This window comes from Amblyomma americanum, chromosome 3, assembly GCF_052857255.1.
Source record: "Amblyomma americanum isolate KBUSLIRL-KWMA chromosome 3, ASM5285725v1, whole genome shotgun sequence".
In the NCBI taxonomy this organism is placed as follows: domain Eukaryota; kingdom Metazoa; phylum Arthropoda; class Arachnida; order Ixodida; family Ixodidae; genus Amblyomma; species Amblyomma americanum.
Window position 1 is genome coordinate 213,758,907 of NC_135499.1, and position 126,921 is coordinate 213,885,827.

Consider the following 126,921-nt stretch of genomic DNA (forward strand, 5'->3'; position numbering starts at 1 on the left):
TCTCCATGTAATCAAGCGCAGCCTATGGGCGTAGCGGCGACGACGATAAAACAGACGATTAACGTGGTACTCTCAAAACCCTAGAGATGGCGCTCGCGTCTCTTTGAGATGAAAGCGGCAACGGAAGTGGGGCCGATTCCCAGGGACAAGTTTTCCAACTGTTCTTATCTGAAAACGTTGGCACTACGCACAGGCAAAACCATTAAACGTATTGTATCGGAGGTTATTGCGCTCAACGTAGGCAATTGTCGAAAACATTTCGGCACGTTGTTGGGAGTGGTCTCCAAATGTCTCCCGTTTTTATCCTCATCTTTTTCTTGTGTGCTCCCCAAATCGTAACTTGTGTTCAGCAGCGCACGAAAACAACAGAAGCAATGTGCCAACCGGACTTCTTTTTTTCTTCGGATAACAACGACACCTGAGGGATATACGGGATGTGTGAGCAGTTCTTCAGGACGACATCAGCCATCGTGGCTGCTGACTCCCGACACGGACCTGTGGGAGGCACCACGACCGGTGTTGTGGTTGGATGGACACTCAAGTTTAGGCCGGATTTGCTGAAGCATGCGGAAGACCGATCGGCGGGAGCGGGGCTTGTTTGTCCGGAACAGGTGTTTGGCCTGACGCTGTAACACTGCCACTGAAGTGTGTTTTTTTGTACGGGCTTTTAGCGTGTGTCAAGTGGTTGCGTGTACTGCTTCGTGTGTCTTGCACTGTGTGTTCTTAAGAGCAGCGGTGTGTCGCTGCAGCGATTGTACCATACATTTTGTTCAATCAGTTCATAAGCACCCGCACCAGATACTGGGTGGTACCTGAGATAAACACCAAATACAATGCGCTGTAGTTTTTGCAGTTTTTTTTTTTCAGAGGAAGAAAATGCAACTCTCACTAATGCAATTTCTCTCTGTTGACCTTGGAATGTCATATTTAAGAGCGGTGATTTTTTTTTTCCTTTATATGGGGGACGAGAGGTTTTGTTCCTGTCTTTTCTGGGGAGCTGCCTAGGTGACCAGGATACACGTCGAGCTCAGGTTGATGCGAGCCTGAATGGGTGCAGGAATAGTGTTCCAGAACATTCTTCTAAAAAAATTAAAGTACAGGCGGAGTCGTCAACCGACTGCGCCGAGTTAAGCTGGGCTTGAACTCCAGCTTAACGCTCACGCAAAAGAATTACGGAAGGAATTACGCACGTTCTCAAAACTTCCACGCAGCTTGTTTGGTTATAAGGGCCGGAACGCCATCCTTCCATCCATTTTACCATTGCCGCCCTTGCATAGGCGGTCGTTGCTGTTGTGATGCTACGAGTCGAGCCAGTCGCGTAGATGACGTCAGCAATAGAGCGGCAGTCCTTGAAAGTAGCTGCGCGCCGTGCGTACAATTTCTCGCAGCAGCGTGCTCATGTCTTCATTGTCTACCGTTTACTACCGGGTGCTTTTTTCCCGGTTTTACGTATCCGCCCTCAAAAAAAAAAACTTTTTTTTAGAAGCGTCCGAACGTTTCGTTTAGCGCGCGAGTGTCTGATAAGATTTACGAGATTGATACTTCAGTTATTTCAGAACCAGATCACGCGCATACGATGCTAGGATGCTTATTTTGTTTAATTTACCGTGATCTTGACTGTAGCTACATTGCTATGCGATGCGACATGTGATGTACCACCATGGAGGTGGAAGAAACAACAAAACGCTGCGTTTCTGGTTTGTTGTAAAGCAATCAAGTAGAAGAAGATGCATTTAATTTTTTAGTGCGGGACTATCTTGAGATAAAAGGCGCATGAAGATGGACAGCGTGTTGCGATTCCCAACGGGGCCAGTGCAGCGGGCCAATTTGTCGGCTGCGTTCACGCTTGTTTGAAACGAAAGTAACAGCTGTTCATGTTCTATTAAAAAAAAAAATCAATGCCTTATCAGTTCATCGATGAAGCAGTTAGGTCCGTCCTGCCCGGACTCCTCACGTGGCACCGTCTCGTTCCCGTTCCGTCGCCCACGCCTTATTCTCGCCCCTTTCATGCGTTTTATTACTTGCCGTATAGCGTCGCCTTGCTTTGCGATATCTACTCCCATCCGGTGATTGTTGTCGAGCGCGTCACACACCTTCCTATTACGCGTCACGTGGTGTCGTCGCTTGTTTGGGCATAGTGCAATTTCGTTCGCTTCCTTTCACACCCATATAGTGGACACGGATAGAAAGAAAATGGTTATACAAAGTTCAGCCTACAGCTACATGCTGCCATACGTACGACGCGAACGCAAATAAATGCTGCCCATAGCGTAGCGGCGTTCGAGGTACAACACGTAAGGCGTACACGCCATGTTCAGAGCGAGGCACGTTAGGAGAGCAATTTTGAGTTGCTCTCCTAACGTGCCTCTGTTCTCCTAAGTGCACATGCGCAGGTGAGATGCTTGCTGGGTCCGAGAACGCGCTGCACAATTTCGCGCCGCGTCAAGGTGGATCTAGGGTTGCCGGAATGCCTAAGCGAGGAATAACGTGTTTATGCCCACTCACCAACCGCTTCGTAACCCCGTAGTCGAGATCCACGCTTACTTTTTTTTTTGTTACTTCAGTTTCAGTGGGTAGGGTTTCTGATGGTCGCAGAAAAGTCTTCCGGCTGTCTGGTATGTAACTGAGGGAAAGTACAGCGTTAGTGAGCTCACTGCCAAGCTCTGTCTGTAACCAGCAATTTTTTCGCATTGTAGTCACATGCATGGTGGTGACAGACCAAACTGGATGTGAAGTTACATCTCGTCAATATGGAGAGTGTATGCTCGCAAACTGAATTTTTAGCCAGGAGTTGACATTATTACTAAATTCTTCTAAGACATACTGTTGAGAAAGTTGGTTTGTCATATTTACTGGATGCTTTCATATTACTAAATGATTCCGCGATTTTCCTTTATTGCTTCAGCGTACCTTGCGGCATAAATTATATATATATATATATATATATATATATATATATATATATATATATATATATATATATATATATATATATATATATATATATATATATATATATATATATACAGACACACCGGATATATATATACAGACACACCGGATTCCCGATGCAAGTCCAGCAAGACCCGGTGGTGCGACCCAAATATGCAGTCGTCTACATCAGGCGGTCGACCCGGGAGCGGTCCGCGTCGGAGCAGGTGTTTCTTCCTAATGCCGTGCATGGCATAGCTGCAGCTGTTGGCGATGCGCCTAGTTTTGCCGCAGCTGGCACATTTGTTTTTAGCCCTCCTGAGAGAGAAAAGGATTTTCTGCGCCGTAACGGCTGAAGTGAGCCGCGTTTTTGTGCAAGTATAGAGGCCCGAGTGAGAAGCGAGGTGGGAGTTGCATCATCACATCGGGAGCAATCGTTTATTCCGGCTGGAACGTGTTCCCCGAACCTGATTCGTTATTTCAGAGCCAAGGCGCCCGGATTGCCTGTGCACTCTCACTTAAAATTAGTAAAGCGAGCTGACATTGGGCAGCTAAGTGTTGACGCGGTAATTCCGGAGAAATCTGCAAAATTACCTCCTGCGCTCATGAAATGATAGCGTGTAGGTTATATAAGCAGCCTTTTTTTTTTTTCTTGCGAGAGCATTTAGGTTGTCCCACAAAAAATATCCGGCTTCTCTATCACGAAATTCTCTGAGTGGTCGAGAGAGGTCACGTGACCTTGTGACGTCATTAAAATCTGTCCACCGTGACAGGTGGCAGTTATATTACTGATTGGTCGATATAGGCCACGTGATCTTGCGGCATCGTAGCTTGGCCACCACGGCACGTGGAAATGAAATTAATACAAATAAATCCAATGCAGTCGCCACCTGCCCATCGTGGGGCTGCGCATGAGCCTTACGCCAGCTCGGGAACAGCAACCTGGTTCTCATAAACCCCACCGGTGGCTGTTTTAGACAGCCACCTGCTGGGGCAGTGGCGCATCGCTTAACCGCTGCACCCAGTGGTCTGAAAACTCCCCGCGATTTATGAATGCGATTGAGAGGATCGTGACGTCAACACCACGTGACCACCTGTGGACCAGTCAAAGGGCACCGCTAAATTTGAACATCTGAGGACCCCCGAAATTTGCTAGTTGGCCCCTCTCCAACTCCGGAAGTAGGCCCACCCCAGAAAATGAATTGAGGTGGATTAGTGAGTCGGATTTGTATAATACAATATGAGAATCAAATGGAAGGCACTTAAACATTCCAGAAGGTAATGACGTATGCATAGCATATAAGGGCAATGGAGCCGGTTCCAACCGATGTTTTGGCGCTAAAATCGCAAGAACACCATAGCAGGCAACCTAGATGCTATCGCATTTCCTGTAAGAATGTAGTCAAGAAGGCCCCCCAAGTTCTTTCGTTTCATCGCGCGCATATGCCTGCTTCGGTCATGGGTATTGCGCCGGGGTTCGCTACATAACTGCTAGCAGCAGCAGCTTACAGGGCGAGACACGCTGCGCTTGAGCTGTGTATCGTATACTTTGATGTCGCCAATGTACTTCGTTATGCTGAAAGCAGACCTTGAACGTAAATGTATCTGTATTAGCAGTGCCGTATATGACGTCTTAGTGGCTGTAGCGTTCTGTGTGGCAGACACTTAGACGAGACGAGTTTAGCAGTGACCAGCGTCATAAGCAGATGTAAAGAGAATAAAATGTTATCTAGCCACAAGTTCAACTCGTGTTTGTTAAAAGCTTTAATTATAACGCGCTTGCTGCGTAGCTGTAGAGGTGATGTAAAGTGAAAAACTCCTCCGAATCGTATGCGGTGTGCGCCGAGACACGAGTAAAAATGGGAAGAAAATGTCTCTGAACGATTCTTCCAGTAACAGTGACATTCGAAATGCGCAGAGTGTCCAGTGTTGGGTAAGGCCTCGTGGGTATGAGTGTATATGCTGCCGTACATACTAGTACACCCACGCACAAAGTGATGCGAGCATTTATTTTCCAGATATGGACGCGTGTATATAGTAGTGGACGTGGAAGCATGCAGCTGTGTACTATATTTCGAGTCCATGTCTTGCGAGCCAAATTATTGGCGCGGAGTTGAACCTCTCGGGCCCTCCGTATAGTGTGGACATCCTGAAACGTTGTAAATATAAAATAATCGCCAAACATTTTTTTGCTGTTTTTATTTTTCATCTTTGTTTTCTCTTTACGTGTGCGCGTGAGTTGCGTGCCCTGCTGCGCGGCTGTGTAAAGGTAGCAGCAGGGACGGAACGCACAATAAAGATGATTGCGAAATATTTTGACTTGTGTCTTGTTGTTCGAGCGCAGTTATCGCTTTTTTTTTTTTAAGCTGTCATCTTCTTATTCGTTTAGAATAGAGAGCTGTATGGGCGTATCACACAGACACTTTTCACAGACTATTGAGTCAAGGGTCATTGAGATTACTAATCGCGATTGAAATCAAAGGCGTTGTGCCGCCGCTATACGACAAAATATAGCTACATCGCAGGCGAGAGATTCAATTTCCTCACACTAAGCTCTTTTGGCGTCACCGTCGGTACCAGTAATTTTGCAGGCTTGCCAACAATCGTCCCACAAATTCAACCTCAGAAGGTTCATTGCAGTATTCACGCACTTTTAAGAATGCAACTGTGGGATGTTTCTGTATTACTGACAACAATAATAATATCCTTCCTGCAGAGTTTTATAGGCGACCTGTTTTGTTGCTTCGAAGTAAGTTATGTAAATCTAATACCAGTAATTTGGTAGTAGTTGCAGAGCTCCGATATTCTTCCTCAGCACGTATCTATGAACGCCGCTCGAAGGCCGTCGAGACACCTATAGGGTTCCACGCTGTTCCGTTGGCGCAAGACTATTCACTCGAGCGCCGCTCAGTCAGCCCAAGTTGTGTCGGCAGACTATCAGTTCGGCAGCAGACTGCCGCATGACTATTCGTTGCTGACGCTGACCCCCTTCTTCTATTGACCAGGAGGGAGCGCTCTTCTTCAACAGCGCGTGCGCAGCACGTGCATACCTGACTGGTACACGTCACGTATGAACCTGACAATCTCCGCGAATATATTGAGTAAAATACCGCCATATAATGAAACACCTCAGGCAGCAGGAACAGAGACATGTCTCAACATGCCTTTATAGACGCGATAAGCGTTGAGGGAAAAGTCCAAAAATTCATATTTATCCACAGGTAAATGCCCCGAAAGCCAATGAAGCCTTTGGGTAGCAGCGCGCACACATATCCTGTTCGCATCGCAACTTCCATCTTAGAAATAATATTTGGATGAGCAACGTCTCATTGATTCGTCACAAGTGCAGCTTCGTGAGAGAGACTGCTTATTTCGTTGTGCACTGCGGAAGATATGCTATTCTGCGTTGCCTTACCCGCGCCTGCCCGGCCGCGAAGAAGCGTTGATTCAAGGCTTATCATCTGTTGTAAAAGCCACGGGAAAACACTTCGAAAGCATTGGTAGGGCTTTCTTGTCTTTCCGGGCGTCAGCCGATACTTGGGGAATGTTTGCACCGAAAGAGGGGCAGCATGCGCAAAGCTCTCGGTGCGACGGTGATTCAGACGCTCGTGTTGTATGTACACAGCGGTAGAGAGGGAGAGACGAAAAGAAAATAAAAGATTTCACTCTCAGTCTACAGCAGTTCGGTACTTTCTGGCTGTCTACCAAATCTCGCGCAGCGCATCCGGAGGATACGTATTTTTTGCGCAGCAGGTAAGTTGCTTGGATGTTGGCGCCGCGTAAGATTTTACAGCAGCGCCAGTCGCCAGTGAAATGGTGTTTGCCGAGATCCTGCGCTTCTCACCATTGCTCTTTCAGCTATCGGAGGTGCGCGTGTGCATCGAATACGCGGAAACAGTGCAGGGCACTCGGAAAGGAAAACCGTACTTGTCTCATAAACTTCTGACGCAGCCTGCCTTCAACTGTAGAAACTTTAGGCAGCTTTATAAACAGGCATGCGCTGTGCCCTTACTCGTATCCACACCTCGAGTCGCTGGATTTTTTTTTTTTTTCATCTCGAATTGAAACTCCGGTTTCAGAAGTGGATGATTTCCCAGTAACTGCGTTTCTGCCCGCTCGCGAACGCCGCCCCGTGGCCCTCGCTGAAAGCTCAGCTGAGAAAACGTGAGATAAGACGAAGAGTACTGGGCGCTGACGAGACAAGAGAAAGAACAAAACAGGTCACTGTGCTGAGGATGGCATTGTCATCTACTTGCCCTCGCGATAAGTAAGGCGCATATCGCCGACGGCCAGCCAGACAACGGCTAGACAAAAGCCATAGCCCTCCTTCGGGGGCATTTGTTAACGCGCAGACGCTGACAGTATACTTTCGCAATGCCTCGTCTCTGTCTTTCTGGCAACAAGTCGCGAAGCCACTACTCCCAGTGCTTGTTCGCCGCCTCCTTGTTCGCTCGGACTGCTTACATAAGACAGGGAGTGACCATGCAAAAAAATGAACACGCCCTAAATCGTAGGCGTGTCTTTGCTTACCCGAATTTAATGAATTTTACCTTTTCCACGCAACTTCTCTGTGTGACATTTGATACATGCTTAAAGGTACAACCTTTTTCAGGAGTAAAAAGCTCAAGGGGTCTGATTTTAAGCACTGCAGTGGCGCTCTTGTAGCATCCGTGGAAATCCTGAATTTCGAAGAGGTGGGGGCGAAATTATTTCTCACTTTTCAAGAGACCTACAACGCTGGCGGTGCATAACGAGCCACCGAGCGTGGCCCCGAAGGAAACCCCTCGGGCTCTAATCTTTTTGGCCAAGGCTGTGCACGAAGATATCGGAAAGGCTCTTTCTCGCAAGGTGGCCTGGGAAGCAAAACCGGCGAAGACAGAGAAGATTGCGAAGTAAACTGAATCGGAGGCGAGGGAAGCATGCGGCCAAGACTGAACGCCACGAATTCAGGGGCAGTGTTCGAAGGTGATGGAGAGCCGCTGCGTAAACTGTAAAATAAAGACGCATGGAGTAGAAATAATGACATACGTCTCTTGTGGATGCAATCAAATGGGGCCCATAGATTTATTCCTTCGCATGCCGAACTCCCCTCCTTCCGAATGCTGTCTCATGTGGCACTCTTTTGATGGTGTATACATGGTCAGTATGCTCGCACCATTTTTTCGTTGTTGGGGCGATATCTGCAGTCGCGTCCGAAGTTATATCATTTTTTTTATTGCGTCACTTCCGCAAGGCGAAAATAAACCGTCAAGATCACGCGTTATTTCCCGTTCTGCATCGCAAGACAGCGTTTTTTTTTTTTCCATTTCGCCCGCAATGGCAGCTCGCTTCGTCGCCCACGAGGAAACGTACGTACGTGCATGGTGAGAGTATACCTCGGTTACTCTTATACCGTCGTCGCTGTGTCATCGTCAAAGACCGCTTCTCGACGAGAAAAACCGGCAGGCGTTGGTGTCATCCTAGCACGCAACACTTTCGCGTGTTGGCTTCCCGCGTCGTCACGCGAGCATACGGCCTGCCTGCCCGCCTGCCTGCCTTTCTTCTAAGGCGAGAGAATTTAATGGCTCATACTAGCGGTGACCGTCGGTCCGTTACATCGCCACCTAGGTCACGTGACCTTGTGATGTCAAGTGATCTTAAGGTGATCTATAATTTGGGTAAAAAATTGGCAGTGGCTTAGCTCGGCTATGCCAGGATATACGCAGCGAAAGCTAAGGCATAGCTTGGTTAGCCTTGGTTAATCTTGATTGCAAGTCCGGTTTAGTCTGGTTGTCTGGCTAGTTGTCACGCGGTTAGTCACGTGGTGCGGTGCGACCACGGTGGGAATGCGAGTTCGTGGCCAATAGTGCTTTCGCACTGAAATTGCAAATCAGTGCAATGAGTCGCAAACGGCTTTCGCCTTCCCGCAGTTAAGAGGTATCAAGTGCCTCCAGCGAATTTTTGAGCCCCAATTCCACCCCGTCTCGAGCGCCATCCTGTGCATTGGGCGTGTTCGTGGGCATTATTTTTGAAATTGGCTAAGCAGGCTGACGGAATCGTAAAAAAAAAAACAATCCCATGTCGGTTGTTGGTTCTATAATAAATGAGTGGCTCTCTCCTGCCTCGTCTACACCTGCCACACATACGGTATGCGTTCACCGTGTACTTTACGCCGTCCGCACGATTCCAGTTAAGGCTGGCCAAATTCGAGATATGCAGATGTTTAAATTACCAGGCCGAGTGAATTCGAGTTCCAAGCCGAATCAGAGGCGCACCGAACAAGGTGGCAGCTTTGGAGCTTCACAGAACAACGCAGTGACTTCTTCCGTCTGCAGCTCCGGATTTCAGTCCTTTCGACCGCATTAAGTTTAATTCGTTACCCTTGCGTAGCTTCCCGTTGAGCTTCTCATCACAGGAGACGAGGGGGCTGTTGCCAAGCCGTCTGATGTGGAGCTGCAATGTCTAAAGGAGACCAACGCCGCGCATTTTATTCGATTTGTCGTGTAGAGTTGTTGCGTTTGCCTCGGCGGTCATTCACTGCCGTTCGCGACAGCGCGCTCGTGTGTTCAACAAACATCGTTACCATCATTCATGTCACGTCCACCACAGGACAAAGGTTTCTACAAGGGACCTCCAGTTAGCACTATTTGCCCCAGCCGCGGCCGCATCATCCCAGCAAACGTTCTTCCACCGACCCCTGTTCTTGTATCGCCGCCTAGCGTTCTTCCTTGATATCTACTGCGTCGTCTGTAATCTGTTACGGAACATCCCTTATCTCGTCTCCGCACTACATGCCCCGCCCAAGTCCATTTCGTTATCCTGATTTTAACGCGACAGCGTTAAGGCTCCAGTTGTGCAGAAAATCCGGCGGCGTCGGCGTTGTGAACGATAACTGGGGTGGCGTAGGGTGGCCCAGGTGGGCACCCCTGGAGAGGCAGTCTAGGTGGGCTACCTAGGCCACGTGACCTTGTGGCGTCCCACCGCATTGTGAGCAAACTTACCACCACCCTGGCAGATTACAGTTAGATTAATGGTTGATCGCGAGAGTTTGCCGCGGCAAGAGCAGCATGGGTCGCGCAAAACCCACCGGTGGCAGCTCCCGCCACCTGCCGGGGCAGTGGTGCACCGCTTAACCGCTGCGTCAGGAGTGGCATGAGGACTCCCAGGGAACGATGAATGTAGAATGGCCAATGAGAGAATGAAAACAGGAGTGCTAGCGCACTTAATTCGTATGTGGCCTATAACCACGCTAAATCGTCCGTCACAGGTCCTCTTGTATAACCGTTTTTCGGAAGACAGCTACACTTTCAGCCTGCTGACGTTCGTGATCGCACAAAGATGTGCGGAAGTAGAAGCCTGCTCTACTTGCTTATTGCAAGACATAATCATCTACGCGCAGGTCCGATATATTCCGCAGCTTAACCTTGATCATTGCGCGTTTGATTTGTTTAAGGCTGAGTAAGACGGATAGGATGAGAGAGAAGAGGAAATAAATTACGGAGGGCACTTAAAGGTGCACTAAAGAGGATTCTGAGCTCCTCATTTTACCGCGGGAAATCGATCTACACGCTTCTAGCATTCTCAGAAACTTGGAATCATTGTTCTGTGCGCCCTATTTCCCTATTAAATCTAATTAAGCGTCCTTTTGTTCTTTAACTCACCTCCGAAAAGAGGCGGAGTCAGCCAACGCGTGGAGTGCCTTCCTGCCAGCCGCGTGGTGGCGTGCCCGTCTGCCATCGGCGGAGTGATACGTAGCGATCGGCGAAAGCAGAGTCCACGCGTATTTTTATTACCATGGGCCTAATTTGCGGCTACTATATATGTAGTCTGCGACTGAAACTATTTAGTCACTGAAACCTTAAAAACAAAATAAAAACGCAAGCGAAGCCGCAACGCGACTGGCCGAAAGGGACTGGCCGTGCGTTGGCTGATTCCTCCTCTTTCCGGAGATGAGTTCAAAAAAAAAAAAAGAAGGCGGGAGCCGGGAGTATAATTCGATTTAATACAGAAATCGGCCGCACAGGACAATAATTCGAGGTACCTATGATGATGATGATTCAACTTTTATTGGGCCGGAAATAAATCGGTGGTGCACGCAGGCACCAGACGGGGTGGTTCCCTAGTTACGGGACCCATATGTTCCCAGCAGCTCCTGGCCCCTGTCCGTCAGTGCGAGCTGAATCGGTGAGGCGGGGCTGGATAACAAGGTCTCCCATCGCTCAAGGGGTTGGGGATTGGAGGTGTTGGCGGGAAGGGGAGGAGGGCGGAGGGGTCTTGAGATCTGTGCACTCTGCCAAGACGTGCGGCAAGGTGCCCTTTTCTCGTCTGCAAGAAGGACAGAGCGTATCGTGTTCCGCAGGGTGCATGCGGTTCATCAGTACGGGATGCGCAAGCGATCCCGCCTGCGCTCGACGCAGGATCGTCTGTTGTTGCCTGGGGAGTTTGGGGTGCGGTTCTGGCAGTCTGCACCTTTCCTCTCGGTACATCCGGGTAATGTTCCGAAAGCTGGAAACCGGGTGCGGTAGCTCTTCCCAAGAATGCTCGGATAATGTACATCGAGTTCCTGCGGTAAATTTAAATTGATAATTGGATTTTTTTAGGAAAGTAAATGACGCAATAACTGTCTCACATATCTCAGTGGACACCCGATTTCAGATTCCTCTTTAGTGCACCTTTAAGACTAATTACGTGGTGTGATTGTAAAAGCATGACTCTAATCGTGGCCTACTAATTGTACTATATTTGTTTAATAGTTAGTACCAATGTCTCAGAAAACTTTAGGGTAAAGGCCTTTAGGTTGAAGACCTTTACGGTAAAGACCTTAGGTCAAAGACATTTAGGGTGAACGTCTTTATGTCAAAGACGTTTACCCTAAATGTCTTTACCCAAAGGCCTTTGACCTAAATAAAGTCCAATGGGTGTCTAAGTATACATTGGGTCTTCTGTTGACTCTCCTATGGTTGGTATGGCAGCTGTGCTCATGACGTCATTGGAGTTTCCGGGCCGTTTCCTCTGGACAACAACGCCCGTTTCGTTGCCAATGAGCCAGATAATGCTTTCGCACTAAATGGGAAGGAAGGTAGCCAAACGGATGTTGCCACCCGGCCATGGGGGAAGGGGGTTACATGGAAATAAAGATAAGACACAAGAGCACAAAATCAATCCAGTCATTCAGTCAATCAATGAACTCATCTCTGGTCCATGAACAAAGCGAGTACGTCAAAGAAATAAACCGCACGAAGAATCTGCGGCGTCAAAATCTACAGCAGCAGTCGAATTGCCTTCCGCGCACTTGACGGGGAAGGCCAGCGTCCAAGATAACTGTGCGAAGAAGTGTCGTGTGAGTTAACCCACTCAGACTCCGAAAGGAGAAGCGAGGCAACGTGCAACGGAAATTGAAAACGTAGTAAATAAGGTATAGGGAAGATACTCAAGTAGCTATAGTTTATAGTCACACTTACAACGGGTATATCTGTGTGGTGGTTCTATATAGTACAGTGCTAAATGTCGGACTCCCAGGGGAGCCCCTAGTAATTCGAGCACAGGCGGAGAGGGAAATAAAGAGGGAAAGAGAGAGAAAGCGGCTGGCCGCCTGTTTCATCATTTTATAATTTTATACAAAGGGGAGAAATTCTGTTTTAATGGTCGTGTTTTCTTCAGTTTATGACAGACCTGAAACAAGCGATCCCCAAGCTCTTCCAGTGAGCTCATTGTGTGTTGTTATATAGCCTTGAAGCTGAGTGGCCAGCTCTGGATCGACTCGTGCTGTGAGGGCGCGGGTTTTCCTTTTTCTTCGAGCCTTTGTGTAGTGCTGTCGGATTTTCATTTTTCTCCATCTCGGGTTTTAGAAGACATGTTAATGATCCTTACCAAAAATCACGGTGAAATTATCCAAACGATAGAGAAGGAGTGCTCCGACCACCATTGACAATAAGAATACAAAATTGTTGCCTGCTTCGGATTCATGCAGTCCCTACATACTAGCGCGGAAGGGGGGGGTCTGAGATCCCCCTGACTTTAATCACTGCCCCTGTGTCAATCTGTTTGCCGCTTGCTTACAAAGAAAGCAATGAATTTTTACTCAGCTGGTGACGTTTCACTTCCTCCTCACCTTCCCTGTTTCATGTCGCGTTAATTACACCTGCCCGCTTCCGGTGATTGTCGTAAACTGCGCCTAATCCCTCCTGTTGAGCTTCGTTGGAAATTTCACCCATTGTTCGTGCTCAGCGGAATTTCTTGCAACCCTTATCGAAGAGAGCAACGTTCATCAGCGTATAGCAGCTACATATGCTGCCCATCTAGCGTCGTCGGAGCGAATGAATTACCTGTGACCCACGAAAGAGGCGACCCGATCGAGCGACGTTGTACGTAAGACGGACGCCCATTTCGAAAAGTCGTCAGGTGAGCAACTTCTTTCGTCTCGCGTTGAATTTCGCGAGATGCTTACTCAGTTCGAAGAGCGCTCTGCGCACTCCGAAGCCACGTCACGACGGGCCCGCGTATAGTGTTGCACGCATGCGTGAGCGACTGACGAAGCAAGAGCGTTGATTCATAAACGCTCGCTCACGTGCAGTTTCGTAACCACGGAATGCAGTTTAGCATTTACTTTCCTCCTGTCTTTTTTTCTTTTTTCTCCTTGAACTGCGGTTTCAGGTGTTCCCATTTCCGGCGGGTCGCAGCAGCTTATATTCCTGCCGACCTGTCAGGAAATGGTGGGAAGTGTATAGCGTTTCCTCTGCTCAACTGCTCAGGCCGTAGGGACGTCGTTTGCGAGACAGCAGTCCGTCAGGTCTTACCGGAAGGTGCAACGCGAAGTTAATCTATTAGTAACAAGTTAGCTTTGTCACGAAACAATTTCACGAAACAAGTTATTTTATCACCGTGCAACGAGGCGGTGACTGTGGACTGTTACAGCCATTTGGGCGTTCAGGAAGGTATCCTGCGGAAAGTTTGACCTGTTCTTAATGCGCATAAAACTCAGTCGAAAAATGGCTGTGGCCGCAGGGGACGCAGAGTGGTCCGTCCAAAAGGCAGCCGCCTTTCGCTCAAGCCCGTATATCCAGGGTTCTCAAGCACGCGCCACCCTTTCCCTAAGTGTCTCAACCTCCCTTCCGGAAGCGCCGGGCCACTATACATCTTGGGTTATTCTCCATCAGAATGGCATCACTTCATCGCTGTTCGCTGTTTGAAATGGGCCGCTTGCTCACCGTGCACGTCTTACTTGTAACTTGTAAGTCTGCGGGTAAACGCTTTCTGTGCAAATCCAGTATTATAGTAGTCCAATGACGTCACGTTTTAATTTATCTACGTCCTGAAGAGTTGACGTAGGTGGCATAAAGGGGACGCCACATTCTCTCGTCGTTTTTCCGATGTCAAAGATTCGATGTCAAGGTTACATGTCAAAGATTCCATGTCAAGATTCTATGTCAAAGGTAGCAAAGTCAGCACACTTGTGGTGGTAGTGGTTTTATTAAAAATAATCTGCCATCTATACTGAAGCACCTGAGCTGGGGCAGCAGAAATAAAGGATAGCAGACAGAATAGAGAAATGAAATGGAAGAGGTGAGGGGACAGGAAGAGAGGATAGGGGGAGAAGTAATATGTACAAAGGCAAACACGTTCGTACACCAATTGTTTGCCGCGTTCCATTTGCGTACACGCTAGCAGCACTCCACTAAATATAGCGAATCAACGCCTCCTCTTACTGCCTGCGTTGTAAAGCAACAACTAGACTTGCTGCTCAACCCTCCATTCCTCCACATCCCTCGTTATAGACCTCTAGAATCAATACTTTCCCAAGCATCATGCTGTGCTTCGTAGCATATCCAAAGTTATTTAATTAATCAAGTTTCATCGAGGCATATTTTTGTAGGTGGTTGCGACAACTGCATGCCCCGACATGAGCGTGCGCATCTGCCCTGCATACTGTATACCGCTGCCCCGTGAACCCGGCGAGCAGCTCGGATGACAAAAGCGGTGATAAAGAGGCCGCGACGGGCGATTGCTATGAGCTGATTTGACGAAGAACAAAACAGGCCACTGTTCAGAGGGTGGGAACAGCTCCACACTCAGCAAGATTCCTTCGCGGATAAGGCTCGTATCACTGGCGTCTGGAAAACGACGCGACCAGCCATGGGTTCCTTTCTATGCCGCTTGCAAGCTAAGCGCCGCACGCGAAGCAGCTGGCGAAAAAAAAAAAAAAAAACGCTGCGGTTTTAAAGGTACTTGCGCGCGACGCACATGGCGGAAACACCCCGGAGCGTTAATACGGTGGCTTGCGCTGCCACGATTCATTGCCTGTAGCCGGCTTTCGGCGTTTCGTGAAGCCTTGACAGCGCTACGCTGGGTAAATGTTTACAGCACTTTATCGCAGTTATTCCTGCTTCCTTGTTGACGCATGTAGATTATCAGGTGCAGAAGACGCTTGCACGGACAGGGTACATATATCGCATGTCGCTTAGGTTGAGACAGTGCTTAGTTCCCACCACTCATACAGCCGGCCCCTGTTTCTTTGGAAACAGGGTAAGAAATTAAAATATAAGGACATCTGAAAGGCCCGTCCGCGTTAAGGTCACAGAATAGGCCGAAGTGGAGAAAAAAAAATTGATTCTTCGTTTTCTACAGTCTCGAATCTCGAAACCTTCCAGAACATTATTCAGTGACTAGCATGTTTTTCCGCCCTTTGGTAGAGCCAGAATAGCTCATTTTACGAAGAGAACTGGCGAGCAGGCACGCCCGATTTCTTACAGAGTGTACACTCGCTCGCATTTCAGCTATAAAAAGTGATTTCAGAAGCAAAACTGGTAATTTTCATAAGCTCAACTGACCCTTAACAGCTGTCAGGCAATGCGATAAAGGTACAGTTCATATATTTTTGAACGCTGACACGTTATTCTCGGCGTTTTTCGCACCTCATGTGAGGCGCGCGATTTCTTCACTCCTGTGTGATTATTTTAAGACTTTTTTTTTTGCTTTTTGGTTGTAGAGTTAGAAGTACGACTTTTTGGGCCACGTATTTTCACATGCTTGCTGCTGGCAGCGACCCCTGTCATGGTCTGTTCCAAACACCCCGACATTTGATGTGCGTTGAAGGGCCAGTTGATGAACGATCCTTTGATGCATAAATACTCGCCCAGATCAGTTCTTCATGCCATAAAGTGTGTTTTCCAGCTAGTAGCACAGCCAGAGCTTCTTATTAATGCGTGCCCCTATAGCCAATCCCAATATGCCAACGAGTCATTTAACAACGTAGCGCTCACCAAATAATGCCTTCATCATTTTTGGGGGCCGCGGCAGTTTGCAGCCACGTGCACTGCAGCGCCGACGAGAATGACATTTTCGAAATTCTAAGGAATGATATGGTTGTTACGGTGGATTACAAGCCTCCCAATAAATACGTAGCCTAACAATGGCCAGCCAGCCGTGAAGCACTTGGGCAAGGCGTACGATCGTCTACGGTGACCTTTGCAAATGGGAAGCTGCGCGGGATGATTCGCACCGTATAGCTTCGGCACAGGCACCCTGCTCGGCGCTTTGCATCAGCTGCTGCCAAGAGGCGGGCTAGCTGGAATGCATCGCGCACGGCCGCTGAATCTTGCGCGCATGATTTCGGAAATAAAGGACCGTCTTTGTGGTAAACAAAATTCACGAAGTTGAATGTGACCGTGACTCTATCTTAAGGGCTACATTACTACGCTCAGAGTGCACCTATTGTGGCGTATTTCATTTGATCACGAGAATTCTGAGCATGCGGTGTGAACGTAGTACGTTCAGCGGCTCTAGAGTGCCCATTGGGTGAAAGTAAACGTGTGTTACAACGCTCTTAATTGCTGTGCATCATGGAAAAAATTCAGGGCGTCTTTATGAGGACAAGATTACGCTTAAATGTGTCCTTTGGACTGAGGCCAAGGGGGCGCCTAGTTTCTTTCAAGGCTCTACTTTATTTTTTTTTTCTGTTATCTTTCAGCATTTACGCCTTGGCCGAGCCATAACTGAGCTCTCGTAAAGCGTGCTGCAAGATCTCGAGCGAGCCACGCACATTACTTCGGAGAAATGTCCGAGGTAGACTGCGGCCCTTGCAGACCCACACTATAGCGATCACCAGTCGCCCTGACAGCCATGCACACTGCTTGCCCACCAGTCCTCCCGTGCAAGCCCGACCTATCTCTGCTGACTTACACACTTGGAGGGCAACGAAAAGTTATTGCGCGCGAAGCTCGCAGCTGCAGCGCCCATCGCTTGAGCAATGGTCTCAAAAGGACGAATTTTCTGACGTCACTGTCTGTCTCGTCAGAGACTGCGAAATTTTTCGTTGTCGGCGATCGGTCGACGCAAACGCGCCTGCTGCTGTGATGACGCCAAGGCGGAGGCAGCCAAGGCTCAGCTCCACGGTGGTGGGTGACTCACCGCAGTCTCCGCATTTCTGACTGTCCCGCCAGCGCCGAGTTTTGTCCATTCTGCTCACGTCTCGGTGTCGCGCTGCTTTCGGCCGAGTACCGTAGTTATCGGCATAGAGCAATGCTGCTGACGTATACTGAAATGGAACTAGTTGTGCCACGTTCTGAATGGCTAGACTAGGCTGAAAAAAAAAATTAAGCCGAGTTGCCTCATTAAAGAATTATAGACTTTATTTTCTTTAGTGGCGATAAGGTATGTGATGCAAAAATACAGAAAAGGCTCGCAGTCGTTCTGATATATAAGCTAAAAAAATGACTTCTAGGGAAGGAAAGACGCAGTAACTTTGTTACTTCTCGGAGGGTGCCTAGATCGCATCGCGACGGGAGGGAGGAAGGAAGGAGCGAAAGAAGGAAGTGTTTAATAGTTCAATAGTTTATGAGGGCTTAACCTCCCAAAGCGACTCAGGCTACGAGGGACGCCGTTGTGAAGGGCTCCGGAAATTTCGGCCACCTGGGCTTCTTTAACGTGCACTGGCATCGCGCGGTACGCGGGCGTTTTTCGAGTTTCGCCTCCATAATAATAATAATTGGTTTTGGGGGAAAGGAAATGGCGCAGTATCTGCCTCACATCTCGGCGGACACCTGAACCGCGCCGTAAGGGAAGGGATAAAGGAGGGAGTGAAATAATAATAATAATTGGTTTTGGGGGGGAAGGAAATGGCGCAGTATCTGTCTCATATATCGTTGGACACCTGAACCGCGCCGTAAGGAAAGGAATAAAGGAGGGAGTGAAAGAAGAAAGGAAGTAGAGGTGCCGTAGTGGAGGGCTCCGGAATAATTTCGACCACCTGGGGATCTTTAACGTGCACTGACATCGCACAGCACACGGGCGCCTTAGCGTTTTTCCTCCATAAAAACGAAGAAAGGAAGAAAGAGGTGCCGTAGTGCAGGGTTCCGGTAAATAATTTCGAACATCTGGGGATCTTTAACGTACGCTGACATCGCACAGCACACGGGCACCTTAGCGTTTTGCCTCCATCGAAACGCGGCCGCCGCGGCCGGGTTCGTATCCGCGTCCTCGGACCCAGCAGGCGAGCACAAAATATTGCTTTTTGTAAGTAAAAGCAGATAAAACGTTCGCGAGACTATGTGCGTGTGTAAGGTGAGGAGATGGTCCGGCAAACGCCAAGTCAGCATGGCGGTGGTGGTAGTGGTTTTATTAAAAAATAATAGTAAAAAAGGAAGAAAAAGATTTTTGCTAGCCCCGGCATCTGCCATCGATACTGAAGCACCTGAGCTGGGGCAGCGGAAATAAAGGACAGCAGACAGAATGGAGAAATGAAATGAAAGAGGTGAGGGGACAGGAATAGAGGACAGGGGGAGAAGTAATATGTACAAACTATTTACACAATAAGAAATGTGTCCAGGTTGTGCGCGTGATTAGTTCATTTTAGAGGAATTAAATCACACACGCGCACAGCACTGTGTTGGTTACAACTGGAGTGGGGCGTCCAGTTATTAATCGTTCAAGGTAGAACTCGCGGAGCGTTCGGTCACTGCGTGTAACTATCGCCACAATCGGTAGTCGCTGTCCTTGGCCGACGCTCAGCTGGCTCGACGCACAGCCTCGTCCGCACAAACGGCTTCGGACTGGGAGCGGTCGACCTGATGTGACAGCGCGAGTCGAAGGAGCTGAGATATACTGCAATATATCAGCCCTCACAGAGGCTAGCCAGAAACGCGCGGGAGAGGAGGGGGGGGGGAGTGGTGGGTTGGAATGGCGACAGTACAGAGGTCGAGGCAAATGTTCGAGGTTGCATATGGGAAGGGACTGTTCGGGCAGTCAAGGTCGGAGCAGAATGGCTACAGGTATACGTAGCAGAGGTAACGAAAGTGCTGGCTTTAACTTTTTTTTTGTATGCATGGTTAGGAGAATTCAGAGTGAGGATAGGACGGGGATAATCCGGTCACGCCATTTCTGAACTTGGTTCAGTGTCCCCAACGTAACTAGACTTGGCGCGCCAGGGCGCTGTTATTCTCGGAGCTTGATACGCAGTCCTAATAAAGTGTTCTTTCTTCCTTTCTAAGACCTTCCTTCCTTTCTTTTTTTCTTATGAGACAAACCTGCTTATGAGGGAAACGCGCTAGACGACAAAATGACGCCCATGGATTCACGTGAATACCCGCTATAGAGAGACCCCCTGTAGGAACCGATCAACTATCCCGCATCTCATCATCGGTCGTCGTCGTCATTTATTAAACATCAAGGGCCCCGTAAGGACATTATATAAGGAGGGGGGGGGGGGGGGATACAAGAGTGTCCGGCGGTCATACATACACATTAAAGGGCAACTAATAATAGAACTAGGCAAAACTAAAGGAAGTGTAACAAACTGAAATAGTCATGTGTGGCCAGCGTGAGAGAAAAAAAAAACAGAGTAACACATAGGCTACAGTAAAACATGTTGTTCGAACTGCAGTACATGGTAGCTGATACAGGGCACAGGAAAATTTTTATTGTTCGTTGAAATGGTCGATGAATTGCTGCCTAAATCTAGAAGGATTAGTCTCAATGACAATGTGTTCGGGAAGGTTATTCCAGTCTTCTATCGCACTAGGAAGAAACGATTTGTTGAATGCATTAGTGGAGCCATGCAAACGCTGTATGCTGAGGGAATAAAATAAGCGCCGAGATGATCCAGCACCTTCTTGATGGTCGCACCGGAGTGCGTAGAAGGTTCTCCCCAAGTGATGGAAAGTTGTACAAATAATTAAAATTTTTCGGCGAAGCGCTTATGGGACGTGCGCTATGGGCATCGACCATAACACGTACACCGTCTCCAGGATCAGATACAACCCGAAACGCACGCCAAAGAAAGGCTGTCGGCACTTGATGGCCCTTTATTCTTTACTCAGTGATTACCCCGCTTAGCCCGAGGGTGCTGCAGCATTGGGGGTTACAGAGTTAAAAAAAAACACATCTTGATTTACAGCACACTAGATGACTTGGAGTCCGATTCCATTCGCTGATGGAACGAACAAAAAAATAACTGGCATACATATTAGTTCGGGCGCGGTATTCCAATATCTTAAACCAATGATCAGTGCGAGCAGACATAACGTAGCCTGTTTAAGTACATTTCCTTTAGAATGCCGATTTTTTCGTGAAATGTTTGATGCGAGAGTTTAAGTCGTAAGAGTTCAAGTCGTAGAGAAAAGAAGCACAGATCCTTAAGATTTAATGTCAGCGACATGACAGTGGCAATGTCTTCCCAAGCCCCGCCGCGGTGGCTCAGTGGTTAAGGCGCTCGACTACTGATCCGGAGTTCCCGGGTTCGAACCCGACCGCGGCGGCTGCGTTTTTATGGAGGAAAAACGCTAAGGCGCCCGTGTGCTGTGCGATGTCAGTGGACGTTAAAGATCCCCAGGTGGTCGAAATTATTCCGGAGCCCTCCACTACGGCACCTCTTCTTCCTTTCTTCTTTCACTCCCTCCTTTATCCCTTCCTTACGGCGCGGTTCAGGTGTCCAACGACATATGAGACAGATACTGCGCCATTTCCTTTCCCCCCAAAACCAATTATTATTATTATTATGTCTTCCCAATCCACGTCACATGATCACATGCCATTAACATGTCGTAGAGTCTCTTTTTATGACCCAGTTCTGCGGAAGACTTCAAGTAATCCGTCGGAAATCCATTTCTTCTTTCTGTATACCGAGAACTCTCTTCAAGAACTGGTTTCTATCCGCGTCCTTTACGCAGTCGTGCTTTACTACCGTTCCGCAACCTTGGCTTGCGTTCGCCCTCTTCCAGCATTGCCCTTCGTCGAAAGCAGGACGACAGGTTTTTTCCGCACACGGCTGCAACGGAGGGGAAGCCCCAAGAGGACGCGGCTCACACGCGGCGTCAAGATTTGACGGCGAGCAGTTTCTCGCGCTTCCTGCTAAGGTTTCTCCGCGGTTGTCGGCTACGTCTGCAGCGTGCGTCGTCAGGCAGAGGGTGTTGCGTCAGGGCGCGACCTGACGACATGTTTAGAGACGCTAAGCGGAAACGAGCACCTACCGTTGAGGGTTGGGTGAGTAGCGACGTTGTCGAGTAGAACCGACAACGAGTGTACAGAAAAAAGTCGGCTTCGAATTTCAAATAGAAATCTAAATATTTGCAGCTGCTTAATATGCTGAGAAAGACTGTCGGTGATGCCAAGTGTGATGGCAAGAGCATAAAGAAATCGGAATAATGAATATCGTCGACGAACTTCATGTATAATAATCGCATTTCTGCCCATCATGGGGCCGTAAACGAAACTCGAAATAAACGAGCGCCAAAATCTCGAATCGGATGCGACAATTTTTGTCATAATAGCAAGAATAATGTAAGAAATGGACTGTTCATGCCCGGGCGATCATAGTGGCTTCGATCAAAAGTACATGCACGTCACAAAGTAGACGGGGGCAGATATTACTCGGAAAGGAACCAGCTGTATAATTCCACAACACATTATGATGCTAACATGAGGTGATGTCTACATACAAAATAGATTCTTTCACGGGCAATAATTGTATCACGTCCCAACGCTCAGAATATTCAAGGATATGGAGTGTCAAATTCCCCAAAAAAAACGATCAGTGTTCTACTGGTACTCAGAGCCTAGATTTTTCAGATAATCGAAGTTCCGTCCCTCGCAGTCAAGTTGAGACGAAAACCAAAACACAACTTACGTGCGCAGTTGTCCGGGTGCACTTGTGGTCATTCCTTTGTATGCATCCAACAGGCAACCAGAAAAGGCTGACTTATTGCGATGTGTTGCGCTGCAGTTGTGAGTACAAGGTACCTCTATAGTGATTGAAGATGCGCAGAGCTGATAATTAAAAGTCCCGCTGACGTTAAAAGTCCCGCATGTTCTCAAAAAACTAAAAAAAACTCCAAACATCTGTCTCGCTCGTGTCCGACCACATTTCTCCGCCGCCCTTCATTTCCCGATCAGAGCAGCTTCCGCTCGTGGCCCAGCCCAATTGTTCGTTCATCCAAACCAGTCGCGAGAGCGCCCATGATGTTGGCCGTAAGAAGTATGCTCATCACTAAGTCGCTGTGTGCAGTGTGCGTGACTCGAGAACATCACGAGACCTTATGGACCGCGCTTTAAGTTCCGACTAACGTCTTTCAGTTCACATTCCCTTTGATAGAGCGGTAGCCCAAAAAAAAAAATTAGTACTATATTTCACCACCCTTATATCCGGGGCAAACTTATATCGATCCCGAATACAAAAACATGCTCAGGCCCATAGGGGAAGGAAGAAGAAGGGTGCAAAAAAAGCCCTATTGTCCTCTACTGCCCAAAGTTCGCACTTCAGAGAAAGATTTACCTGGAAGTCCCTCTCTCCAGGTTAGGGCTGCCTTTATCTTTGCCAGTACTATTATCGTTTGGTGCGAACGCCAAGGGATTTGCATTGGGTTCTATTTGTGGGTTTCTCCATGATTACATAATTGCAACTGGTAGGTTGATGTGCTAATTCTTTTAAAGTTCTACGAGCTCTTCTTTTTCACCAAAATGCTGTCTGTTATTTAACTGTCAATATTGTTCTCTTGTTTTTATTCATTGATTTTTCAAAATTCACGATTGGTGCTACATTTTTGTCATCATCTTCCATGGAAACTTCTTTGTTTATTCAACTACACCTTGGCCAATCCCCCCGCGTGGGTATGTGCCATATACCTGGGGTGAAGAAGAAGAAGAAGCCCTATTGTTGCGGGTAATTTAGTTCTGAACATGATGGAGGAGAGAGGAATTTCGAACTGCGACGTTCACGCACGCAGGCAGCGCTGCATAGTTTTATCCACCACTTCCATGTGCACATGGCCCGCGCCAACGACATGTAGGCAGCCCAGCTATTCTTCCAAAGTGTGGACGGCAGCTGTGAAGTAAAGTACAGCAAACCGATCAAAAAGGAAAGAACAGTTGTTGCCATCCCGGTCGCCCTCACTCTTTCGCAAGGACTTCCTCTGGTGCAGTTCCGGGTATGGATGCGCGTCTATGCATCCATACTTTAGACATGCCTACAGATAACGCAAGTTTGCAGGCGCCTGCGCTTGCTGTGCCAGCAACAACAGACGCAAATAAAAGGACTAAAGTTGGATGCTGGTTGCATGCAAGCGCACCAGGTGCATGGTGTCGTAGTGCGCCAGCAGAACACGTGTGTAGCGCGCACGAGGCGCGTCTGAAAGTAGGATGTCGTGCGCATCGCCATAGCAGAGCAGCACCAGAATTTTTTGAAAGACGTGATCCCTTGAAAGTGGGTGTATATTGCAGAATAGTACGTCATATGTTCCTGCGCATTGGTTTGCATAGAAGGAGGGATAAAGACTTCGTCACGGTAGCGATCGTGCCCTTAAATTTCTGTACCGTCTCGTTGACGAATCGTCCTCATCGGCGTCTTCCATCGTGTCGAAGTGCAGAAAGCTTGTTGAGAACTGCATCAGTTCTCAACAAGGTTCCTGCACTTCAGGAGAGGAGATCTTGCATCTTCCCCGGGTGTTCTGTCATAGGCCGACAAATCATCTCTAGTGCAGAGACAAAGCGGAAGAGAAAGAGGGAAAGGGACGCCGCCATAGAATGTGCCCCCTTATTATTTTTTTATTCTGATCCCTTGAAGAGCACTGAAAGGCCCTGATGAGCCGTTGCCCGAGCTCACCTGCTATGAGACTTCAAGATTAAATTTTCCTCGTGGCCTCGTTTTGCTTGTCGGGAATGTGACACAAATTCATCCACTGGTGCAACGGACCACTCCAGCTCCGTTCATGGTTATTAGGTACCTGAAGCAAGGAGTTTCCACAGAAGATGTTATTAGAATTGTGTTGATGTCAAAGTCGAGGGCACACAGTCCACGGCCATTTTTCTTTTCTCCCCCTTTTTTTCCTTTTAGATGTGGAAATTTTTTTTTAGAAAATGAAATGGCGCAGTAATTGTCTCATCTTGGCGGATACCTGAACCGTGCCGTCAGGGAAGGGAGGAAGGTGGGAGTGAAAGAAGAAAGACGCAAAGAGGTGCTGTAGTAGAGGGCTCCGGAATAATCTCGGCCACCTGAGATCCTTAACGTGCCCTGACATCGCACATCGCACAGCACACGGGCGCATATTGCGCTTCGCCTCCATCGAAACGCGGCCGTCGCGATCGGGTCGAACCCGGCCCCCGGGTACTCCAGCTCTGTGCCCGAGCGGCCTAACGATCTATTATTTGTTGCTGTTGTTGTTGTTAGTGGCTATATATAAATAAAAATAACTACAGAAGGAATAGATGTTGCTAGTCGCGGCATCTGCCATCGAAACCTGAAGTACCTGAGCTACGGCTAGCGGCAATAAAAGGAGGGGGGGTGGAACGAAAGGGGGAGCGATAGTAAGAAATGATAGGGGTAGGGTGGCAATGTACAAATACAGGATATGGAAATACATGTGGGGTGCTGCACCATGCATGGTTGCCAGGAGTGCTCCGTGCGCGGGCGCAGTGCTAATTGCTTGGGGGGCCGGGGGGGGGGGGGGGGGGGGGGGGGGTGACCGCCGGTCGCGGCCTACGCGATGTTTTTCACGCACACAGAACTAGACACTGCACTCACGCGCTGTAACACACACTCTGCCCCCGGTACAGATAACGCCACATACACTAACTCACACCCCCCCCCCCCCCCCCCCCCCCCCCCCCCACAAAGCTCACACGTTTCTCCTTACTGTCATCAATGATGCGGTAGACCTCCGGCAACCTGCCAGTGTACTGGATGCCGTCCCGGGTCTCATTCGTGCCAAAACTCAATAAACCCGCCTTTCAGACCACCGACTACCTCCTTCCCACCCTCACTGGCTTTCGCCAAGCACTATCCGCCCAAGACCCTTTCTTCTACTTCAACACACCTCCTTTAATAAAAATTCTCCAGTCGCTGCACAGGTCAAAGCCTCAGTAACAGTCGTCAACATACGCAATTTTCAAAAGGATAAAAGGAGAGAAGACGGCGACATACAAAGCACAGCGCGAGAGGTTGCGGCGATGGTGGCGATGACAGCTGGGTTTAGCAGTGGTGTTTAGTGCTCATAGGTGGCGCATCAATCTGATAATTTTCAACAACTGGCTTGTCCTCAAGAAATTCTCGAAAATTCGTGAGTCCTTGGAATACGTAGTCTTTGAAGTTTTGTTACTCCGACTAACTTCACACAAAGTGACACCCCGCCGCTCTTAATTTCTTGCTCAATGTTTACTGCCGCCGCTGGCGCTAGCCACGATTGAGGTGGGGAGGGAGATGAGAGAGGGTAGCAGTAGGCGTGTAGCATGCGTGTAGGCTGCTGCGGTGCTGTCCGTCAGTTTCGCTTCATTTTTTGACGTTGGCGCGCAGATGTAGCGGGCGTGCGCTGTGGTGATGGTAGCGGTGCGTGCATGTGTTGTAAGTTCTAATTACTGAGTGGTGCCTAGACGTCGGTACTGCATGTGCAGGTAAGTAGCCGTCAGTCCTATTGCTCTCCTCAGCCCGCACATGATGACTATATGCCACCGAACTGCGAGGCGGAATTATTGTCGTACGATGTCTGCTGTCCGCAGGCTGTAGCTCTACAGGCGTTCTGCTGCTGGTCTTGTGAAGCGATCGAAGGTTGCACGGGCTTAATTGAGTCTTGAACTTTCGCTGTTTCAGTGAGAACAATATGCTAAAGACGTTATTCCATGGCACGTACGGTTTCTAATTCAGAGAAGTTCGGGGTATCAACCCCGAACTTCTGGCTTACTCCAGCGTTTTAACATTCTGACGACAAAGCTGGCTTCAAATTATGGCGAATTACTTTGTGTTTGTGATGCTCTACTGGTAGAGGAATAGCAGCCACATGCCCTGCTTATTTTTCAGTGCCAGATGAAAATATTTCCGTTACCTAGCTGCTGGATTATGAAACCGAAAATCATGCCCTTTATCAGCTGGAAATTGCCATTTTCAGCTGGATTATGGAACTGGAAATTGTGTCCAGCTGGAATATTTCTTGCTTCCAGCTGGAAGATTTTCCTTTCCAGCTTGAATTGGAAATGGAAGTGCCATTTCTTCCTGCCGCCCCAGCTGGAAATTCAACGGGAAAAGTGCTTTTATAGCTGGAAATAGTGCCTCAATTTTCATGTGGGAAGAGGATCATTTGCAGGCAATTCAGTGGTAGTAAGGAATACGATGCATTTTTTCAATAATGCACCTATTTCAAATGCAAACAATTGTTTGCAATAGAGGCCTGCATTAATCCAGGCCTCTATTTCTATTATGATCTTGAAGGCTCAGACAATAAATTTCTCCATAACTGAAGGATTCAGCTGAAGTCAACATTAGGTGTGGTCCAGTGACATCCTCGATCATTATAAGCTTATCAGTTAATTACTTGCATGTCTTCACTGCTTGCAATTGCAGTTCTTGCATTGAACAGTTATTGCTCATTTCATTGCATGGGCTTGCTTATGTGCATTGCTGAATTACTCTTTACTTGTCACTAGCATATTGTATAGCTTTCTTTGTTGATTAGAGTAGCGTCAGAGCAAGAGCATATTGAGGTTCATACCTATGGTTGTGTATTGTTCCAGCTTGAAGACCTGGCTTCAGCATGGCAGTACCAGGTGGGCTTTCTTGGAATTTCATTTTTGTTTGGTCAGCTGCTGCGGTGGCTCAGTGGTTATGGCGCTCGGCTGCCGACCCAAAATACACGGGTTCGACCCAGGCCGCAGCAGTTGAATTTCGATTGAGACGAAATTCTAGAGGTCCGTGTAGTGTGTGATGTCAGTGCACGTTAAGGAACCTCTGGTGATCGAAATTTCCATAGCCCTTCACTACGGTGTTCCTCATAGCCTGAGTAAATTTGGTCCTTTAACCCCATAAAAAAAGCCATTGTGTTTTGTCATTGTTGTCATAGGCGAAACAAAAATCACATTGCAGAATGCAAAGCTAGGATTAGTATATTTCTCCGTGTACATTTTGACTTTTAGGACTTATCCTGTTATTTCAGGCACACATGATGACAGAGAAGGCTCATCTGAAGACAAAGGCTCCAGCACGTACATAACTCATGGTATGTGTATGTATACCATGCTGTTCACTATTACTTAACACAACTGTGGCTGTTACACACATATGTGCCTTACCATATGTGCAAAAACTGATAAGCTTATAACCTTATAAGCATCGCAATAGTGACTGCATTGAAAAATCTGTTGAAAAGACAGAAAGATGCTAATGGCACTTGAGCTGTCGTTCCCAATAAAAGATTGCTTAAAAGTTAAGCAAACAACAAAGATGTTTGTATTCATGGGACAAGGATAAAGGAAAGATGGGAACACTAAGAAGGTGATGTTTACTTGTCCAGAGTTTATAGCAGAGTGAAGCTGTAACCTTTGTCCTGTCACAGTACTAAGCCACCTTAATAGATTTGAGCACCTTAAAAGTTGGCAGTGGCATGTAAAGTCGTAAGATGAACATCCTAACCCAGAGCTGACCCACGGACTTCTAAGAAAATCTGAATGCTCTACAGATGTGCAACTTGCCAAGGTGAGGTTGCTTTGCATATGCAAGACTTGGCCCTAAGAAATTATATGTCAACTTGTTTTTAATAAGTTTGACAGCTGCCATTATGTGTAATATATTGTGTACCCCAATACGAGTAGAAATGGAAGCACTAGCTGTATTTGTTGTGATGTATGATCTTTCACCCTTAAGAAATCAGTTGGGCCTTGCCATACTAAATGCATGATGGTTATTCATGATGTTCAGCCTTCTGTTTTCATGATTTCGACCCAGAGAGCCTTCTGCAAGACAGAGATATATGATGTGAATGTGAAAGTAATTTTGCCACAGCACTGAGTGCTCTAAATAGGAGAACCTGCATGTGCACTAGTTTTTATTCTTTCAAGTAGCTGTTCTGGGCCTTCTTTGTGCTTCTTTCAGAACATAATGAGTGTAGAGTGAAAGTAGCCATCAATAGCTGCACCACTTGCACACATCTGACTCATTCTCGATATGCAAAAACAATCTGAAGCAATGTTACAGCCATCTCTCTGTTGTGCAGATGAAGGCATAAGCTATGCAGAGGCTACAGGTAATGTGACACTGCTTTTTTTCATTCACCACAATTCACACGCATACCTGCATGTTTTTTTGAACAGGAGACCAGCCATCACGAACATACAACTCTATTGAAGGGCTCGGAAATGGCACCGCAGCATCGAATCAGAAGATATTTGAACCATCTGACCAGGCATACTTTCAGCAAAAGATTGAGGTCCCAGACACAGGAGAGGTGAGCAAGTTGTACTGTGGGCCTGTTCATATGCATCTGCCATATGATAATTCGTAAGCATCCTAGTAAAAAAAAATAATTTCAACCCATTGAGTTTCCAGCTTCTTCCAGTAGGATCCAAATGGGATACAATTTTTTCCAATTGCATTATCCAAATGAATTTCCAAAAGAATAAATTTTGTTTCCATCTGTCTCCAGTGGGACTCAGATTTCAATTCCAATTGATTCCTGTTAGCAGGGTTATTCCATTTGGATAATTTAAATGGACTATAGCCCACATTCCAATAGAATGCTCAGTTGGGTCAGTCTATGCCAAGTGGAGAGCCCAATGGGTCTATCAGTTCAATACTGGCTCCAATTGGACCCAATTAACACAGCCGTGTTTTTGCGGGTCTAGTTGCATCCAATTTGTCAGTAAATCTCGATAAAATGTATACAGTGAACATTCAAAATTTACACAACTTTCTAATATACTGCTGCATGATTGCTATCACAAGGATACAACCACTATCGTATATAGGTTTGGTGGTCTAGCTGTGCACATATGTGACGCTTACTAGTGCGTACCAGGTGTCTCAGGGAAGCCGATCACTAATTTTTAAAAGTAGGGTTTCTGAGGTGAAGAGAAGTTATGGCGGCATAGTAATACCAATTTTGACGGACGTCAAAAAACAGGGGAATCATTCTAGCTAGTACAGTGGTTAACTAAATTTGGATAGTTAACTTTTGAACTATTACTGGCACCTGATTGCAATTAGAGATTTGTAGCCAGCCGTTAGTAGTAGCCATACCAGCTTTTAGAATGTCGAAAACGCGATTATTCTCGCCGCTCTGGCTCAACCAGTTTTGGCTACATCGTACCTATCACTGTCACGCTTGCCGTTACGCCTGCTGTTATGCCTACGAGGTTTGGCCAATCAGTTTTCTCTTCCCAAAATCATTCTCATCTGTTGCATGGGAAGAGGTGCATTCAGTGTTCATCGGCAGTCTCCTTCCACTCTTATTTCGCTTTTCAAAAAGTTCCAATTTTAAAAGAGGATGCAGCCAATAAAATGGGCAATTTGATCAAAATTTTCTTTTTTTCATTTTAAGAGGTGCGCAGGTTGCAATGCACCATGCAAAAGGCAGGATGTTTTACACGATTGCTTGTCCTGCGTCAACCCGGCGCCGGGTCTTCAAGATGCAAAATTCCGCAATTGGGCTTTCTTGCACATCAGAGTTGGCCAGAACAAAGTGGCGGTGCTCGCACTAGAAGCATTGTGAAGGCGACAGAGCGAGTGAAATGCATGTGGACTTTAAGTACATAACACTTTATGGAAGCTTAAAACAAACAAAAAAAAACATTTTCGCGCTATGATTGTTTTGAGCAGAGGGTCGGCTATCTTGCTTTCACCATATGTGATATGTAGGAAAGCCCACTGATGGAATTTCGCATGAGGTCCAACCCTACCAGTGTGAATGCATCCAGTCCACGCAATAAACGACGGCGAAGAAAACGCAGAAGGTGCCCTTGTACTATTTTACTGATGCTGTAAACTTGGTCTTTGCATAATTTGTCCAGATATTCTGGTTTTGCCATGGTTGCATTTATGAAGTCGTTGCGGGCGATACTGTGAATCGCTGCCAAATTTTCTGAAATTTTTTAATATTTGCAAGATCGAATTGGTCTCGATTGAAAATTTCATATGGCTTTTCTTTTTTTAACTAAGATGCCTACTTATATATATATTTTTTTTTGGTGACATCGGATACGTGATGGCTTCCTGTTTAAACTAATGGTAACCTGGTTGATGCATAAGAAAGCTTGGAAGCATGACAACTATGACTCAATTACTTTCAAATATGGGTATGTTGTAAAATTCAAATTTCCCAAAATTATTGATGTCTTGCAAAGGCAGCAAACTGTACAAAATGGGGTTTTGACATTATATAACATGCCGTGTTTTCGGGTAGGGTTGTGTAAAAGGAGATTGACATGTTTAACTGTTGTGTGCTCGAAGTAATGCAGTATGCTTCTACAGTTGCCCACATTTGTCTAGAGTACTGGAGTCGTGGGCTGATAACAATCGTCGCTGCCTGCTGAGCCCGATACAGCTTTCAGAGGCATGAGCTTTGAAAGACACTAAGACTGTGGGAACTTATTCAAGTCATAGTCGGATTAGTTTGTATGTAGAAGGAAGGTCAGTGTTATCAAGTCGGTTGAGCAGGCCTTTTTATTTATACACAGAAGTACCTGCATCATTTTGTGCTCACACAATCTCCATAATGGGCTTTGAATCGTTAACTTTGGGTAAGGGTTAGGTTATCTGGAGTCTGGAAATTTGTGAAGTGGTCAAGCATATGATTAAGTGATCAGCACTTCCAGCATGGAGCATATGCAGGCTGAGTATGCATGCATATGCCTTCTGCTGTACTTATGCAGCTGCCTTTAAATATAAATGGAGGCAAAACGCTAAGGTGCCCATGTGCTGTGGGATGTCAGTGCACGTTAAAGATCCCCAGGTGGTCGAAATTATTCCCTAGCCCTCCACTACAGCACCTCTCTCTTCCTTTCTTCTTTCACTCCCTCCTTAATCCCTTCCCTTATGGCGCAGTTAAGGTGTCCAATGATATGAGACAGATACTGCGCCATTTCCTTTCCCCCCCAAAATACCAATTATTATTATTAAATATAAGGCATGTGAGAGAGGGTACCCTCTTCATTTATTTCTTACTTCATATGTTAAACCAAACATGCAATAGCTGTGGCATCTGTTTTGAAAATGGCATTGTGTTTTTGCATACTGGCCACTTTTTCTTACTGTTTTTGTACTTTTTCGTCTCAGTGCGCAAAATACCTAAAAGGGTTGAATTATTTTTGTCCAGGTAGTTTTCATTGTTGCTTGTATATTTTATATTGCTCGAAATAAGTTTAGGTACAATTCTGATCCAAACTTTCCAGACTACCTTCAGCTTCCGTAAGCTGTGGGCCTTCACAGGACCGGGCTTCTTGATGAGTATCGCCTACCTGGACCCGGGAAACATTGAGTCAGACCTGCAGTCAGGCGCCCTGGCTGAGTACAAGGTGCAGTGGTCCTACCTTTGCTCCCTTTGTTCTACCAATCTCATGCATGTTTTGCGTGCTGTTGAGCCCTCTCAGTGGAGCTGATGGTAACACGAATTTGTTCATAGTTCGTAGTAAGTATGGCTTCCCACATTGTAGCCTAAGACATTAATCTGGGCAAAAGTACCGTATTTTTTTACTTGGAAAGGGCCATTATGCACCCTTGCTTCTTCAAAGCAGACCCTATTATACCACTTTCCATGTGGTATAGCATGGTCATGTGCACTTTACCTTGACTTCTAATTGTGACTGATGAGCTGCCTTAGGGACACAAATGAAACAAGAACAGTGATTGAAACATGATGCTATGAGGAGAGCAAAAAGTATGAATAGTTACAACCATATAGCTTTATATTTTATTTTAGACACCCTTGTACCAACTAGTATGGTAAAAGAGAAGGTCGATTATTATATTTGAACAAACATCTATTACCTTACAGATTTTAACAAAATAGATCGCTTGAATAAAAAGTATGCTTGGAACATTTCTTGCAATCAGTACATTTACGCAACCATATAGAAACATTGTTTGTGTTTTGCATAAATGTAGTAAAGTGAACAATACTCGAATAGGACATAAATATAAATAACAGCTTCAGTACTATGCCTTTAAGGCAATAGTACTGATGCTATGCACTTACATTTTCTTGCATTATCTTGCTTTATGTAAGCACTAAACTGGAAGCCACATAAGACCTCTTGACATGCACCAAAATCTCTGCACAGGCAGTTTTAGCATTTTGAACTAGCCATAGTCAAGATGCCTGCTATCGTGGAAAACGAAAAGTTAAAACTGCCGTGTTGACGAAAACCAGGGCTATTTGGTATTATTACTGTGCTTCATTCTTATTAGGGAAAAAATAGCATTACAAGGGGGAGTCTTGCACAAGACAAACACTGGCATAATACTGCTAAATAACATGAAAAAAAAAATGGCTGTCCTCTGTGAAGGCAGACTGTAAGTCAACTGTCTAAAGAGCCATGTCTTTTCCTTGTAAGTGACTTTTTCTGTGAAGGCAATGGTGCCTTTCAGAGATCAGAGGTTGAGTCACTTCTCTGCTGGCCTTTCTGCAGCTTATGTGGGTGTTGCTGTCTGCCACGCTTCTGGGCCTGATGATGCAGCGTCTTAGTGCTCGGCTTGGCGTGGTGACAGGCCTGCATCTGGCTGAAATGTGTCGGCGCGGCTATCCACGCTTTCCACGCATCCTGCTCTGGATCATGATTGAAGTGGCTGTTGTTGGCTCAGACATGCAGGAAGTCATTGGTACAGCCATTGCCATTTACCTTCTGTCTGGTGGACGGCAAGTCTCACTTTTTTTTTTTCTTCGTACACACTATACATTCATGCTAGCAGATGTCCTGGAATGGTCTCGGGAACTTTTGAATCTTGATGGAAAGATAAGCAATCGTTTTCCACTTTAAATTTAGAGAGGTTTATGATCAGCTTCATGCATACAGCATATGCATTAGCTAAACAAATTTTAACCTTGAGGACATCAGCTTTGTTGGAGAACATCAGAATGTGTTCCTTTTTACTGTTAGAAGGTTCTTAATTTTTGCCACTCTTCAAGTGTGAACAACAAGCACCTTTTTTTCTGTTGTACTTGCGCCCACTCCTCACACATAGGACTGTAGGGCTGCTATAAAGGCAATGGGATTTGCCATTCATTCCTTAGCCAGGTAACCAATCACCAGATTATTTTTTTGCAATAGCTTCATTTTTATCGTGCTGTTTACTGCTCCAAACTTTTTGAACTCTCCTTCTATCTATTCTGTCAACATGAGCCCTTAACTGCTCCTTGATTATGGCAATAAATGGATTCGGCACATAGATGACATCGCTGCAAATATCTTTGCCGAGTTGTTCTGTTCAACATGGCACACAACACTCATAGACTGAATGAAAAATTAAGTTCTTTTTTTTTTGTGGGGAGTTTCCAGTATTGAAACCACGACTACATTTCTTTATAGGATTAAAAACATGGTAGTCAAAGGATTGACAGCGTCTGTGCAGTCCCAAGCAGTGGCGAGCGTTGTCACTGCTCGTGGCTCACAACACTGCCCTGAGCCATACGCAACGAATGAATAAGTAGCTAGCAGTGATTATGGTGCTGCAGGTTGTTTCAGTAGCAGTATTTTTAGTGCTTGCCTAACTGCAAGATTCAGTTGCAACTTTCAGCCATGAGTATGGGTGATGTGCTTAAAGATGTCAATGTGTGGTTGGCCATCTACTGCACTTACGGCTTGCACTGATTATACTAGATGCACATAATTTTAGTTATGTCTTATTGTTTAGTTGATGTCAATGATAACAGGCTTGAATTGTTTTGAAAAGGACACATTTCCAACAAAATCTCATTCACTCAAGACTGCTCAAACTTGCCTGCAGCCATCTCTCTCCTCACCTCTTCTTTTTGTGGTAGTTACTGGTGGATCTACTGTGACATGACAAGACCCTGGCAGGTCAGGCATTGCTTTGCGCACGTCAAGTGGACAGAGACTGGAGGCATTAGTTTGAAAGAAACAGCAGTAACTTGAGTTTCTCCGCTCATGAATATGGCGCTTGGAAAATATTCCTTGCGCACAGCATTGCTTGTAATGCACCATATAAAATTCAAGGCATTTCTGATTAACAAAGAAGTTTTTTGGGGCCTTTTTGAGGAAGCGTGGCTAACATTAAATGAATGAATTAATTCAAAACCAGACTGTGCTGCAGTGTGTCAAGTGTATTGAAATTCGCTGTGCATAAGTTCTGCTTTCCTGGTACATTCTGAGAGCATTGAAAAAGCCTTAAAGGGGCTCAGTTTTTGCTGTGCCTTAACAGGTGAGAAAGTCTGTTACAAAATGCCTTGAGGATCGAGTGGAGTTGTAGCAGCACAGTGCATCTGATTCCCACGCCTTTTGGCTGCAGGGTTCCACTGTATGGGGGCGTGCTGATCACGATTATAGATACATTCACCTTCCTGCTGCTGGACAAGTATGGGCTGCGCAAGCTTGAAGCCTTCTTTGGGTTCCTCATTCTCATTATGGCACTCACCTTTGGATATGAGGTATGGCATGTGAAGTCAAGGGCATGCATGTTGTGCTGCTGTGTAGGTGGGGCCCTTTCTTGATTTTTCTCATTATTGGAAAATTCTAACTCATTGCGCATATGCATGCTATTTTCAGAGGGCTCTTTTTTGTTTGTGTGCGTGTGTGTGTGTTTGGGGGGGGGGGAAGGAGGGATAGAAATGGAATTAAAGAGTAATGGTTTGCCATAAATACTACCCGGGTAGTTTGGTTTCATGGTTGTTATGCACTCATTCTCGGCTTGAGTGGCATCCTTTGTTTGCAAGGAGGAAATGTGCTGCTGGCCTGCCCCTCTCCTCCCGATGACATACAGCTACACGGATGCTTTTTGACGAGTGTTAGTTTGTGTTTTGTGAACTATAGCCAGATACTACTTAAGTCTGCAGTAAAACTCCGCCCACATTCAGGACCGCCAGACAGAATTCTTCCACGACAAAAAAAGTAGTCCTTAGTTAGAGCTCTTCTCGTTACCGAAAAAAGAAAGTAATCACAAAAAAATAATTACAAGCTCTAGAATTTTGATACCTGGCTCAAACATTAAAAAGCCGATTTCGTTTACTGTTGTGATTGGCTGGCAGAGTGCTACAGGACGCCGCGGTAAACACCCTAGCCGCGGACCGCGGCCCAGTGTTAGCAGCTGCTGTTTTTTTTTTTTTTTAAGATGTATCCTACTACATATATACATATATAATTATGAAAGGAGCCAACAGTCACCGAAACCATAGTGCGTAGGGGATTGTATAAATTTTTTTTTTAATGTGTAGTGCTGATCAGTGGGATAATAATACTTCGATTAAACTATCGCTTTAGGAAAATTACTTATAAAGCAGAAGAAAAAACAACCATGCCGCCGGTGGGATGTATATATATATTGAAAAGATAAGTCTTGGCACAGTCAGGTCAGTAGTAGTATAAACGTGGACCAACATTTGAAATAATTTATTAACGTTTCGACCGTGGATTCTGACAACGGCCATTCTACGGTCGAAACGTCAATAAATCGTTTCAAACGTTAGTCTACATTTATAATATATAAACAGCGTGATTAAAGTCAACTAGTTATACCAGTTACACACCTGGTTGCAATTGGAGATTTGTAGCCTGTCTTTAGTAATAGCCATATCAGGTTTTAGAATTTCAAAAATGCGGTTACCCTCGGCACTGTGGCTGAACTAATTTTGGCTGCATCATGCCAAAACACGCGGGCTTTTGAAAAGCATGCAGGCAAAGCAACCCCTTCAGTGCATGTAACTAGTCGAAATAGCAAAATTTTGTCGATCCATAGCACCGAGGGTAATTGCGTTTTTCAAATTCTGCCAGGCGAGTTTTTTTTTTATAAATGTCATTTAGGGATGAGTAGTGTGTACTTGATCTAAGAATTACACTATAGTTTTCCTGCTCATCTGGCCAGTGGGAAGAGCATTGTAGTTAGTGTGAAGAGAACTGAAAGTAGGCTTATCTCTGAAAGGCAGCAAAAGATAAGAGTAAGGAGAGCTTCTGCATATTAGGAACAAAGTGTATGGTTGAACAATACAAGCAATTCATTTCCGCCCCTTAATCAAACACTAATGACAGTCGAACTTGCGCCTAGTGAATTGGGTGGAATACACCAAGCGGCCACATATGCATGTAGTTTTCAGTGAAATTTCTCTCGGGAACAGATATTATCTTAGCCCTGAAGTTTCTTAAACTCTTCATCCATATGGGCGAAAAAGAAATTGATGATCAGCATGTCCAAAAAAAAGCTGGCAGTGCAGGCCAAAAGCCAGCCACTTGGCAATCTTAAAAGTAGTCAGTTGATTGATTTGGAGCTTTTTCTTCTTTAGCTTTCCGATTCCTGCAGATTTCATTAGCTCCTTTGGCTTCTCTTTCAGTGTAGATTCTCTGTTTACACAGCACCGAGGTGCATTTAACAAGACTCCTATTTACACTGTGAAGTTTGTGTGCGTACATTTTTAGGCTGCTGTAGCTGATGCTGTCAATACCCTTAAAGAGCAAAATTTCGGCTTTCTGTATTCCTGTCCTCAGGTTCAAGTAACATTGGAAAATGTGCTGCTATGCTGGGCCTTGAACAAACTTCCAGCCGTTGAATTTGCCTGTCATTCTATGTTAGCCATGTTCATCAAACCTGTCAAAAGCAGAAAAAGAGTGTGGGTCCTTGTGGTCTGTCTCATCTCACTAGACCTACCTATGTGCTCACACTGGGCTTGCTGTCATGAATGCAGTATGTGCGGGTGGCTCCAGACCAGGTGCGCGTCGTTGAGGGCCTCTTTGTGCCCTGGTGCTCACACTGCGACAGCCGGGCCCTTTTGCAGGCTGTGGGCATTGTGGGTGCTGTCATCATGCCTCACAACCTTTACCTGCACTCTGCCCTTGTCAAGGTATGCACCTTCCTGTGACAAACAGTGGCTGCTTGCCTGTTTTATGGGTCACTTACCTAACATGTCTAGTTCATGAACAGTGATATGGTTCTGTAGTATATTGACTGTGGATAGATGCATTGAATTGTGTTACTGCCCATGAGGGTAGTGGATCGAGCTAGTTGGTACTTAAATGTCATTTCGGAAGCACTGTGTCGCTTTGTCTATGTCAAATTTAATTGCTTCCAAATGATATCACTGTTCATGTCAAGTGCATTACCTCAAAATTTCTCTATAAAGTTATAGCATTTTGCATAACTCTAGCCACAATTTTCAATCTACCTGGAAGACGGTTACTGTGGCAACTGCTTTTTGTGTCATATTTCAGATACTCTTGCAGTACCAAGTATTGGATGGTTTCCCAAACTGACATTCATATGTTTCATATTTTGCAAGATCGCATAGTGTCTTTTCATATTCCAGCCTTAGTTGCATTACTAGAAACTACAACACTTGTTTTCACGTCAGTTCCTGTTGTGTAAACAGGCTTTTCTGATGAAGCACATCCAGTTTAGTTGTTTTTGATTCTGGTTGGCGTACGCTTTGTGGAATTTGTGGCTTTGTGGAATTTTTTTGTGGCTGAAGTGTAACTGTTCTCAATGACGACCAAAAAAGGCAGTTTATTGCGGGAAAACATACTCTGGGCAGGAGTTCAGTTTCCTCGTACGTATTGGTTCCAACAAGCAGTAGTACAGTTAGATATTGTTTTGGACAAAGGGGAGGGAAGGGATGTGAGATGTTGTGGCAGTGCTTTTTCTGTAGACTGTATATGTCAGCTAGCCTGCTCTGTTTATTGGCCGAAAGCAAATCAATGCCCTTGCTCTAGTGTACGTAGTATACCCTGGTTCAAACCATTGTGTGCTTGGCTTGCAGTCACGGGCTGTAGATCGTGCGGACAAGGTCCAGGTGCGGGAGGCCAACAAGTACTTCTTTGTCGAGGCGTGTATTGCACTTCTTGTCTCCTTCATCATCAACATCTTCGTCATGGGTGTTTTCGCCCATGGACTCTATGGCCGCACCAACCTCGATGTTGTGAGTTCTGGTGTGGAGCCTGTTTTCTATCTCTTTATTCATTTTGTGATTCCCTGTCTCCTGTAGTTCCTTGTAACCATTTCCACTCATAATTCCCCAAAGCAAGCAGTGTTTGAGGCATGCAATTCTGGTAAGATGCTCCTGCCAAGCATGTCATGAGCATGATCACACATCTGACAATTGTTATAATATAGTACTGTTGGTGGTACTAGTGTTATTAATTGTAGTTGCATAGGCAATAGCTTGTCCTTTTAAACTCTACTTGTGACTATGTTCTGAACAGCTTGCAAAGGGCTTACTGCTGTGAGGCATCTAAACAGGTAATTATCGACTGAGCAGCTTATTCCCTTTGCTACTTTTGATTTAGAGTGAGGTATGATCATATGCCAGGCATATTCTGTGTCATGTGCATTACACGGGTGCTGCGTTCTGTTTTGTATTTAATGGTTTTGCTGATTACTTTTTTTCAGAGGAATCAATGTATGGGAACTCAGTTCGAGAATATATTTGCTGTAAGTAAGACACATCGTGCTAAGGAACTAACATTTTTGCATTATGCCATGAGCTGTTATTAGTTTTGATTTGTTGTCATTCTTGTGTATTGTTATTTCAGAACAATACTGATCCTGTAGACGTGGATATATACAAGGGTGTGAGTTATTTCGAGTCTCTATACCTTGCATGCCTTTCCTATTGGTACTGCTGACTTCACTTGCATTTCTTAGCCTTTTATGTGCCTTCACACCTATACCTCTCTGTTCGCTGTAAGCTCTTCATTGTGATAAAATTTTATTTTTGTGCTCTTCACTTAATTTTCGGTGAAACATTGCTGTAAGCCATCATTGCTTATTTTCTAAAGTTTTTTTACTGCAAGCCAGCTGTGAAGCACTAGCACATAGCATAAATGGTAGCCGAGTTTTCATGGTTCTGTCGTTAATACGCAAGACTGTTGAAAAAAAACAACCAAGAATGGATTTATAAGAAATGAGTGCTGGGAGTTAGTTATGAAAGGCATCATGAGAAAGTTACTGAAAGCATTGTTTAAGCACATCTTCAGTCATGGTGGCACTACATTATAAATCTTGCAACATTCCAAACTTCGCTTCATGACGGTTGTATAATTGTGTAGTGTATTTGGCACTTGATTCATCTTATTAACCCTGCAACAGGGTGCTTGGGCTTTGGTCGCAACACTTTAACTGGTGATGAGTCTTTTATTAAACTAAAATTCTTAGCTCTGGTATTCTCGGTTATGTGTGTGCTCTGGATGACCGTGGCTGCATGTGGTGCACAAACACAGGGAATCTACTTGGGCTGTGCATTTGGCATGTTCCCACTCTACGTCTGGGCTGTGGGCATCCTGGCAGCTGGACAAAGTTCCACAATGACCGGCACATACTCGGGCCAGTTCATCATGGAGGTAATAACAATACCCTATGTGGAGAACCGCTTTTGTAATGCCAAAATTGTATGGTTGCAAAATGTCATCCTGCTTTCATCTTGTTTCATCAATTAGCAATGAATGCCGGTTCTTAAATTGTAGGAAGAGATACAAATAGAGAAAAGTGGGACAACATACTGTGTTTACTTGCACATAGGTCAACTTGCTTTTCTAAAACTGCACTCTCCAAACTCTGGAGTTGACCAATGCGCAAATCACGATCAGAGCATGGTTGCAAACCCGGCTGCAAATGCTGAAAGTGAAGGGAGGGAATGACCCCAACAACGCTACTACTGAAAGTCCTGCATTCTGGCCACCTTCGAGCCCTCGCAAACTACCATAATTAGTACTACCATTTCTGCATAAAGAGATCATGTGCATCTTCATTTTCAAGCGCTGCGCAAAAGATGCTCAGATGTGCCTGATTTCAAGATAAGCGAGGAGCACTGCCGCACTCTCACCGCACTGACCTTGTGCTTTATCCAAGGACTCAGCCACGCGGGGAGTCCTGCCTCCTGAATGTTAGTGACCATATTTGGTGCGAGCTGCCATTTATGCGCTGAAGAGCCATAACACTGAGCTGCAGCTTGCGACTTCGGTTTGTCAAAACACGCATAGTAATCTGGAGAAAGCAGTGGGAGCGTGTTTTCGAGTGCGGCAACAACACCAAGCTTTCAGTGCATCCATGGAGGTTTACCACCACAGCTCCGATACTATGCCAGTCACCTTAATTGCATGTTGGCGCTGCCCAGACCTTTCATTGGTTGATCTATACAGCATTAAACTTTTTCCTTTTTCTGGTTTCTGAAGTTAAGGGGCCGACTTATGTTTCGTTGCTTTTTGCCACAGTTGCATTTTGAAGAACTTGTAGTGGATGCTGCATTGCTACAAAAGAGGTGTCATAGTACAACAGATAGACTCCAGAGTTGCCTCTACTGCTGTCAACCCCAATGGCTTATATATATGTTAAAAACCAATCCTCAAACAGAATAAGATCAGAAACGCATGGGGCAATGAGAGGTTCATACGAGCAAATGACTGTCTGGCAAACATAGTCTCGAATCTAAACTCAGCTGGAATACCGGTGTTTCATATATGCTTTCTTGTGCCTCAAAGTCCTGGTTTTTCTGAGCACTTAGCAGTCATTTAGCTGTCCATCCCAAGTGTTCATTTCACCAGTACTGTCGTATCCTTCCACCCATCTCTGAATTCATTCTGCTAGCAGCACTGTCAGACCATCCTCTAAAGTGACCCTGAAGACAGCTCCACCAAATTTTTGTTTGCAAAGTATACTGAGGGGTCAAGCTGGCCAGACATAATGTTTGAATGAATGATGCTGTCTTAATGCTACATTCTTCATTGAAACAACTTTTGTACTTAGTAAAAACTGATTCTATGGCTGTCTCTTGGTATGCTGATGTTTATATGGTACCAAAAGCAGCAATTATTGCTGAGAAAATTGCATTTAAAATTTTCCCACCAATGGATTTAACCTTGTGACATCTACATCAAGACGGGCTTCATGATCACCCTTTGGAAATGAAACTGCGTCAACACACTGCAGTTTACGTACAAAATGAGTTGGTGATAGCGACTTCTGTGTGCCATTTTTTTGGCCTTCTCTAGCTTATAAAAACTCAGATTTCAGTGAAAGTAGCATCTTTGTGATTAGAATGCAGTAACCTATCGATACAGGCTTACTTCAATTTATCCTCGGTGACGCTTTAAGTCTGATATATATTGTTGCCATAACTTTCATTTGATGCCTACTATGCTAATGCATGTATTTAACCCTTACCACGAGAAACTTGTCCTGTTTCTTGTACTGTACAGAAATGAAACAATGGAAAAGTCACTGTCATGCAATTTTCGTTATGAATATTTCACGGATAGAAGGTTTGTTTCTGGCCTGTAAGTTTAGCCTTAGGAGTAATCTGAAGCTTTTACAGCGCAATTTTCAAAGGCTCTTTGTAGCTGAAATGTGGAGCATTTTGCAAGGAGAGGCACATATATGCTATGCACACTGTAGTCTTCATAGCCTAGCATTGAATATGCCATGTACCTTAGCCACAATCTAGCACAGTTGCCATTTATTAAACTCTGTGGGGTTGCAAAGTATTGCTTTGTTAATTGCTGTGGATTTCTGCAAATTCTGCATGTTTTTGTTAAAAAAGACTTCACTTGAGTGGGCACTCTTAATCGGTGTTCCATTAGACAGTACAGTGACCATATACAATAGTCTGTGAGGTGCAGGGTTGCAACAAAAAAATTTATGCGTGTGTAGTCAGGCAAACAAGTTCATTGACAAGCCTAGAAGCATGATCGAGGACATGCATGATTGATAAATTGCATTGAATACCAACTGACTGGATTTCAAGGCACTACAGAAATAGATTTTTCCTGCAAACCTGCGTCGCGTAAACTTTTGCCATGTCTGTACATATTTCCATCAATGTATAACCTTGAACAATACAATAACTTGCATAAGATCAATTCTTCCAGCACTTCATTTTGAACACCACTTTTTTTCAAATTCCAGGGATTTCTGAACTTGCCAATCAGCCGGTGGCTACGAGTGCTCATCACACGTCTCATTGCCATTGCGCCCACGATACTGTGTGCTGTGTTTGGCGACATCGGGCAGCTGTCTGGAATGAATGACCTACTCAATGCACTTATGAGTCTGCAGCTGCCCTTTGCTCTCATCCCCACCTTGACCTTCACCACGTCAGCATCGTTCATGGGCGAATTCAAGAACGGAACGTATGGCCAACTTTTATGAAGCTTACATGCTGCTGGCAGCAGCTGTTTCTTTTTTTTTTTCAAGGGTCGTTTAATTACATCAGTGAATTTAAAAACGGCTATGGTAGTTCGTATCGTGGCATCACAGCATGCTAATGTTGCTGTTCAAGCTTGCTTAGGTCTAGTCTTTTCTGGGAGTTGGTTCACAATTGTCTTGCAGCATAGAGCCACAGTGCTACGAAAGGAGATGACGGCAGAACACACATGATGGGGTGAATGCTGGTTTATCTTCCAGAAACTGCATTTTGTTCTCATGGGACAGCAGTGCAAGCAAGCTTTTCGGCATTTACGATAGAAATTAGATGGATAGATATAGAAAAAATACACCAAATAAAACATAGTTGTGCACAATCTGCACAAATTGATTTCCTTTCCATCATACTCTCAAGATTGGATACCGTGCAAACTTTTCTCTTTTTGAACATGAAACTTTGCAAATATACTGGCAAGGAGATTTTGGTTGGTTGGCAGCATCATCATTGCAGTCAGTACATATCTTGAAGCCTTTTAAAAAAACTGCTTCTTAACATTAGCTGCATAGAAATGAAAAATCATAGGCTCCCTTATTAAAAGGTGTAAGGAGAAAGATGGAGAGGTTGTATATATTTTTTAACCATATAAGACTTTTCTGTTAGTGTTGCTGAGTGACCCTCAGATCTGCCTTGAATAGGTATGCTTCGTGTAGGCATATTCCCCATCATTCATTGTCTGGGGTATAAGTTTTAATTATGGATAGTATAAATAATTTTGTTCATATATTGCAAAGTGTACAGAGTTTTTCTGTACATTGCTGGACACCATTGGGGGCATGACATATTCAAGGGGTTTTCATTTTGGTCACGAATAACACCACAGTGGTTACTTTTTTAGTGCTAGAAATGGCCAGGTATAATAATTTGTATAAATTACTGACTGATATTATTATTAATAACATAGCAGTATGACTAGACATATGACGAATGGAACTTGTCATGTTTATTGTTTTTACAATTTTTTAATTAATTCGGTATTAGTCCATACACATACATACACACACGCACACACACGCACCAGGTGTTTCAGGGAAGGTGATCACTCATTTTTAAAAATGGGTTTTTGAGGTAAACAGAAGCTTTTTCCGGCATAGTAATGCCAGTGTTGGCAGACGTCAAAAAACAGGCGAATCATCTTAACTAGCTAAGTGATTAACTAAATTCTAATAGTTAACTTTTTAACTATTACCAATAGGCAACTGATTGCAATTAGAGATTTGTAGCCATCCGTTAGTAATAGCTATATGAATTTTTAAACTTTCGAAAACGCGATTACATTCGGCGCTGTGGTCAACAAAATTTGGCTATTTTCGACTAGTAACGACCACTGGAGGGATTTCTTTGCCTGCGTACTTTACGAAAGTGCCTGTATTTTAGCACGATGTAGCCAAATATTGTGCCACAGTGGCAAGAGTAATGGCGTTTTCGCAATTATAAAAACTGATATGGCTGTTATTAATGGCTGGCTACAAATAGCCGTAGTTACCGTGTTTACCGTACGGTAGAGCTAAAGCTCTCTATTGACACCTGTAGTGGAGACCGACATTGGAGTGTAGTGAAGTTAGTTTTTACGATCTGCACCACATTATGATATGGTGACTGCTGAACTACCATTTTTCCACATGCGGCAAAGTTTATTTTCTTAGTGCCACAAGCGGACAAAGACGATGCTCAAGGGTTTCATGCACTCACGGGTCCATGATGGAATAGAATAAAGTCGGATCTTGTGTTTACTATGGGTCATGCAAGCACAGCTTCTTCACCTCAGAACCTTTGCTTCTTGAGCAATGGCCACTGTGCGTCCACAATGTATGGCTTAACCCCACCTTGGGCACAAACCATGCAAAACACGATTGCTAAGTTCTTAGACTGCAGACTTTCTAGGGCAGTGGTAGGAGGTATTTTATTGTTATTGTTGCACAGGGAGGGCAACTCTTGATGTACTGATGTAAGGCTGATCCAGCCTGGAATTTAACCCCACCATCACCATCTTTTATGAGTGTAGTTAAAAATCAAATCTGGCCAGCATTGCTTATGGCATGAAAGTAAATGTAGCAATATTTTCCAAGTGAACCTTTCACGACGGGATGCAATTGTTTCATCACATCACTGAGCTAAATGTCATTGCTGTTTTCAGCATGCTCATATTGCATTCAACTGAACTTGACACTATACAGCTCCGTTGTGAAATGGAGGAGTCTTTTTTTTTTCTTAGAGAATAAAAATAAAAGGCTGCTCCTAAGTGGTACAGCCTTGAAGAAGTGTTGTAACAAATGTTTATCTTGCACCGTAAGTGTGGAATTATTCCTTTTTTTTTTCTGCTGCCCCAGGTTGACCAAAGTAGGGGCTAGCCTGTTATCCATGGTTGTGATAGGCATCAACTTATACTTTGTGAGCAACTTTGTCAGTGAAAACCTGCCATCTCACTGGGCCGTCTATCTTGGTGTGGCGATCTTTGGGGTCCTGTACCTGGGCTTCAACCTCTACCTGGTTTGTGCTGGATACTTTTGTCTTACTTTTTTGATGAGTATAGTTTGTCTTTTGAGTTTACTACAAGCAGCTATGTTATGTGCTGCTGCTTATTTTTCGCGGTGCTCGAATTGGAGGTGCTACTATCTTCAAATTCATTTTAATTTTCTTATTCATTTTTATGGTTCCGCAAGCACTGTTAACCGTACCAAAATTCATTAATTCTGGTTCATCGGTGAAACTTGTTATTAAAAAAAATTCTGTGATTTACCTTCAACTGAGTTAATAGTTCAAGGAGCGTAGGCACCTAATTTAATGGTTGCATATTTCTTCTGTTTACTGATGCGTAAAAGATTATTATGCATGGATCACCATGTAATATTCACCTACAACCACTAAATAATTAGTAATCAAATTTCTTCTCTCACTTCTTTCAGTTTCACTTTCAGCAGCCAAGCAATGGATATATGATGTCAAAGGTCAGTAAAGATCACATGAGGTGTGAAAAAGTTGCGATTTAATCAGTGCTTCGTCGTTTCAATTCACTAAACTACCAGAGCCACCTTACCTCAAAGCCAGAACACAACAAGTGAATAAACAGCAATTATATTGCTGTTTTCTTCATGCCTCATGTGACCTATATTGCAGTTTTCTTCATGCCTCACGTGGCCTATGCTGACCTTTGACATCTTCTCCATCAATCTGTTGTTGAAACCGAAACAGGTCAGGGAAGAAATTTAATCATAAATTAATTTGTCGTTGTAGGCGAATACCACATGGTGGTCTATGTGTAGTAATGTCTTACGCATCATTGCAAAAAAAAAAAAAAAATTGCCATGTGCGAATAGTGACTTTCTGGTTCAGACTGAATTAAAATTGAATAGCAATTTTCTATGAATAATTTCAAAGTGAACGTTTCAAATGCTTCTGGCGCATAAAAAAGGTTGAACAGCACAATAGACATTTTCAAAATTATGTATTTTTATAACACACAGTGCCATTACATGAAAAAAAGGAACGCATTGAAGCTTTGTCACACTCACTGAAGCTGTGTCGGCTTTCTGCAAAAATGGCCATCAGAAATCGGGAAATTGACATAAGGTCTCTTCGATTTGGCTGCACTTTCTGCACCAGTTCAAGGAGTGCAGCACTTTCGCATTTGTTTTGCCAGTGCAGCGTGCACCCGCTGCACTTCCGTCTTCGTTTTGCAAAAGTGCATGACTAGTGCAGCACGAGTTCTTGGCTGGCCTGCACTCTCCCAAGTGGAAGTGCACCTTTAGTGTAGCAATATGGCGGCGCCCATGTGTAGGTCGGAGAAGTGAAGAAGATATGACAGTAGTCTCTAAATGAAACAATGACAGTTGTTCTCCCAGTTCTCTCTTGAACGGAGGAGGTGAGGAACTGGAGGGGGTGACGTACTTGAACTGACGTTGCATACTGGCGGTACCGCCGCGAAACTCCACGCAGCTAGTGCAGCGAGCGCAGCCAAATCGAAGAGACCTATAGCAAGAGTTCCAGAAACATTATTCGCACGAGACAAATATTTCAAAATTTCGAAGACCAAACGTTCAGACTTAATCAGATATTGAATACTTTACTGTTCGACCGGATATTCGAAATTATCAACTGTTCGCTCACGTCTAAAAAACATGCAACCATAATTTGGTGTCTGCACTCCTTTGAGAGAAGACGTGACGCACTTTTTGGAGCACTGAATTTGACATCACTTTGTTCCTCTGCATGCGTAACCAGCTGCCAAGTTGATTATTGAGTGCATGAATTATCAAATATACTGAGTTTTCACAAAAGCAGCACATAAATCCAGGAATTGAGAGGTTCAGTTTTGTATGCGTTTTTCTAATTATACTTCAGTGGGCATCTCACTTCTTTGCTGTATGCCTTGGTCGCAAGGAAAGTGTTTTTTTGTGTCATTCATGTTTGAGAACTTGCACAGCTGCCTGCTCACTGCAAGCAAGCATGCCTGCAAGCATATTTTCTGGAATTAAACTTGTGGTAATGTCTGTTTGTGAACTTTCCATTTGCTTGTGTTCCAGCTGGCCCACCTGTTGGTCGTGTTTGGCTGCACGATTCTCTTGCAACTGCCTGTAAGTTAGCACGTATCCTTCGTAAACGTTGTGCATGTGTTATTTTGAGCAATTTCTGTTGTAAATGCTGACTGCCAGAAATCTTGCAGCTGATCGGTCCCCACCTCAAAGAGCGCAGTGATCGGGTTCTGTATAATGATGCATCTCAGACAGACATATCATCATCTCCCGGTAAGCTTCATTGTTGCATTCTTTCATCAGACTTTTTTTAGCCATTGTTTCTTTACTTGTTCAGTATGATCAGATTCTTCCTCTTGGGTTGCATACCTGCACGTCATACTTGTGGTGCTTGATGGGAACTCAGTGGTCTTTTCATGCATTTGAGAAAAACTCGTGAAACCAGAAACCTTGGGAATGTGCATGGTATGAGGGTTGTGCTTCTGAAATTAGCTTTAATCTGAATTCCAAGTGCCCATTCCTTGTGGGTGCTGGATGGTTTCTAATAGAAAATTTTGTCTGCGATCAGCTTGACATAATGCTTCTTTTTTTTTATTGACATTTCAAATTGTTTTATTTCAGTGAAACAGTGCTGGTTTATTCCTTATGCAGTTTGAAACACAATTGTCCAAGAAACTTTACTGCACTTATTCGTCACTTTAACATTGATGCTGTTGGGCGCATCCAGTCTGCATAAGCTTAATTGTGGGACATGACTGGCAGTCATTCCTGAGTGGGCTGTTGAGTCGAGCAGAAAGCGCAGTCCTTATGGCTGCACTGATATTATCCACTCTCTTTGTCTATCTATCAGCTAATGTTTTGATGCTGTGCACAATGCACACTTCTCATTAGCCTTCTGCCCAGTATTTGAAAAGCACGAAACATCACTGTTAGTATTTTTTCTGGGAGCCTCTGATTTGATAACATCCTTCTGATATTTTTCTCATTGTTTTTTTCTTCTCTTCTCTTACCTGCTGCCATCAAGATACTGTAAGTGGTTAAGATAAAATATTTAGTTTGTCACAAGTGTAATTAATAAGGACAGAGGGCTTTGACACAGTTATTCTTTTTGCGTGTGTGTGTGTGTGTCTGCACCAATCAAAGTATTGTCTGCCTGCCTCAGAACACTACATTTGCAATAGAAGCTTGTTCCGATACAGTCAAAAAGGTGTATACATCACAGAACTTAAGGTCTTAAGATATTAAAGACAGTCTCCAGATTTTATTTTCATCAGCGTTACGGGCAAAGGAAAAAAATATTTTAGATATGCGCAAGATAGTTTACGTGACACAGCCAAATCAAATATGATAATTTATCGAGAATGTTATATAGTAGACTTCTTTTGAAGTGAATATTACAGAACAAAGCATATGATCTAGGCATATAGCCAAGGAGGGGGCCCAAGAGAGCCCGCCCTGGGTTCCAATTGATATCAAGAACCACCCTTATCTGGCAAAAGATAACCTTGCCCCCTCCCCCCAAGAAAACTTATCATTGCTGCATGTCTAATGTGGGTGTCAAAAGTCACCAGCAACAAAGAAAGCATAAATGAGTGGTTTTCAAGGAAGCATACATAAGGCAGTGCCAAAAAATTCTGCACACTGCCTGCATTTAACCATTAAGATGTGGCATCAACTGTTATTACTAAGCCGCGAAAGGCAACTTTATATCTCAAAAAGCCTTTTTTTTTTAATATTTCTCGCGAACATCGCTGAAACACTATGTATGGGCTTATTCAGTCATTGTGATGAAATATTTCTATAAAGGTGTGCTGTCAAGACAAGAGTACTAAATTCTCTTATATATATACTATATATATATCATGGAAATTATTCAGATGGAGCTATTGGCTGTTGGGGCTAACTAGTGTCCATACCTGGAGTGACCATTTATACAATGTGTGCCTCACAATTGTAAGGAGTTCTACATGCTCCAAGAAGTTTCCCTCACTACAGCTGGCTCATTATCAGTGTACCATCGAAATGTGAGACACACAGTCAACTACTGTTGTGCCGTGCTCGAAGGTGCAACATTGCTTGAAACAGACAGACAACATTATCGACATGAATATGTGGCTAGTAGGGTGAATTGCTCCTTTAATCATTTAAACTCGAAGCACAAAACCTGTTTCGAGTTGTCAGTGTGACCATTGAGAAGGCATGCCATTGTGATTTCAACAGAAATGTATAGGGTTTTGAGTGTGATGCTTGCTTAGTACTGCGCACTTGCATGTCATGTATAGCTTCAAAGTGTGTTCTGACTTGGTATTTGCTGATGCTATGGCTGCATGGACTAAATTTTATGAAGGATAGTCTATGAGCAAGCCCCAAAAAAGGAATGACCAATTGTTACATGGAGCACCTATTTCCATTATTGGAGATTCATGTCATCTTTCCAGGGCACCAGGATTGTGGCAGTCATTGTTTGCTGCCAGCTTTGCTAGTACAGTCAATGTCGATGCTTTTTTATTATGACGATGGACAACAAAAGGATACCAAAATGGCATAAGGCTTAAGTCAGCTTATGCACTTGTGATTTTGAGTAGATTTTTTTGGGTACGTTGCCACTGTGACATGTTTATATTGTAGTGGACAGTTTCTCATAGTGCTAATATAACAAAAGCAGTGTTATGTTTTCCATGACAAAACAGCACATTCATTGTGACAAGCGATTACTTTGAAAATCACGATTCTCTCATTGGGTGCATCAGCTCTGTGTGTGTGCTGTAGTGCAACTCTTCAGGCATACCTTTTCTTATGTGTACTTTTTTAAAACTGCATATAGAAGCAGCTGTGCACATTCTAGCAAACAGAAAATAGCAAGATGATGTCAGTCTTTCTCTCGTGTGTGCATGGCTTGACAACATGTCTGTTTCCTGTTCTGTTTAACAGGTGAGCTCTTACCAGTTAGTACCTACTTTTGGTTAGTATGCGCTCAGTCATATTTATTTGTCTGTCCTGTCTGTCCACTTGCCTTGCTGTGTTTTGTGTCGCAAGTTTGTTGCTCAATGCTTCTGTGTGTTTGCGCTTGCTATATACATGCCATAGGGCACAGCAGGGCACAGCAGCTATCATGTCGTGCTGCTGACCAAGAAGTTACAGATTTAATACTGGTAGTGGTAGGAGCACTCCAATGAATTCAAGACCTGAAAACAATTTAATTCAAAGCCCTCCACTTGGGTGTCCCTTATAATAAAGGTACAGCTTTTGGACAAAGGAATATTTTGTTTTCTCAATGCATTATGCCATGCCCAAGCGTAGAGTTTGACTGCTGTTTGACAAGCAATCTCTTGAGCTAAAGTTCTGTGATTAAATATGGATGAACTCCCTGCTTTAGCCAGTTTGAGAAATCCTTTGTATGCCTTTTATGGCTGTTCAGCACAGAAGTTCTCGTTACGTGATATTACAGCTGAGACTACAGTAAATAAAAGAGCTGAGGTCAGTAGTCACAAATAGGAGCAGGGCGGAACCTAGGTTCGAGAACAAAAATGCTTGTGGCTTATGGATTGCCCCCCCCCCCACCCGTTCAAGGAGGTTATGGTCATCAAGTATCCCTGAATACTGAAAGTATGCAACAGTGTAATCCAGAAAAATTTGCAGTTTTTATGAGTCCAAGTACAATGCTGTCTGAAATACACATTACTGCATTCTAATTAGATTTTAGTGATTTTCTAATGGAATTTGTGCTCACGCAAGTTGTTCTTTCTTTCAGAGTGATGACATTCTGAAAAGTTCTGGTACACCTTAGCGTGACCTTCAAGTGGACAACCTCAGTTGTTAGTTGCCACCTTGAAGGGTGGCAACTATCCTCTGATCTCTCACGGTGAAGCGCAATGCAGTTCAGCGCTGCCTTCCTTTTGGCCTAACGGCCGAGCTTGTTCGCACAATTTCTTCGACGCCGATGGAATTATACATAGAGTATTTATTTACAGCAATATTTTGATGAGATTCTCAGAATGCTGTCCACAGCTAACAAAATACTTCACTTTTTACTACATTGGACAGCACTATTTTAAAAGCCTTACACTAGTAACATACAGTACTTAGAATTATATTTCAGCTGTTAGTTATAAGGCTCAGCAATATCCTTATCTCTGTTGATATGGCCGTTTTTAATAAATTGACCTGGTTGAAGTTTTTAAATTGTGTGCTATGTCTGTTTCTTGCATCTGACGAGCATTTCTCTAGTTTTTATTGTTATGCAAGTCAGTCAGTCCAGTTCAAACCATATCATTTTGACCACAGAATGTGCAAACCGATTCATATGTCAGTTGGGTAATGATTAACTTACACATTATAATCAAGTAGCTGGAACAAAACCTCTATGCAGATAGATGCCTTCTGTTTTGAATTAATTTATCAAACAAAATATCTTGCCACACTTGGTGTTTGATATTCATCACCATCATCATCCGCCTGACTGCAACTACTGCTGGACAAAGGCCTCTCCCATATCTTTCCGATTTTGATATTACTGTCACTGTAATAATGCCTCCGGTTTGCTATACTACCTTGTCTCCTCAGAACACTGTACTATACACAGAAAAAAAATTGGTTTTGAGGAAGGGAAACGAGGCAGTAACTGTCTCTCACATCTCCGTGGACATCCCAACTATGCTGTATGTGAAAGGATAAAGTAGGGAGTGAGAGAAGAAAGGAAGAAAGAGGTGCTGTAGTGGAGGGCTTGGGAATAATTTCGACCACCTGGGGATCTTTAACCTGCACTGACATGGCACAGCATACTGACATCCCACCGCACACAGGGTGGGGCAGGGCACCTTTATCGAGAAACGGCCACCGTGGGCGGGGTCAATCCCGGGTACTCCGGCTCAGTAGACGAGCACCTTGACCACTGAGCCACCACAGTGGGTTGTATACACAGTGCGGAATTTCATTTGCTAGAAAAGGGGCAAAATATGAAACAGGATTTTTCTTCAGTGATAATGGATTCAGGGCAGCCTTGCCTACCCAGGTGAAAATTTTCTGCTGGTTTCCTGCTGGGAGCTGCTGGTTTCTGATGGAACCAGCAGGTAACTTGCTGGTTTCCTGCTGGTTTTGATGGTTCCAGCAAGGTGCTTGCTGGTTTTCTGCTGGTCCCAGCAGGGTGCTTACTGGTTTTCTGCTGGTCCCAGCAGGCAACGTGCTGGCTGTGCTGGTTCCAGCAGGGTACTCACTGGTTTCCTCATGGGATGCTGCTGGAACCAGCAGGTAACCTGCTGGCTGTGCTGGTTCCAGCAGGGTGCTCACTGGTTTCCTCATCGGATGCTGCTGGAACCAGCAGGTAACGTGCTGGTTTTATGTTCGGACTCTAATGGTCCAATTTGATGGCTTACTGGTTTTGAACTGGCTGTTGGCTACAGCAGGAAATAAACTGGTTTGAATTTTTCATGGGAAAAAAAAACAGCGCAAGGATGATGGCACAAGAAGGAATTTCAGCACACTTTGGAAGTGCACGTCTTATGTCCTCGTCTTATTTTCAGTTTTTTTTAATTATATAAGCAATAAATTAACTCGTCCAACTATTCACTCTTGGAATTTGGATCTGCTGTTTGTAGCTAAGAGCCTACTGCTTTAGAACTCTGTATGCTGGTCCCTTCAGGAAAGGATGTGGCATAGTGAAATACTCAAGAACAAAGTTTGGAAATGCCTATACTGCACACATCCATGCATAAAAAAGTATTGCCTCCAGAGGCCAAACTGAAGCTGAGTGTAAATAATGTGAAATGTCAAACATTGCACGCAAGTCACATTCACGGAATTTATTGTTGATTCGAGAGGCACTCAAAAATTGACTGCAGAAATTTTATGCACACTGAAAATGTCATTGCTAATTTCCTCTAAAAAAGTATCGATACACTATACAATCTATACATGTCTATACAATGACAAATACAAAAAGCACTGATGTAATTGATACATTATACAATCTATACATGTCTATACAATGACAAATACAAAAAGCCCATTGATGTATATAACTATACTGTTGGGTTGCTTGAATTTGTTGCTGTGCTAATGATGTGCTGAATTAAACAAGTTGCCAAGTTTACAGCCTAACAACACTGTCACGGCACTTTTACCACACTCAAAAACTTTTCAAAGCTCTAGCTCACGGCTTGGATCACTAGAAAATAGTAGCAGCAATTATGTGCACAGTTGTTGGAAGTGAGGCACATTTATTTCTATTTTGTATCTAAAAAAAGTCACCTTTAAAGCTTGTAAAAATGGGAGTTAGATATATATACCAGCAAGTGGAATCACAATAACTGTGCAGGCATAAGTTGGCTTTAGGATACAAATTACATACGTTCTTCTGCCTGAGTTAAGAATCAAGTATTGTACTGTTTTCAGCATGCTGGCTTTGTGAAAAAAAGACCGCAAATAAGGGCACCTTTATGATGCTCTTTTCTATTTTTAGTGAAAAATAAGAATACACTGTCTCCATTAATTGTAATCTGATATTTTTTCTTTGGTGTGTTATATTTTTCCCACCAGAGGCAAACATGCATGCTTATTTATCTTATGTATGTATCATTTGTATCTTTATGATAGCAGTGAGACTTTGCTACTGTTCGCAGCTCATGCCTTGCTACGCATTTATATAAGTATTCAGGTATAAATGCATGACATGAATGCTAGGACTCATTGTCTAAGACAATTGAGCCCCGCCTGCCAAAACTGCAACCAGGGAGAAACCGCCACACAGGAGCAACCCTGTCTGGGGTTGCATGGGAAACCCACCCCCACGAACCTTACTGCCAGCTCCTTCTGAGGAGGGATGAAACCAGCTCCTCGGAAGGCCAGACAGGACTGTCCAACTGGCACTTGTTTCGTGGGCTCAGGAAGTCGACCTGGGGGCCACATCAAGCCCACCTGCCCTAAATCCCGACATTCTAAGGCAGTAAAGTTGTTTCTCTCTCTTGTATTGTCAGAACTTTGAATAAACAAAGCTCAGTCACAGTGCTGGTTGAACAGTTTAACTTCACTGTTACAGACTCCTTCAGTACCCTCAAAGGGGCCCTAAAATTTCAGAAAACATCTTTGGTGTATTGGGATTTCAAGATATAAGTGCAGCAGTGCAAAGGGAGTATATATGCAGTTAATCATGAGAGCAAGCGATAAATAAGGAACTTGGGTGGCTTTGAGGAGGAGCCTAGCTCTGTGTTCAGCTTGCTCAGTGGGAGTTCCGGGTGTGTGCACTAGTGGTTGGGCCCACATGATTTCTTTGAAAGCACACTGAGGTGCTGCAGGCTTGCGAGTCCGGCAGCATCTTGTGGGACGTCCAGGTGCCGGCGTAAGGCAAATTTTTCTGATTTCTATTGTGGTCCACACACATTCTCATCCAGGATTCGTTCCAATATGAAGGAATTGCACTTCGGCACTTTGAACTGCCAGGACTCTCAAGGTGCACCCAGTACAGTCCCAGCACTCACACTGCCTGATCTTCAATGCCTCCATGTACAGTTATGCTGGTGGGAGATGACAACAGCAAGGAGGTGACCATGGTTGTTTGTTTTATGACTATCAAAGATGGCATTTAGAAGTGTACACTGTCAATGCCTTTAAAGCAGCTCTATACTTGGCACTTCCTTGTGAAGGTTAAAGGCACCGCTCACAACCCATAAGACTAACAGAATGGCCAGGCAAATTCAACAGTGCAATATGATTCATGGAGGTAGCAATGCACTATGCAGGACAAAGTAGAAGAGGAAGATGCTAGTGCTGACTAACAATTGAAATAAATTTGCTGTATCTATTGCACTATACAGAGTGAGTCTTCTTAACATTTACAGATTTTTATTTTAGACCTACGAGAGAGAGATCAGTGTGGTTGCTGCAGGTGGACTGTGCAGCAAGGCGGATGTTATATATGTGATACATCTCAATTACACAATTAACTAGATTAACTATACAACTTTGTTATTGTTCACTTAAGGAGCAAGATTATATTACGAAATTGAAGGCCGTCAACATTGAAGGGGAGCCCAGTGTTAAAATTTTTTTTATCAGCACTGTGGTTCAAAATATCCAACATGAAAATTCGACATTTCAATGCTCACTGAGTTGGCTTGCTAGCACTGCATATTTATAAAATGCAACACGTCACTGCATGTAGTCGGTATGGCTTCCGAAATGATGTTAATTGTTTCTATGTCATAAAATACACAAACAGTGGCTGTACTTGACTCATTAGAAATGTGAATAACATCATTTTATAAACATGCAGTGTGGGAAAGCCACCTCAGCAAGCTTTCAAATTTGTATTTTTGACATTCGATATTTCGAACCACAGTGCCAATAAAGAAAATTTTAGTGCTGGGCTCACCTTTGATGCTGACGGCCTTAAATTTCACAACATAATCTTGCTATTAAAGTCAGAAATAAAATGTTAATTAGTTAATCATATGTAATTAATTTTATTTTAGTAATGTCTGCCTTGCTATACAACCCACCTGTACAGACTGAAATGACATATCTCTGACAGTTTTTGAATAAAAATCTGTAAACATTAAATCACTCGGTATGTGGAAAGAATCTGCCCATAGCATACAGCATATACAGCAATTGGTTTTCTTTGCAGCCATCTAGATATACATAATCTATTTTCATTTCAGGCCTACAGAAGGAGTTCTGATGCAGTCCATTGCTCTCCCATGTATTTGGTAGGCTGCATACCAACTGTGCACATACTGATGCTTGAGCTTTCGAGAATTTTGCTTTTCTTGAAGTTTGTAAGAAAGTGCAAGAGGACATAGGTGGGGTAGCATCCTCCTTGGCCCTTTTTAACTTGGTATCATTGTTATGCTCTCTATCTTGGCTGATCATTTAGACAGTGACCGACTTGTGTATCATGACCTTCAAGATAACAGAAACTCGTACACTACTTTCTTGCATTGAATAAGTTTTTGTTTCTTTTCACACTTCTTTGGCAGCAGCTCCTTTCAGTTCATCTTGCATAGTTTTTCTAGCTTTTTAGGTGCAGATAATACTGGCCACCGACCGTACTCTCCCACGACTTCTTTCATAGGGTGACTCACTACATGCATGTATTATAACGACAACTGGTTTTTCTTGCCCTTCCTGCACCTCTTTAGGCATGGCCGCATTGCACACCCTGTGCATTTTTCCTTTGAAGCTTGTTTTTGGATACAATGGTGGCATGACCTGTCTAGGATGTTCATGGTGCTGGCTGGCACTGTTCCTTTCACACCGACTATGTTACAAGTGAGCGCTTGTTGGTATACATTTTCCATGTCATTGTGAAAGGAGCAGTGCCCACAAGCACCATGGACACCCTAAACAGGTAATGCCACTATTGTATCCAAAAAAACCTAAGAGGAAAACTAACAGGTCATGTCACCATTGTATCCAAAAAAGCTTCAAAGGCATACTGTGAAATTTGCCTTTGTTCGGTTATTACATTTTTGCACAGCACTTGCTTTTTCATCCAGGATGCTCGGCATTTGTCTTCTGCATAGTAATGGGAAGTGTTGGGAAGTAATAAGTGTGGGAAGTAGTGAGAAGTGTTGGTAGGAGGCAAGTGTCTCCATCACCTCCGCGGTGGGTGAACATGGTGCTAAATGAAACTCTCAAACGAGTCACCTTGTATCTGTAAAATCCGAGCGCGCACAAGTATATTATTTAGAAAAGAAGAGCATTTCGCACATTTTCCAAGAGGTCGGAAAATTTGCAAGACCTTCATTGGTGTCATTCTGAGCCAGGCTTTCGTAAGCAACGAGAAATAATTAAGCAATCATTACTTGTGTCAAGACTGCAAATGCTTTTCAAAGGTGCATGCCTCTTGATTCTGGTCACTGTGTCACGTCCTTGCCCCTTCCGAACTATCCACCTCACTGCGCCTTTCAGAAAAGGCAATGGCACAGGCCGAACAGAACGCGCGAGTGCGTGGTGGCGTTAGCCGCACCTGTGGCTACTCTAAAAATGGGATGCATATATGTATTCTCGCGATGTGAAGTGACGCGTGTCCAGAATTTCGGTAAACAATTTAAAGGCCAGCGCTTCCAGCACTGAACGTGGCACTTCTATGTACTGCCGTCCAGATAATTCATATAGCGGACGGTGCGCAAGAGCGATGGGGCGTGCCTCTATACCGCCTCTACTGTTTAGAAAATGCACACAAGCTCGCATGTGTCCTTTAAAACTGCATGTGCCTGTATCGGGCTGAGCTTCCTGCTGAAAAAAATTGGAAAATTGGTTGTTGGGGAAAGGAAATGGTGCAGTATCTGGCGGACACCTGAATCGCGCCGTAAGGGAAGGGATAGAGGAGGGGATAGCTGAGAGAAGAAAGGAGGGAAGAGGCGCCGTAGTGGAGAGCTCCGGAATAATTTCGACCACCTATGGATCTTTAATGTGCGCTGACATCGCACAGCACGGGCGCCTTTGCGTTTCGCCTCCATCGAAACGCGGCTGCCGCGGTCAGGTTAGAGCCCGGGTACTCCGGATCAGTAGCCGAGCGCCCTAACCACAGAGCCACCGCGGCTGGTCCCGCTGAGGTCGCCACGCTCGTTCCGCGGCCTTTCTCGCGAAGCACCGCACCATCATTATTTACTGGTAACACTTGTCGAAGCGAGCTAGGTGCAAGTAGCCACTGTCAAGTCGGCAATTCCTTCATTGGATTGTTAACGTATGAACAGTAACGACGTCTTTCTGGTTCCCAATTTTTGACTGAAAATATTTCCTTCGTGAAATGACCATGTTCAGCCGTCAAAGAACCACATAATCGTCCTCCGTCGGACGATAAGTCCAATTTGAGGGCATCTAGTCCATGTGTTTCTACCACGGCGCGCTTTCGCTGCTTTCTGTCGTGCAATAACGCGTAACAGTCTTAATCGGGCGCGTTTCCTGCCCCTACAAGTTTCCTTCAGCATTATACACGGGTACTTGCGTGTGGCAATGCAAAAGAAATTACCTGAGTGCACAGTAGTGATGGTGAACTCTATATTAAAAAAACAAGAGCAGTTCAAGCACCGGTTCCTGCACATAGCAGACTCTGTTTAGAGAGGGGAACTCGGGAGAGAGACAGTGGCACGCATTGTGCTAGCTCTGCCAAGGCTCGTTTGGTGGCCCCCAGAGGGACCGTGAAAAGAAAAAAAGCTGGCAAAGCAGCTTTGAGACCCGGAGGGCCTCGTGCAGTGCAGAGAGAGATGACAGGGGTCCACTTCACATCGAGTAGTGCTTGGCAATGGCCTCCATCAGCCGAAGGAAAGGGTCATGGCAGCGCTGCCTCCAGCCAGCCCAGGTAGGTCTCCGTCAGCTGCGGTGATAGCTTTCGACCGCTTCTGATGAGCCGGGCCTTGGCCTTCTGCCATGAGCTCTCGATGCTCTGTGTGTGAGTGCCGGTAACAGGGTCAACGAAAAACTGCGAATGGTTGACTGTCTGGTGAGTCAAGTTCATGTTGACTCCGTTGCTGTCGAGCAGCCCCGGAACACACTGGTACGCCGTCCACTCGTCGCTGACGATGGTGGTCCCCGGCTGAACGTTGGCGGCGATGATGGCTCCGAGAGTCGCCGCGTCGCGCCGGTCGACCTTGAAGAGCCGCAACTCCTTGGTGGCCTCCCAAATCATTCCAAAGACCCATGGTCCACGGTCCACTACGCCGCCGTAGTTATTCTGGCGGTGCGGTGGCACGTTGTCGCCTGCCAAAAGCCGGCCGCGGTTGGCTTTGCGCTTGCCCCTCATAAGGCACTCGTCCACCTGCACCACTTCGCCAGGTCCACCCATGAGGGGCTGCTCTGACAGCTCAGTACAGCAGACCTCGCGGACGTAGTTTGTCCAGTTGGTGCAGGCCTGCTTAGGTACAGCACAGCTGACCTCGGCAGCTTCACGTTGGGGCGGCCTAGGGAGTGCTTGCGGGCAAAGACGAAATGCGCGCAGAATCGCGCTGACTACGGGTAGTTTGTCTCGCGTTATTGCGCGTTGGACCACGATTCGAACGCGTACCGACCGGCGCAGGCTCTATGGCGAAAAAAGGAATGGAGCGAAGAGCGGAACGGCTGCGAAAGAGGAGAACAACTAGGCGAGGAGGCGGAGAAAAAGAAAAAATAGAGGGAAAGAAAAAAAGAGAGCGAGGAAAGTACAAGAGGAGGAGAGGCGCCGTTGCGAGAGGGGTTTCGGCACGCCAACGAGGAAATTGCCGTCGTCTTCGAGTTCAGACTAGCTGTATTTCCGCTGTATCCCGAATGATAACAGACGACCAGACTTCATGATACCAAACACCGAATGATACCAAATACCGTTGTCTGAGCTTGCATAATGTACCAGAACAACAAAATAGCCAGACAGTTCAGCAGAAGAAAAAATGCCTTGCACATTCGAAGTCAAATCTCGCGGGTGTCGGAAACGTTGGCGGAAAACGCTGCGCGTTTGTCAGCTCAGCTGCAGTTACAGAATAATCAAACTGCAAACTAGGAATCCAGCTAAACTGAAAAGCGTCTGTAAATCTGTGTGGGTTCAAGAATTGAACCAAATCAACCACGTTCTTCACGGAGGTTGTTTCTGATGCTCTCCTTTTCTTTGGACGTCGTTACGTGGCGCTAGTGGCGCTAGCGTCTGTGAATCGCGTTCGCTCGCTCGCGCGCTCGAATCAAGGCTTTCGAATCAAACCTGCAGATGTAAACTTGCCTGTCCATGGAAGGGCATTCTTGTCAGTACCGTCGTAAGCCCAGTGCTTGACTGACCGAATGGAAATGAATTTACTTGGTGGAGAGGCGGAAATAGCCAAGCTTTGGCACAGTTTGTGTGTGCAGCTGACAGGGCTACCGGAAGGTATGCTTCATGCCGAAGACAACGTTGGTGTGCGCAGTGCCGCTATTTGAACATTATTTCTTTTTCAGAGTCTGTCCGCGCCTTATACGAGAATACACTAGCCGTACTTGGGAGGTAATTTTTGCGTCTTCGCTATTTGCATAATTGGTACATCTCGCCATTGTCAAGGCAGTTTGGGCGGACGACTTTCGAAAGCCGCTGCCGCGCTTTAGTTTTGGAACGTACAACAGCGCCTGTGTGGTTATAGTGGCTGCTGTTTGTGGTTCTCTGCCAGTGTTGTGTTTGCACTGCTTCTAAACAATGCACGTTGTAGTCGTTATCGATGTTACCGAGACGCTTCTGATACACCTCGCACTCAAGCTATTTCTTTTCTTTTGACCGCTTGAAAGAAGCAGCGAGAGGCTTCTGCATTCCTGACAGTTCATACGCTGCACGCGAATCGACTTCAAAGGCACTGACATATACTTAATTTTAAGAGCTGAAAACACAAGGGGGCCTCGTGAGTTTATCATTTTGCAGCATTAGGGTTTCCTGTAGTGCAAAACATGTTGCATTAAATAAGTCTCTGCTAGCTAATCAGTACTGATTCAACTTCATAGCGGAGGAACTACTGTACAGCAGGGTACTTCATTAATCGAAAATGATCTATCAACAGAAAATTACTGGGTAGTAGGTGACTCATTGGTTTTGCTTTTTTTTACAGCGCATTTGAAGGCTCTCTTGATGAAGATGAAACACGTGTGGTGGAAAAGATAATTAAGTCTTGTGAGTGCAGCTTTACTGTCGTGTTGAGCTTTTGAAATAATGGCCGTTGCCTTTCAGTTATTGCTAAACACAAGGAAAAGGAGGCAGTTCGTTTTTCTGACCTTTATCGAAGGCTTCGGTCTCCGGTGAGTCTTTCCTTGCTTACTGCACGCATTTCAGTTTGCGTGTCTGGCCTTGCTTGTTTGCTATTCCGTGACAGGCGTATTTTTTTTCATGGTTATCATTTCTAAAACTGAACTTTCTAAAACTGAAACAAACTTTTCATTTGGTCATGTCTACTACAGCCAGCATAAACTCCTGTTCGTTTCACCTGATATGCACAACTCTATGCTCTCGTAGCTCGGTTCATTGTTTCAAACTCCAAATAAGCCACAAGGTCTTACTATGAAAAAACACATTGGAGGGGACTCTTAAGCTCTGCCTTAAGGGTACGACGCGATAGTTTAATGGGTTCATGCCCATTTATGCAGAATTGGCCACTCTCTACTTAACATTCATAGATCCCTGGGAGACCTCATACCACTCCTTGCACAGTGGTGCAACGGTAAAGCAATGTGCCACTACCCTGCGATGGCAGGCACTGCCACCAGTGGGGCTGGTGCAACCCAGGTTGCTCTTCATAAGCAACTTCTAGCAACCAATCATTAATTTAACTGCCACCGGCCACAGTGTGCAGTTTTCTCACAACCCGTTAGGCTGATTGTGACGACGCCATAAGGTTATGTGACCTAGGTGGCCCACCTGCCTCCTAGGTTGCTTCTCTGGGGATTTTTCATGTATTTTTCACTCACGGTAGGCGGCACTGATGATGCCGGATTTTTTGCGATGCAAGTTCCTTAATGCTATTGCGTTAAAAAGTGATTAAACGGTGCACAGCAAGGTCTCTAATTCTTGCCAGTAAGATATGCAAAAGTGCCTGGCTACAATTAAAAAGTGCTGGGAGCCTAAGTAGAAGAAAAGCTGCAAAGCTTGCATTATTTAGTCAAGTTTGTAAACTGCACAATTTGTTAGCACTGAGGCATACAGTAGTAACAAGTGCTGTTGACCGGTTAACAAACAACTTGAGGGGCATGTGAGATGTTAATTTACGATGTAGTGTGCACTTCATTCTGCTGGAAATTTGTTTTGTTTCAAGCAGAAGGAGAGTTCCAGGCAGCAATAAGGCTTGCTTGGTGCTTCACATGAGAGTGCATCATATTGCAATGTAACATCATGTAAAATGCATGTGTCACCTTCCGTTTCATGTCTTTGGGAAGCAGGGGAGATTATGGGCATCAGCTTCCCTTCTACTCTGTGCATGTTTATGAACAGAATCCATGAAAAATGTTGAGTTTCTTTGCTCATTCTTGTGCAGGCATTAGAGGGAGTGCTTTGCAATCGGTTGTCACTACTCCGCCTGCTGTTGGCATTGCAAGATGCAAGCAAACACCCAGCCACACAACGGCCACTCTTGGTATGCGTGCTGTTTGACAGATTGGTGACATTTCAGTGTTACACATACTGCAGCTGTCTTCCGTTGAAGGGAATATCCGGTCACTGTTCAGGGGTAATTGTCTTACGAGGCATGATTAGAGGGCTTTAAATTTTTCCTTACATTTGGACTTGATGGAAAGGAGGCACAAGGCAACATTCAGCTTTTCATTTGCTTGCAGAATAATAGATATTCTGTAGTTAATGTTCTGAATAACATTCCCAAAACATTCAGGACTGTTTTGCAAAAGAATTAGATTCCTACCTTATTTAGTCAGGAAGTTAGTCAGTTTTAGAGCCCCTGTCCTTGTATTTTGAAACTGGGACCAAGTAGTTTTTGTCTCTGAAAGTGGTAGTTTGATTTTAATATGGTAAATATTTTCCAAATTTTTCATTGGTGTTACCTACTACCCTTGCACTTGGCTAGGTACATGAACTATCTAGCAGTTGCCAGAAGAAAAAAGTGCAACACTTGAAGACAGCACATGGACTTGGCGGAAAAGGAAAGTTAACCGAGGCCCTGATTTATACAAGGAATTGCTATTGTCATTAAAAAGTAACACAGGTTAAACGAGATAGCCCCCAGACAAAAACTGAAGTGGAAGTTTACTGTTAAGAACTAGGTTCACCTGTTATCATTGCAGTTTTGCACTGGGTAGGGCGAGAGAGCAGGACATCATGTAGTTGTCGGCATTTTGATGGAAGGAGTGGAACTGGCGCTGAATTGTTGCAGTAGCCAAAACATTATACTTTTTAGTGACACCCATGCACGCTTTCGTGTACGTGTCCTACATGCAACTGATAAACCTACTTAACTGGCTAAGCTGGTGATGATGGTGCACAAACAGTGCAGCAAGGAGGTGGTGCTTCCAGGTCTGCATAGGCATTTAAGCTAGCAGAGCAACACATCAAATCTCACAACTGCGCTGCGGATCTAAAAATGCCCCAATCGCATCACGTCCCTGGCTTCTCTGCTTAATCTTCAATTTTGACTGAGTGTAACTTGTACACAACAGCTAGCTAGCTATGGCTTGCATGCGAAGAATATTGGCCTTTTCGGTTAAAACTGGATTCGGTGTACTTTTGTCGCTTTTTTTTTCCTGTTTAAACCAAGAAGTCCAACCTGTAGGTACATTCAAGCTTTCTGGTCCTGCATCCTGCAGCCATAATTTCTTGATCGGGCCTTTTCAGGTTGAATTTGATGCAACTAGATCTTTTGCAATTTATTGAGATGAATGAATAAAGTGAAATTTGGTATTTCCCGAAGATGAAGGGCACTGCTTCCTCTGTCTCTTGTTCCACTTGTTTCAGTGTGTGTGGGTGTGCGTGTGCATGTGTGTGGAGAGAGAGAACCGCGATTACTTTTATTTTCCATGCTGATGGGTGGCAATAAATTAATGCTGCTTTTAACACCAGATTGATGATGAGTGTGCAGTTGTTTAGCATATTCTTGTTAAGGAGCAGTCATTTCTTTCTCATTTCATTCTGGGTAGACTAAGACTAATCTCACTCACGTTTCATTCCCCCAGCAGCAGTCATATTTCACTATCTCATTCAGAGCCTCGCTCAAGACTGAATCACTCCGTCTTGAGAATGGCGACTCCGTGACCCTATTCAGAACTGTACACGAGGCCTTTTCACATGTTCCAGTATTAGTACACTGGCCTGGCAGTGAGTGGCCAGTGTTAGTGAAAAGCAAACTGATGGCCTTGCATTTATAGATGGGGGATGCCCTAGCAGATTCACTCCTTGCACATGTTGACTGATGACAGCGCAAATGCTTGTTCATTTCGGTGCTAGGCAGCATCTGTTCTGCCTGGAGTGTTTGAAGCTTGATACTACAATCTTTGCTTTCTCAGGAACCACACCGCCTGTCACGGCACAGCCAGTCTCGGTCCTCCTCGCGCCCCGAGTTCTGGCCTCCCGGTGCATGTCGCACAGCATCTGTGGAAAACCAGGAGCACCCCATCTCTGCAAGCTGTAGCCAAGGCATGTGATCTTGCCTTTGTGCTTACTGAATGCATTTGTTGTCTTGCCCATAGGACCATGAATGCCATCAAACTTTTCTGTTGGTTTCGTAGCTTGGAAATACTAAGCTCAGCAGTGTACTTCAAGAACTGTTTTTCCGTATTTGTTTTACTGAAGTAAATAACTTCTCAGGACTGCGATAATGGCATTAGTCTTTGCAACTTGCAAGGTTATTGCAGTTTTGAATTTCAGTACATGACAGACAATACCAGAAAATGCATTTGCATTGCTCGGAAAGTGCTTATTTAAAGTTGATAACCAAGTGCAGTACTTAGGCTTGCGCAAATATTCGATGATTTCGAATATTCAATCATTTCAAATAATTGATAATTCAAAATGTTCATTTGAATAGTAGAGCATTCGAAATTCAGTTCGATTGGACATTCCAATCGCGACGAATGTATCTCGAGGGAATAAAATTTCTGTAACACTCACTTAGTGTAGCCTTCGCTCAATGTGTTTCCTGTGGGATGATATTGTGGTGCGTGTGCAGCTAAAAACAGCAGCTGTGTAACGATTCAATTGCATTTAAGAACAGCAGTTGGAGGCAAGTGGAGATCAGAGGCAATAAAACGGCTCAACGTCCATGCCTTCCACTCGTGTATGATTCACCTGACAAGCAGCATTGCGAACTGCCAATGGTCCTGTAGTTTAAGATCTCAGCATTACGCACGCTCCGGAGGTTACCAGAACGGCCAGAAGTTTTCTATCACGCTACGTACCACTATTTTGGGAAAGGGACTGCCAGCCGGCTATACAGCGGCCGGGTATACAACGTGCAGTTCGAATCTTCGTTAGTGGCACTGATTTGTATACAAGCTTACGTTTTTTTTTTTATGCTTGGAGCTCCATGAATCGGGGTGTGAACGGGCACGAGGCGCATAATACCTGAGGCTCGGCTGAACCTGCCTCGGACACAGCAAATAAGTTGCTCTATGTGCTGAATGAATCTCCAAATTTAAAGTGACTTTTGTAAAAGGTTCACATAATTCCAAAGAGTGCGACAAAGCTTCAAGGTGCTGTTTGTATTTTTTTTTTTTCATGTAACGGCTTTTCATGCCAAAACTATTCAGAAATTCTGTTTGAAGTTATGTAAATGTAATTACTAATAGATTTTAATTCACTTCGAACTCTCATTGCTATGTTAGTGCCTTTCAATACAAATCCTTCCACCTTTTGGAGGATCCTGCGAAATCCACTTTTAAGATGGCTGTCAGTTTTTGTAGCATTGTATTTTATCTGCAGGATAGTTTTGGGGTCTCTCATCTTTCAAATCAAGCCAGCTTTGGGAGCACCTGCATGTCTCATGGAGACCGATCCTGAGGAACAATGATTGGGCAGTCACATTGTCATGGTGGAGGTGCCACTGTATGGATTTCCACACCTGCAGTTGTTTTCTTTTTTCAGCATCCCTGAGAGGTTGAAGAAACAGTCACACTGGACTATACATTTACTTGGATTTTTGCTGAGGCTATTGTCAATAGAGGCACAGCAACATTAGAGGTTACTGAGCCCAAGGAACCGGCTGGTTTTTTAAAAGAGTGCTTGATGATAGATCACTGGCTTCTTTTTCTGAATTTGTGCAGTGATTGGAGGATCTGGTCACACGGAACAGAAGGTACTGAGGGACCTGCTGTTTTGCTTACAAGGAGTTTCAAGCAGTCTGGTGCAATTCCACGATGTGCCAATTGGCAGCTACGCCATTGACCCAGAGGTAGGTCTTGGCTTCTGATACTTCTACTAACAAGGCAGCTGCAAAAAATGTTACCTTTGCGCTCACAATATTTCAGTGACTTGTTCTGAGGTGCCATCTCTAGGCTGATCTGGTCACTGAAAGCAAGTCTAGTGCGGCTCTTTGCATGTAAGGACCATCTTGGCTTAAATACTCAAAAAGTAATCAAGTGTATGAAAACTTGATTGTTGTGCCCATGTTGAGGGGCAGCACAAACAGCTCGGAGGGGAGAGGATTGCCAGTAAAGTTGTGGACACATACGGGAGCACCAGTTGAGCCTGTATGGGTGCCCAGTTTCACCCATGTGATGTGAACGTTGGACAGAAAAGCACAGTTAGTGTGGGCAGTTTTCACTGGCACAGTGGTTGATGCTGGTTAGGATGGCGGCCTCAGGCGGGCGAGTAAGCTGTGCAGGAGGCCTCAGTTTGTGTGAACAGGTGATGGGGATGCAAGAAGGCGCCCTCAGCTCCTTTTGAAACTTTGCAATAGAAGTGAAACCTCAGTACCTGTTTTGGTCGCATTTTATAACTTAGCTAACAAGTTTATATTTGACTGGTTTTGCATTCAAGGGGCCTCTATTATTGACAGCGAATGAAACACAGTGTCACTGTCTTGTGACCTGAGCTATACTTTCAATTGTGTTAGGGTAGGGGTGAACCAAGTAGAGATTGTATTGTGCGTGTACTGCCAGCGTGCTTTGCTGTGGGGAATTTTGTGCTGAAGGCTGCATGTACTTTGTGTTGAGCACTATATACAAGCAAAACGTCATTGTTATGGGACTTGAATGGGCTACGTATTAATGAAATAGCCATGCTTACTGGAGGAATACTTGATTGTGGGCATGAGGCTAGAAATGGGTTGGGGGAAGGAAGAACAAAATTGAAACTAGGGTTGCATGAAATTTGTAATGCCAGGCACTTTTGGAGCAAGAAATGCATCATTAGATGTGGGAAAAATAACTGAGGAACATACCAATGCACTTTTATTGATCACTCTTACGTAATCTGTTGTGTGCAAAAAATGTGGTCTTATTTGCATGGGTTCTTCAGGAACTAAGGGAACGTGATTAGTGGCCATGCTTTTAGAATGGGTAATAATCTGGCCTTAGTGCTTGTAGGAATTCTGATCACAATAAAGACCAAACATTGTTGACATATTAATTGGTGTAAAGTGACACATTGGGATCACAAATTTTGGGGGAAAAAAATAGCGCAACTTGTGCAGGTTTTGACAGTAGTGGCAGCAACCAGCATACTGGTTGTGAGCCTCTGAAGGTGCCCACATCAAAGCTAAATTCACTACAGTAGACTCCCATTGAAGCGACCTTGGCCTAAAAAAATCCTCAGATAAGGTGAACAATGTGAGAGACCATTTGGTTGGTTTCCATGGTACTCAATGTAAAAAAAAAAAAAAGATGAACTGCTTCGCTTGTTCTTCGGTTAAAACGAACTTTCGCAGTGACTGCAAACCAGTGATCCATGCAGACACTCATGGTGCGTCAATGCAGCGTTGTCAAGTAAAAAAAAAATGTTTTTAGTCAAGAAGGTGCACCCCCGCAAGATGGCTTCCCCATGGCGAAGCTTTTTTACTGGTGCAGAAAAGGCGTGGCATCATTGGGCATGGCATCATCTGACATGGTCAGATCTCTGCATTGGCTTTACAACAGCAGCACATTATCATGGCACAGAGGTGGCCAGATATCAGTGCATTGCTTGCAGTGTATGGAAATGCATGTGGTGTGCCTGCTCCCAGCGTTGATAACAGCTGATAACAGTTGACAACAGGAGGGAGATAAGAGAGACACACGAGCATTGAAGATGCGCTTGAAGCAGGATGGTTAGCAAAAGTCCGAAAAAGCGCACACACATATACTAACAGCTGCTGTGGTATACAGTGAGAAAAAAAGACTGAAAACGAAACTAGACCAATGCCATTTTCGAGTAGGATAACTTGACCTTGTTTCATGCTCTGTCTTCAGCTCACTTCATACATAGTGCAATAATTGCTCTATTTGCAATTGTCCTTTCTCTGAAAGGCTATTTTATTTATTGTTTTCATGTAACATATACAGTACCCGGCCGATTTTTCGGACTTCAATAATTCAGACTTGCGTAATATTTACCACTTCACTGAGGGACCATCGCGCACACCTTATAGGAACATGTACCTATTCATGACCAATATATCGAACACTTTGGAGTCCAAAAGCTGATTTTTCAGACTAAAGTAGACATCAGCTATACTGATGTCTGATGTCTGTTTTTTTTTTTACCAAAAATTAGTTTTTTTTTTTTTTGGCCTAATATTGACGTGAGCAGGCATTGCTGTCACAATCAACGGGTTCTTTGTCGCTGTGAAATGCATCGTCTTAGATTTAAACTGTCACACGGACGGGCTGGCTTGGATAGGCTTGTCTATTTGTTCATCATTGCCATCCAGATAATGGCAGACTTTGTTTCCATCAAGGGGGCCATCGCGTGTTCACCACGACTTAGACTACAACGCCTGCAGTGCTTGTGTGGATTGGTGGGGGGGAAGCAGGGAGGGATGCATTCAGAGGCGCTCACTTCTTCCCATGGGTTCCCTCTGTCGGTCTTGACAAGCACAGTTGCCCATGGAAACACTGTTCTTGTTTTGTGCGGCTCTTGCATTTGTTCGCAGCACGACCTGCAGCCGCATCGCTCTGTTTGGTAATGCAACGTGAGTTGGTACGAACATGACGAGGGCATAATTCTGGCTCAGGTACAGTCTAATATTATCGGTTGCAAGCGAAACGCAAGGAGCGGCGAAGTTCATGTTTGAAGCGGGTTTTTACTTTACACAGTAAAGTGATCTTTTTTAGGTTCATGCATTTTTCGGACTGTTCGGTAATTCAGACCCATTATCTGAGTCCTGCCATGTCCAAAAAATTTGCCAGTGTCTGTATATGGGCACACTTAGCATTCTCACACATCTTTTTTTAGAGGCACTTCTGTTAAGACAAACTTCCGATAAGGTGAACAAATTTTCTGGTCCCTTCAAGTTTGTCCTAAAAGGGGGTCTATTATGACAGATGGTAATAGTTGCTGCATGCTGCCTGTTTGCTGCTGTTCTGATATAGCAGCTGCAAAAGTGTGTACTGTGTGCTGAAGATGGGATTACTGAATTTCATATTATGTTTTTATAACTATTTACAGCTTTGAGGTGGAAATAATGTTAAATGGACAAAGAAAGGGATGTGGAAGAACCGGTAGCTTTGAGGTGTTTTTATCTTGCCAAAAAGCATTGTCCTCTTCTTTGCCTTTCTCAATCCACGTGGAAACCATGCAACAAGCCAAGCTAGAGTTTTGATTAGGAGAGTTTGTAATGGGCAACTGTACTTTACTTAGTCTGCCACCGTGTGGACACACTCTTCACCGTTGTCTGTGGTGGATGGTGCCCAGGGCCAGGTCTCATGTGCACAGCGGCGTCATGTGCGCCGCGTGGCTGAGCTGGGACGCCTGCGCTCTCGGGTGGACCGCTTCTGCCGACCGGAGACGACGCGGCTTGGCCTTCTGTGCGATGCCTTTGTGGGTGCCCTGCAGGCTGAAATGGCAGAGTACTACCGGCTGCTGGCACTTCTTGATGCACAGGTGCCTCTTTTCCTACATTCAGCTGCTGAAACTGGACTTGTTTCTGCCAGCTTTGTCCAAACAAAGCAGCAGCTGTAAACAGCATGAGGTATTCGTAATGAATGACTGAAACCCATGTTGTTGGACGTTTTAAACGCCCTTGGGGCAGCAATAAGGGTAGCTCACACCACTGTCTAGCCAGAAGGGTTATGAGGGCCATCTTCTTGAGTTGCTGTTCATCACATGACATGCCACCCTCGCTCACACATCAAGAAACTGACACAGTTGACAGCCCCGGAGGCAGTTTTTTTCGTGAACAACACCGTGCTAGATTTTTGCTCTCCAAGGGATTATCCTCTCATTTTGTTTTGCCTGTGTAAGCTGCTCTAATTCAACTGGCCCCCACTTGTGAAATGCACTTGTGCATATAATCTAAACCACATATTTGAATACGGTAAGGATTCTGTAAAGCCCATTTTAGGAGACTGGAAATCATGTAGACATTTAAATTTAAATTTAAATTTGTTTTTGAAGAAAGGAAATGGTGCAGTAACTGTCTGCCATATCTTGGTGGACACTGGAGCTGTGCCGTAAGGGAATGGATAAAGGAGGGAGTGAAAGAAGAAAAAAGTGCTGTAGTGGAGGGCTCCAGAATAATTTCGGCCTCCTGGGGATCTTTAACCAGGTCCCACAGAACAGGGGCGCCTTTTGGGTTTCCCCTCCATCGAAACGCGGCCGCCGCGGTTGGGTTTGAACCCGAGTACTCCGGCTCAGTAGACGAGCGTCTTAACCACTGAACCACCGTGGGGGGTATGTAGACATCAGGAACAGTTTATTCTTATGCGCGATGCTGAACTCACAGTAAACCACGTTTAATTTCATGCATAAAACTTGACCAACTAAAAAAAAGTATTTTGCAACATTCTACAGTGAATACATCTTATTACACCCCGTGTTGCCTTAAGGTGATCATGCACTTGATTTTTCATGAACTATAGGTATCAAAAGCTTTACCTTTAGCACAAGACAATTTTACCCTGTGTTTTGTTTATCATGGTCTTGGTTGCTTTTACACCATTAAACTCTATAAACTAACTAAACACATAGGGTAAGGACATTGTTAGAACAAAAACTCGTGCAAGGACATGCACACTGTTGTGGGTACTGTCAGAAAGGCTGAGAGAAGGCACCACCAGCGACACGAAGAAAAGAGTGGCAGAGACTTGAGAGCATATGGTAAGGTGTGGTGTGTGAGCAGGCTGTGGTGAGTGTGGTTTCGCGTGTAAACAGAGAAAGTGGTGCAGGGAATTGCGCTGAACTGGTTACAGGACGAAAGGCGAAAAATGCACGTAGGATCAAAAGTAACGACGAGGATATGCACTCGCAACTTATTTATTGCTCAGAATGGTGCTCATTTATACATGAATATAGATGTGATAGGAAATATAACTCTAGCGAAAACCAAAATGGGAAACTTGGCTGTGACACTGCTATAGCATAGGAACCGCGCGAGTGTCACAAAGCACCCTCAGGTAGCGCACTCCTTCTCCGGCATCAGAACCTGCTCTTTCCATGGTAGCTACCCCCTCGGTTCTTCCCCTGCCAGCTGCATTCTGGCCTCGCACTTCTCTCTCCTGCAAGTGGAGAGAGATTTCCCTGTCTCCACTTTGCCAGGTGCCAACGGTGGCAGGTGGCAGGTCTCAGCTGGCTCTTCCAGGTACCAAACTTGGCAGGTGACAGGGTTCTTCCTGTGGCAGCCACCTTCCCGTCTCCTCCTCCTCCTCCTCCTCCTCTCTCTTTAAAGAGAAGGGGGGGGGGGGATTTTCCTCGCTTCATTTTTGCAATCTGCGAGCCGTGGTAGGTGGCAGGATGCAGCTGGCTCTTCAGTGTACCACCCAGGCAGACGGCAAGGTGTGGCACTGCTGGTGTGTGTGGGGACTTGGAACTGTTAGGCATAAAACAAAAGTGCGATTTCCTGCATCATGAACAACCAACCAGCCCCCATTCTTGCCTTGTTAGACAATGTGACAAGCAAATACCGTGCTGTTGACTGTGGTACTGACCTGCTTCAGCATGAGAAGCGAGTTCACTTGCCAGTAAATACCATTACTCCACTACTGCGGCCTATTCCTGGCAGCACTAGCTTGTACCCTTTGCTTGAGCACCTTTTGCTCCCCTCGTGAATGGAAACAAATTCTTTCAGCTGTAGTTCATGTTCAAGGGCACTGTATAAACTATGCTACACACCGAAGCAAAGTGAACAGAGCGTGCCAGTTGACCCTTTTAGGTGGCATGGATGAGTGTCTGTCGGCCACTGGACTTTGTCAGATTTTGCCACGAAGGAGCGAGACCCATCCCCTCATTCCAGATCATGCCCTACATGGCAAAGTTGTGCCATGCTCGTCTTCTCATTCTTCCCATCTGGGTAGTTTTCTACAACCACAACAGGTCCATGCAACACCACTTACTAGTGTATTGACATGCTTTGGCGCTTCTAAGCTCTAATTGTTTCAATCTTGGTGTCCTTCTGTGGTGGCGGAACAAGTGGCAAGCGTGGTTTATTTATTGGTGTATGCCATTTCTTTGATATCAAATGATGATGATTTCAGCTTTGTTGATAGCACCTGGAATGACTTTTCATCGATGGGCAGTTACAGTTTCAGTGAGGCAACAAATGACGAAGGACCAGACTCTGCTCATCAGTGGGCTGCGCTGAAGTCAAAAATAAAAAAGAATGTGTCCATCTGGCATGTTTCACATATTTTGTTCTAACTTCACATCGATAGTTTTGTCAAAAGAGGTGATTATTTTCACAGGAGAAAGTTTGTAATTTGGGAGGAATTCATCAAACCATGCCATTAAATAAAATGGCAAGTTCCTTCTGCTACTTGGGCAATTTCAAGGTGGTTTATAAAAGGGAATACATGTTGCTAATTAAGAAAAAAAAAAATGTTTGATTGGCAAAATTTGAGTGGCTGGCAAAAATTCACCAATAAATCCTATATATTGTCAGAAAATAGGAGATCAAAGATTCTAGGATATACGCTTTATGCATTACCATGTGAGAAATGAATATTCAAAGCTACAGAAGTCTTCATGGTAAAATTTTCGATTAGTAAAAAAGAAAATCGCTTGTGTGGGTGCTTTGCTGTCATCCGCAGTGCAATGCCAAGGTTGACTCCAGGCTGCCTTCTTGGAGAAAACGTGATCCGCTTTGCTGCTGGTCGCAAGGAATCATTCAGAGCATGTATATTACATTTAGAGTGGCTCGGAAATCTTTGGTAATATATCCAAAACTAAACTAACAGACAGGTACATGGTTACTTGACAACAAACTGGATGGTGCTACATGTCCAGGAACGGCCGCGTTTACCTTCTCTTGGCCGTTTTGTGCAGTCGATCAAATTGATTGATTTGAATAGACGCGTTAAGGAAAAAGTTAATAGGTTAAAGGTGCACAGTACTCACTGAGGTTCAATGCTGTAGGCGGTCACAAAGAACTTGTTTTTTTTTTTAACTGCAGCTGTGCCTCCCGGAAGAGGGTGCAGGTGCCCTGACGATGCGTCGAGTGATGGCATGGAACAACAAGCCCATAGCAAAGCTACGGCTCCTGGGAGACCTTGTGGAGTCATGTGCAGGTGGGGTGCAGTCATTTGAAATGATTTCCATCCTTCTAAGGTGGTGGCAGAAACTCAGGTGTTTTAGTATAAGCACATCAGAGCACTTCCAATTTGTCTTTCATGAAAATGATGAGAATGTATTTTGCCAGTCATGCAAATGAGCCAACAAATAATGGTTTATGATAGTGTTCCCAAAAAGAGAGAATTCCACTTTTCCTCACATTCCACCCTCCATGACAAATAGAAGTCAGCAGTGACTCCAATAGCCACTGTAAAGTCTGTAATCTCACTGAAAGTTTGACAGCAATGCTCTAGGGGGACAAGTGGGCTTATCAGAAAGTGAAAATTATCGAAACCTTCTGGCTAGTTGAACTAGTTTATAAGTATAGTTATGCTTTCAAGTGTGAACAATACCATTCGGCATCTGTGGCCAGTTTTTACTGTTTGCAATGGAACCCCGATTATGCGTCCCCCGTTCATGCAACAACTTGCATCTTAGGATAAATTATCGTGGGCCCGATGGATCCCCCTTGTGTAGATAATGCGCTAAAAGCCTCAATTATACGATGGAAAATTATGCACCGCCGGCGGGAACTGCACGGAATGAAAGGAAGCACTTTTTTTGGCTGGCGTCTCGTCACCACAAGGTTTTCCATATCGCTATTAAGGAGACACATGCAAGGAATGATGTGAATTGGCGCGCAATGGCCTGTAATAACTGTTCTGCAGATGACTTGGAATTCATGCATGCGACCCATGGCTGTCGATGCGAGACAGCTCTCGCCAGACCCACTTTCCCGCTCACCTCGTTGACTAAGGTGTAAAAAACAAATGGTGGGGTGAGAGCGGTTCTGGATGGAGTTTCAGCAGAGAGACGTGTTGCAGGCATGGTCATATCGTGCGTTGCAAAACATCTTCAACAAGTCAGAGCAATCATATTCTTGGCGTGTCCAAAATCGGCGTTTTCAAGGCACATGTGACGCCTACTTAACGTGCAGTGATGGGAGCTGGGAGCACATGCGCATTTCTAAAGCCGTCTCTTCAACGCTTGAAGGCCCTGCTATGCGGTCTCAGTACTAAATGTCGCAAAACGAAAACACGGCCTCTTTTATAATGTGTTGAGGAAAAGAAATATAACAGCTGAAGTAGTTGGGTGTGTTTATTACGTGAGTGTGTTTATTGTTTTCGAGGTTTCCAGTTATATGGCGCCCGGATTATATGACGGTTTTGCGCTGTCCCCTGAAAGTTGTATAATAGGGGTTCCTCTGCATCAGCTATAAGGTGTTGGCAGGCGCATGCCTTTCACAAGTGGGAGAATATGCTACACTGGTGCAGGTTGATTTTCGATTGAAAATGGGAAGCAGTAGGCCAGTGCTCGTGCTCACCATCTGCGTTTTGTTGTGTCTAGGGCTCAAGGGGGGCCAGCTGGCCAGCCTGTTACATGCATCCCTGGCAAACGGTGACCCTGAGGCTAGTGACCTGGTCCGCAGATTGCTTCTCGCTGTAAGTGGCAGCGAGGCATTCTGCAGTTTTCCACGTAGTGCTCTGCATGGTGCAAGTGTTCAAGATTTCAAGCGTCAAGTGTCGATATTTCTTGCCATTCATTTTATATTTGATTTTAATGTCTGACATTTTCTATTTTCAAAATATTAATTTGTTGCTAAATAGCACTGAAGAAGACTGGCTTGCTGGGCCACTTGGTACAGTGAGGGTCAAACGCCTCCCCCCCTTGATACACTTTCTTTTCCCGCAGGCTTCTTTCTCGTGCAAAATAGTATTTTGGATTAGTACAAATCATTATTACATCCAAAGTTGTCTTCTCTAGGTAGATTGCACCATTTTTGCATCACTAATGTGTATCACTGCTAGTTCCCTTTGCAAGTGCTATCAAGTGAAACTCTTGAAAATGCAAATGATGGGGCACTGTGGCTGAGAAACCATTTCACTTTTGGTAACCTGTTTGTGAGCTGTCGAAAATGGTTTTTAACTATTTAGCATTATTGATTTCGGGCATCAAAGAATATTGCGCATCAAAGAATATTGCGCAAAGATGATAGTGAGATGTGAGTGTGCAGAAGAGACCAACAAGACCAGTTCATTTGCATGGCTCCTTTTAGTTAGAGAGAAAGTATATCAAGCATTGTAGAAACATATTAGAAGACTTAATGGTCTGGATTAATTATTTGCATTGTTATTTGAGATGGGGTGCCTCTCTCAGCTCCGAACCTTTTTAAACATGCAGGTGCTCCAGCCATGGTATGGCATGCTCTGCCGGTGGATTCAGACAGGGCAGCTTGAAGATGTTCACTGTGAGGTATGAGTATGACACCATTCATGCGAGATGTCCATGTGCTTTTTTTTTTCTTCGTGACACTAATGCAGTTGCAGCAACATTTTGTGTTCAGTTTCAGTGTCGGTGCCAGCTGAAGTTCAGTGTATTTGGTGACTAAGCTTCCCTTATGTATGCCGTGCCCTTTAACCCCTCTCCGTACCTAGGAGTGAAGCACAATTTGCAGGCATTAACGGGGGAGGGGAACAAGCTGTGTGGCATAATGTGTGTGTGATCCTCTTCTGTGCAGTTCTTCATCGCAACCAATCCTGCAGTGCCTGTGGAGAGTCTGTGGCATGACAAGTACTACCTGCGCAAGAACATGGTGCCATCGTTCCTGTCTGAAGAACAGGCCCGGAAGGTGCAGTTGCTTGCTTTGCTTGTAGCTTCCACACGCAGCTCACCATGGAGCGTGCTCCCCTAGAATATCTTTGTTTTGGTTATTGCTTGTAACCAGTTATAAAAGGCAGAAGGTTCAATTGTTGCTAGCCTAATCAGGCAGGATGAGCAGATCAGTATGATGCTTCCTTTATCTACTGGATGCCCATTAAATTGTGCTGGTAACCGCGCAAGGACAGAACTTTTGTACTTTTAGCAGCCCACAGTGGCTTCACCATTGATCAGAATTGAAATGGTTTTATGCTCTGTACCTCATTGTTTATATTATTGCTCTGCCATAGAATCTGCTGTCGTAATTGGTTCGTTTGGAATATAGTGCACGAACATGTATGAGCACTGTACCATTCAGCTGCCTTGTTTTGCCTCTTCTTGGGCAGTTTTGTAAGCCTGTGTGTCTCAATTCTCAGGGATAAAAGGACATCGTTTCCGGGGCGGTGCATGTGCAGTTTGACAAACTTCCACCTTAAATACTGCTATGCAGAATTGTCACGCTTTGGCGATGACTTGGCACACAACTCCTAAACACTTGTGGCTCTCACGACAACCACCTTTATTCCACTGGCTTTTTTGCCTTCTCTGGCCTTCTGCATGCTGTCACATACCTAGCACCCTCTTGCGTTCATTCTCACAACTGCAAGGTTCACTAGTGCCCTCCTGCGACACTGCCTACTACTAGGTCTGTTGTAGCAGGCAGTTTCGCCGCCACAGTGTCCTACCAGAATTAACGTTTCAAGTAAGCTTCGTATGCATACGGGATTTTAGACCAAAGGCTTAGCCAGTTGGAAGGGCTCATTGAGCTCTTCTTTGATGGTATTGTGTTTTGACTATGGTTTGCTTTCAATTGAATTTCTCCAAAGCCGCCAGTGCACAAGCACACTAGTCACTGGGCTACATTTTCTCTTAGTTAGTAAACTGCTTTAGTAATGGCACATTGCACCATACCAAAGCATAAAATGGTCCTCAGTGGAGCAGTGTTCACTTAATGTATAAGTTGGCATGGTGACTAAAAGATACTGTCAACCCACCTTGTGATCACGAGTGAAATGTGGCAGCAACTGAATATGGCTGGCCATGCTCATGGAAACAGAAAGCAGCTATGCTAGCTGACACAAATGGCGTTTATTGTTCTTATAAATAACTTTGCTAGTCAATGGAAATATGAAGCTACTTGTAGGGATTACACCTTGGAGTTGATTTACCGCGATATGAGTGCCTGGTTACTCCAGTGTAAGGGTGATGCTCCATCGCTGGGTTGGACATGCTGACTGGAGCACATTCTTGCAAGGCTGTGTCCTGCTGCAGTAATGCGGGGATGCACCAGATACAGCAACAAGCTCTGCATTTCCCCATGACAAACTGAAGTAAACTGTACCTCATGCTAGAAATGCTCTGACATGTGCGCAGTGGCAGACCTGACGGTAGGAGGGCCCCATCACTGAAAAATAGTATGGCTGCATACCGTATTTAATAAATATGATGCAAGTTTTTCTTTCCTCACTTCCGCAATTTAGAACGCATGTTGTATTATATATTAAGAACCAAGGTATGTTCATAACATGAATTTTTTTTTCTTGCTGCTCAAGATAGCTACAGCAACCCTCACCACTGCACTTGCATGCCAACAACTTTTCATTCTTCATTTTGTTTTTATTAATGTCCCAAAGTGGCTTAGGCTATGAGGGACAAGTAAGCTTTTCAATGACATTGAGGCTGCTGACATTTTCCTCGGCCCCTTGAAGTTAAAATTAATGAGGTTTTTCTGCACATTTAATGGGTATGTCCGTAGTGTTTGATTGTTTGTTCACTTGCTGTTTGTAAATGTACGTTACTGGCTCAAAAATGTAGTCACGTGCCTTTTGAAGCCAAAGCTTCACTACGCTAGGCTTTCAAGAGGGCAGTGTCAGTGCAGTTACGTGACAGGTGTCACGTGGTGTCACGTGGCCGGTCATGTGACCTACTGACTTCATCACAATCTGCCCACCGTGGCAGGTGGAAATTGCCCCATCGGGCATTGGGCATTTCATCGGCCCTTTACAGACAATCCGTTCAGCGGTGTGTGCGGTGTTTGTGAACGTAGCCATGCAAATTCGCTTCTCACCAGGGTTAACCAATGTTTAAACCGCAGCTAATTTTTGTGACAAGTGCTGCTCATTTTACTCCGTGCACTGTAACAGAACTGTGCCTTTTTTTGTGTTGATGCAGATTCTGTGCACAGGCAAGGCTGTCAATTTCTTGCTTCACGTTTGCCAAGGTACTCCACAGCAGGCAGACTTGCCTCCACCGCACCCAGGTTAGTCTTCATGCCTTTTGCTAGGTGACATTGTGATGGTGCGTTACTTACTCTGTACCCCATTGTCAGTGAGGTGTTAAAATTTTAAGTTTACAGAGAACAAATACTCGGCTGCTGACCCGAAAGACGCGGGTTCGATCCCGGCGTCGAATTTCGATGGAGGCGAAATTCTAGAGGCCCGTGCACTGTGCGATGTCAGTGCATGTTAAAGAACCCCAGGTGGTCGAAATTTCCGGAGCCCTTCACTACGACGTCCCTCATAGCCTGAGTTGCTTTGGGACGTCAAACCCCCTATATCAAATCAGAGAACAAATAATTGTGTGTGAACACATTATCGAAGCCTTTAAAGAACATGAATGTGGCTTGTTTTTCTGCACAACTAGGGAAAAAAAAAAATGGTTTATCTCTGTGCCTAGTGTAGAATTTAGGCAGGTGCTGAGATTTTGGATTTTGGGTTGAGACTCTTGTACAGTGCGATGCCAGTGCTTGTTAAAGAACTGCAGGTGGTCGAAATTATCCGCAGCCCTTAACTATGGTGTCCCTCATAATCTGTGTTGCTTTGGGACATTAAACCCCATAACCATAAACCAGATTTTGGGTTGAAAAACGATTAAAATCTGTTTTCCCAATTTTGTCATATTATATTTTCTCGAGTGCAATGAAAAATTTCTTTTTTTACTGGAAATAGAAGTGAACAGTTAACCCTTGCATTATAATCTGATATTATGCAGCAACAAAGGCATGCTATCCTGTGTTTACTCACATACTAGTTGATGCATCGTGTAGGTCGGTCCCCCAATTTCGGGACACGGAAAAAGCCGAAAAGTTATGTCGTATTGGTCGGCTAATGAAAGCTCTGCACTGCAAATATTTAAAGCAATTGGACTTTTTGGTGACATTGAACTTGCATGCTGCTGCGCAATTTTTCAAATGGATTCACATGTAAGACCAAGTTTCGGTTTATGGGTGTTTAACGTCCCAAAGCGACTCAGGCTATGAGGGACACCGTAGTGAAGGGCTCCGGGAATTTTGACCTCCTGGGGTTCTTTAACGTGCACTGACATTGCACAGTACACGGGCCTCTAGAATTTCGCCTCCATTGAAATTCGACTGCCGCAGCCAGGATCGTACCCGCGTCTTTCGGGTCAGCAGCCGAGCGCCATAACCACTGAGCTACTTGGTCATATTTGGTCATATTTGGTTATCTTTTCCATTCTTGAAAAAGAAGGGGTGTATGAACCCTTCCCATGATAATGGCAGTAGCAAGTTTTATACTATATCAGGGGCTCGAGTGTGCGCTTCCTTTGAAGATGAGCCACAGGAAAGCCATTTTTTGAGGTACTTTTGTTGGTAAACTTCTGCCCAGTTTTTCTTATTATGTCACCTCATTTCCCGCGTTTCATTCGTGGACTTCTTTTTCACGCCCACAAAATCAACCCTCGCTTTACAGTCGTAGTCTAGTTATTTTCAAGTACGGTATTTGTATTTGCAAGGTACTTTTTCGCCTGCAGATGCTGTTTTAAAATGCAGAAATGCGTAGTTTTTGATAAATAGTTGAGTAAAGGAGTCATCATAATGTGCCATTTTTTATGCCCGCACATTTTGTGAGACCAGGCACCATAGGGCAGTCACTTTAGTCTCATTTGAAAGCTTCCTTTTCATCCAGAATGGAATCCTGTATGTCTTTTCAAGGAGAAAAATTCCTCAAAATAAAAATGAGATGCAGCTTCCCAGTTAGCACTGATCATTGGTTGTGACTTGGGTCCGCGAGCTAGAAAATTGAGCAGTGTGTGACCACCCTGTAGCTGTTGCTTTTTGTTGCACAACCTCCATGACTTGTAAATGCACACCTGCAAATCGCAGAGGCTGAGCAACCATTTTGTCCAAACAGTGGCGGTGGCAGGACGGTTACAGTGCATGATGCTTGATCTTTCAGCCTCTCAAGGTGCTATTAAGATGATCAGCGGCTTCTTAAAAGTGAGCGGAGACTTGTTAAAACCGAGAACTCCCGTTGTGAGCAAGACCATTCGGGAAATGTACACTCAGGTCGCAACTAGCACTTTCTTATGTGAACATTGACCCGCTTCTTGGATGAGAATCATAGCCAGTCACATGCCTTTGCGCAGAACTCCTTTCACCTCTTCAGTTTTGAAAGCAAAGAGGCCTTCTGTCATATTCAGGCTTGAGAACACAATGTGATGGCCGTTGCCTTATAGGAAAAAATGCAAAAGTTGATTGCAGACTTTTTTTTTTTTAGTCTATAAAATAGGGTAATCTCATTTTCACAGTGTGCAGCCTTTTCTGTTCAATTCAGTTGGTTTGAACTTCGGTGAATTTTAACTGTTTTAGTGTGCCCGTGCAGTTATGAATGAGCTTTCACTGTCTTTCCCAGTGTTAACAGCTGCAAACTTGACCCTGTAGGTCGCAGTGTACACATATATGTGCATAACTTGTTTTGTATCGGTTTCAGTTGCTGCTGGGTTATAATGTGCCACGAATGGCTGGCACTTTGCAAAATGAACACGCTAAACTGTTTTTCAGATCGGCGCCTCCTAGTTTTACGTAAGCACTGGCATGACTTTGGAGAGTCCTTGTTTCCATTCACTTGCTTTGCATGGCCTGAAATAAGTTGAATTATTTACATAAATGATTCGTCTTACAGAAGAGTAAAAAGAATTCTAATTGAGACCCTGAAAGCAGTGCAGAGTCGCGGTATAGTCATGTGAGGGCCTGGCAAAAATTGCATAATTAATCATCAGGGAGAGTAGAAGTTTTGCTTTGTGCAGTCTTGGCATATTCCTTAAAGAAATGTGAAATTTTAAAATTTTTATTCCTCTGGATAATAATTCATGACAGAAGGGGCAAAGTGGAGGGCCCGCAACATCAATAAATTTGCTAGGAAGCAGGAAAACAGGAAGCAGTGGTAGCTAACTTCGAATGGTGCCCACAGGTGAACCTTGTGAGCAAAGTTGCGCTTTTTGCAACTGTGTGCATGCAGTGGAGTGTCTACTGGACGGCCAGAGGGAGGACTCATTCCTCGAGTTCCTGGATCAGACATACCATGCGCGCAACTTCCGTGTCCTCTCTGCGCTCAACAGTCAGTTCAAGTTCAGGGAGCACCTGCAGGTCAGTCTCTCTTTAGCAGTGGCATTCTCTCACGTGGGGTAGTGACGCTCAGAATATAATAAGGCCTGTGAAGAGTGGAAAATGGCTCAAGGACTGAACTTTAGGAGAGAATAGACAGTCTTTAATTACATGCCAAATGATCAATTGAAAGCTCTTGACCAAGGCCTATGATGACACCCACACATACCTTGCTAAAGCTGTTATGTCAACAAGGCTGTTTCTTGGGCTGGTTGGTTGCTCATGATTTTGACGAAAATGTAAGCGCACAAGAAGACGCTCTCTCTCACTTGTCCCTGTCATCTTGTGTGCTTACATTTTCTTCAAAACCTGTTAGGTCAACTGTTGAACTGATGGCAGAGGCAGAGAGTACATATGTATGCAGTATGCTACATGCCATTTATTTCTTGTACCACAGGTTGTATTTTTCATGGTTATTCTAGCTTCCTTAAGTAGCTCTTTCTGCCTTATCATTGGATTGCAGATTTTGTGTTGAACTATTACATTTTGTTTTATGCATTAATTTCGTAGCACTATCAAAATGCTTCATTTGGAATACACCAACACTGCAAATTGTCTTGACTGAGTTCATTAATGTGATGAAAATCTTATTTGCTCAGTTATTTTCAACTTAACCCAATAACCCAAATTACAAAATGCCTTTCTGCCCTGCACTGATAAACTGCTCTGTTAGCCTTGGTTTGGTCGCTACACAATGTTTATTTATGCTTTGCAGCTGCAGTTACTTTTGGAAATGGGTGTAAATGCAGGCCCTGGATTTATGTCAGTTATAATAATGTGAAGTCGGCTTAGATATTTGTATTTTACTTGGAGTGAACTGCGGTTGTTATTGTGGTTTCAAGACCAGCATTGGGCACTTTTGGAGCTGAATTACCAAGGCATGTTCTCTCGCAGCCCAGCAAAGGATCTGGTATCGAATGGTGGTGCATGTTATCTTCATGTAGCATGTGCAGTTAGTTCCCATAATGTTTCGCTTTAAGGCCCTGGATCTCCCAGTGCAAGTTCTTGTGATGCAGCGAATACTGCAGAATAGTGACCTTGGTGTCATGGGTAATAGTAATATTGTAATCCCTCATTGTAACGAAATTGCTTTACTCGAAATGTTGCTTTATTCGAAATTTCTTCCGATCCCGACCCAAACGCATCCATTTTAAGCCGCATTACGCGAAGCGCATGAAGAGCTTGACCTGCTTAGAGCGAAGTGGGAATGGGGCCGTTGCCGCCGCAGTGGCGACCCTTTTATGCATGCAGTGTCAAATTAATACCGCCGACGAATTAGTCTCGTGCAGGCACAGAACAAGCCACAAAAGTACCAAGCCTATGACCGATGACCTGCCTAGTAACGAGTACCAAGCGAGTGCCGAGTGCCCCCATCTGTTTACAGCGGATGCGAATGGAAGCACTCCCGGATCAGTCGCAACCGCATTGCTGGTGTCCCCTGTGATAGAATCCAAACGAAAATAAAATTTTCGTGACGCTTTGCGATGCCAGAAAACTGTGGTCTCTTGGATGCTGAAAAGTGGCCAAAAGACCGCGGCCAGACTTTCGCTGTAGCTTTCCATGGGGTGCACTCGGTGAGCAAAATTTTACCACCCTAAAGAACATTTCTGACACTGAAACGTACCAAAAAGAACAAAGAAGTGTTCCTCTGATTATGAGCCCATTCACGCTTGCGAGTCGCGCGCGAGGTGAGCTTTCGGCAACGAACCGAGCTGCTCCCTGGCAGCCGTAGTTGTCGCTAAGCCTAACCGTTTCACATCGGTACTTCGGCCAAAGCAGACGAAACTTTAGAAAGTGCGCGAACGTCCCTATAGTTTTCGCTTCAAACAAGAAGGCGACCCGCAGGTCGCGCTTGCATGCGTGAACAACGGTGTTGTTGAGCTGCTGTCTGGTCACACGCCCTTTGCCGTGTTCGACGCGAGGAGCTACATTAACAAATCGGTTGCTTGCCGCTCGGCATAATCGGCCTGCATCGCAATAAAACACTACCCCTAGCTTCGTTGCACTATTCACGGTGCAAACCGACCAATAACTTGCCGAAAACACGAAAAACCCGAGCGTCGCCAGCGGCAAGGCTGTCAACATGGGGGTCAACGCAACCACGGTGTTTCCCCGGCGATTTTCTCAAGCCGGTTATGCTCGATTCGCGTCATCCGACCATACAAACAGTCTATATGCATGGTAGGGTCATTGAATTTTGCTCCTAGACATCTGTCAACGGCACGGACTCGACGCTGCGCGAACATTGGCACTCGAACCGTAGAATTAGCACAGTGTCGTCGACAACGGTGCGTCGAAAAACTCAATTGCAAACTTCACGGCTGCACACCTCTGGAAAAAAAAAACAAAAAAACTGCTCCGTAATCATGCGAAGCACCCACTGCAAAACTGTTCAGTTTTCACGATCGTGCTGCGTGCCTACAATGAGCGGCTAATCGTTTTTTGAGCACAACAAACACAGCCTCAGACTCGAGCCACGGCATTTCCGTGACCCCCCCTATGAAAGCGGCCTCTGCCTTCGAAATATCCCGAAATACTCCATAAAAGCTGTCACCGCCTTCGCGATTCGAAATACCCCGATGGTTGAATGCATGGGCGGCGGCCGCAGCCTTGTGCAATGCTTGCTCAGATTAGAGCAGGGGTTGCACGCGCCCAGTAATTGAACTTGAAACAGCCAAAGCTCACTGCCTTTTTTGCACCTGAATAAAGTTTTGGTTACTGAATACATTGTATTTTGACTTCCTTGCCGTTGCAGCGCAATTAAAGTTCGACTGCTTTAGATTTTCTCGAGTGGTCGCTTATATCGAATTACCGTTTATAACGAATTTTTTCACCGTCCCGCTGACTTCGTTATAACGAGGGATTACTGTAATTATATTGTTAATTTTGGTAGTGTTACAGATGATGCTGTACCTCATTTCATTTTTATAAATTGAGGCATTCCAGTACTGCTAGCTAACATGGAATGCGACGAACCACCGAATTCCACCTCTAGTTAAAATTGCAGCTTAGTTTAGCCTCTGATTGGGCTGGGACAAAGTACTACCTGTTTCCAGAAGTGACACAGTAGGTCTGCTGTTCATTGTTGTGCTGTTGACCTGAGTGCCATTTCATTCTGTGTCTGGCAAGATTGGTGCACATCCCTGCATAAGAAAAGGGGTTTCTGAGTGCAAGGACCAGGTATTCTTTTCCTTACCCACAGCGAGCAGTCTTCGCATTTTCAGGGCAGCTGCTTGACCTTTAAAATAACAGTGGTTTTGGTAGATAAGTGGTGTAAGTCCACGTTGATCGTATTTGTGCAGGCCCTGCGACAGTTTCTTCTGCTGGGTCAAGGCGACTTTGTGCGCCAGCTGATGGACGTCCTGGAGTAAGTTGAATGCGGTCTGCCGTGCACTACGGCGATGTCACTCTCGGTTAATGTTGGAACATATCAAGGCCTAAATCCAGGGCTTAGAGTCTTAGTCAGATGAAAGGGGAGTCCTCTTCATATAGTATATTGTTTAATATATAAGAAAGCTAACTGTGCCTGTGAAGCAAAAGGGCAGCAATTCAGCACTTGCAAAAATAAGTTGGGGATCACCCAGCAGACGGGGCAGCCACCTGCCAGAGGAATGCTGTTCTTGTGTGTGTCCTCAGTTTGTCCCTTTTGTTTATTCAATTCTGATATGAAAAATATGGAGCAATGTGCTCGTTGACTTCTTTAGCATACATTCTCTGGCCATGGGTGCCTGAGATCTTCCTCAGTCTAAATCCTGCCTGAATTGGTGTTTGTACAAACCTGTTGAGCGTTCGTTTGTGAAATGCTGCCAGTTGTATTGCTCAAATACTGTATTTCTGGCCTTTAAACCTTTAAGCCTTTAAACTTTGAAAAACATAGCCTTATAAAAAGAAATCTTGGGTTTGATTTTGTACCTGCGGCAACAAATGCTTTGAGTTCACTGTAGGAATGCATTGCAGCTGAGAGAAGTTATTACTGTTGTTGAAGATCTGAATTATACAGTTCATGTCTTGCACACATAACACACATAAATTCATGCGAATGTTGCCAGCGTAGGGCAGAAAATATATGCTATGCAGGCAATGAAAAAGAGGGGCGCTGTCACTGGAATGGTCAGTGAACATTGCGCAGTGCTGTCAGCAACACTGACACATGCAGGGGGTCTTTCAGAAAAACATCCAGGTAGTGTTGAACTTGTGGGAACAGAGCCATTCAAATTACCGTGTCATACAACCATTTTTATTTTACATGACATTGCCATCCACTCTTGTTTAGGACAGCGTACACCTCAGTCACAGAATTTTTGCTTGATTCTTATCCAATTCCTGTTACCCTGATTCACAACTAGAGGGAGAGGTGCTCTGCTGCTGACTTGAAAGACATGGGCTTGGTCCCAGTTGCTGCGGTCATATTTCAATGGAGGCGATATGCTAGGGGCCCATGTACTGTGCGATGTCAGTGAACATTAAAGAACCCCAGGTGGTCGAAATTATCGGAGCTCACCACTACTATGTCCCTGATAGCCCGAGTCGCTTTGGGATATTAGCACCCCATAAACCATAAACCAAATGGAGGGGAGGAGCATAAGAGTGTTATGGTACTAGAGCACTGTGGCATGTAGGTTGACTTGTTTGGTGGAACAGGCATGACCCAGAAGGGAAAACACTGAACTATAATGACCGTGAGCGGATGACCAAAGAATGCAGCATGGGAAAGAGGCACCAAGGGAAGCACTGTGTTTTGCTAAGTGCACGGAAAGGATCTTTCCAGTCTCCAGATGGAACTGGCATGCCACCAGCCCATACCGTAGTCATTTGAGACACTGCTTGAGAGTCGAGACCTTGTAATGTTTTTCTCTGTAGCTCATTTCTGGCATTGGCTGATTTTGTGGTGGTGTTCCTATTGTAGTGAGCAGCTCAACCAGCCCGCACAGCGCCTGCACGAGCACACTTTAAACGAGGCACTGTCTGAAGCTGTGCGCACCACCAATGCCCAGTTTGTGGACCCTGACATACTCAAGCGGCTGGAGATAAAGCTACTCGATGTAAGGAAAATAAATTATTTTTGCAACATGTCATCTGTTGCCAAAGGACAACAATATGTATTGCACTTTGTCAGGATCGTTGCTCACGCACACTCCACCTTCGTTGTGCTGCTAGCCGTATGATACTATCTGCACTTTGTTCACCACAGTGCACATTATTTTGCCCCTTTGTCTCGTGTTGGGTGTTACGTGCCATTGCAGGTCACATGCATGGGTATCGAAGTCTCTTTTCATGGGGGGGACAATGCCTCAGGCTGCTGGGTAAACTCAAGACAAGTATGAAGTGTGGAGTGTGTGAGAGCAGCCATCTTGATAATGTGCATCATCTTCTGTGCTGCGTGTTTTTCTATTGTTGAGTTCAGTATGCGCACACAAATGTGCAGGTGTGAGGGCTCCACTGCATGCTTTCTGGTGACCTCTGGGCACACTTTCTGATTTGATTCTTACATTCATACAAATTTACACTGGACCTTGATCTGAAAGGTTCTAAGGTGTCAAGATGTGTTAACAATTGTTTAGAACACTATCTCTTACCTTTCACTGTCTTGAGCTTTTCTCAAGCTTAAACTCAAAGCACTTGTACTAGCTCATTGAGCTGGCATGTTGCTGAGAGTTCTAGGTGTTAGTGTGAGACTTAGACACTCTGTACATTGCGACATGCTGTGGTGACAGTCTTATTGATTGTAACAATCTTTTGCAGATAAACCCTGGTGACACTGGCTGGGACGTGTTCAGCCTTTTCTACCGCGTTGATGGACCAATTGGCATGGCAAGTGGCACAAGCTTATCACTGCACTCACAAATACCGGCCAGGAAAGAGTAGCATTTCTGTATGGGCACTTTATTTTGGCGAGAAACTGAGATATGGGGCCAAAGTGATGATGGCAAGCTCTAGAATGTCGTTTGAATTGTATCAAAAGACTTAGTAGTTTCACCATACCTCACAAGCACTAAAATTGCATGGGCTACACCTTGGTCAATCTGACTGCATTTAATGTGTGTCTTCGTTAGCAAGGAGCCAAGTAAATGAATGAATGGTTGAGCTGTAGCATGTATGCAGGTGTTCACACCATACTGCATGTCGTTGTATCTGCGACTCTTCAATCACCTCTGGAGGGCCAAGCACATGGAATATGTGGCTACAGCTGCCTGGAAACAGCAGATGGTCAACCTTAAAATCAAGAACCGACAACACGCTGCTGGTAGGTGGTGCTGGAGAGTTCTTGAACAGTTCTTTATAAGGGAATTAGGCTATCCTTTGCTATTGAGAGCTTTCGTATAGCGTTAGCATGATAGTGGATATAAGGAGAATTACTTTAGCATGCTGCAAGCAGCTTATCTCAGCAGAGATTTAGAATAGCGTTCCAAAAATGTTAAACAATCTACTGTGCATCAAGGTGGAAGACCCTTTTAAAATGGTCGCCACTACCACTAATTTGCCAGGACATGCCCACAACATGACATGACATCACATTTGCAGCTTAGAGTAATAAAGTGCAACGATAGAATCGTGAGGTGAGCAGTCAAAGGCAAATGGAGATAATTGGCAACAAAATTTCTTCCCTGAATGCGTCTTGGCTGACTAGTTGAAAACCGGACAGCAAACTGTTTGGTAGTTTCAGATTCAGCTGCTTGCTGAATGTTGCCAGAAGTTTCAACCCCCACATGCCAGAAGTTTTTTCTCACAACTGTTCATCTGGGAAAGTGACCGTCAGTGCGAGCGAGCCGGGTAAATGGCACGCAGTTCATCTCCTCACCAAACACACCTTTCGCAGCCTCACGGGGCAACGCGTCCGCGCCAATCTTCCCAAGCCTGTCTTGTGCACACTCACATGCGTGCCGGTGGTCCGATACAGCAGGGAGCATAGAGTATGAGTAAAAGGTTTTGTTGTGAACCAGCAGGGAGTATAAAATGTGCTAGTAAAAGTTTTTGTTATGAACCCGGGGAACAGTAAATTAGGTGTGTGCAAATTACGTGAGGGTGCAAATTGCATGAGTAAAGGCAGTAATTCCCTTTGGCAGGAGGAAAGTGGTGTCACCAGACTGGAAGTGGCAACTATATATGTCCGAATCACCACCTCAAGGCACCTGCGAGGAGACATCTAACCACCTGCTAGATGACCCGAAGGGATGCCTGCTTGTGTGCAGACAGATGTGTAGGCAAACACCACCTTGCACGAAGGGCACAAAACTTGATGTAAAGGCATTAACAGCCTCTAATGCCAACACATAATGCAATTAAGGGTCCCTGTGTTCTTGGGCGCATATCCCAGAGGCTGTAATACACCACCACTCACTTCAAAACATTGGCAACCAGTCCTTTTTGGTAAGGACGTCACGAAATTGAAACGGCTGCTGGTGGGGAGATTTTCTGATCCAATTTCCTTGGCGATAAATGCATCTTTTGCTGCTGGACAAATGTGAGCATAGTCGTAAAGAGCCAGAGAATAAATTTTTATTTTTACTAAGAGCAATAGAGTTTTTCCACAGGTCACGTTCTATTGGTCGGCAATTGCTGAATAATGTTGCAGCTTGTCCATCGTGTTTAGGGAAAATCCCCTGAGGTGCAGTAGGTTTCAGTTAAGGGAGTAATCCATGTGGCTAAAAATGATAGCTATGCAGCTATCCAAGAAACTTTGCACTTGGAGAAAAATACGTTGAACGATTAAGTTGAACAATTTGTCCAGGCATGAGAGGATTACCAGGACAAATTTCCTTCAGCTGCTGGCTTTCCTGATAGCCATACAGCTGCTCATAGGGGAATTATAATGAGTAACTACTTTCCTGACTGTAACAACTGTTAACAAAAGACACTGGCAGTTCTTGCTTACCTCAAGAGGTGTCTTGCAATAACATGTCTTGGATGTGCCCTGTGGCAGTGATGTTGTCTCCCTCTGTTGTGCAGAGATACAGCCTGTGTTGCACCAGTGCCACATGGTGCTCTCAGAGATGATGCACTTCATGCAGCAGGTCCAATACTACATGGTCTTTGAGGTGAGTGCTGCTAGGAGTAGGCAAACAATGTCAGTATCATTTTGCAGAGATCGTGCTCTGCTCATGTGCCTTCCTTTGTGTACATCACACCACGTTTGTGGTACAGTTAGTTCTCATTACAGTGGTCAAAGGGGACATGGCAGTGGGCGCTGAGATCCATTGCTTGTTTCTACTTAAGCACATTGGCGGTCTTCTCTGTTGGAACTGCTATAGTTTATGCATTTAACTGTTTCTATGTTGTGTATTGGTTTGGCTGTGGCTAAAGCCAAATGCTTTTTTTTCCAAATATTTGCACCCTGCTTTAGGGTGTTATGGGACTTCTTTTGCTGTGTTATGAAGAATTGTGAAAATGAAACCAAAATTAAACCAATGAAAACAAGTCACAGTGTGGTTATTTTCTTCACAGTACTACTATTATGTTATTTTGATGGTGCACATCCAAACAGTTGCGTGTGAGCTACTCAGAAACATAATGCAGAATCAGAAACATAATGCAGCAATAGTCTGCATTGCTTCAACAGGCCTTAGAGCAGTCAAATATGTGGTGCATGATGAGGAAGGCATCTTTTTTTTTTTTCATTCTACAAGGCTTCTTCAAACAATTTAGCATGCTAAAAGTTTGCTTATTTCAAGCCGTGCCTAGGTCTTACTTTGAACCAGATGTCTTCTCTCAAAGTTGGAAGTGGGCTGAAGCTATAGGATAGGAACAATGGCTGATCAGCTACACTTATTTTCCTGCTTCACTTGAAAATAGCAAAATGTGCCTCTTGTCCATGCTGCTTCTCCTGTAACAGGTCCCCTGTAATGTGCTAGGTACTCTGTCTGGCCTGTGGTTACCTATCATTAATGTTGACTGGATGTGTTCCCCTTCATCCCTTCAGTTTTAGAGCTAGCCTTGTCTGGATCTGATCTTTTCTGCCTAAATATCATGCCATATTGTTATTCATGCTTTTTAGATAAAAGATTATGCTAGTGTGAAAGGTCAATGCTGAACAAACATAGGTAGACAGAAGTCATGGATGCAAACAGAAAGCACACAGCTTTGCAAAAAGTAGCGTGTAATGGAGAGGTTCGTGTAAGATTTTTATTTATCTTGTGCTGCGACTTTTTAAATAACTTCCATGAATGGTTCTATGATGCTACACTGTCTATTTTGCACATTTTACTTGAGGTGCAGAATGAGGTCTTGTTCTTTGCTCGCCTGAAATGTTTGGCTTGATGGAAATCACGAAGGTAGCAAAGAGCAGCAAAAATTCTTTGTGTGTGCCTTCAACTTCTTTAGTTTGAGGCCGGGTTCAAAAGGTGTCAATCTTGGAACGCAGGTGATTGAGTGCTCATGGGCAGAGCTGGAATCACAGGTAGCACAAGCACAGGATTTGGATCAGGTGATCCATGCTCATGACGACTTCTTGGCTGCCCTCATGACCCGGGCCCTGCTCGACCCAGAGTCACGGGTGAGCTCCTCTTTTCAGCACCACCCACCCACGCCACTCACGGTAGCACAGAACTACTGTCATTCCTTCGGAAGCACGTGCTGTCACTTGTCATGCTTCTGCATTGGTGCAGGATGCATTTGATATATCCTAGTGTTGATACAAAGTCGTGCTTTCAGATGCTTGGTGAGCCTACGTGATAACCGCATACTGTGATCTGCAGTGTCACGACTGGTGTGAATGGGAGTGAGCATTAGGTTGCATTTAGTCCTGTTTCAGCATTCCCTGACTGCACTTCTCACTTTTGGTGCTGCTTGTTTTCATTCTGTTTTTGCATTTCTCGAAGTTCTAGTTACGTGGAAAAAGATTGCGGAAAAAAAAATATTTTTGCGAGGTTGGGCTAACCGAATCAATATAAAGCATTGCCGCACGAGAGCACATGCGTGCTCCATCTTCTGAAAGAACGCCAGCTGGCTGACTAGCGAGTTAGCACAGAAATAACTCGCACACACACCTCTCTGCCCACCGGATTGTGAGCAAACTGTCCAACGGTGGTAGGTGGCAGCTCAGTTAACTTTTTTGGAAATAATTGCACACCCACAAGACAGGACATCAAAAGGAATACACAAAGGCACAAAATTCAACTTTATTTTATTGTGATCACCAGAAATGACAAATAGAAACCTTCAATGCCACTCGTGCTGAAAACATAATGTGACTTTGTCATATCGGTTCCCCATCCAAGAATTTCACTTTAGCTGGTAAAGCTACTGATGGCGCACTAGCACAACCAGGGCCTCGAGGCAAAAAAGTTTGAGAACTTCTGCATTAAAGTCTTGTGACCCTTGCCCAGTCTATTTTCTTGCTCTTCAGTGGGCTCAAGCCTCAAACAATGGTCTCAACAAAGCATGGAGCTTATTTTGTCGTAGTGCCAAGATTTTTCTCGGCAGTACTTGTTTTCGTCAATACTGCATATTTTTATTTGGGGCTTTCTGTTCCTTTAAAAGCCAGTCATAGTAGTAGAATTGTTTACAAACACAGCATAAATTGTCTGTAAAAAATTTGTACAGCTTATCAAAAGTCTGTGTGCAGTTATTTAGCGCTACAGCCTTTGCACGTCAAATTAGCTTTGACCAGAACATGACGGAATTGCCTCATTATTGTAGCTTTAAACAGGATTTGAAAGATGCAAAGAAGTACATCTTTACTCTGATTTCGTTTGATGTGCTGTGTGCCTTCAGTTGCCTGTGTTGTGCAAGTTGGTGTATTGCCGCTGAAAGATGACAGTGCTTAGTTTTCCTCATAAATGAGCGAGGTCAGAGCCTGCATCAGTTGCAACACGCATCACTCTGCCTACTAATGGGACAATGCCCTCATTGTTGCTGGAAGCAGCAAAGAACACCTTGGAGAATGCCTCTTAGTGATTCCTTTAGTTAATGTCTCCAGTGGTGCGCTTTCTGTTAACGTGCATCTCTTTCTACCAGACCACATGGGCCCTTGTTTTGCATTGCTACAAATGCAGCTGTGCTTTGTCCCTATAGAATGAAGTTTGCAGAGCTTCTATAAACGTTCCTTTTCCATATAAAGTTCGAGCAAGGAAATTGCAATGTTGTGTTGTTCTCGTTTCTTTTCAGCGCATTTATTAGGAGCCTGCAAAATGTGTTTGCATCTGGTGTGACCTCTGTTTGTGCAGGACATTCTCTCCCAGCTACGCTCTATCTTCGACCAAGTGCTTCGCTTCAAACAGGTGCAGGAGGAGCTGCTTGCTCAGCTTAACAGTGGCTCTAACAACCTGCGTGCTCAGGCTGCCCTTCGAATGATCTCAGATGCCTACCAGGTTGGTTCAGTGGCTGCATTTATTTGAATCTGAGGGTAGGGCATTGCCGTTGCTAGTACATGGCATTGCTAGTTTTGACTAAGCGTTCATCATTGTGCCAAGTGATAGAAAGTTCATGCCAGCCATCCCATAACTCTTCACTTGCACGAGCTAGTTACTTGAGTTCGCTAAACATTTCTGGCTTGATCTGCCTGTCTGGAGCCTTAAACTTGCCTTCTCAGGCAGGGACGCCGGAACAGGGGGTGCAGGAGTGCAGGGGCAGCCATAGCCCCCCCCCCCCCCCCCCCAAGTATTCCCATGAGGGGGCTCGGCCCCTCCACCACCTGAATTCCTGCCTTGTTTACATTTATTTTGCTGTAACCTAACTTACGACCTCTGCGTTCCCATGACGTCCCAGTAGGAAACTACACGTTGAAGACATCCCCAAGTCTCTGGAACAGGCATGCATTGGAGTGCTAGCCCTCATTTTAGTTTTCATAGAACGGCAATTTTAACCATAAAAACACTCTGGCGCAGGTACCAATTCACAGTAGCACCAGAAGCAGGGAGCTGGCTTCGCTTTTCCTTTGTTAAAAAGTGGCGAAGTCCATTAACGTATGCGAAGGGAAGTTTTCCGGGAGTCCCAATCACCGTCGTCTTTGTGAGCCGGATGTGTCATCACTCAGCGTGGCGCACGAAAAGGGGGAGACCGGTCTTTGTCATCGTGAAGTAGCTGGTGGGCTGTTCGGCTGTTCATTTTTCGGACGTGGGGGTACAGAGGCGTGAAGGAAGTTGGCGCGACGGTGCGGGGGTCAGTCTAATTTGTCCAGCAGAAAATTCTAAGAAAGTTTAATATGAGCAGAGTCCCTGTATGAGGTAGCCCACTCCCGCCGTCATGGAAGCAAAGCCAGTTTCCTTGCATTTACTGCCTAACCTCGTTAGGCATATTAGTGCGCACTAAAAATTTATTTTGTAATTTTTTTCTTGTTAATGCTTGTATAATATGCGCCTTCTAGCGATAAAAGAAACACTGCATAAGGAAAACAATTTTTTTCACGCAGTTAATTGTTCTCTCTCGAGCCAAACATGTATTGTAATATCTAAAAAACCTAGGTACATAAACAAAAAAAAAAACAAGTACAAAGAAACTTGTTCGAGCCCCCCACTGAAAATATACTTCCGGCGTCCCTGTTCTCAGGGCACTATTTTTGTTCGTATAAATGCAATGGCAATGGAGGTTTATGCCGTGTGTTACTGTTGCATTGACATAAACATGAATCTCAGCAGAGTAGTTCTTGCATAGTCACTGCATGATGGCACTCCCAGTAATGCATGTACTTCCGCTGTGAGGTTTACAACCTTGTCAATTGTTTGTATGTTAAATGAATGAGAAAAGGGGTTCAGACACGATTGGTTTTAGCAGAAGAAACTGGTAAGAGCCCTTGTGTGTTGACCTGGACTCTGATACATACGGGGTGCACAGCGTCTAGTGCAGGACTTTCTGCTGAGCCTGTCGCGACACGACGACACCAACTTGCAAGGATTAGGCTTTCGGCTGGATTTCTCGGAGTTCTACAAGAGGCAGAACCAGCAGCTGCGGACCTCAATGACTTTCCACAGTCGTCGACAATGCTCGGGTCAGACTTCCTCGAGTGTTCCTAGCATATCAGTATTGCTCCCAACATTGCTGAGCAGCAAGTAGTAGTCTGGCCGTCTGTTGTCATGTCTGCTGTCTACACATTTCTGTTTCTTCTCCTAATTTTCATGTGAAGGGCAGTTTGCCGATGCTGATACATGCAGGCTTTAAACAAACCAAGAACATGTTTCATGACCAGCTTTGTTCTCATTAGGTGCATTGAATGCATACATAGCATACACTATTAAATGGAGTTCCTTCAGAATACCGTGGCCTAAATGAATAAATTAATTCATGTTATATTTTGATATGTTGCAAGTTCAAGATGGTGTAAGTTGTTGACATATAGATTTAAATTTAAGATTTGGTTAAGTATACGGAGTTCTTTTAGGGCTGAGTCTTCTCATGTGAGGCTCATGTCACCTTTGCAGGTGCATGAATGTCATGTGATGGCGACAGCCGAACATATCTTGCACTCTGCAAAGATGAGGTTTATGGCTTCATACCCTTGTATAAGGAGGACTGCATAAATCGTGTAGAAGAGGATGGGCACTGCACTCCGCACACTGGTGACAAGAGCAAATAAAGGGGAGCTATTGGGTGGGAAAGGTGGACTCACGCGGCACCTAATTAAAAAATTGACCAACTACTACGGTTTAGCCTTGTGCAGAAACACCCAAGTCGGTGACATGCAAAGGACCATGATGGCCTTATTGTATCACGTGCCTTCTACAGATGATGAGCCTCATCATGAGCTGTGCCCTCCTGGCCCTGACAGTTGGTGCAGGCTTAGGTCAGCACAGGCCAAAATGGAGCCACCACTGCCTCATAAGTGCGAGCTACCAAGACGGGTAGCAGAGGCATTGCTACCTGTCTACCAATGCCTGTTTGACCCGCAACTGCTCTAGAATTGCAAGGGCAACAAGTCGCAGAATGCTGCAGAAAGCCTTCATTCTCTCATTTGGTCAATGACTTCAAAAGATCAGCTTGCTTCATTGTTTGCAGTGGAGACTGCAGTCCATGAAGCAGTTGCATGCTACAAATTTGGGAACTTGCGTGCCTACACTGACGTATGCAAGTCTGTGGGCATCGAACCTGGTAGCCTTGCCCTTGAGAGAGCTCAGGAAAAGGACCAACACAGAAAAAGAAAAGCATGCAGTGCAGAAAAAATGAAAGAGCAAAGGCATAAGAAGACCCCTGCAAGCAAAGACACCGAGTATTACAGCCCTGGGGCATTTTGAAGAACATGTAGTGGCTGTGCAACTTTAGAGCCAGTTTTCTCAGAAGTGAGATTTAAGCCTACCGTCCTGCTTGCAGAAAGCATAGAACAACTATGTCTTGTCAAATTTGCATTTTATTTCTTTGTGAATTCTCTATGCAGTTACATCCCTATATTTTTTAATAACTATCTCATTTTTTTACTGTTTAGCTAAATTGGCATCTTGATAACGACCTCATTTTTCAAGCATGGATATAATGTCCTGTGTAAAAAAAAAAAAACAAGGGCGATAAAATTATTTGGAGAATGTCACTGCATGAACTATTCATTTGGCTAAAATATAAAAGCAACTGTGGGCTTCTACCATGTTTTTGTCACGCCAGGCTTTCTGTAAGTTGGGTATAACAATGATGCAAATAAAATTTTTTAACTTGAGATATATCAATGAGACTTCGTATTTAGTCATTCAGCACACTTCCCAATAACCGTGCCAAATTTCATTGCTCTACTATGAAAAATAAGGAATTCCATTCCAATCCCTACCTCCCCCCTTAACCCTTATCTTCCATGTGGTGAGCCATTGAAAATGAGGGATTAGTTCATAGCTGTCGTCACTAAATCGGTGCTATTTTGGTAGTCATATTTATCAGAAATAATATATAAACGTTCTTCTACTCCCCATACACACATCTGAGATAGAAGGGACACTGGGTGGGGAAGGCAGCTTTAACTTAAACCATTTGGCTTTGTTTAATGTGCACTGATATCTTAAACAAATGTCTGCATCTCACCATTGCCTATGGTGAGATGCACAACGCAACCACTACTATGGATTGATTTTTAAGTGATCGCTGTCTGAGGCCTAACACGTTGGGACAACAAAGTGCTTGGTCTGCACTGGTAGCCTGCATAATGCTTCAGGTTTAGGACTGTGAGTAAAACGTCTAATAAATGAAATTGGCTCTGGAGCAGCTGTTTGCTTGTACACAATTTCAGAAGGGAGCTCCTAGAAAAGCAGCTGCTGCAGGTCCTTACCAGCCAAGCCAAAGTTCTGGTGAACTTTAATTTTTTTTTTAATATGTAGTAAAAGATGCGTAATTTAAAACTTCACCTACCTTCTTTCACATCTACTGTTGTCATGAAGACGGCACGCAACATTGCAAATTTTATTTCTGTTTTAAAAATTTCATGTGTCAATAAAGGACATTTTCCTGCGAACTCATGCCTGTTGCTGCATATGAAAATCTCTCTGGGCCATGTAGTCCTTCGCTAATCACTTAACATGAACATTTCCCGTTATACAGGTGGCTCAATGGCTATGGCATCTGGCTCTTCAGCATGCGTTCATGGGTTGAACCCCAGCTACATTTCATGTCCTTGTGGAGATACTGGTGCACACTAAAAGTTCCAAGATTGTATAAATTAACTCTGAGCTCTCCATTGTGGCATGCCTCATGAACTACAGTGTTGCTTTAGCACGTGAAAATCCACTAATAATTTCTCTTCATCATCATCACAATGCAGGTCCAGTGTCCAAGCTCAGGTGATCCTGCAGCTGGTTATTTCTTCTGCCCTGCACTTGCTGCCACAGGAGTGAAGACCTTAGTTCTGTTTATGATGCCATATTTTCAATATGGTTCAGTAATTAATGATTCTTCAAGTTATATTTTCGCGAGAAATGTGCCAAATACTTTATTTTCAATTTCTCTATTTTTGGCCGCCACTTACCAGCACTTGCTCATTGCTCAGTCATTGCAAGGAGTCTGATCTGTGCAGCATGATGCTTGAATTATATATGGCATGTAAAGGTGCAAGACACAACAGCACTGAACGCAGTTCATTCTACTTGACACTTGCTGGAATTCTTAAACGGGCCGACCACTGACCAAAACGTGTCATGCCATGGCAGGAATGAAAAGATCTTGCCATGTACTGTAAGAATTGAGCACTGCAGTATCAAAGGAACGAGAATTTATAATTTTAATTCGGCATTGAAAATCGCGCAAAAAGCCATCTTGTGGAGAAATCTGCCATTTTCATTGTAGCCCACCACGTGGCCACATCTCGGAAAAATAATTGCATATTTGTTTGAAGTGCACTGTGTTTTCTTCTTTCAGGAATGTTCATGTTTTATTATAGTTTGCACTCTTTACTGCGCCCTTTGATGACAAGCAACGCTCCCTTTGCTTCATCGACCATGCGCTTTTAACTCGTGTATACCATATTTACAGGATTGTAAGTTGACCTATTTGTTTTTAATCTGAAAATCCAAAGTGGAGGGTCGACTTATAATCGAAGCCCAAGCATGGAACCATAAATAAAGGAGAGACAAATGAGATGTCAGGGGTGCTACTGCGTGGTAGCAATTTTGTTTGCTTTACGGCTCTACCCAGTATCATTCAGCTATTCTGCGTGCGTATTCGAAAGGATTTTTAAAATTTTTTTACTTTCAACTGTGCATGCGGCGCTCAAGGAAGTATCGATAGTTAATTGAAGGGCCACTGTTCCAATCGCGGTGGGACCGCCACTCGGAACGGCAGCTCTTTCGGGCGGTTTTGGTAGCTGATTGAAGAGCCAACACCACTTGCACATAGTTTCTCTTTGGCTCTGCCTGACGCATTTGACAACTGCTGGCCACGTTCTACCAGTTTTTAATGTAGTGAGTGCTTCATCAACTGTCATTTGTGCTCTGGGTCCGGTAAGTGTTCGGTGCTCGTTCACGGCCACATTCAGGATGGCTATCATCTTTTATGCCAAACGAACGAACAACTGTGCGCCGGGCTGCAAGTTCGATGACTGAACAGGTGATACTGGCAGGTATGGCAGCGCAACAAGGCAAAATTTTCAGCTGTTCCATATGGTGCGGTTGTCTGTGAAGTGGGGGATTTCGCTGATGACGTTAGGACAACATGCTGTAGTACTGCAGCAGCGATGGCGATGGCAGCACTAGTGAGGACGATGGCGCTAGTGTGGGCGAGTAGTCCAGTTGACCAATACAGTTTTGTTTTGGAATGTGCCCACAGACTTGCGCCTTTTTTTTTTCCTGATGCGGTATGGGGGGTCGACTTAAAACCATGTGAATATGGTAGATGGCACCACAGTGTTTTGAGCTTCTTGGATGAAGTGGCAATCAGTCTACTTAAACTTTGATCGACATGGTGTACATCACTGTGCCGCAACCGCTTTAGGTGTGGAAACTGAAATGGACGCTAGTCTATACTAAAAATATTGTATTACTGTCTGGCAGGTGAGATTTATATGAGCTTTTGTACAGCACTTTTGCCGATTGGATTGGAAAACATTTAATTCGTCAGAAAAGGCAGAATGCAGACGATCCGTGCTAGGTGGCTATCAGTCCACGGCTGACAGCGACCTGGGTAGCCCATTCAATGACCCGGGTTTGAACTCCCAAGTCTGAGCTGACCAACACGGCCTCCCACTGCACGAGAGTAGGAACCTGTATTAGAGATTTCGGGGGCGGCTCCTCTTTACAATTCCACAATAGGTGATCATAAGTGGCTAAATCGCCACATAATGTACATGCAGCGTCGTATTCACCGGGGTAGAATTTTGACAACAGGTAAGGCGTCATGAAGGATCGCGTCTGGAGTCGCCTCCAAGTGGTCTCCTGCTCCTTATTAAAGGCTTTGTCTGGAGGAGGGAATATCCTCATTTCAAGTTTAAAATGATTAGTAATATCGTGAAAAGATGATAGGCCGTCCTTCGAAAAACTCTCAGCAACGACAGCGTCCCCTGCTCGGCTGACGAATCCTCGAGCTGTTATGTGTGCCGCTTCGTTACCAGGGTTCCCCGAGTGAGCCAGGACCCATATCAATACAATAATTCTGTCTAAGACTTTGGTTTGACCCAATATGCTCATTGCTGCCTGAGAAATTCTGCCCCTCGCATAATTGCGTATGGCAAATTTAGAGTCGCTGAGTATGGTGGTAGCTTCTGTGTTAATGATAGCAAGGGCAATTGTCGCCTCCTCTGCCGTTTCCGAGGATTTCGTTATGGTAGTGCCGGAGACTATCAGTTTACCTTGCGTATACATACCAGTTTACCTTGCGTATACACCGCCGTTAGTGCGAACGCTTGTTTCTGGGGGTATTCTGTGGCATCTACATATACTGCATGTTCATCTTGGTTGTATATGTTGTGTACCAAAACACAGATACCTAAACGCATCGCTAAGGTAATAAGAGTTAAGCCACTAGCTAAGAATATGCATCCTGCTCACCACGAGGGGAGAAGAAGGGCGAGGGCAAAAGCGCTTTTGCCGAAGTACAATCGATATCGCGCTTGCTGATCATGGTTCCCAGCATCAGGGTACATAAAAATTGGTGCATGCACAGATTTAAAAATTTTTGGGAGAAATTTTCTACAGAGGTTCGAACAAAACCACCGTGTCGTGGAGTCCAGCACTTTAGACACCAAGGTTTCTGTTGAGTCAAAAAAAAATGGGTCCTTAAAATGCAGTGTTCAGTCCCTATAATGAGCAAAGTTTTAGTGGCTTTGCCTACTGAAGGGGGAGTCCCAGGAAGTTGTGAAAAAGGTGTGTTGCAATCTACCACATCCGCCTTGGACCACTGCCTTGGAGTATTGGACTCCATTTACCACTGCATTAAATCCAAGGCCCTGTTTTCGTGAGATGCAACAGTCAGCTTCATTGCAAAATCTATCCTTGAATGGCAAGATGATGCAATGAGTTTTTCTAGTCCAAGCAAGTAAGATTTCTTCAATCAACTTGGGCCATCACAAGCCAATGTTCTGCATCCATTCATTGTGTTATGTTCATGGTTATGTAACTAGCACATATAAAAAAGAGAGTTGACAGGTCATGAAGATAGCAGGAAAAACAAAGGTCGTTGTATTGCCTAGGCATTACCTGGTGCCGTGATTGTAGGCCTGCTCAGTTGCTTCCAAGAGACCGGCCAAAGCAAGTGCCATGCATGGCAGGGCAATGGTGAGGAGGAAATCGTGAGGGAATGGAAGGCATGGTAGCTGTAACTGTCTGTTTGCATGGATACCTGAACCACTCTGAGCAGGAAGGAGCAGTCGAAAGAGGCGAGAGGAAAATGTGGTTTCAGTAAACAAGGTGACAAAAAACACTAGCAACTGGAACAGTGCAATAAGTATGCTATGTGCTGATGGATGTAGAAAAAGCTCCCAGTGAACGAAAAAAATGTGGTTAGCCACTGCTGTGGGCAGTGGACATGCATGGATAATTGTGCCATTGTAAAGGGCTTTACTATTTTTGCTGTCGTTGTTTGCTGCCATATGCAGATGGAATCGGAAGTAAACTGAAAACATTTCTGAGGTTTGTGCCTGAATGCACTCATGTTTCGAGTATAGCAGTGGGATGTTTCAGCATCCAAAAAGTGGGATGTTTCAGCATCCAAATGAACTAGCCCAGTACCATCCCACATGTGCAGTTGCTGAAAAGTTTGTGTTATGTTTAAAATGTTAACAATTGTGAAAGATGACCTCCTTCACCCAAGAGTATTAAGCATTGTCTTCTTAATCTATCATATCTAATTAGGTTCAGGAGACATATAATGGGGGACGTGGTTTTCAGATCACAAAAAATGGCCAAAAATACTTTTTTGAACATCTTTCCATCTGCTCGCATGCCTTGTTTTCCATGCTGTCCCTAAGTCTCATTACTGAAAGTCACCGGGAAGTAGCCTGAAAAAAATTGTTTCATGAACCATTGCGACACTGAATATGAGGGATACTCTAGAAAAATGTCTTTCTCTGTTCTGGTGTTTGTACTAGATGCTTACCTTCTGAAGCAAATTTCTTCATGACTGTTATGTGTTTTTCCTCAGTTTGTTTTATTGTACTCGCAGTGCTCCACTATAAGAGACAAATTTGGACAAATTTAAACTTTTGATGTGACATCTTGTTCACAGTTTAGGCATCTCTCTACCAACTGATTTGTAAAAAACTAAAATCTTGCCGTGGAAGAAGTCCAAGACTGTCATCACATGTAGCATTCATTCAGAAATGCAGCAAACATTGAAGCACTCCTCTACCGCATTCTGTAGAGTCTGTACAAAATCTAAAAGGGAAAAAAACTTTTCCCGCCATTCGATTTATACTTGTGACAATACTTGCGAGAAAGGCTGAGGCTTTAAAAAGGACGGGTTGCCACCACTCTGACGTTAATGGCAGTGTAGCACATCCTCTGGGATCCACGGCAAAGCCCTGTTGATGCATGTAATTCACTTCCTAAATCTGCCGGTGATGGCGCCACCTGTATTCTGTTGTTCTCAAGCTTGTAAAATCTTTGTTTTCAGTGAAAGTGGTGTCTTTGTGGTCTGAACATGGTACCTTATGGATATAGGCCTATTTCAACTTGTCTCAGTGTCCCTTTAAGATGAACATGATCTCTGTTCATTTTATCGGGGGTGCTTGAAATTTAAGGTTTTTTACAAGTATATATAGGCACAGGAAATTGGAAAAGAAAGAAGCATGGTGCTTACTGGTTGACTGTGTAAACCAGATCCTTTTTTTCGTACGGTAGCACTACTAGACACATTTCCGATTTAAGGCATACGTATGTCCCGGGTTGAGGGCAACCTAGCAGGTCTTCACCCAGGGCTTTACCTAAATGCCTTCTGAGTAAAAGCCTTTGGTGCCCATTATAACTAATGCTACTGCACAATATTTTGCACACATCTGTTGGAAACTGAATATTTCCAAACAATTCAGCTTAGTTTCATTCCAAACGGATGAAATGTAGTATCAAAGCCTTTAACAACTACTGAGCCTGCCCACTTTACCTTAACACAAGACTGAAAAAGCCTCAGCTATGTAAACAATATGCTTTATTTATGTGCTGAAATTAGAACAGCGTTGGAATAATATATACTTAATTGGCACCGGAAGACTGCACAGGAAAGCTCTCTGCGACTGCTATGAGCTCGCCCAGAAAAAGTTTGGGACAAAAGGCAAGGATCATCTGCTTTTCTTCCGGTAGTCGTCCCAGCCAGCGCTGTACTCCCGGGCACTGGAAAAAGTTGGGCACACAGTTATCACCTCAACGCCTGGAAGCAACAGGCAAACAGCTACAGAGCTGTAGCACTGGTCCTACACTGCTGATTTAAGGAAGTGCATGGCAGGTTACTTTGACTCTGAAACTGAATTCAATATGCATGCCATCAAGCACGCTGATATCAAAGTAGAATAATACTTTTCAGATTCAAATACATGTACAAAAGGCTAGGTCTCTGGTTTAGCACTGGAGTCGCCACTGTTTATGTCTCTAGATGACGAGCTCAGTTGCATATCATTTGATGAACACATTTATTTCTGGCCGCCGCGGTAGGGCGGTGCTTATGGCGCTTGGCTGCTGACCCAAAAGACGTGGGTTCGATGCCGGCTGCAGCGGTCGAATTTTGGTGGTGAAATTCTAGAGGCCCGTGTACCGTGTGATGTCAGTGCACAATAAAGAACCCCAGGTGGTCGAAATTTCCGGAGCTCTTCACTACGGCGTCCCTCGCAGCGCGAGTTGCCTTGAGACCCCTGTAAACCTAAACACTTATTTTTCCCCTTAAAGTAATGTTTTTCTCTCCAATAATGCAAGTAACTGTTGAATGCCAACAGCTTGCAATCCAACTACAGTGCATTCAGGAACATTCAAGTGACCCAAATAAGCAACTGGCTAGCTGGATAGTAGCTGGTTTAAGTCCGGCTACTATCATTCATGTTCCTGAAGATAATCAAGCTTGATTGCACACAAATATTTATTCCATGGAAAACAATTTCCCCTTTCAACAGCAATGAAACATTCTCTCCCATAACAATGTGGAAACTCTACTGACAGGTACTTGCAATCCGATTCTACAGTGCATTCAGAAAGGTTCCCCCAAATGGGCAGCTTCGATGAAATCACAAAGGCCTTGAGATTCATTTTGCTCCACAAGAAATATTTGGCAGTTAACTGTTCAGAAATAGTGAAGTCTGTAAAACAAAACCTAGGAAAGGCAACATGAGAGATGGTCAAAGAAATGGTACACGACATGGTAGCAGCAGAGGTCCCCCCTACACAGGTCTCTACTTTCAGAAAAGTTTATTGGGACCTTGTAAAAGGTATATTATACAGTATATTTATAAGGTACATTGTAAGGTTTGTAGGCGGGCAACCTAAAAAAAAAACACCTCATAGCCATGAGGAAGGTACCTGAAATTAAAGCGATATGAACAGTTTAAAAGCAAGAGTTTGCTTCGCCTTCCCTGACGCTGCTGAAGTTAAACAACTTTGTGCCAAAATACAAAATTTGGGAAATTCTTAAGCTCCGCCTTAAAAGTAAAATGCGATAGCGACCGCTCTTTATACCATCCACATGGTGGCATCACTCCGCACTGCTCCTAGAGGCTCCAGTGTGCGGTGGAAACTTTCAGACTCCTCTTCCTCAAGGACAAACGCTGACTTATCATTCACTCGCGGTGCTCCTAGTGGCATCCGCGAGAAGTGGAAAGCTTCCGTTCTCTCAAGCTGCACAAGGGCTCCACCGCTGGTCATTCTGGGATTTTTCAGGCACTAACAACCTTAGACTGTGGCGATGGCGGCATTTCCGCCTTACGAGCTCCTTAACGCTCTTGCGTTAAACTTGCGGCACACACCCACCAACTAACTGCACGCCCACCACTCCTACTTCCTCTGCTAGCCCTACCACGGCACACACTTGCGCCACACGCTCCACTCTGCTGGTCGTCTGTGTGCGTTTTATTTATGCTGCGAATCTTTCCTGCATTATGGATAGCAACCAACTGGCCCAAACAATCGTGCTACTGCAACATGTTTCTGCTACACTGGGCTCTATTTTATCTGTCCGAGCAAAATATTCTGTTTTCACGCGCAGCACTGTCCAGTCTTTGTTCCTGATCTTTTGTGTGCATTTTATTTATGCTGCAAATATTTTCTGCATTATGGTGAGCTCTATAACACTGTTAGCCAGTGGATTGACTGCATTTCCCAGAAATGGGCTACTGCCATGGAATCCAGGTCTCCAGAAAAAATAAGAGACAATTACTATAGTCAATAATGCGAAATTTGAGCGCAGCTTCGCAGCCGTGGCAGCTATACCTGCCCCAGCTGGGAGGTGGCGTGTTACGCTGCTAGCCAACCTCGGGGATCTTCCCGTGGTAGCCACCTTCTCGTTCACCATTCCTCCGCTCTCGCTGCAGCAGGTGGTATTTCACTCTGCTATTACCTGCCAACACACCACTTGTCATATGCCTACACAAGCCACTGACTACGCCGCAGACTATGACACAGAACGGAGCAGCGTGAGCCTAAGAGCTGCGCTCTAAAACATACTATTGCATCCGACCCCTCTCGAGATTCAGAGATTCTGAAAAGCCTTGATAGCTTTCCTTGCCTGGACACTTTGCATGGCCCTCACTAGCCCTCCTACAACCCTCCACCCACATTTGGAAATCTGGCAGTGGAATTGCCGGTCTTTCAAATCAAAGGCTGCCTCTCTCCTCCAGTATGTCCAATCAGCCCTCGCACCTCTCCCAACGTTATGTCTGCAAGAAGTCAGACCAGGGCCCATTCGACTAAACGGATACTACATGCTACAGTCCCGCCCAACCTCCAAGGTCGCCACTTGTCTCAAAACTGGCTGCACCCTGGCTACACGTCCTACCACACGACACTCTTGACCACCTGCTGGTGGAAATCCTCCCATGTAAACGTCGAAAATGGAGTACCTGCATACTCAACATGTATAACCCACCCCGACAAAAGCAAGCCCCATTTGGCCCCCTGCTTTCTGAATGCACAATGGCAGGCCCCTCCCTTCTCACAGCAGTTGATACTCTCCAAATCAGTATCGTCGCAGACCTTGCTGCACCAACCAGAATTGGCAACAGTGCATCGGGGGACACCTTCGCAAAAAATATCAAGCACCGCTCTGGACAAACATGGCGGAAACCCTTGGAAGTGACCATTTTATCCATTTCATCCTCTGGGTATTCCAAACCCCCCCCCCCCCCCCCCTCCCCCCCCCAAAGCGCACAACCACTCTGTGAAATTTGGGTCAACAATTGGTACTCTTTGAGCCACTCTCCTTGGCCCAAACCGTTGCAGATATCTCTGAATGAATGCAAGATCTACGTCTCCAACACTTTGCCCACACCTGTTTACTACAGCAGTGCGAACACCCGGCTGTAGACACCCATATGCTCCACCTTCATTAAATGCTGGTGGCACCGAAAACACAATCGCAAACTCAAGCTTTGCAATGCCAACATCACAGCCCAGCCTCAGAACAGCACCTCACAGCCCTCCGCTCAAAACTGGCTCCACTTCTGCGACACACTGATAGGCACTCTAAGCACCATTAAAACCTCGGCCATTCTCCAAAGCCTACTTCACCCCAGGGTCACCAAAACAAAATCACAACGTACATTACAGACCATTGCCCACTCTTTCGAGGGCAATGATAATGCTTCATGCACCCTGGCCTTCACAGGCATCCTCCCTATGCAAATACATTCTCATCTCCACCTTGACCCCTCCCTTGCCCCATGCATCACAAACTTCAGGCTACCAGATGTCAGGCCCATGTTCGCTACCTCCACAGACAGTACTGCAACAATACGACAGCGGTATATGCAGACGCGGCCTCCTACCCAATACCCTCCAAATACACTTTCGCAGCAGTCGATCAATCTTTCTTCCCCTACATTGCTCCATCCTTCGAAGTCCCTGACCCAGCTGTGGCGGAGGCTATTGCTATCAAACTCGCCATCAAACCGCAGAACAAACAAATGCACAGCTCCCACATTATCACCGACTTGCAGGCTACGTTTCGAGCATTCACCAACAGCAAAGTCCCCAAACTTGCCCTCCGCCTTAGAGGGAAAGTTGGAGGGTGCAATGAACACCCTCCGCCAAGATCATGTCATCACCTGGGCCCTCGCACACGAAGGCCTAGAAGGCAACGTAAAGTCTGACACCGTAGCTCGTGATTACGCCAACTGAGCGGGGACTCTCAGCCCAAACATGTACCCCTCTCGACCCACTACTCTGCACGCCTTCAGACCTAACAACCCCTGCTGCGCTCCGAGGACCCGGCCAAGCAAGTCATCGCCACAGGCCGGGCTGCCAGTGTCATGAGCCTCCGGGACATAACGTTTGAGTGCGGTGGAGCCGTGCGGGGGCCCAAGGACCTGCGTGTCCTAAACTCCCCTGTGTCCATTAAAGTTTTCACCACCACTACTAATCAACGCATCTACCCCTACTCCTCACAAACACTTTTCTTCGCTGGATGCCTATATGCTTCGCGAAATCGAGACTCACTTTCCCTGACCTCCACTGCCTACACCACTTCCGCTCACCACTACATATGAATGCATGCCCACAGTGCGGTGCCACCCCTACCTTGCTCCATGTCACATAGACATAAACCCTTAAAACACACCACCCAAAAGCCGCCAAGTGCGGGTCTTGGAGCAGTGGAAGGTGCGTCTGTCCAGTACCACCCTGGAAGCCCAGGAGGTGTTCACTGCCATCTCCATAGCATCGGCCAGAGCCACCAGCGTCTGCAAAGAATTCATTACTTTTCGCTGACCACAAGGAATGCACTACTTTTTGATCGCGGATCTAGGCAACGCAAACAAGAGCACTAGCTTTGACAACGTTGCATCTGATGCATGAAACGGAGTATGATGTACGAAAGTCAGCACTTGCATCCTCTGTACTACTACTTCATTGACCATGGACTACCAGCAAGCATGGATACTCATTTTAGTAAATGTGTGAGAGAGGTTCATTCTTTGCAGCATTAGCTGCCTATATGTTGACGGGCTCTGCTGCAATACCTCAATATAGTTCAAGAAACTGCAGTGAAACTTCGCTGCTACGTTCTCGGCTGCTCTGTTGTTGTAAGCCAGTCCTGTTGTAGCTCCCATAGAAACCCATGCAATACAAGTTCTTCTATTAAATCGTAATCGTGGCAGCGTTCCTGCTTGTTGCACCACGTGTCGCCTTACGATAGTGGTTCTCCCCGCGCCGGGATTTTGATAGCCTACGCTTGGTGTGCTCGGAACGGCGGCGGTGTGCCGACCAAAGCGGAACAACATTGGCTCTTGACAGCCACGTACCGTGCTTGGCAGCTTCCGGCACACTGCACCCGCGCAGACACCACACACACTTACGGGCGGCGTGAATATTATTGCGGATGTTAGTGCAGGCACAAAAACAAAACTATGCCACGACAAAAGCTGCGCCAGCATCGCTGCAGGAGATGTGGTTACGCAGGTTGGTTTCGGTACTTTTATTTTGCATCAGTTTTTTTCTAGACTGTGCTGTTAAAAATGAGCAGTTTCCGGTTTCCGATAGAGAGGGATTGTGTAGGGCTACAGCAGCCGCCACGAAAACAGCGCAAAAGCACATGTGCACCGCAACTTCACCCGTGCAGCACGTGCACCCGCTTCACTGCAGCCTCCCTCCCTTCCACCTATGGCTGCTCATGCAGACGGAGAGCCATCGCGGACGCTTCAATCGTGAGCCACAAAGCCTAGCAATTTCTGTAAAAGCATGCTGTGCTTACAAGATATTAAAAAAAAAAGGCAGCAGACAACGATGCACAATTTCTTTATGTGCTGTAGCCAGCTACTATTTTTCCCAGCTGGTAAATTTTGTTTGCACAGTCCCGTGAAAAATGTAACATCGGGGTTCTACTTACCACAATGGGTCAACAAACTTGCGCACTACACTTAAAACAAATATATCGTGAGGTTGTAGAATGGACAGAAAAAGAAGTCTCCTCAGTCTGCACCACAATGTACAGCAGGCAATGTATATTTGAACAGAAAAATTCAGGCAAATTAGGCCTGATTTGTCATGGCCCCCAGATGTGACCCTGTACATTATGATGCAATGAACAGGAGCCAATAGTCGTTTGTTAAGTTTACCTGCATGTCAAGGCCAACTAAGTGAAAAGAAAAAAATGTATTCTTCATTCCTATGGGGAAAGTATTAATGCTTGCAATAAACTCGCATAATTCTTGCAAAAGTAGGCTTCATATTCCAAGCCATGCACCGCTAACCTCGCAACTTTAGAACCTTTCAATCACTTGGCAAATCAGCACACTGTGTGTCTAAATGTCAAGGACATACTTGTGCATTACGAGCTAAATTAACAGGGCTAACCTCTAGACTTCTGGTTTGGTTTGTGAGGGTTTAACATCCCAAAGGAACTCGGGCTATGAGGGACGCTGTAGTGAAGGGTTCTGGAAATTTCTACCACCTGGGGTTCTTTAACGTGTTCTGACATCGCACAATATACGGTCCTCTAGCATTTCGCCTCCATCGAAATGCAACCGCTGTGGTCGGGGTTGAACCCGCATCTTTTGGGTCAGCAGCCGGGCGCCATAACCACTGAGCCACCGCGGTGACTCTCTAGACTTTTACCATCATTATCTTAACATGTGCTGAATGTCAATGACAAGTAGATGGGCTTGGTATGCTGTTGTCCATTGGGTGAAGCCATTAAACATTGCTCAAACGTTTATGCAGATCTTTCTAGTTTAGAAAAGTTGCACTGGAAGTCGTAAAAGGTGAATTTTATGAAAGAAACATGACTAGTCCTGGCAGTATCATACACCTCATGACAGCTACACTATGACCTCATTTGTTTTATGCATACTACGCCCTTGGAGAGTTTTTACTTACTCGAACCTGCGATCGGCTCGAGTAAAAGCTTCAACTACAACTACGCTGATAGCTGAACTGAAAGATGGGATGGTTGCTGTCTGTTAGCACAATTCTTAGAAACACCAGATACATACTGTGCATAGCCAGCTTTGTGAGCAAGTTTGAGCGCAGCCTGGCTCTTGATGGGGCCAGCGCCATAGAACACAATGTTGTGGTCATAACTTTGAGGTTTCTGAGCATGGTATGTTTTCTGGAAGGTCTCGTCGGACATCAGCAGAGCGTCTTTCACTTGTCCCACTGCGGAGATAAAATATGAACTTCTTGAAACTCTCGATCCCAAGTTTCCACAACATTTTATATCTTCAGCTGGATGTGGCATGCATAAGGACACCTTGGAGCACGTATGGTACAGTAACACAAGAGATCTCCTAATTGCATAAGTGTGGCCCTCCAAAGGCAGGCTATGTAACACACTAGGCAATCTTGGTCATTTATCTTTTACTCCACTAAAAAAGCATTCATTTCTAGTTGCTTTCATACAGATGCATACAATACAAATGGAGCTAGTGATTAGCATCCCAAAGCTCCTCACTGGCCAGGACTCTGGACGGATGCCATAGTGGAGGGGTTTAGATTAATTTCGGCCACCTGAGGTTCTTTATAATGTGTGCTCACTTAGCACAGGACATGAGCATTTTGTGCATTATTTGGTGTAGGACTGGAGCAATAGCAGGGAACACCACATTCTTGACACAAGGAAGTTTGTAATGTAGAAAAGCACATATTAGCATGACACTCTTCACAACCAAAAGTAAATTACATCCCAATTCCAAGGAATGCAGAAGGCCAAAAGCATGAGCTGTTTTATGGTTGAGGGAGCTGTAGCACCCTCTGAAACTATGTAAGCATTGCCTCTGTCAGTGAGCATTTCTGATTGTGATGTGCAGATGCTCTTCATTGCCCACATATTTGCCGGCTTTTTATACTAGTTTCAAAAGCAGTCATCACACCACACTTGCGAAAAAAATTATTTGTCAACTGCCATAACTGCAGTCCTGCTGACCTTGCTCCTTCACTGCATTTAAACAAGCATCCAGTTTGATGGCATTCACCTCTCGCCTCTTGTAGCAGTGAGATGCTTCTTTCTTTTGCATTGAATCCAACATTCATGCACTCACTTGAGGGCACAAAAATTGTGTGCGGTATGTTTTGGAGCATGTTGTACATGGCTTTTTCTTAAGGCAGCCCAAAACCAACATTTAACATTAATAGGCCAGCTTATTGGAGCTGCTGCTATTTTCCATTTGTCACGAAGGTGCTTGAATAAAGAGCTAAAGTGGAATTTTTTCAGTGTGGGAGCATCACTTGGGGTTTACAGGCCCATTATAACTGGCAGGATGTGCATTATGGCAATTTTTGGTATTGGTTCTATAATGTGCAAGGAGAAATGCTGTGAGGTAGCTACAAGCATTTTACTGGTTTTTTTTTTTCGTGGCAAAAACCTTTTGTGCTTGTTCAAACTGTAATCTGATGCCTTTAAAAGGTAACCATAGTATTGGTACTTTGCAACAGATTTTAATGCTACTGAGCAGTTCAAAAGATGTGCGAATTGAAATACACTTGCATGGAATGTTGATGGCGTTGCCAATTTTGCCCGAAGCAGCCACCTCGGCCGGTTCGCGCACATCTATCAGCTGGATGTCACCGCCTTGCAGCAGGGCCTCAAGGTCTTCATAGGTTAGGTCTTGAAAGTTGACACTTGACGTTGTCACAGGGCGAACGCTCACAACACCTGCAAGAGTGAATAAATCCATATTTGTAATGATAGCAACAAAAATATCTCTGATCAGCCAATATAGCAAAGTATTTGCATGCACAGAGCCATGCAAATTTAGGAACCATAGTAAACTTGTACATGAATAAATGTTGCTTTAATGATCTTAAATGTTGCTAGGTTCTTTGCTGGTGTGTCCTCACAACAGCTGATTTAAAGATGCACGATGTGAAGGTTGATGCCAATACCGTGACCGATGTTATAGACAAGAGTACAGTTCAGATAAAGGAACCAAGCTTCCACACAGAAATACTGTTGGGAGAAGGCATGAACAAATCTGCAAGCACGACGTCTCTCTAGAGTCCTCTAACCATTCTTTGTGCACGAAATTCACCAGGCTTTCCCTGTTTGCAAAAGTCTGCTTCCTCAGGCATTGCTATCACACTAGAAAACATTTGTCTTCAGGCATGCCTTAAAATTTATTAAACCCTTCTAAAGACACATGTCAGAAGCAAATTTGGCCAACAGCAAGCATTCCACTGCTTTGTTATGTGAGACACGACAAAAAGGTTACTGCATCTAGTTTCCACAAGCAATGGCGGCCAGAAATGCTTGCTTCACTTAAAATGTAGGAGAAATAACATTTTACAGTTTTGATAAAGACTAGGATGTGTTTATTGCTTTTATATTTTTCAGAGCACAAGAACTAGAAATAGTCAAGGCATGCACTCGGATGGCATCAATAGGTGCTGAAACGGCATTTCCGTGCAAGATCGTCTATGAGGAAGGTAATGGTCAATAGTTACATACTATAATAAGCAGCAGTTGAAATCATAGTAATGACTCCTTTTTCAGTTACACATTCATTCACTTTCACGACAAACATTTGAGTCCTTACTCTAGTACAAGATGTTGACTCCCCCACTAGAGGCAAGGCCAGGAAATTTTGGCAACGTGCCCAGCGCATCAGCCTGGCACAACTTGTTTTTGCCATTGGTGTCAACATGGATATAGTGCTGTGTGGATTTCATTATTTTGCTGCTAAACAGTGCTGGGTTAGTAGGCCACTAAAATGCAAATTATAACAGTGTTAAGGACAAAATGCGTATAGCAAAAGCATGCTTTTCTCTGTAATGCTAAATGCAATCAGCATATCTTCTAATGTACCCAAACACGATCGTGACCGACACATATTATAACAGTTAACGAAAAAATTAATTAGGAACAATGTTTGCTCCGGAAAGAAAAAAATGAGGCATGACCGCGGAGCAAGAACTATTGGTAATAGGGGAAGCAAGACCCTTCCATGTGCCTGCCGTACGGAAGATAGCTAGCTCGCGACCGAATGGCATTAACGCGAGGTGAAGTTGTCTGCGCGCACAGGTTCCCAGCCGATGACCATTAGTAATTCGAACAGCATGCACTTGTTGTGCAGTTGTCGTGCAGTTGTTGTGCAGACCTCCAAGGAGGCAAAAAGTACTGATCTTAGCTTGGACCTCTGTACGTAATCAAGTGGAACCACGAGGCGCATTAGCGGAAAGCTATGGCCCACGACACCGATCGCAGGGTGCAAGAGAGAATCTGTCGCGCTCGCGGAGTCGCAAAACAAGTTCAACTCACGGGGCCTGAGCTGCGAGGTGCGGCACCTTGCCGTACTCGCCGCGTCCAGCGCTTGTTTTACATGGAGTCGCGCCACCGACGAGATGGGTAAGGCAGCAAGACGTCGTCCCAGCATCCATGGGACCCGGTGCAAGCGGACCACGGACAAAACAGGCTTGAAAAACATGACTACCTCGCCGCGTACCGCCAGCCGCGAAGCCTGCCGCTCTGCTGGCCTTCGACAACTGCTTCGGAGGCTCTCCCACCACGGCACTCGCCGCACACGACGGCCAGAGCGACGCGACGCTTCGCTGATTCGGTTTTTGCTCGCGAAGAGCGCTGTTGCAGTTGCCACAGCACACAACTGGACAACTTGCGCGCCGGCGCCAGTGCGCTGGTATCTTATCGGCAGAGGAGGAGGAGGAATAGAAATCGTAGCCTGTGCCCTCGCCGGCGGTACGTCGACCTTATGTAGGAGTGCTCGAGAGGTCCCGGGTAGCATGAAGCTCACGCGAAACGGGAAATAGTACGCTGCGAAAAGAAAGTGCCTTTCGGTGTTGTTTGGAAGCAACAGCTCGAAGGTCATCGCAGACATTGTTACCCGGCTGCGAGGCTAAATCAATCATTTCTGCTGACAATCTATTTGCTGCTGGGGAATCCGCGAAACGTTGAAACTTGCGTATGGGACTTGAGGTACTTGTTGCTGCAAATGATAAAACTGGGAATTAGCGAAAAATTCTTAATTATAGTGAAGCGGGAAGACGACGACGAGACTGAGCGAGTGAACGGGTGGACGAAGACGACAACGAAGTTCTGTGTTCTGAGTGCCGCTCGTAGCTGGTAGGTAGGTAGGTAAACTCTTTTATTGCGCCCAAAAACAGGGGACCAGTCAAAGGACCGGTTGCGCTGACTTAGAGGAGGTCGGCGGGGATCCTTTGGGATGCCGCGGCCTCCACCGCGCGCTGGATAAGCCAGCGTTGGTCTGCTGGCTTGGAAGTACACAGGAGAGACTCCCACGTCTCTGGGGTGTTCCTTCGCTGGTGTACATAGCTGTAAATATATTCTTTCCCGCAACAATAGTTACAGTGATTTAAGTGTAATGATCGAAGAAGAGAGAAAGGTTTTACAAGGAGGAAGAGAAAAGTCAGAGGCTCGTGCGCGTTAACTCCGACTCTTATGCGGTGCAGGATCCCCTGCCTAAATCTTTACTTATGTAGATGCGTGTTCAGTCCCACAAACCTTTGCGCGGCTTAAATGTGGAGAAGAAGAAACAATGGAGCACTTCCTACTCTCGTAGGTTTGCACACATCATAGAAGGACGCACCTAAAAATTCCCATTACAAAGTTGGGACTCATTTTCCGGTCTGTCCCGCTCCTTAATTCTCACCTTCGGTTCGAACACCAGGGGTTTCGCATTGCATCCAGTTTGCAAATACCTCCACGATTACCCTTCCGGCGATTACCCTTCCGGTAGCTACTGGCAGATTCCCTTGCTAATTGTATCCAAAATTTCCATATTTAAAACATCTCTCACTAATCAGAGAGTTATTACTCATAGGCATCCACTCCCTGTTTACTCCCTAGCTGATTACAAATTTACTCCACCTTGGGAGATTCCCCTAAACATTTGACAGCCTAAGAGTAATTTTGATGTATTCAGCAGTTCTATGGTATTTTCTCATTTTTCTATTCCCTCGGTAATTAATCTTTGATTTTTACCCAAAGAATTCAACCATGCATTAGCTTGGCACCAGTTTACCCTTTCTCTTGGCCCTTCTCCCTGAACCCTGCCATTGCCTACCCCCCGTACGCCGTGGGTATGTGCCTTGATAAGGCAACAATTGCGAGGGATAGAACCAAAGGCGGCCGGCCGCTTTCAGTGGAGGGGGACGTGAAAAAAGGCGCCCGTGTACCAGCTGCGCGATGCCTGCACGCTAACGATCCCCAGGTGGCCGACATTATTCCGGAACAAGGGCACCTCTTTTTCCGTCCTCCTTTCACATTCCTTGTTCCCTTCCCTCAAGGCTCGGTCGAGAGGCATCCGCCGAGAATCGAGATGGTTAGCGCGTCTTTCTGTTACAACAAATTTTAGCGCCCATGATGTTGTTGTTGCCTTTGCAGCAATGACACGCACCCACGGTGGGGGATTGGCCAGAGTTTGGTAACCAGTGGCCCTCTAAACTCCCTCCTCCTCTTCCCCCGTCTGCCTGGAGTACCTGCAGCTGGCGTCGGACCGACGGCGATCTCGGCCATGGCGGCCGCGTTTCTATAGAGGCGAACAGCAAAAAGCTTTGCGATGTCGAAATTTTGAAGCGAAAAGCTTCACTGCGCTAGGTAAAGCAGTCGTCGCGTAGGTCGTAGAATGGCCTTAACCACCTGCAGCCCAACCACGTTAGCCCTGTATGACCATAGGGGGTAGAGTTATACGGTGTCGAACCCCTGACCTTGACCCATGACCTTTAGTTGACCTTTGGCCTCTCACATTTGGCATTCGGTGACCTTTCGGTTGACCTTAAGAACATCCGATGGTATGATGTGAAGCCACGTGATGACACCCTATGGGGGTGTCAAGACCATGGGAAACCATGTCATAGCCACGTGGTCGTGTGGTCGTGTCGAGCCCAGCTGGTCGAAATTTTGAAGCGAAAAGCTTCACTGCGCTAGGTAAATGTAGGCCGTAGAATGGCCTTGAATCACCTGCAGCCCAAATACGTTAGCCCTGTATGACCATAGGGGGTACAGTTATATGGTATCGAACCCCTGAACTTGACCCATGACCGTTAGTTGATCTTTGACCTCTCACCTTTGGCATTCGGTGACCTTTCGGTTTACCTTTGACCTTAAGAGCACCCGATGGGATGATGTAAGGCCACGTGATGGCATCCGAAGCGGGTTTCGTAAGACCATGGGATACCATGTCATAGCCACGTGGTCGTGTGGGTATATATAGAACGACTGTCGCGAGCGTGTAGCGGAGCTGCCATGGTCCGTAGTAGCCGGGTTCGAACCCGACCGCGGCGGCCGCGTTTCGATGGAGGCGAAACGCAAAGGCACCCGAGTGCTGGGCCAGCGCGCTGGCTGAACGATGTCAGTGCACGTTAAAGATCCCCAGGTGGTCGAAATTATTCCGGAGCCCTCCACTACGGCACCTCCTTCTTCCTTTCTTCTTTCACTCCCTCCTTTATCCCTGCACTTACGGCGCGGTTCAGGTGTCCGCCGAGATGTGAGGCAGATGCTGCACCATTTCCTTTCAGCAAAAAAAAAATGAAAATTAGTTTTTAGGGTATCCCGCGTTAGCGTAATGGATCAAGTCCCGTATATGCAAAAAGTCGTTCTCCACTTCACATTCATAGATCTCTGGGAGTCCTCATCCTGGCGCAGTGGTTCAGCGGTTAAGCGATACGCCTCTGCCCTGCGATGGCAGGTGCTGCCATCGGTGGGCCTTACTCTACAAAGGTTGCTTTTCCCGAGCAGCCAATCATTAATTTAACTGCCACCTCCCACGATGGGCAGTTCAATACCCGGTGGGCAAGTTGTGATGACGACGCAAGGTCACATGACCTAGGTGGCCCATCTGCCTCCTAGGTTGCTCTCTGGGGTCCACCTGCGAGAGGTTGAAGGTGGGAAAAAGGAAGTTCGTAGGGCGACTGGGCGCTGAAATAGACTGCTTCATTTTGGCGGAGGGTGAGGGGCAGTTGGGGCAGGAGGGGCCAGACCGCATGCGAAAGAGGTACAGGCGAGCTGGGGTGAGGGGGCATTGATGTGAATCCTACCTAACGTGGGACGGGGACTCGTCAGGCAAAAGTGAATTGCCTTTTGTCCCGTCACCTCAGACCAAGCTTGTCTGAATAAAAGACTTCAATCAATCAGCCAAAAAGAATATGAGACTGAACAACGTTGAGTAGAGGATGTGAAGTTGTGTAGCGGCTATAAGGGTGACTATGAGGAAAGAAGAAGCCCACGGCGCGTGTCTTTCGCGCTCACAGTGGACGCATGCAACACGCTGTGGGGAAAGGGGCGAAGGAAAGGGTGATGAGAGGCAGAAGAGAGAAATGGTCGCAGTATGTATACTATAGGGAGCTCTGGAGTAATTTCAATCGCTTTAATTGGTTTCTTTCAAGTGCGCTGGCATCATACAGCACACGGGCGCTTTCGCATTTCGCCTCCACCGAAGTGCGGTCACCGCTGCCAGCGATTTGGTACCGCGACCTTGGGCTCATCGGTCGAAAGTCAAAGCCACCGCGGCAGGTCAGCCGTCGTGGCGCGCGTGAGTGGAGCATCTCCGCCGAGCTTCCTATATCGTTGACTTCGTCGTACGCGAAACCAGTTTGGTGCGCGCGAGAAGGACAGGATCGACGGACAGTGCTACATGGAGAAGGGCGATTCTCAAAAGTAATTCAGGGCACGCCGAGGAGGAATCGGCAATGTTTCTTGAATTTATGTATCGAATCCAGTTTCGGATGAGAGAGAGCGAAATCGCTAAAAAGTATTCTTGGAATGCAGCTGTAAAACTGGGCCTTTTCGAGGGCAGACATAAAGGAAGGGGAAATAAACCGAGCCTTGCGGAATGACGACGCCTGTATTTGCTTTGTGTTTTGGCATATCTACGTGACAATAGATATCTCCTAGAAGTATATCGAGTGAGGTAGGTAGGTACGCTGCTTTATTGATTTATGAGAGAATCAGGAGAAAGGGGGAGAGCGGAGTGCACTTTTAAAGTTGAGAACTAAGGGGAAATGTCCCTATCACAGCGCCCCGGACTGGCCTCGGCGGTCTGTTATTTTGTGCTGGAAGGAGTACTGCAAATATTTAAAGGAGACAAGTGCCAAAGCAGCCGAGTCCTCTTGTTGTCACTTGGCTGCTTTGTGCAGCCCTCGTGGTTGCCCATCGAGATTTTTCATGTACTGAATTTTTTTTTTCTGCCACTTCATGTAACTGACTTGCTTGCTTCCTGTTGTTGCCAGGAATATTGAAAAGGAAAGTGCACAGGCCTGCCCACTGGCTCAAGCCGAGCCACAATCGCTGACGTGCTGAAACTATAGGAGAGTTGAAAGAGAGGAGAGCAAAGAGTGAAAGAAAAGACCTGCGTTATAATGTTCCAGGCCGACCCGGAGGCAGTGCAATACCGGACCAACCTGAGGCGGACGTGAAGCAAGCTTTAAGCACGCCGCCACATTTCCAAAAATAAGTTTAATATCTTGGGTCCAAATGGGACTCGTAGCAGATATCTAGAGCTGCCGCAGGCTATCATGACATGAGCGCGCTAACATGCTTCAATCGGCCTACATTTACTTTTCGCAGGAAGCAGCTTGAATTCGCTGATAAAGATTTACATTAACTATCTCCACTGCCGAACGAAGGAGTGGCGTTTATAATAATAATAGTAATTGGCTTTTTGGGGAAAGGAAATGGCGCAGTAGATATATGAGACAGATGCTGCGCCATTTCCTTCCCCCCCCCAAAAAAAAAAAATTATGATTATTATTATAACCCGCCGCGGTGGCTCAATGGTTATGGCGCTCGGCTACTGATCCGGAGTTCCCGGGTTCGAACCCGACCGCGGCGGCTGCGTTTTTATGGAGGAAAAACGCTAAGGCGCCCGTGTGCTGTGCGATGTCAGTGCACGTTAAAGATCCCCAGGTGGTCGAAATTATTCCCGAGCCCTCCACTACGGCACCTCTTCCTTCCCTTCCTCTTTTACTCCCTCCTTTATCCCTTTCCATACGGCGCGGTTCAGCTGTCCAACGATATGAGACAGATACTGCGCCATTTCCTTTCCACAAAAACCAATTATTATTATCATTATTATTATTATTATTATTATTATTATTATTATTATTATTATTATTATTATTATTATTATTATTATTATTATTATTATTATTATTATTATTATTATTATTATTATTATTATAAACGCCATCATCGTGCACATCACACTCATCAAAAAAGCACTCAAAAACGGGCAAGTGATCTAGTAGTTTTTCGGAAATTTTAGTGAAGTCACCTTTGTCGTAAAAGATGACACGCCTAGATTCACATTTGTTTTCACTAATATGCCCAGCTTTTATATATGCAATGACAGCATGATGATCACTGATGCCCGGAACAACATGGACAGCATAAACTCGATTCCGGAGAGCTCGAAAAGAAAAGATCTAAAACATTTTTATCCCTAGTTGGTTCCTGAACATACTGTAATAAGCCAAAAGTATCTTGCCTCCTTCTTCCTCCTCCTTCTTCCTTTCACTCCCTCCCTTATCCCTTCCCTTACGGCGAGGTTCAGGTGTCCAACGATATATGAGACAGATACTGCGCCATTTTCCTTTCCACAAAAACCAATTATTATTATTATTACTGACTCAAGTAGACTGGCAAACTCATCAACTTTATTTACTATGATTCTGCAGTTAATCACTACGGAAACTAAGTCCCGTCGGAGCCTTATCTTTATCACACTGGGGCGTCATCGTCCCACGGTGGGAAGAACCACCTGTTTTTCTTTGTCCCACCTGAAAGCCTTTCCGTCAATGATAAGTTTATCGTAGTTTAATTTAAATTTACTTTTTTCTGCTCCTTGAAGTTTTGCGTATTCCCACAATCGCTTCCGCACATTTCGCGTCTCTGGTGAGTAATCGATCCACGCTATAGGACGAACCCTTAAATTTTCTCGCTCTGCCCAAAACTTCCTGCTTTTCTTTAAAGGAAGCGAAATTTACAATTATAGGTCGCCTATAATTATATACATAGGGCCACAGCGCCAAGGATAATCGCGTTTTCGAACTGATATAGTGACGTTATTATTAAACTGATACGGTAATACTATTGCTAACGGCCAGATAGAAATCTAATTGAAACCAGACGCTTTGCTGTAATAGTTACTTTTAACTATTAGTTAAGCAGCTTGCGAGTTAACATGATTCGACTGTCATCTGGTGTCCACCGACACATGACAAACAACGTGCCAGAAGCCATCTCTATATCTCATAAGTCTATTTTTAAATCTTCTGATTCACCTTCGCTGAAAAAGCCTGAATACCCTCCTCTTGATAGATACTGGTAAAGTGCTATTCATTACCTGAGAGTGCCTGCCAACCGCACTCTTATTCTCCTAATAAATTTTACAGGAAATTACTTTCCCTGCTTTTTTTTTTCGTTCAGCGTTTGCTTGTGCACAAGGCATGCCTACCTAGTAATTTTTTTTTAACGGCCTTCTTATCATGGGTCGCGCATATCTCTACTCGTATTTTTATCTGTCTTCTCTTTCACTATTAAACGTAAGTTGAGAAACACCTCCGGTTTGTGCAGGTACGTTTCTCCTCAGGGTCTCGTTCTTTTTTTTTTTTTTCCGCTGGGTACGAATTTTTCACCATGTTCTCAAACCGAGGCCGCTCGAATCTAAACGAGCAGAGAAGGACGCTATATGCAGGAACACACGTGTGCAACTTCTAGATATACAAAACGTATACGCATTACCTCGTGTAAGCCGATCCTTCGCGAGGCCACACACGTATACTCAGCGGCAAGGTTGGTGCGTTTCCATAGCAGCGAACGCACCCTGGCTACATTCCAGCTGCACGATTATATGAGCCCCGGCCTTTTATACCTCGACACACAAAGAAACGCGTGGGTGTCAGCGGAACGAGGGTAAAAGCAGCGCCACTGTTGCAGAGAGAGCGCTCGAATAGAATGCCATACATATCCTGTATCCTCTCTCTTATTACCGCTAGAAGGCACAACCACCTTCATTGAAAGCCACCCTTTATGCCTGCCTTGACGTCTAAAAGCAAGCACTGATTGTCTTAGTTAGGAACACTTTCCACCATCTCTTATTTGCTTCGTTAAGCGCGGATGAAGTGGGAATCAGCTCTAAGCATCGTTCGCTAAAATTTGTGGCGTTGCATTGAATTAATTCTGGGCTGCTCATAGCCTTCTCCTTTTTGCCGGCCGTTCTTCATCAACTCATCAGCCGCATTGATCATAATCACAAAGTCGGATTTGTGTCATGCAACACGAAATGCTTCTCGCAGTCATTCCTGCCGCAAACCTCACGAGACTGTAGCCACCTTCCCGCTGAAGTTGTTGGCATTGTAAATTATGAGCAGTTCCGCGTAGCGCTAGATAGCATTGTATATTCAGATACTATTTGTATTTTCTCTCTGTTTTTTGTATATTTACCACTCCCCCTCTGTAATGCCACTGGCCCTGAGGTTTAATGTAAATTAATTAATTAGTTAATTAATGAACTGGACGTTCGTCAGATTAAACTTGCCTTTACATATATACTCCCTCTCTGATGTTTAAAGTGTCATCGCACAGGCTGTAAATTTATCTGTCATTAATCAAGAGACTAGACCAAACAAAAATGCTAGCCGCCGCGGTGGCTGAGTGGTAATGGCGCTCTGTTGCTGGCCCGAAAGACGAGGGCTCGATCCCGGCCGCAGCGGTCGAATTTCGATGGAGGCGAAATTATAGAGGCCCGTGTACTGTGCGATGTAAGTGCACGTTAAAGAACCCCAGGTGGTCGAAATTCCCGGAGCCCTTCACTACGGCGTCTCTCATAGCCTGAGTCGCTTTGGGACGTTAAACTCCTATAAACCAAACCAAACCAAAAAAATGCTGACTCGTCAAATAGGTGAAAACAGCTGGAGATAAGGCATATCACTTGTAGGCTCAGAGGACAGCTTGTATCGCATCAGCGTGACAGTTTGGGCGAGTTTGTTTTGCGTTGACTGATACATTAGCGCGCGCACAGGACGGGTCGTTAATATTCCAACTGCGTGATAAATGATATGCACTTACGATCAGGATGAGCGAAATAAGAATAAGAAGTTCACTTGCAGTAGCACCTGTGACTGTGTTCCTGTCCTATAATTTCGTCCTGTGTGTGCGCCAATGTTTCGATCAATGTATCATATCACTTGTAAGCTGAACAGAACAAAACCACAAGCCGAAAAGTTCTGGGGTAAAGGCTTGTCGTTTTTGGGTAGGAAATTCGATATCGTCCTGAATGGTTCGGCGAGTGAACGTGACTCTGGATTTCTTTCAACACATGGCGAGGTTATATGAACATGAAATTATGGTGGGGCTTAAAAGAAAATATGAAAATAATTTTGGCATCAGCCTGCGCCAATAGCAGGCTTAAACGCTGCACTCGCACAATAACAGGGACATCAACTAAGCAGAGCTAGCCGTATCTAAGCTGTATGAAACGCTACCTGCTAAGAACACGAATAGGCGCTCTTGGAAATAATGTGAGTGTGCCAGAAGGAATGATACCACTGAGAGATATGCGCGTATACTACACAATCCACGTGCATGAAAAAAAAAAGACATTTCATTCACTAACTAATCGTACTTTCTGTCACGATCTTGATAAACTATCTATATCTTTGTAATTAAGAGCGTTGTCAATTTTAGCATAGCCGTGCATGTGGTCGACTGTCATAAATTGAAAGAAGACTCGCTGTTGTATCTATCACAAAGGGCGGCGCTACCCACGATAAGTCCGATAGAAACAGACGTACTAACAACAATTCACTTTTTTTTTTTCCGTGCGAAACTGGAAAACAGTCGTTCTTCCTATTGCTCCGCGCAGGGTCTAAGTTTCACTTTGAATTTAACGAGGTGGCAAAAAAAAAAGGCTTGCGAATATATATTCTTTGCGCTTTTGTAACGTTTATGTGCTGTGTTGTTCAACGCACAACAAAGCACCTAAGTAAGCGCTAGCTCATAACGTACTGCTATTAAGAGTTTCTTTCGCGCTATAAAAAACAAGATTGCGGGACAGGTATGGATCGAGGCGACAGCTGTAGCTACCTCCGCGCAGTCGTTGCTGTTGAGCAATAATGGAGCGAGAGTGGGGTGGCCTGAACCTCCGGAGGTTGAGTTTGAGGTTGTTGCAAGCTACAGGTGGGGTTAGCCTTGCGGGCTCTGCCGGCAACTGCTCCACAGTATAGCGACACTTGAATGCTAAATAAGGTCCACAAATCAGGCACATACCTGAGACCTGACTGATCTACATAGGTCTAAACGCAATTACCTATATGACCCTCCGGACGCGTATCGCATGTGGCTCACCAACAATGACGGCGCTCGATTGAAAACATTCTATATTCGCGGGGCCCAAACTGAATGCAAGCAAAGCGGAACGTCAGTGATAGAATTTAGTCTCCTCTTTTGGAATGCTACAAGGATGAACGACATCCAAATGCCAGCATCGAAAAGGTGTGCTCCATGAACGTGCGGGGCCTTTGCCCTATATTTGGTGAATTGACAGCATAACGCTTGCGAACCCTGGAACCGTCTGCCTGCCTCAGTGAAACGCCTAAATGAAGACTTCTAGGGGTTATATTCCCGACAGTTACGCTGCTTCTCGGACTGTAATGCGTATTACAAGTGTGATATGTTTGTACTTGTGTAAATTCTGTACTTTTGCCTTTTATATGTATTTCCTTCTCTTATCACTGCTGTCGAAACTGTTTGCTGTAGGGGGCTGGGACCTTTCGTCAGGTCATTGGTACCTTTAGTCCCAGTCTCCACTCGCTATGACGAGGAGATAAAGTTCATTCAATCAATCATTCAACTCCCTGATCGCACAGGCGTGCTGCCCAGAAAAGCAGCCCCTTACCTGTTTCCCATCAGATATTGAAGAGCTATTTCGAGTGACACTTTACTCTCATATGCAGTTAAAGGAACGCTACTACTACTACTACTACTACTACTACTACTACTACTACTACTACTACTACTACTACTACTACTACTACTACTACTACTACTGCTGCTGCTGCTGCTGCTATCCTATACCGAGGGTTCGCACGAGTGTTTTATTCGAACTGAGAGCACAGGTGGGGGTGGTTTATCAGCGCAGTAAAGACAAGCACCATCGGTAAGTTCAAGCGCACATGAAAGACGATCACTTGTTATTTGCAGCTTAGCGCTGCAAGTGACAGTGTCCCATTCTTCTGGGAACAGTATGTCTGTCTCAACCGGGTTGTAACATGCAGGTGTTCCCAGATCACGTTTCATAAATGATATCGCTAGCGCCCAGCGCTATATGTTGTACAGCTTCAAGGTGATCAGCGAGGACTCCTCCCATTGTCACCTATATCATCGCATGGCGTCAGCAGGGGCCATCCGTCTTCTCAAACCAAAAACTATAATAACGGTCACATTGTTAATACATGGAGGATTAGCAGGACTATCGTCCTCTTCCCTCAGGACCTTGGTTGCTTCATAGGCCCGTAATTGTCCCACAAACGGCTCAAGCAGACCTGGCCTGAAGATTTTCCACACATTTGGAAGATGGCAGTCGTTACTCTCGTATTACATTAGGGCGGCAGCTGTCGCCGCGTTCAGAGCCGCGACTGTCAGCGAAGTTGGCCGACGCATCGGCCATTCTCGTCGTTTCTTGCATTCGAAAAAAATATTCCTTTTGCGATTAAAAGAATCAACATTTAGGACGTCTTTATGAAAAGCAGGCTGATTATATCTAAGTTGACATCTTTTCTTGCTCGAGTTGCTACTGTTGAGAAAGGGCGGACAGATAAATTGTGTGCACCTCGATCTTTCTGAAGCGTTCGCCTTCGTCAATCACTACTCACTCAGAGAGATACTGAGAGTTTGCGTCATTAGTGAACCTCTTTGTACATTTTTTTGAAAGGTGCCCACGTGAACGCAAGATTTATGTTAGCATTCTAAGTGCGCGCTCTGAAACATATACAACACTCCATGGCGTGCCGCAAGGGCCATGCTTTTGCCGTTCAACATTTTCACTATTTGTCCACAGCTATCAAGAGAGCGCGTAGACTTCAATAGGCAGATTACGCTGAGCTACCCATGGCCTGTTTCCCATACCGACCAGTGCTCCTCGCTGCAGGGTGATATCCATATCGTGCAAAAATTGTGCACTTTGAATCAGTTATCTCGTTTACAACGGAACTGCACCTGCTTGGTGATTGTTCCATTTTTCCTTGGAGGTGATAGCTTATAAGAGCACTCAATTCGCTGTTTGCATGTGCGCGTTGGAGGTTTTGTGAACGTGTCCACTGCATTTTTAGTACTCTGTCCTCTTTTTGTGTTTTCACTGCAGGAATCCCGCCTGGGTTCAGTGATCCCCATTGTTTGATAGGGCTATTTTGTTACCTTGTGACTCTAAACAGGAATCCGATTGAATTTGCTGCCTTGCACTGTGTTTGCTCGGATGCAAACACAGCTAGTATACGGGAAGTTTTCGAAAAGCGTAATCAGCTGCAAATATCTTAAAATGGACTTATATCAAAACGCCCCGTCGGCGAGGGTCTATACCCGGTCTATAAAGAACTAGAGAGCTATACACCAGCCGAAGCCGTTTTACTCTCTAGCAGCAAGATCATTCCTTTGTGATGAAGCCGTAAAAGTTATTTGAGCACAGGTTGTTTCTCGGCATTCGCTAATTGAAAATTCCGTTGCAGCGACATCAAAGCACACAGAGGCGATGGACGCGTAATTCACCCTGGCAGACTTTGTTTTCTGTTTCATGGCCATCGGCTGAAGTACCGCCTGTCGCGAAAAAATTAAAACAACTGATCTGATTCGGTCCATGTAAAACACTACGAATGAATTATTCCGCGAAACGCGCTCGAAAGTGATGTAGCAACCTGCTCATAGCAATTATCGCGGACAAAAACCTGTGTCATAGACGTGGTTAAATGCATATTTGGATTTGTTGATCCGGAGCTCCCGGGTTCGAACCCGACCACGGCGGCTGCGTTTTTATGGAGGAAAAACGCTAAGGCGCCCGTGTGCTGTGCGATGTCAGTGCACGTTAAAGGTCCCCAGGTGGTCGAAATTATTCCGGAGCCTTCCACTACGGCACCTCTTCTTCCTTTCTTCTTTCACTCCCTCCTTTATCCCTTCCCTTACGGCGCGGTTCAGGTGTCCAACGATATATGAGACAGATACTGCGCCATTTCCTTTCCCCCAAAACCAATTATTATTATTATTATTATTATTATTATTATTATTATTATTATTATTATTATTATTATTATTATTATTATTATTATTATTATTATTATTATTATTATTATTATTATTTGTTGCAATGTAATTTCGCAAGAAATAAAAGAAGGCTCGTTATCAGGGTTATGCGGAAATGCTTGATTTCGTGCCCTGTGTGCAAGGCTTGTGGAATATTTGAAAGAATGAGAGACGTTCTGTACTTTCACCGGCTCAGCCACATATCCTTGTTTTCTGGGGAGAAAAACAAACAGCTTTGTTTTTATTACGTCCACCTGGCTTCTTACATGCGCGTCTTTCTTTCTTCTCTTTCTTCCTTCCATTTCTAGCGAAACAATTTCTTCCTGATTAGCCACGTCTTCTCCTGTTGCACCTGCGAAGGTGCCGAGGCGGACCACTCGCTGTTGACGCAGGCCCGTCGCCAAGCAGGAACTAAGGTCCTCTCAGCGATTTTCGACGCTCATCGACCAATGCAGTGTTTTGCTTGGATTCATGTCTGCCATTATCAGCGACTGGATGCGCCGGTCCACTGCTCGTGTCGATTAGTGGTTCCTCTCACATTCGTGTCACAAGAGCACTCCAAAGTACTCTACCATGACCACTGTCGATCGCCATGCCGGTTTGGTACGACTATGGTGGCCTGTCAGGCAGCGTGACTACACTGAGGAATTGTTGGCGCACTACGCATGGGCCTTATGTTGCCGACCTCATCGCCTATCTTATTTACTGGACAGAGCGCTTATAGATGCAAGGAGTTGTAAAGATGAAAGTTAGTTTTGAGGAAAAGAACTGTCTCAGTAACTGTCTCACTTCTCCGTGGACACCTCAGCCGCGCCGTGGGGAAAGGGAGGCAGGAGGGAGTGAAAGAGGCACCGTAGTGGAAGGCTGCGGATAAATTTAGACCGATATTCAGCAATGACTGAAGTTATCCATGCCGCCCGTTTGAAGGCCTGCTACTTTCTTGAGACTGACTGCTGTCTCGCCTAGCAGGCTTCACTGACGAAATATGAGAAGCGAGATGAAGCATGAAGCTCGGACGAAGAAAATAAGAACGGCTTCCTGCGCTTTACTCGGCTGCGATTAGGTTTGGTTTATAGAGGGTTTAAGGCCCCAAAGCGGCTCAGGCTATGGTCGAAATTTACAGGGCCCTTCACTACGGCGTTCCTCGTAATTGCACCTAGCTGACCTGTTAAGTGGAAGCCCACGGGGCCGATGCCCCCCCCCCCCCCCCCCCCCCCCGCACCTGTTACCAGGAGCGATCATGCCCGGGGAAGGGGGGGAATCGAGGAATGTACGTCGAGGCGTGACGCCCGCGCTTAGGGTGAGAGGCGGCACTAATCCTTTCTGTCCCGACGCGTGGCAACTGGTGGATCGAATGCGCATGCAGCGAGCTGCGCATTCCACTGGGCTCGGGCACTAATCCTTTCTGTCCCGACGCGTGGCAACCGGTGGATCGAATGCGCATGCAGCAAGCTGCGCATTCCACTGGGCTCGGACCGGCGAGCCCTGGGCTCCGCCCACTAGTACATACGATGCAATTGCTTTGCTATTGGTCCAAATTGGGCG

The 126,921-nt window shown here is 45.1% G+C and overlaps 3 protein-coding genes and 1 pseudogene across 7 annotated transcripts; 2 read left to right on the plus strand and 2 right to left on the minus strand.

The window, feature by feature from the left end:
- Positions 1–13,215: 13,215 nt before the first annotated feature.
- On the plus strand, positions 13,216–51,154 carry Mvl (solute carrier family member malvolio). Of its 3 annotated transcripts, none has more exons than XM_077659916.1 (18): positions 13,216–13,311; positions 26,896–26,928; positions 27,315–27,377; positions 28,468–28,601; positions 31,543–31,665; positions 32,779–33,005; positions 34,616–34,754; positions 36,999–37,154; positions 38,067–38,225; positions 38,696–38,737; positions 38,839–38,877; positions 39,526–39,645; positions 42,206–42,429; positions 44,831–44,990; positions 47,024–47,074; positions 47,164–47,245; positions 49,904–49,934; positions 50,724–51,154. In XM_077659916.1, coding segments are annotated over exons 2-18 (1,764 nt in total). In that variant the 5' UTR covers positions 13,216–13,311; positions 26,896–26,915; the 3' UTR covers positions 50,725–51,154. The 3 variants fall into 3 exon arrangements, with proteins under 3 accessions (XP_077516042.1, XP_077516041.1, XP_077516043.1); XM_077659915.1 differs by lacking the exon at positions 13,216–13,311 and adding an exon at positions 25,600–25,782; XM_077659917.1 differs by lacking the exons at positions 13,216–13,311; positions 49,904–49,934 and adding an exon at positions 25,600–25,782 and having other exon boundaries at positions 50,724–50,860.
- Positions 51,155–59,565: 8,411 nt separating this feature from the next.
- Grip91 (gamma-tubulin complex component 3) lies at positions 59,566–97,643 on the plus strand. 3 transcript variants are annotated; one of them, XM_077659920.1, is made up of 23 exons: positions 59,566–59,798; positions 59,867–59,912; positions 60,502–60,563; positions 60,621–60,688; positions 61,918–62,016; positions 63,893–64,022; positions 65,648–65,775; positions 69,216–69,404; positions 72,907–73,021; positions 74,412–74,506; positions 75,246–75,317; positions 75,583–75,693; positions 77,934–78,021; positions 81,020–81,147; positions 84,468–84,532; positions 86,072–86,207; positions 86,908–86,976; positions 87,268–87,409; positions 89,113–89,201; positions 90,524–90,655; positions 92,328–92,471; positions 93,934–94,087; positions 96,830–97,643. In XM_077659920.1, exons 1-23 carry the CDS (start codon positions 59,714–59,716, stop codon positions 96,850–96,852), a joined length of 2,370 nt encoding a protein of 789 aa, XP_077516046.1. In that variant the 5' UTR covers positions 59,566–59,713; the 3' UTR covers positions 96,853–97,643. The 3 variants fall into 3 exon arrangements, with proteins under 3 accessions (XP_077516046.1, XP_077516044.1, XP_077516045.1); XM_077659918.1 differs by lacking the exon at positions 96,830–97,643 and adding an exon at positions 94,822–96,521; XM_077659919.1 differs by lacking the exon at positions 96,830–97,643 and having other exon boundaries at positions 93,934–94,278.
- Positions 97,644–102,121: 4,478 nt separating this feature from the next.
- On the minus strand, positions 102,122–112,878 carry LOC144126033 (uncharacterized). The gene is made up of 4 exons (XM_077659921.1): positions 112,375–112,878; positions 110,605–110,772; positions 109,115–109,277; positions 102,122–102,320 (listed from the first exon to the last, which is right to left on the minus strand). The coding sequence occupies exons 1-4, from the start codon at positions 112,853–112,855 to the stop codon at positions 102,269–102,271; spliced, it is 864 nt and encodes a 287-aa protein (XP_077516047.1). The 5' UTR covers positions 112,856–112,878; the 3' UTR covers positions 102,122–102,268.
- A 4,568-nt stretch (positions 112,879–117,446) lies between these two features.
- On the minus strand, positions 117,447–117,581 carry LOC144126404 (U2 spliceosomal RNA; annotated as a pseudogene).
- Positions 117,582–126,921: the final 9,340 nt, after the last annotated feature.

What these genes read in the sequence shown, in the direction of transcription:
- Mvl (XM_077659916.1), top strand. An exon ending in AGGTCCCAGACACAGGAGAG is followed by an intron (nt 28,602 to 31,542) that starts GTGAGCAAGTTG and finishes CAAACTTTCCAG; the next exon opens with ACTACCTTCAGCTTCCGTAA. An exon ending in CGATTCTCTTGCAACTGCCT is followed by an intron (nt 47,075 to 47,163) that starts GTAAGTTAGCAC and finishes GAAATCTTGCAG; the next exon opens with CTGATCGGTCCCCACCTCAA.
- Grip91 (XM_077659918.1), top strand. Translation starts at nt 59,714, where the DNA reads ATGGAAATGAATTTACTTGGTGGAGAGGCGGAAATAGCCAAGCTTTGG. An exon ending in CTTGCCTCCACCGCACCCAG is followed by an intron (nt 78,022 to 81,019) that starts GTTAGTCTTCAT and finishes GTGTGCATGCAG; the next exon opens with TGGAGTGTCTACTGGACGGC. An exon ending in CAGCTGATGGACGTCCTGGA is followed by an intron (nt 84,533 to 86,071) that starts GTAAGTTGAATG and finishes TTCCTATTGTAG; the next exon opens with TGAGCAGCTCAACCAGCCCG.
- LOC144126033 (XM_077659921.1), bottom strand. Translation starts at nt 112,855, where the DNA reads ATGCTACCCGGGACCTCTCGAGCACTCCTACATAAGGTCGACGTACCG. An exon ending in CACCTCGCAGCTCAGGCCCC is followed by an intron (nt 110,773 to 112,374) that starts GTGAGTTGAACT and finishes TCACTCTTGCAG; the next exon opens with GTGTTGTGAGCGTTCGCCCT. An exon ending in CAACGCCATCAACATTCCAT is followed by an intron (nt 109,278 to 110,604) that starts GCAAGTGTATTT and finishes TTATCTCCGCAG; the next exon opens with TGGGACAAGTGAAAGACGCT.